Source organism: Prosopis cineraria, unplaced genomic scaffold (assembly GCF_029017545.1).
Source record: "Prosopis cineraria cultivar Desert tree isolate PC_DT_omini unplaced genomic scaffold, ASM2901754v1 PC5, whole genome shotgun sequence".
Classification (NCBI taxonomy): domain Eukaryota; kingdom Viridiplantae; phylum Streptophyta; class Magnoliopsida; order Fabales; family Fabaceae; genus Prosopis; species Prosopis cineraria.
This window is the reverse complement of record NW_026555336.1, coordinates 27888292-28032470: the sequence shown is the minus strand read 5'-3', so window position 1 is coordinate 28032470 and position 144179 is coordinate 27888292. Positions and strand designations below refer to the sequence as shown.

General features: G+C 31.1%; 5 protein-coding genes and 1 pseudogene across 7 annotated transcripts; 2 read left to right on the top strand and 4 right to left on the bottom strand.

The window, feature by feature from the left end:
- Window positions 1–46649: 46649 nt before the first annotated feature.
- Window positions 46650–50834, bottom strand: LOC129310399 (uncharacterized). 2 transcript variants are annotated; one of them, XM_054952230.1, is made up of 11 exons: window positions 50660–50834; window positions 50310–50421; window positions 50139–50209; window positions 49979–50040; window positions 49584–49657; window positions 49431–49493; window positions 49010–49097; window positions 47532–47594; window positions 47383–47462; window positions 47199–47270; window positions 46650–47106 (listed from the first exon to the last, which is right to left on the bottom strand). In XM_054952230.1, the coding sequence occupies exons 2-11, from the start codon at window positions 50339–50341 to the stop codon at window positions 47025–47027; spliced, it is 687 nt and encodes a 228-aa protein (XP_054808205.1). In that variant the 5' UTR covers window positions 50342–50421; window positions 50660–50834; the 3' UTR covers window positions 46650–47024. The 2 variants fall into 2 exon arrangements, with proteins under 2 accessions (XP_054808205.1, XP_054808206.1); XM_054952231.1 differs by having other exon boundaries at window positions 50310–50417.
- Window positions 50835–68210: 17376 nt separating this feature from the next.
- LOC129311029 (sulfhydryl oxidase 2-like) lies at window positions 68211–83459 on the top strand. 2 transcript variants are annotated; one of them, XM_054952970.1, is made up of 12 exons: window positions 68215–68821; window positions 74246–74270; window positions 74363–74455; window positions 77680–77861; window positions 79273–79342; window positions 79449–79517; window positions 79610–79683; window positions 79770–79914; window positions 81001–81041; window positions 81662–81808; window positions 81898–82332; window positions 83063–83459. In XM_054952970.1, exons 1-12 carry the CDS (start codon window positions 68586–68588, stop codon window positions 83082–83084), a joined length of 1539 nt encoding a protein of 512 aa, XP_054808945.1. In that variant the 5' UTR covers window positions 68215–68585; the 3' UTR covers window positions 83085–83459. The 2 variants fall into 2 exon arrangements, with proteins under 2 accessions (XP_054808944.1, XP_054808945.1); XM_054952969.1 differs by lacking the exon at window positions 83063–83459 and having other exon boundaries at window positions 68211–68821; window positions 81898–82968.
- Window positions 83460–84390: 931 nt separating this feature from the next.
- Window positions 84391–88678, bottom strand: LOC129310935 (uncharacterized; annotated as a pseudogene).
- An 11284-nt stretch (window positions 88679–99962) lies between these two features.
- On the top strand, window positions 99963–101231 carry LOC129310505 (putative fasciclin-like arabinogalactan protein 20). Its single transcript, XM_054952363.1, has one exon. The coding sequence runs from the start codon at window positions 99977–99979 to the stop codon at window positions 100988–100990; it is 1014 nt and encodes a 337-aa protein (XP_054808338.1). The 5' UTR covers window positions 99963–99976; the 3' UTR covers window positions 100991–101231.
- A 1494-nt stretch (window positions 101232–102725) lies between these two features.
- LOC129310803 (uncharacterized) lies at window positions 102726–106218 on the bottom strand (the record flags this gene model as incomplete). Its single annotated transcript, XM_054952714.1, has 7 exons — window positions 102726–103339; window positions 104029–104350; window positions 104553–104624; window positions 104720–104756; window positions 104957–105015; window positions 105110–105394; window positions 106013–106218. Coding segments are annotated over 7 exons (1404 nt in total), but the record flags the coding sequence as incomplete, so codon positions are not given.
- An 888-nt stretch (window positions 106219–107106) lies between these two features.
- On the bottom strand, window positions 107107–108110 carry LOC129310802 (uncharacterized). Its single transcript, XM_054952713.1, has 2 exons — window positions 107731–108110; window positions 107107–107294 (listed from the first exon to the last, which is right to left on the bottom strand). Exons 1-2 carry the CDS (start codon window positions 107891–107893, stop codon window positions 107107–107109), a joined length of 351 nt encoding a protein of 116 aa, XP_054808688.1. The 5' UTR covers window positions 107894–108110.
- Between the last annotated feature and the right edge of the window lie 36069 nt (window positions 108111–144179).

Here is a 144179-nt window from a genome sequence, read left to right as displayed (position 1 = left end):
TTTCTTTTTAACTATAGTGGTTTTTTAAATATTATTTTGATCTTTTTCTATTGTAGTTGGCCTTTATTATATGTTTAATTCTATTCATCAGTAATGGTATACTTTTGATTGTAAGTTTTATTTTTTTTTTCCTACCATAGTTAACTTAAAGTGTTTTAATATTTTGCTTAAAAAAAGTGTTTTAATAGGTTCTTCCCTTTTTTTGGTTTACCGTAGTAAAATGAGTTGGTTTATAGAAACATGTTAAGGTTTGAGAAATTTAGGTGTTACAACAATCCTCCCATCGCAACAATAATATGATAATGTCAATACAAGCCAATTATTAAAATAGCTCAAACACACGATTACACAAAATACATCACAAGTTCATCATAAATCATATTTCAAATTATTTTACTAATAACAAATCATTTAAGTTTTCAAAGAAAAAGATTCACAACATATAAAACCTCACGAGTACATAACATATAAGCATATAAGAGAATCAAATTGAACCACATGGTTGGGTCAAGTCCTTATATATCTTACAATAGTCAATATAATATCTCCAAACAACTATAGTTATTTTCTCATTACATATACTCTTTTCAGACATATTCTAACTCAAGTTTTGGTAACATAAGAAACCATATACACATTCTCTGAATCATCAAAAACCCCAATTTTCTAGCCTAGGGTTTTTTTTTGCAAAATCTCGCCTTAACTCATGAAAAATACAACCCACACACATACTAATTAATACATTAGAACATCAATATAACCTTAAACAACTCATTTAAATTCATTTTAATTAGTGGAAATCCCTTACATACTGAAATCCACCGTAAGCCCAACTAAATCTAGAAGAAAAATTGAGATTGGGATTGTGGAAATGTGCAAGGAGGCTTACCTTAGCATTTAAAAAACTCTAAAAGCACTGCCAAAGCATATAAACTTCAAACCCTAACAGAGTTCCACAAGTTTTGCCAACTTCCCCTTCCTTTTCCTCTTGTTTTCTTTTCTTTTCTTTTCTTTCTTTCTTTTTTTTGTGTTTCTATTTTCATGTAGAAAACGCACATTTGATGAAGTAGATAATGTCATTTTGGATGATACAGATACGGGCAATTGTATTTCTCCTTCCCATTTTTGGCCCAATAGGCCCAATAAACTCCAATAGCTCTTTATTAAATGTTCCTAAAGCTCACAAAACACTTGACATGAAAGAATTTTGTATTATGGTTACCCCATTTCAATCATTTGCATTTAAATTTTTGGTACCAAATCAATTCCTCATAAAGGAGAACCTTATTATAATCTTCCAAAGGGATTTTTCCAATTTCTTGAGGAAATAACTATCTTTGGAATTTCTATTATGATCAATCCCTTCAAGTCTTTTTATGATTCTCCTTTTTATTGCAGAGATACTACCAAAATTATTTTTATTCCATTTAGAAGCAAGTTTAGCAAAGATAGAAGTCCCTTCAGCCTAGTCATTACCACACCAAGAATTTTTGATAATAGTATTGAAGGAGTCTTCTAATGACCAAACAACATGGTATTTAAATGGCGAATCCCATTCATGGGTAACACTTTTGTCATCAAGTTGTATATAGATTAGTTGATGATTCGAATTGAATTTAAAAAGATGATAACTATTGGCTGTAATGTAAGAGAGTCTCCATTCTGTATTACAAAAAGCCCAATCAAGTCTTTCTTTAACATTGTCTTTCTCCCAAGTAAACCTCTCTCTAGAAAATTTTAGCTCAAGGAGATTTGAAAGATTGATACATCATTTAAAGAGCTTCATCGACCTCCAATTATACCCATTGGCACCGCATTTATCCTCACAAGATAAATAAGCATTGAAATCACGAACAAGGAGCCAAGGTTCGTTAATGTGTTTGGACATGTTAATAATTGATTGCCAAAGATCAACTCAATTACAAGGATTGGGGTCCCCATAAATGCAAGATAAAAGATAGGAAGAGTTATCAAGTAAAAGGTTGACTTTGCAATGTAGGAGCTGAACAATAGAGTATAAATACTTAAGATTAACAATATTATTATTCCAAAGCAACCAAATACCTCTAGCATATCCAGTGGCTTCCACTCAAATCCAATAAGAGAAACCCAATTTTCTAACAATTTTATCAGCTTTTGCACTACTAGCTCTTGTTTCAACCAGAATTAAAATATGAATGTTATATCTACTAGTAATATCTTTAGCCTTGGAAGGAAAACTTTTAGTACAAGAACCTCTGCAATTCTAACAAATAATATTCATGGAATAAATAATAAAAAAATGAAAGAAAGAACCTGTGATGTAGTTTAACCATTAGCATCAGAGTGCATTTCCTCTATTTGATCATCATTGAAATCATCATCTTCTAGGTCCTCATTAATAGGATTATTATCAAAGTCTTCATCAAAGAGATCATCATCTATGTCTTCATCTTCGATGTAATCATCTTCAATAGGGATTGTGTTTTCTAGGTCCCTAGAATTATTGATATGATTTTCCAATATGATGACATCACTTAATTGTGTCTCAAGAATGACAGATGGAGAATTGTTAGGATCTAGAGGATTCCTTTGTATCTGGTTGAGTGTCAATTTTTCTTTATCATTATTACTATTATTATAGACTTTTGGATTTAGTAAGTAAGCTATTCCTGCATTTTGAAATTCGTTATTGTGCTAAGCTGCCTTATCCATGCTAATTACATTGATGGGCTGGGAAGAGGAGCCTAAATTCCTTTTAGTTCCTTTCACCACCGAATGAGATCTCTTAGTGGACTTGCTCACTGCATTATTGGGCTCATGCATTTCCTTTGTTGTAACACACCAAATTTTTTTTTTAAATAATTTAACTCAACCATAGTTGGGTTACAGCCACCCAACACATTTTTATATCAATAATTTCGATATAAAATATTTTATAATTGGCTTCAACTCACACACTATAACATTTCAGATAAATTTTTACCTCCCACATGCCATTAGGCTAAATCACATTTGTCCATCCTTATACTCCCAACAAGTAAACTAAATCACATTTGTCCATCCTTATACTCCCAACAAGTAAAATAAGCAATTTAATCAATTTTCAACACAAGCCAGTTATTTGACCTTATAATCATGCCATTTTAACCAATCCAAAGTAAACCAAATATTAAAATTACAGTCATCCAAATTGTACCAAAAATAGAAATAGTTTGAAAGGCATGATTACATTTATATATTCATATAATTGACAATAAACATAAAAAAAGTCCTAATATTGGCAATATAACACATTATAAATCATAAATTAAATACCCAAAAGAGACAGTGGATCTATACCACTAAGCCTCTGGGACTCCTCTACGTGTCACTCGTGGCTCTTCTCCTGAAAATTGTTAACCACATAATGAGACTCAAAAGTCCCAGTAACCAAAGCCAATTTATGATAGTGTATACAAACAGTTAAGTGTGTGCTTACTAAGTGAGAATTAAAAATAATATAATTCCAACAAATATAAGAAATATTATAATAAACACAAACAACCATCCTTATATCCCTCCATTAACCTCGAGCCGTAGCCCTCACTCGGTGCTAAATTACCCGGCCAAAGGTAGATTAGCCCGAGCCCTTACAAGCCACCTATTGAGCTACAATAGGGGCGTACCACGTGGCACATAAATACAACAATAATAGCAAGTCTCCCAACACCTCCCACAATAATTAAACAAATTCATAATAATATTGCACAATTATACAATATTACAAAATTCATAATTTTCTCAATAATCACCCAATTAACAAGAAGTAACACTAATCATAAATTAAAAGCATGGTTACCTTGTGGCTTTTTCAATAAATTATTCTTAAAATTTCTCTCTCTCCACAATCTTCACCAGTAATACAATCTACAAATAACATATTATTTATAAATATTAGTTTCAATTTTTGAAACTAATAAATAATTCTAATAATAGAATTAAAAATATAACATAATTTCTAATCTCAATCTTAATACAAATCTATAGTTAATACTATTAAGTAAAATTTTTAACTCCTCTTTTAATTATCAATAAACATTAATAATCTAAAAATCAAATTTTAAACTAATTTCTATTATCAAAATTTTCTTTTTATTTTATAAATTCGTACCTAAAATACCCAAAAATTAAAAATTGAGTCTCTAGCTTAGAATCATAATCCTATAACCATAATAATTCATTTCTCATCCCAAATAATCATCTAAACCTCAATAAATCAACATATATTTTCAGATCTAGTTTAGAATTTGATCCATAAGCCACAGATTCAAAGATCATCAATAAATTTATACTCTAGAACATTTATTATACTACTGACAACCTCAAAAATCATATTTATTCAACATAAATTCATCCCTCTTCCAGATCTTAAATTTTCTACCACTACAAACTCAGAAACTAAATAAGAAGGATGACTAAGAAAAATTTTTAGAACACTTACTTAGTCTTGAAAAGCTTAAAATCACAACCTAAATATCCTATTAAAAACTCTTACCTTAAAAATTTAGATATTTCGCACCGGCAACTCGCTTCTCTCCGCCTCAGCTCGCGCGCAGAATGAATGAGGAAATGAAGGAAGGTGAGTTTTTATAAAAATTCAGTGGGTCCCACACATTTTTTTTTATTATTATTTCTTCTTCTCTCTCTTCCCCCCTTTTTTTTTATTATTATTTTATACTTACTATTCATGCGGCGCCGAAAGCAAATTCGTTTTCTCTTCTTCTTCCTTTTTTTTTTGTTTTGGCATACCTTTTTCCCTTTTTTTATTATAATAATAATTTAATAATTATTTTTTTTAATTAATTTTTTTAATAAATTTATTTAATTTTTTTTTTAAATTTTTTTTAATTTAGAATTATATCCTAAATTAGATTTAATAATCATTTTCTACTAATTTTCTTACCTCTAAATATTATTATTTTTTTTTTAAAAAAAAATTTCTATTAACCTAAATTAACTATTAAAATTTAAATTGGGATGTTACAATTCTCCCCTCCTTTTAGAAATTTTGTCCTCAAAATTTAAAATTAATAACTATTAACTACTCACTTAATCAAAAAGACGAGGATAATCACGTCGCATACTGTCCTCGGTCTCCCACGTAGCATCACCTGGAGTTGTGCTCTTCCAGATTACTTTAACCAATCTAATGGTCTTGTTTCTTAATTGCTTGTCCTTATAATCCACAATCCTTTCTGGTTCAGCTTTGAATGTTAAATTCTCCCTGAGTTCAATTTCCTCGGGTTCAATTATATGGGAAGGATCTGGTTGATACTTTTTCAGTTGTGACACATGGAATACGTTGTGTATTCCAGCAATTTGGGGTGGTAATGCTACTTGGTACGCTACTGGTCCAACTCGTTTTAAGATCTCAAAAGGCCCCATAAACCTTGGTGTTAACTTCTTAGCCTTAATAGCTCTTCCAACACCAGTTACCGGAGAGATTTTTAAAAATATATGGTCACCTACTTCAAACTCAAGCGGTCTTCTCCTCTTATCCGCATAACTTTTTTGTCTACTTTGAGCTGTGAGTAATTTTTGCTTGATTAAAGCAATCTTTTGGGTAGTCTCATCAACAATGTCTGGCCCCAAAACAGTTCTCTCACTTAATTCTGTCCAACACAGTGGCGATCTACATTTTCTTCCATACAATGCCTATAAGGTGCCATCTGAATGCTAGAATGAAAACTATTATTGTAGGCAAATTCAGCTAATGGCAAGTGACTATCCCAATTACCTCTAAGCTCAATGGCACAAGCTCTTAACATGTCTTCAAGAGTTTGTATGGTTCGTTCCGTTTGCCCATCGGTCTGGGGGTGGTAAGCTGTGCTAAAACTCAGACGAGTACCCATGGCTTCCTGTAATGACTTCCAAAAGTTTGATGTGAATCTCGGATCACGATCAGATACAATATTTGTCGGCACTCCATGCAATCTCACCACTTCTCTTATGTAGATTTCAGTTAATTTTTCGAGAGAATACTTGATATTAGTAGCCAGAAAATGAGCTGATTTGGTGAGTCGATCTACGATTACCCATATAGTGTCATGACCAGAAGATGTTCTAGGCAATCCTGTAATGAAGTCCATAGAAATGCTGTCCCATTTCCACTCTGGAATATCAAGAGACTGTAGCATCCCGGCTGGTTTCTGATGCTCAATTTTGACTTTCTGACAAGTCAAACAACGAGTTACATGTTCAGTTACATCTCTCTTCATCCTTGGCCACCACCAACCACGTCTTAAGTCATGATACATCTTAGTTGCTCCTGGGTGAATGGTATATTTACTCTGATGAGCCTCCTCAAGTAGGATATTTTTCAATCGAGTATCATTAGGCACACACACTCTACCTTTATATCTTACGACATCATCATCGGTCACATCAAAATGTTCAGCCTTTCCAGCCCCAATCTCTACCCTAATCTTATTCAAATAATCATCCTTCTGTTGCGCAATTCTAATTTCTTCCCAAAAATTATTCTCAAATTCAGTAATATGTAGAGCAGCCAAACGATTTTCGACTACTTCTACATTTACTGCATGAAAACTACTCCATAATTCATGTTCTCTGACCATCATGTGAGCAGTATGTACAAGCTTCCTGCTCAGAGCGTCGGCGACTACGTTAGCTTTCCCTGGATGATACTTCAACTCAAAGTCATAATCCTTCAAAAACTCAATCCATCTGCGCTGTCTCATGTTGAGCTCCTTTTGATCAAACAAATATTTTAAACTTTTATGATCACTGAAGACCTCAAAAGAAGAACCATAAAGATAGTGCCTCCAAATCTTCAAAGCAAATACCACAGCAGCAAGCTCCAAGTCATGAGTAGGGTAATTTTCCTCATGAGGTCTCAACTGTCGAGAGGCATAAGCCACTACTCGATCCTCCTGCATCAATACACAACCTAAACCTTTCTTAGAAGCATCAGTATATAAGGTATAAGGAGCAGTTGGAACAGGTAAGGTGAGCACCGGTGTGGTGGTCAACCTCTTTTTCAGCTCCTGGAAGGCAACTTCACACTCGTTCGTCCAAATAAATGGAGCATCTTTCCTGGTCAACTTAGTCAAGGGCATTGCAATTTGTGAAAAACCCTTAATGAAACGACGATAGTAGCCTGCAAGACCCAAGAAACTCCTAATCTCTGTCACACTTCGAGGTTGCTCCCATTTCATCACTGCATCTATCTTACTAGGGTCCACTGCTACCCCTTCTTCTGAAACAACATGGCCTAAGAATTTAACTTCTTTAAGCCAAAAATCACATTTGCTCAACTTGGCATAAAGCTTGTGCTCTCTTAATATCTCCAAAACAATTTTAAGATGTCTAGCATGGTCCACCTCATCTCGAGAATAAATATGTCATCAATAAAGACTACAACAAATTCATCGAGATAAGGCCTGAAGATTCGATTCATATAATCCATGAAGACAGCTGGGGCATTTGTTAACCCAAACGGCATCACTAGGAACTCATAGTGCCCATATCTAGTCCTAAAAGCAGTTTTAGGGATATCCTCTGCTCTAACCCTCAATTGATGATACCCTGATCTTAGATCAATCTTAGAAAATACTGCTGAATTGACTAATTGGTCTAACAAATCATCAATTCGAGGTAAGGGGTACTTGTTCTTGATGGTTACCTTATTCAATTGTCTATAATCAATACACAATCTAAGGCTTCCATCTTTCTTTTTCACAAACAGTACCGGTGACCCCCATGGTGATACACTCGGTCTGATAAACCCCTTCTCTAACAACTCTTCAATTTGTCTCTTCAATTCAGCTAACTCCGATGGAGACATCCTATAGGGTGCCTTAGAAATAGGCCCCGTACCAGGTGCGAGTTCAATCGAGAACTCAACCTCTCGTTCTGGAGGCAAACCGATTACTTCAGTAGGAAAGACGTCAGGGAATTCTCTTACTACTGGAATCTGATCTACACCTTCTTCAATCTCTGCCTTGATTGAGAAGAAAATCATAAAAGCTTGACAGCCCTTTCTTATACACTGTTCTACTTGAGCTGCAGACAACAACATAGGACTTTGGGACTCTATAGGGGTTACAGTAAGAGCTGAGAGTGACACACTCTTTTTCTGACAATCAAGTACAGCTCCATTTGCAGACAACCAATCCATCCCCACAATAACATCAATCCCAGACAAAGACAAACAAATGAGGTTTATGGTGGTCTTTCGACCCTCATACTCAACCTCTACATTTAGACATGCCTTAGCAGTCCTTACAGTCAAACCAGCAGGAGTAGAAATCTTCACATCAAAAGGTAAGGTACACACAGGCAATTTACATCTTTTCATACATTCATCAGACACAAAAGAGTGTGTAGCACCCGAATCAAACAAAGCACAAACATCATTATCAAGGATTCGGATTATACCTCGGATAGCATTAGGGTTGTTAGCAGCCTCTGGCCCAGAGAGGGCATACACTCGTGCTGGTACTGTAGGTCTCTGATCATTACCCCTATTTTGGTTTTGATAGCAGAATCTAGCAATATGACCAGGCTTTTGACAGATGTAACAACCCCAACAATCACCAGAATGAAACTTCCCACACTTACTGCATGCTTGATTACTAGCAGCACTAGGAGTAGGATTAAAGGTAGCTGGGCTCCTATAGGACCCTTGACTTCCACTCTGATTCCCTCTGTAGCTCTGGCCCTTATGATAGTAGCCCTTCTTCTTCTGATTTCTAAAACCTCCAAAGATTTGACTGCTCCTCTTCTCTACTCCACCAATGGGTCGGGTGTGGATAGGGGGCTTCCCATGAGGTTCTTTCCTCCTCTCTCTATCAGCTTCTAATCTAGCCTTTCTCTTCCTCCGAGAAACTATTCGAAGCTTATTGCACATCTCACTGAATGTCTTGATCTCAAAAGGGGCTAACTGTTCCCTTAGATCAGGCCTCGCCTTCTCTAGTAATCGTTCAGCCATCCACTCCGTGTCTTCATGTTTCTGGAGGTAAGTAGAGTATTTAGATAATTCTGAGAATTGTTCAATAAATTCATCCTCATCTAAATCACCCTGGCGGAATGCATGAAACTCAGCCTCCTTTTCTGCTCTCAGTGCAGTAGGAAAATAATTCTCGAACAATATGGCTTTAAAATCTTCCCAAGTAAGAGAGGAATCATCCTTCGGTCCTGATGTTTCCCACCATTTCTTAGCACTCTTCTGTAGTAGGAATATTGCCAGCTGCACCTTTTGATTAGAAGTGCACACAACCATACGAAAAATACTCTCCAATTGATCTATCCATTCTTTAACTACCGCTGGCTTAAGATTTCCATCGAAAGTAGGAGGATTAAACTTACGAAAAGTACTCCAGATCTTTGTGATCGTGGATGTCTGTTGCTCAGAGTGGAGACTCACATTCTTCGGACTAGTCTCATGGTGAGAATAGGGAGGTAAGCCTTCATCAGCAGATTGGCTCGCATTGAATACCTTGGTATGGCTTCCTTCTTGTTGGCCATTTCCCTCTCGGTTATCATTCTCCTTATATTGTCTTAAAGCGGCCAACTCTTCTTCTTGTCTCTTCATACGGTCACTAAGATTATATAGTAGATCCATCATTTGCCTCATAGTTGGCTCATCCTGCCTTAGTTGTGACTGTATGGGCTCGCCCTGCCCAATTTGTTGCTGTGTGGGCTCCGGTTGTGGCAGTGAAGGTATGTCATTTCCTATTGGCTCTATAGAATCACCGTAATTTTGCCACCTCTCTTAGTTTTGGACACCATCTCTCCCCTCCTAAAGGATGGAAGTCACATAATTAAATTAACACTAATCTCAAGACAAGAAAAATAATGGAGAAGTATTATGATTTACTAATGTATATTGCCAATAAACTAGATTAATGTATAACAATTTCATAATTTATAAGAATTTGAAACATGTAGCTCTGATACCAAAATTTGTAACACACCAAATTTTTTTTTAATTTAGAATTATATCCTAAATTAGATTTAATAATCATTTTCTACTAATTTTCTTACCTCTAAATATTATTTTTTTAAAAAAAAATTCTATTAACCTAAATTAACTATTAAAATTTAAATTGGGATGTTACATTTGTTGTTCTGTATTAAGAGAACTTGGGCCTTCCCAATTAAAACTTAGCCTAGCCTACTTTTTGTTACTTCCTTTATCTTGGTTTACTTGATCATCTAAACCATTAATCAATTCCATGGTGCTATCGCCAGGTCTTTCTATCAAGTCATCATTAGTATCACTCTATCTCATTCTCTTAGACCAAAAAAGGTCCTTCCTTTTCCATACTTTCCTGACAGGGTTGTTAGGATAGCTCATAAGAGGTTTAGGTTATTTGCTGTCACTAGTGCTTTTGTATTCACCACCATTTACCTGCTCAAGGTTAGAAAGTCAATCAAATCAAGATTTGGTGAATAGATGTGTACCTCAACTTGCATGAAGACAGCTTTGATGTTGATCATAATTTTTGTTTGTTGAAGGCTTGAAGGTTTTTCCCGTCAAAAATTTTGTGAGTCGTGAGCGAATTAGTCTTCGAGGTTTGTTCCATTCACTGTAATCATTTTTTGGTAAGTTTTTTGGTGAACTATTAAGGTCTGGATTCTGTTGATTGTTTAAGCTGGTATGAATTTCTTTTTGCCTTTATTGTGTCTCCTTTTAGTTTTGGTTCTTCTGAGCATTTTTCAGGTTATGGGGACAATAATTTTAATCATGTTCGAAAAAACCACACCCAAAACAAATGAGATTAAGGCTCTCATATTCCACATTATAGAGTTCACCCCTTATGAGCAATCTCGGAACCATCTTCTTTTGCAAATCAATTTCTACACTAATCCTGACAAATTTTTCCCTCTCAATGTTGCCAGCGTTATCTTTAGAATTCGATTATGAGAGAGAGTTGATATCAACTTTTAGAGTTTTCCCAATGCAGTTTCCAATTCTCCAAAGTATATTTTTGTCATCGCATTGAATTAGAACATTAGAAAGCTTAACCCAGAAAGCAATGTTTCTTGGAATTTCATTGAAGATACTCTTCAAGCTATTGGTATAAACACAAACTTTAGGAAGATTATCATGGCGGTCGTGTCTTTGACTTGGATGAAAGTCCTTTGGAATGGTCAACCTTCACATGAATTCAAACCTATAAGAGGCATCAGACAGGGGAACCTACTTTCTCCTTATCTTTTTATGCTTTGCATTGAGCATCTAAGTCACTACATTTATAGTAGTATCGATAAACAAGATTGGAAGCCCATTAATTTAACAAATAATGGACCTCCTATTTCACACTTTATTCTTTGCTGATGATTTATTGCTTTTTACAGATGCTTCTCTTGCTCAAGCTAGGATCATTTGAAATTGTCTAATTAATTGTTGCAATACTTTGGGACGAAAAATTAATAATGATAAATCTAAACTCTTTTGTTCCAAAAATATCAACATCAATAGAGCCTTGTAACTCAACAATGATTTGGGAATTTCTCTTACTGAAAATCTTGAAAAATATCTTGGGATCCCTATTATTCATGAGAGAGCTTCTAAGCTAACCTTTGCTCGTCCTATTGAAAAAAAAATGAATTATAGACTATCTTTCTGGAAGAGCCGTTATCTCAATATTGTTAGAAAATATGTCCTCATTAAGTCTGTTCTTTCCTCTCTTCCAAGTTATATTATGTAGACTATGCTCCTCCCTGATAATGTCCTTTCAAAACTTGATAAAAGCTCTTGCAACTTTCTTTGGAACTCCTCTGATGGAACTAAGAAACCATATCTCCTTTTTTGGGACAAGATCACCAAAAATAAGAAAGAAGGAGGCCTTGGAATCAAGAAACTCAAATCTCATAATCTTGCCGTCATCATGAGACTTGTTAGGGTATTATTACTAAAAGCAACAGTCTTTGGGTTCAAATTCTCCATGATAAATATAAATGCAACAAACCCATTATTCCTATGGTTAACAAACCTACTTCCTCCTCTTTCACGTGGATTAGTATTTGTAAAGTTTAGGATGCTTTTATAACTCATATTGGTTAGAAAGTTGACAAGGGAGATCAAATATCTTTCTGATATGATAAGTAGTTACCTCTCCTTGAGCCACTTGTTACTTATGCTTATCCTAAAGATAATGCCATTCTTCATGCTAGAGTCTCTGACTTCTACCCAGCTTCAGGTGGTTGACATATTGATAAATTAAATCATTACCTTCACCCTGATGTGGTTAAGTCCATTTTACTTGTCTAACCTTCGAATCCTCAGGGAGATAATGATATTCTTGTTTGGAGACCTTTTGTAGATGGGAACTTCTCTATCAAATTCGCCTATAAAGCTATCAAGAACTAGGATGGGAATACCAATTCTAAAGTTTGGAATACTATATGGAAGTGGCCTACTTATGAAAAGATTAAATTTTTTCTCTAGAAAGCTACGTGGAATTGGCTACACCATAACTGTGATCTTTCCACAAGAGGATACCCTTTCAGTTGTAACTTTCTTGACAAGTCTATCCACCTTTTATGCGACTGCATAAAATCTAAGGAAGTATGGATAAATCTTGTAAAACATTCAAAGCTTAACACTTTCTTTTCTATTCCCTTATAGGACTAGATTCTCTGGAATGTAAATAATAATTTTAGGAATCTCAATACCAGAAGAACCCCTTGAAAGAAACTTTTTGCATACATTTGTTGGAACATTTGGAAACAGCGCTGCAAGTTGACTTATTTCGAAGACCACATACCTGAAACAATATCATTTTCACCTACATCCAAGGCATTATCAATGACATGTACCTTCAATCTCAACTTGGAAGTATGCAGATAAATTAAGATAGATCTCTTACTAGATGGACACTGCCAAAACCTAGCTGGGTCAGATTAGATGCGGATGGTTCCATCATCAACAATGAAGCTACTTCTTGTAGTGGACTCATCCGTGATGACTAAGGTACGTAACTAGATAAAAAGGTTTACTAAAAGTCTTGGTTATCATCCTAGCACTGCCGCAAAACTTCTTGGTATTTATGAAGGTCTTAATCTTTACTAGAGGAGCAATTTCAAGCAAGTTAATATTCACACTGATTCATTAGAAGCTCTGGCGCTTATTCAATTTGAACACAATATGAATCATCCTCTTAATGGCACAATAGAAAAGATCAAATGCCTCACCATGAAGGATTGGGTTATCACCTTCAACCATGCATTTAGAGAATCCAATAAATGTGCGGATTGGCTTGTTTGACATGCTACAAACAATAATATTGATACTTTAATTTTTGATGTTTCACCCTCAAGATGTCGTCCTTTTATAGGACTTGACTTGACCTAATCCCCTTTTTTTGCATTTCTTGCCATGACCTTGTATTAAAAAAAATACTTGACAATAACATAAAACACTTGAGAAGTACAACTTTTCAAAGTTTTAATCAACAAGTTGGTTCCCAAATTTTCTAAGGAACTAGTACATTTTTATTAATCAAGTATAAGCAAATTACTTACTATTGGTTGGCCCCAAAAAAAAAAAAAATACTTCCTCTTGAAAATTTTAGTTTCTCCAACCTTTTTCTTTAATTATTTACAGATATCTTCTTATTGAAGACAATCATGTTTAAGATATGATTGTGCACTAAATGTGAATATATCTTCCATCAGGAAATTTCTCTAACCTTTTTTATTCTAGGCAATATCTAAATCAAATAGGCCCAAAGAGAACAAATAATGTAGATTTTTTTTTTTTGGTCAAGTGTTTTGTGAGAGTCTAGCAAAGAAGCCAGTTAATTGTGTGTCTTACTCTGAATTCTTAGGCCGGAATTACACAGTATCACCCCTTCTTCTAACTCCTCTCAAACAAAATTTTGGTTGATATGTTCTTCATTATTTTTATTTTTAAAAACTTTTACAATATTCAATTGTGAATTTGGAAAGGACTATGCAAATATAAAAGGCTTTGTCCTTCGCAATATTTCTGTCTTAGGATGCACAAATATCTCTCTCTCAAAATAGGGATCCGATTCTTAGATTACTTAGGACAACCTCCTACTAAACTTAACTATAATTCATTATAGCTAGAGAACTTATCATTAACATAATTATATGAGAAAACATAAACGTGCGTCAAATAATTATTAACAATTAACTTTTTTAGAGATTCTGGCTAATTAAATAAAATTTATTTTTATGAGATAAAGTTCGCCAATTATTAATGCAAATATAAAATAGTTGGAAAAAAAATAATTTAGTTGTAGTACTCCCTCAATCTCAAATTATAAGAAATTTTTTCAAAAAAATTATACATATCAATAAAACTCATTAACTATACTTGACAACTTTATTTTTTAAAAATAAAAACATAAAATTTCAAAAATATGCTTTATTTAATACTCCATTTATAAAATAATACTAAAGAGAGACAATACAATGGAAATGAAAATATTAGAAAAACATCATTAATCAAATTTTATTTTTATCAAAGTATCTTATATATTGAGATTTTAAATCTTCCTCAAAAGTGTTTTTTAATTTAGGATGAAGAGAGTATTTCTTAATCCTATCCATATTTAAATATGAAAAAAATTTGAAGCAAAATATAAACAAATTTTAATTAATTCACATAGTCTAAGAAAATTAGTTTATCTTAATAATTATTCCCTAGGGACCATAATATAATATATTGGTAATTGGTAATTATTTCAAATTTACAAATTTTAAAAATAGTTATGTGAAATATTAATCTCTTAAAAATTTTATATTTTTTAATTGTCTTAATAATTACAATGAAAATTCCAATGTATAATTGTTTTAAAAAAAGAGTAATAAATTAAGTACATGCATGGTTAGAAAAATAATAGCAAAAATTATTCAATCTCCTATGTTTTGAATTAAATAAGACTTTTAGAATATGCATTTATATTATGTTGCAGAGGGAATATGTCAGATGGAATATTTTGGACTAAAATGTCCTCTTGTTATTAAGGCTTCACTTTGTTCATGACTTAATCTCCCTTGGACGTTTTAATAGAGGTTTTAGTTTTAAATTTTTAAAATTCGTGACTGTGGTTGAATCATGAAACTCAAAGCGTTTCCCATAGATAACTTTGAGCAGGAAGTGTCACTGTCATCACTATATCTATATACATTGGACCTCGTAAAAAGCTCAGCAGCACAAACAAATCTGAAGTCCCTCCATTACTCTATATGCTTGGGGAAGCAAGCAAGACAGCCGTTTCCCATACCATCAATAAATTCGACCATTCATTTACATTTTTCTCTAAATCTTCTATAAAAAGCAGCCTCCTCGTTCAACTCTATTCACATATCTGAACTATTGGATCATCTGAAAATTGGGTGGCAAAAGTGGTGGCAGTGGCGGAGGGGCCGGCGAAAAGAGCTCCGATGGTGGTGGTGGAGGGGACATGAAAGCACCAGGTGGGGGAGGAGTGTCCATCTCGAAAGACGTATTCGAGAGCAACCCACAAGCCTATTTCAGTGATCTTCATTACTAAAAAATTGAATTTAGCGAGGGACGAATCCCTCGTTAAATACCATTTTTTATAGTCAAATTGCATTTTAGCTACAAATTTTATCTCTCTCTAAATTCGTAACTAAAAAAGATCTCGCTAAATTTAGTGAGAAATTGTATTTCTCTCGCTAATTAGTGAATGATTTAGTGAGGAATTCAATCTCTTGCTAAAATTAGCGATGCTAATCCCTCACTAAATATGCTTATATTTAAAAATAATTATGTCACATCAACCGCCATGTGTGATCTCAACTTGTGACATGTCATCAACAACCTTATGCTTTGTCAACCACCATGTCACCTACCATCTCGTACCTTATCACCCACTACATGTGCGACAACTCATGACACGTCATTGTTCATCACCCACTACATGTGCGACAACTCATGACACGTCATTGTTCACCTTGCGCTATGTCACTTGCTCCTTACCATACCATATATTCATCATGTTTATGCCAAAGTCAAGGTTTGAACCCTTAACCTCATACCTTCCAAGCTTTATACTCTCCTTTTTTGCCAGTTGAATTGAAAGACACCTACAAGCATTATATGATAAATTAAAAATATATATATATAGATATTATTATATATATATATATATATATATTATTTAACTACATAAATATATCAAATAATATATTATAAAAATACACACATATACATATTAAATTTTATTTTCAATTATTAATATGTTAAAGATATTTATATTTTATTTAAATTGTTCTTTATATTATATTTTTAATAAAATATTATTTTATTAATAAAAATAAACTTAAAATAAATATTAAATAATTTTATTATGAATATTTTAGTTAATTTTTAAATTTAATTATTATTTTTAAATAAAAATAATTAAATGTATAATTAAAAGTCATTGTCAAAAGATAATTTTTTTTATAGTAATTAGTCAGGGATAGAATCCCTCGCTAAATTTCTCACTAATTATCTTATTTTAGAGAGGGATTGACAGTCTCTCACTATTTTTCTCACCAATTCTCTTATTTTAGAGAGGGATTTACAGTCTCTCACTAATTTTTTCACTAATTTTAAGTTAAGCTACGAAATCAACATCCCTCGCTAATTTTCTCACTTAGTATTTTAGAAAAAAATAGATGATCCCTCGCTAAATTTTCTCCCTAATTTGCATTTTTCTAGTAGTGCTTCTTGCTCCAGACAAGAGAAACAAGTAGTGCTGCTTGTGTGTGTGTACATATATATGTGCGTTTGTGTGTTTTGAAATTAAATCGGAGTCTTAACTCCTAAATAATCGTCATAATATAATATAACCATGTGGCTTTTGAAATAAAATAATGGCATTTCTCTCGTAATGCATATATAATGACATGTTTATTTTTTTGTTTCCCTCTTCCATTATCGTTTCTGCTTTATCCTTCTTCGTCCAATATATGTGTTACACTTCATCCAAAATAACGCATAAAAGAAGTTTAAATTAAAATTAATTTCACGAAGAAAAGGAAGGTCTAAATTAAATATTTTTCTGTTGTTTGATACGAGTCAACCAGAAGATATGCAGTGAAGAAGAAATGTTAAGCTAATTAAAGTAAATTTCCCAAGTAGGATTATTTTGTAATTAACAGGGTGGAATATAAAATAAGGTTTAATTAACCCAAGTAAAAATTAATTTTATATTTAAGACTGTGTGTGTGTGTGTGTGTGTGTAACGCAACCCCAACATCGTGACCTATTACTATTATCATCAAAATTGTTTTAGACTTTGTAATTCAGGGTTTGTTTTTTATTTTTTTATTTTGGTAATAAAGAGGGCAAGAGTTTAGCGTGTGATCTATCGGTTATAACACTTATAAACCCAAAGCCCATCTTTTTTTTTTTTTTACCAAACGACAACAATTAACTACTTTATTTGTATAAACTAGTTGGCCCAAAAAAAAAAGTGCGTGAAGTAAATGTTAGACACGTGTCGCCCGCGGCTGGGGGTTATACAGATATTGTTCCTTCGCAGACATCTGATAAAATCGGAACAATATAGGGAAGATTAACATGACACACACAAATTGAGAAATAATTTAATAGACATATATTCAGCCCAAACATTATTGTATTTTGACCCTTTTGGTTTGATAAGAGAATTTTGATTCCTTCATAGATAGTGGCTACTAATCTTTACATGATATCAGAGTAAGGTTAAGATATCCTTTAGCCCTCCAAAAAAGAAAAAGAAAGAGAAAGAGAAAATATATATACTTGTTTTGAATTCATATAAATAATATATATATATATATATATATATGATTATGCAAGTAAATAGATACATATAGTATAATTAAAAAATATACATACATAAATATATGCATGAGAAGAAAATGCATGATAAGTAATAGTAACAATAATATTAAAAAAAGTAATCTAATACCTAATAAATGGTAAATATATGACTCCTCTAGGAATTTTGGAGTTTCATGTGTTCCTTTATATTTTATAAGATATTGACCAAATGTTAAGTATTCAGTTCCTATTTCATGATGTTCTTTAAATTTTTGATTTTGGATTCTTTTCAATTTTTCCATTTTCTTTACTAATACCCAAAAAAAAAAAAAGTTGAACTGCAGCCCAAATAGGAGGGAAGAGAAAAGAGGAAAGAGTTGGATTTGACATAAAAAAGATAATAATAATAACAAAATGGATAAAGATGAAACTAACGGCGAATGGGGAAAAGAGTAATTACGGGCTGTCAACAAAAAAATGATGACCAGATGAAAACCCGACCGCTCATCTTTTCTCATTTACTTACTCAAACTCCTTACTATAAATAATAGAGTCGATAATTCGAATCAAACTCGATAAACTTTCTCAAATTGGCCTGAAAAATTTTAGAGCCGGGCTTAAAAAAAGATTTTTTTTTTAATGTTCGGGATTATTCGGGCCGGCCCGAATAGGCCCGAAAAAATTTGGACCAAACCCGATCGGGTTTGGACTTGGCCCGAATACCCGAATAAAATAATTATATTTTTAAAAAATATATAAAATATAATAAATATTAATTAATTCTTTAAGTTTTAGATTATTTTATATTAAAATACCATATATTTGAGTCCTAGACATCGTTTAAGTATTAAAAAAATATATTTTATATTTTTTATAAAATAAAATAATTAATTTTAAAGTAAAAAATAATTAAAAATAATTTTAAAAATTAAATTTAGGTATTCAGGCCGCCCGAAGCCCGAAAGAATTCGGGCCGAGCTTGGCTATTCGAGTTCTTCAAAGACTCAGGCCTGTTCGGATTCGGGCCTGTTCGGGTCAAGCCCGAATAGGTTCGGCCCATCCGAATTTCCAGCTCTAATAAATAGCACATTTGATAGCTTAATTGGAGGGAAAAATGAGAGAGAGAGTGAGACTTGGGGAGAGGAGGAGAAAAATCAGTGAGTATTGTAAGCTCTTCTTTTAAAGTTTCCCTTATCTTTTAACAATATTTGAATATTATATTTATTTTTTAGATATTATATGTGAACATCGCATTTTGTCCGGCATTTTTTTAATTTAATAATAAATAATCAAAAAATACAAAAAATGAAATTTAATCCCTTTTTAAGATTATATTTTCAAAAAAATGATAATTTAACAAAATAAAAAAAAAGAAAGGTTAAATCTTGAAAAAGAAAATCTCTCCCAAATTATTCCAATCATTCAAGAATATTGAGAGTTCACTTTTCTCTCCTCAAATCTTTTTCATTTAAATACATATTATATATATATATATGTATTAATCAGAATTATTAATCAAAAAATTAAAAAAAAAAAGAAAGCCGGACGAAACGCTGATACAAGCACACACACGAGATACAACAGAAACATACAGCAGCACACACGCAGAAACACTGAAACAGAGACAACGTACTCAAATGCCATGCATACAGAGATAAAGAAAACCAAAAGGCACACGCGAGCAGAAGCCACTTGGTCAGACGCAACAAAAAGAAAGTAGGAACAGCACGCATGAAGCACAGACCATAGAGAAAAGCACAGAAATGCAGAAGATAATTCAGGCGCATGCACACGGCAGAGCAGAGCGAGAAAGCACGTAAACTCTCACCTCACACGCAAGCTTTTTCCTGTTTCTGCTTTAAAAGGGAAGAAGGAGGAAAGGGGAGAAAAAAAAACACTGGAGACGAGAAAAGTCGGAGGGGAGACAGAAAAATAAAAAAAAAACAGAGGCAAGAGAGAAGGAGAAAAGAGCACGAGAAGCCTGGATAGAGACTGAGAGAAGGCACCGAGAGACGAGTCTTTCTGAAAAAAGGAGAAAGAAGGAGGGAGAAACAGAGACGGAGAGACAGAGAGAAGAGAACGTCTGGAAAGGAAGGAACACTGGAGACACAAAAATGAAGAAAAAAAAGAGCATAAACAGCGTTCTGAATGGAGCACGAAAATGGAAAGGGAACAGACGAGAAACAGAGCACGAGACTGAGAGAGGAAGGCTTGAACAGAAACTGGGCAAAAAAAAAACAGAGCAGCAAGAGACGGAAAAAGAAGGAAAACAGACACAGCATGAAGCAGAGAGAGACGGAGAGTGAAAGAGAAGGATCAGCTGGGAACAAGATCCAGCAGGAGAAAGAGACTGAGAATGAGAGGAACTGACAGCATGCACACAAGCAAGCTGAACGAGAGAGAGAGCACGGAGAAAGGAAGAGAAACGAGAGAGAGAGAGAGAGAGAGAGATCAAAAGCTGGAGGAGAATACAAAGGAAAAATAGAGACTGGAAACTAGAACCGAGAGAGTGAGAAAAAAATGCACAAACAGTAGCTTGCATGCACACGTGGGTTTTTAGACTGAACAAGATCATCATTTTCTTCTTCCCTCAATCACACGAGTTCTGAATGTTTTACAAGCAAAAAAAAAAACAACCAGAAACATGTTCAAAGCTTGAGGTTGAGGCGATGGAAGTGTTGCCTTGAGAGGAAGAAGAATGCAAACACAAGCTATTCAGGTAATATTTAAATTATATCATCTCCCTTAATCTGGATTCATTGATGAACATATATATATTGATAGATATTATGAGTGTGGATTGATCCAGATATATGTTTAGGCATTAAAAAATTTTAAGAATTAAATATTTTTATGTTGAATTTAAAACATACTTGAGAGGTGTCTGACGAAAAAAAAAGAGAAAGAGAGAGAGAGAGAGAGAGAGAGCCTGTGAAAATATTATTGATAATTTGTAAGGTTGATTGTGGTTTGGAGCCTTGTCTTTCGTGGTTATGATCTTGCTAAAAGTTTATGCCAAATATAGATTTTGTTTTAGAATATATCCCCAAGTTAAAGGAATAGTGAACTGTCAAAATAGTTTATTTCTCTATTTTTTCCATTGCCTTTATTGCATGAATCATTTAGCCAACCATAATATTATGCACCGACTACAAATGCAAATATTTCGGTTATCTATTTGTCGTGTGAGATTTTAAGAATCTTCGTAGGCATTTAGGATGATTTCATACCGTGTAAATCAATAAGATTTCACAGGTATGAAGATCAATTTTGTAGGTATTTATATGGGTTCCAAAAGCCCATTATTAAAATTAATTCTCTCTTTATAATAAATATTTAAGTCTCATGTGAGATTTCAAGAATCTTTATAGAGACTTAAATTAATCACAATATCGTGTAGGATAATAAATCTTCACAGATATCGTGATTCACAATTTATATGGTAAATAAATAAACAAATTTTGTAAATAAAATAATAAACATTTTTATATATAATATTAATTAACCAAATTAAATTATTTAAATTGCAATCACATTTGCCAATTATATCTTTTAGTCATGTGAGATTTTTGAATCTCTGTAGGCTTATAAGATCATCGTATTATCGTATGAGTCAATAAGACTCTGCAGATATAACGATTTAGTTTTTAAAATATATATATATACATATATATTATATATAATTAATTAAATCAATTAATTAAATTTAATTCTTTTATCGTTTGAGATTTTAGAATCTCTGCAAATATTTAGGATAAATCATATTACCGTATAAGCTAATAAGGCTATACAGGTATGATGATTAAAATTCTTTAAAAACATATATACATACTTAAGCAAACTATTATTAACACTTAAAAATAAATAAATTAAATTGCTAAATTCTTTTATCGTGTGAGGTTTCGGAATCTCCGCAGATACTTAGAATAATTGCATTACTGTATGAACTAATAAGGCTCTGCAGGTATAGCAATTAAAATTCTCAATCATAAAACATAAAAAAATGATTTTAAACCCTTTTCTTTCTTTATTCCAAAAATTCAAAAATGGAGAAAATAATTAAAATTAAATTACCTTTTGCAATTTAAAACACACATATCAAAATTTCAGAAATTGTTTTATTTGCAAAATGGTGAATTATTTCTAATTAATTTCTCTTCAAAAATATTTTCACTAACAAACTTTTAAGCCCGAACTACGTGGACTTTGATCCCCATCACAGGGTACATAGGCCTCAGAGTCAGATTCTGAGTCAAGTCCGTCCTCCCTCGTAAATAAATAAATATTTCTCATCATTTTTATCAAACACATGAATATAAAAGGGATAATTAAAATAATTATAAAACCATATTAAAAGAGCACAACAAACTTTAGGTAACCGTTCTGACGAACGGGTGTTGTGGGGTGCCTAACACCTTCCCCACACTCAACCGACTCCCGAACCTATTTTCTAATTACGCAGATCATCCTTATCCTCCATTTAATCGGTTTCCCGAGATTTACCTCAAAATCTTGGTGGCGACTCCTCGTTCGATCCGGTTCCCGACACGAAGGCCGGGACCTCCGCGTCGCATTTTTTCAGGTGCGACAGTTGGCGACTCCACTGGGGACAGGTTAGAGAGTCAAACCTATATAAGTTTGTTGTGCTCAAAATATAATATGGTTTTTCTTTTTATTATCATTATCCCTTTTAATTTGTGTGGGCCTTTTTCCCCTCTTTTCTCTCTTCTCTCTCTTTTTATTTTTTTATAACATGTCTTAGGATAGATAACATGTGAAACAAATCCTAGGATAGAAGATCTTTATTTGTACATATATCTGTCTCTATGTTTGACCTGATTAATAGTTGAAGATTGGGCAGCATATGGGAATAAGATAACATGCTTGCATGCTCTTGTCACACACTGTGCACTTACACAATTTGACACACACATATTTTGGGCCTTATACCCGGGTTTGTGAGCACTATAGGTTAGTAGAGGTTAATAGTGGTTTCCCTGTGGAGTTTTTTTAAACTCTCGGAGGTTACCATGAATACCTCACCCAAGCTGTTACTTACTCAGTAAATTCGGTCCCTGTAAAGCTTATGTTCTCGGAGGGTCAAAATTACTAAGTAAGGTCTTCACCATGTGGTGAGGGCATCTTGGGAACCTGCTATCTATCAGGACTATAAATCTACCCTGGAGCTACACGTTTTAGATGAAAGCTAGTAGCCAACCATTTTAGCTCATACCTGATGATTATAAAGATAAACTGACTTAAGCTTCCTAAATAGGACACAAAATGAGAGCATGTTTTATTGCATCATTATCATCATAATGACATATCATTTGTGCATACTACCTTAAGGAAAACAGCTATTGGGTACCTCATGCTAGAGCAGGTATTGAATGTCATTACACTAATCAATGGTAATGTGTCACAAGATTGGCACTAGCATCAAATAACTAAGCTTTGCCCATGGATCTTTAACCCTGGTGACTATAAATTCATAACATTGAAGAGTTGATGCATTTTGTCAGCTAATTCCTGTTAAACAACTTTTCCTGTTGTAGGGTAAAATAACACATTTTATTTTAAAAGTGAAACATTAGCCGTGTATTAGTTTTGACTGTTTATAGGCTAATTGTTAATCATTTCTCCCTATAGTGCAATAAGCACTTGGAGGAGATTGGAAACTTCTCATTTTCAAATGATAAATTAAGCTTTATTTAACAAGAATTAGTTGACTCTTGTGAATAAATGTCTAAAAAACCAACTATCCTTTTTTTCTCTCCTTAAAAAAAAATTATAAGGCTACTACTCTTATGACTTTAATCATGTAGAAATTTTGGTTCCTTGTAGGTTAATAGTCATTTCCATTTCCCTATGATGCAATAAGCACCTAGAGGAGATTGAAAATTTCTCATTTACCCAAATAACAAATAAAGCTTTGTTTAACAAAAATTAGTTGATTCTTGTGCATACATATCTGAACACTAACTACCCTTGATTTTTTTCTCTCTCCCTTAAAAAACAAAACAATAACAAGTTATAAGGCTATTACTCTCATGACTTTAATCATGTAGGGATTTTAGTCCCTTGTAGGTTAATAGTTATTTTCCATTTCCCTATGATGCAATAAGCATATGGAGGAAGGAAAATTTTGTTGGCATAAATGAGGTAGCCTTGTAATCACTTTATAAAAAAAAATAACAAATTATGAGGCTATCACTTTCATGACTTTAATCATGTAGGGATTTTGGTCCCTTATAGGTTAATAGTCATTTCCATTTCCTTATGATGCAATAAGCATATAGAGGAAAGGAAGTTTTATTTGGCATAAATGAGGTAGCCTTGTAATCACTTAAGAGAATACACAAAGTTACAATATTTTTAATACCAAAACCCTTTTATAGGGATTGCCGAATAATCTTGTGCTTTCCTTAGCATAAAGGCTTAAGGCACAAGTAAGCACACTTGCTTATTTAACCCTTGTTACTAATAAGACAATAGTGGAAATTATATTTGAAATTCTTCCAATTCAATCACAAATCCTACATCTCTGAGTGAGATTCGAAATTCTTTCAATTTGTCCCTTACACCAACACAAAGTTGTAAATAAATAAATTAATATATCTTTTCATTTTTGACCCCCCACTTGATTTCACAATAATCATCCATTAGAGCAAGGCCATACATAACAAACAAATGCATTTGCATCCATGCATTTTCCTATCACATGCCATGATAAAAAGACTTTCAAAATTTTGAAATATTAGATTTTTGGGTCCTTTACATGGGAAGGTCATGGTCCCCCACCTTACTTACCACAATACCAGTCATTTTCTCACTCCTTGCCTATTGCCATTATCTCATCCATTCAAAGCACATCAACATTTCACCATATACTTTCATACCCTTCCCTTGACCATCAAAAATGATATGGTAGGTGTAGATGCTAGCATTTACTTAGGGCACATAGTTTTCCTGATCAAATTGTGAGGTTAAAAAAATAAAGAGGGGAGATAAAGAAATCAAGCCCAAATATCACATTCATCAATATGGTCATTCACCATTGAAGAGAGAATTCAAAGAGATTGTTTCTAACATGTCTTATCTGCATTATGTAATGTCTGTATGGTCAAACTCTATCACTAGAAATAATCTTGTTTAACTTTGTCAATGTTGTAATCATACATTTTCATTTAACACCCCTGTTTTCTTGTTTTATCCCTTGACCATCAAATTTCTCTTATCCCATCCATTACTCCCTTAACGTTTGGTATTCCCAATGAAAAATCACAATAGATATGGAAAAGATCAATTTGAGAAAAATGCCCTTAATTCATGAAAATATGAAGAAGAGTGAATGAACTGAAGAAAAAAAAAGAGAAAAAGAAATAAAGATATAAAAAAAAAGACTGATTATAGAGAAGATAGCATGCTCCATTAACAAGTTAAGTCAAAGATATGAGGCATTTTTTTCTTCTTTCCTAAATCTTGAAGGAGTTTTCCCTAGTCACCCATATTGAGCCAGGAGTAGTGTTTCTTTCATTCACCTGTTTACAAATATCACCGGGGTAGGGTACTCGAACATATGTTTATACTGAATTTTCAAATTTCAAGAGAGGATCAAGACTTTCTTTCACCCCATTGAAGCCTTTTTTTAACCCTCTAGATTTATCCATTCAGATATTTTCTTTCCATTTTCAAGCTCATGAAAGCAAAGCTCAAGAGCTAAGAATAAATACAAAGAAAAAAAAAGAAAAAATACTCCTACTGATGGAAAATCAAAAAAGAAGATTATCCCTCCACTAGCATTCACTCATTGAATGGGACATGAAGAGGAAAATTGAAAAAGAAAAAAAAGAAGAAATAGAAGAAATAGAAGAGAATTTTTCTTCCTCTCCCACTGATAACTCCATTGAAATGTCAAGTCTTGCAAGATCACATGTCTAAAAAAAAATTCATTGTGATTTTGCACTTATGTTTAGACCATCATTCCTTTCCATTTTCAACCCACACTTTTATCTTATTCTGTTACATCACAATCCTTGAATATCCTCTCTTGTTAGGTGAATTTTAGCATAATTTTATGTTAGAGTAGAAGAAGAAAAAGGTTGAACGAAGAATTTACATAAGGGGCACAGAGCTTTTGAGCCAAATATCCTTTTATTTTATAAGCCGATTTACCCAAGCCACATTACAAACCCCATAAGTCCTCATTGAGATTTGACTTGTTGAATATAATCGGGGCAATTTTCTTATTAGAGATCATTCCAAGATGCAGATTGTTGAAATTGGGGTAAGCTTATATCTCAATATAAGATCTTTTACTCAAAAATTGTGTCATTTTCAAAGGGACATACAAAACGAAGAGGGGACCCTCTTTTCAATTTCCATGTTTATTCCCTTTTATCTCTATACTATCCAAAGACACATCATATAAAATTTGGATTCTCAATTTTACCATTCCATCACTTTCCACTTCACAGTTTGGCTTATTCACGTGATGCCTATCCTTCATACATTTCTTGCACCCAAATGGAGATGCCTCTAAATATTCCCAACATTCCATTGATTGGCCATTCCGTTTCATTTTCAAACACGGCCTTTTGTTTATGATGATTGTTTACATTGACATCGTTAAATAAAGATTAGTGCTAATTTCACTTATTGACTGTACAAGTAGTGATGATAAAGATAGACAATATGGAGCATCCATGTCTAACAAGCCTTTCATAGGGGCAAACAAATTGCCTTGAAAATTCTCAATATGGGAGGAATAAACAGTTTTAAATATCTGAAAGTGTGACCCCTTAGTGTCCAATTCTTGTGGCGAAAGTTGTTAAGTCATTGACTTGCAATTTCATTTGGGAGACCAACAACTTTCCTATTGCAAATGACCAAGAGAACCCTAGCATTTTGCTAATTTCAAGTGTTGTTTCCCTCTTGCATCAAAATCCTGCAACCAAAAAGAAATACATTTTACAATTTCAAATGCATTGAGCATTCCATATCTTCACATGAATTGAAAGATTTCATCTTTCACATCAAAGTGAGCTTCAACTTAGATTAGGGTAAATGAGGAATTGAATTTTTTTTAAAAGATGGTCAATCATGCATTATTTCACATAAAAATTGCCACAATTTAGATTGGGGCAAATCAAAAGCAAATCATTCACTCTTCCATATCACTCATGGCATACATTGTATCAAAATTGCCATAATTTAAATTGGGGGCAGAAAAAGAATTGAACTTTTAAGCAAAAAAAAAAAGAAGAAAAAATCATGCATTATCCATTCATTACATGCTTAACATGAAAATTTGTCTCCATTTAGATTGGGGCAAATAAAAAAAAATCATGCATTACGCATTATCCATCCATTACATGCTTAACATAGAAATTTGCCTTCACTTAGATTGGGGCAAATAAAAAAAATCATGCATTACATATCACCTCGTTGCATGCATTGCCACAGAAAATATGCCTTATTTAGATTGGGGCAAACCAAAAACTTGCAAAAACCAAGGAAATAAGAGAAGAATTAACAAATCTCACCTATGAGTTTCTAGTATTTTCCCCGTGAGATGAAACCTATTCTCACACACTTAAAGCCCAGTACCGGCTGGCATGATTCTTTAAAGCCCTGTAACGGCAGGCACCCCAAAGCCCTGTCACGGCAGGCAACACAAAAGCCCAGTACCGGCTGGCACAATTCTTCAAAGCCCTGTCACGGCAGGTAACACAAAAGCCCAGTACCGGCTGGCACAATTCTTTAAAGCCCTGTAACAGCAGGCACCCCAAAGCCCAGTACCGGCTGGCACGATTCTTTAAAGCCCTGTAACGGCAGGCACCCCAAAGCCCTGTCACGGCAGGCAACCCCAAAACCCAGTACCGGCTGGCACGATTCTTTAAAGCCCTGTAACGGCAGGCACCCCAAAGTCCTGTTACGGCAGGCACCCCAAAGCCCAGTACCGGCTGGCATGATTCTTTAAAGCCCAGTACCGGCTGGCATGATTCTTTAAAGCCCTGTAACGGCAGGCACCCCAAAGTCCTGTTACGACAGGCACCCCAAAGCCCAGTACCGGCTGGCACGATTCTTTAAAAGCCCTGTAATGGCAGGCCCCTCAAAGTCCTGTAACGACAGGCACCTTAAAGCCCAGTACCGGCTGGCACAATTCTTTAAAAAGCCCTGTCACGGCAGGCACCTCAAAGCCCAGTATCGGCTGGCACATTCTTTAAAAGCCCTGTCACGACAGGTACCCTAAAGCCCAGTACCGGTTGGCACAATTTTTTAAAGCCCTATCACGGCAGGCATCCTCTAAGCCTTGTAAAGGCAAGCATCCACCAGGTCCTTTGGAACATAGGTAATTCATCTCCATTAAGGTTTTGCTTTGTTTAGTTCCTAAATCACATTTCATTTTAAACTCTTTGTTTTATTTTGTTTTATTTTGTTTTTGTTTTTGTTTTGTTTAGTTGTAGGTACCTAAGAGTCCTGCCCCTTCAAACAAAATACATGTTTCTCTCTTCATTCATTTCTAAGTTAAGAATATCTTCTAATGAAATTCTCACTTAGAAATCAAATGAAGAGGGGGCATCTAGTCAACATATATTTTGTTTGGATCCTTGTCATTTAGTCATTTTCATTCACGTCACATTGCTAAAAAAAATAAAAAAATCATTTTACTATGTTTGTTATCCAATAGTCTTGCATCATTTGGTCATTTTGATTTGTGTCACATTGCTAAAAAAAATAAAAAAAAATCATTTTACTGTGTTTGTTCTCCAATAGTCTTGCATCATTTGGTCATTTTGATTTGCATCACATTGCTAAAACAAAAAAATTCAAAAATTCAAAAAAATTATTTTACCGTGTTTGTTATCCAATAGTCTTGCATCATTTGGCCATTTTGATTTGCATCATATTGCTAAAAAAAATCATTTTACTGTGTATGTTATCCTATAGTCTTGCATTCTTTTATGTTATTTGGTTATTTTCATTTGCATCACATTGCTAAAAAAAAAAATCATGTCATTATGTTGGTTAAGTAATAGTCTTGCATTTCATCATATCTTGTCGTGTCAAGGGCAATTAGGTCTTTACATAGGTATTTCATGGCCGACCAAAATACATGTTCTATCTTTACTTGTCACTTATGTAAGAATTCAAAAACACACTTTTTCATATACTTACATAAGAAACAAGTAAAGAGGGGCAACTGTGAACACCGTATTTTGTCCGGCATTTTTTTAATTTAATAATAAATAATCAAAAAATACAAAAAATGAAATTTAATCCCTTTTTAAGATTATATTTTCAAAAAAATGATAATTTAACAAAATAAAAAAAAGAAAGGTTAAATCTTGAAAAAGAAAATCTCTCCCAAATTATTCCAATCATTCAAGAATATTGAGAGTATACTTTTGAGAGTTAACTTTTCTCTCCTCAAATCTTTTTCATTTAAATACATATTATATATATATATATATATATATATGTATTAATCAGAATTATTAATCAAAAAATTAAAAAAAAAGAAAGCCGGACGAAACGCTGATACAAGCACACACACGAGATACAACAGAAACATACAGCAGCACACACGCAGAAACACTGAAACAGAGACAACGCACTCAAATGCCATGCATACAGAGATAAAGAAAACCAGAAGGCACACGCGAGCAGAAGCCACTTGGTCAGACGCAACAGAAAGAAAGTAGGAACAGCACGCATGAAGCACAGACCACAGAGAAAAGCACAGAAATGCAAAAGATAATTCAGGCGCATGCACACGGCAGAGCAGAGCGAAAAAGCACGTAAACTCTCACCTCACACGCAAGCTTTTTCCTGTTTCTGCTTTAAAAGGGAAGAAGGAGGAAAGGGGAGAAAAAAAAACACTGGAGACGAGAAAAGTCGGAGGGGAGACAGAAAAATAAAAAAACAGAGGCAAGAGAGAAGGAGAAAAGAGCACGAGAAGCCTGGATAGAGACTGAGAGAAGGCACCGAGAGACGAGTCTTTCTGAAAAAAAGGAGAAAGAAGGAGGGAGAAACAGAGACGGAGAGACAGAGAGAAGAGAACGTCTGGAAAGGAAGGAACACTGGAGACACAAAAATGAAGAAAAAAAAAGAGCGTAAACAGCGTTCTGAATGGAGCACGAAAATGGAAAGGGAACAGACGAGAAACAGAGCATGAGACTGAGAGAGGAAGGCTTGAACAGAAACTGGGCAAAAAAAAACAGAGCAGCAAGAGACGGAAAAAGAAGGAAAACAGACACAGCATGAAGCAGAGAGAGACGAAGAGTGAAAGAGAAGGATCAGCTGGGAACAAGATCCAGCAGGAGAAAGAGACTGAGAATGAGAGGAACTGACAGCATGCACACAAGCAAGCTGAACGAGAGAGAGAGCACGGAGAAAGGAAGAGAAACGAGAGAGAGAGAGAGAGATCAAAAGCTGGAGGAGAATACAAAGGAAAAATAGAGACTGGAAACTGGAACCGAGAGAGTGAGAAAAAAATACACAAACAGTAGCTTGCATGCACACGTGGGTTTTTAGACTGAACAAGATCATCATTTTCTTCTTCCCTCAATCACACGAGTTCTGAATGTTTTACAAGCAAAAAAAAAAAAACAACCAGAAACATGTTCAAAGCTTGAGGTTGAGGCGATGGAAGTGTTGCCTTGAGAGGAAGAAGAATGCAAACACAAGCTATTCAGGTAATATTTAAATTATATCATCTCCCTTAATCTGGATTCATTAATGAACATATATATATTGATAGATATTATGAGTGTGGATTGATCCAGATATATGTTTAGGCATTAAAAAATTTTAAGAATTAAATATTTTTATGTTGAATTTAAAACATACTTGAGAGGTGTCTGACGAAAAAAAAGAGAAAGAGAGAGAGAGAGAGAGAGAGAGAGCCTGTGAAAATATTATTGATAATTTGTAAGGTTGATTGTGGTTTGGAGCCCTGTCTTTCGTGGTTATGATCTTGCTAAAAGTTTATGCCAAATATAGATTTTTTTTTAGAATATATCCCCAAGTTAAAGGAATAGTGAACTTTCAAAATAGTTTATTTCTCTATTTTTTCCATTGCCTTTATTGCATGAATCGTTTAGCCAACCATAATATTATGCACCGACTACAAATGCAAATATTTCGGTTATCTATTTGTCGTGTGAGATTTTAAGAATCTTCGTAGGCATTTAGGATGATTTCATACCGTGTAAATCAATAAGATTTCACAGGTATGAAGATCAATTTTGTAGGTATTTATATGGGTTCCAAAAGCCCATTATTAAAATTAATTCTCTCTTTATAATAAATATTTAAGTCTCATGTGAGATTTCAAGAATCTTTATAGAGACTTAAATTAATCACAATATCGTGTAGGATAATAAATCTTCGCAGATATCGTGATTCACAATTTATATGGTAAATAAATAAACAAATTTTGTAAATAAAATAATAAACATTTTTATATATAATATTAATTAACCAAATTAAATTATTTAAATTGCAATCACATTTGCCAATTATATCTTTTAGTCATGTGAGATTTTTGAATCTCCGTAGGCTTATAAGATCATCGTATTATCGTATGAGTCAATAAGACTCTGCAGATATAACGATTTAGTTTTTAAAATATATATATATACATATATATTATATATAATTAATTAAATCAATTAATTAAATTTAATTCTTTTATCGTGTGAGATTTTAGAATCTCTGCAAATATTTAGGATAAATCATATTACCGTATAAGCTAATAAGGCTATACAGGTATGATGATTACAATTCTTTAAAAACATATATACATACTTAAGCAAACTATTATTAACACTTAAAAATAAATAAATTAAATTGCTAAATTCTTTTATCGTGTGAGGTTTCGGAATCTCCGCAGATACTTAGAATAATTGCATTACTGTATGAACTAATAAGGCTCTGCAGGTATAGCAATTAAAATTCTCAATCATAAAACATAAAAAAATGATTTTAAACCCTTTTCTTTCTTTATTCCAAAAATTCAAAAATGGAGAAAATAATTAAAATTAAATTACCTTTTGCAATTTAAAACACACATATCAAAATTTCAGAAATTGTTTTATTTGCAAAATGGTGAATTATTTCTAATTAATTTCTCTTCAAAAATATTTTCACTAACAAACTTTTAAGCCCGAACTACGTGGACTTTGATCCCCATCACAGGGTACGTAGGCCTCAGAGTCAGATTCTGAGTCAAGTCCGTCCTCCCTCGTAAATAAATAAATATTTCTCATCATTTTTATCAAACACATGAATATAAAAGGGATAATTAAAATAATTATAAAACCATATTAAAAGAGCACAACAAACTTCAGGTAACCGTTCTGACGAACGGGTGTTGTGGGGTGCCTAACACCTTCCCCACACTCAACCAACTCCCGAACCTATTCTTTAATTACGCAGATCATCCTTATCCTCCATTTAATCGGTTTCCCGAGATTTACCTCAAAATCTTGGTGGCGACTCCTCGTTCGATCCGGTTCCCGACGCGAAGGCCGGGACCTCAGCTCGCGCGCCGTCCGCGTCGCATTTTTTCGGGTGCGACATTATAACTTATCTATCTTTATTAAAATCTTCTTAGATATTTATTATTAATTATTTTGATACTTGTATGAATATTATATTCACACAACCGCACACACTCTTAGATCAAAATAAAATATATTTTATCTGTTTAAAAATGTAAGTTATTTTTAACAAAATCTCATCCTAGTAAAACATTTACTTATTTTAAAACTAATTTTATTTTTTTATATTTATCTTTATAAACATCCTAAAATAAATATACAGTATTTTATTTAATAGAAATACTTTTGAAAAAGGAAAATGATTATACCTCAAAAGATTAAAAATATTTTATATTTTTTAACATCTAACTTCTCAAAAATTATCTTATATTTTTAAACATAAGGAGTAGTTTTTATCCCTTCTTCATGTGCAGCTATACAAATTAGTCAAATAGGCATGAAAGGAAGGGTGAATTACATTTTAATAGTAATTAATGCTTCTTATATAATTTATAAGAAAGTTATATTTGAGAAAATATACATGTTTAGTTTAATGATTAATATTTATTTATTTCTATAATTATTTGTTATATATATATATACATATATTGTTATTTAATGTTTTAGTTTTAGTAATAATCATTTATTTACATTATCAGTTATTCATTTCGTTTGATGATTCATATTTATTTTTTTCTATAATTGTTAGTTATATATATGTATATAAATAGTTATTTAATGTTTCAGAATTAGCAATAGTTAGTTATATCATGAATTGTCTCTTTAAATTTATTTATATTAGTAACTCATTTAGACTTCCTTTTTATAATTATATACATTGTTATTTAATGTTTAATTTTAGTATTTGTTTAATTATTGGTTCAATATTTATTTCTAATGTTAATATTAATATTATTCTATTATGATTATTATTGATTAATGAACATATAAATGCTGTGATATAATCACGCATGTTTTTCCAAAGGGAATTTCTTTTGTAGAAGAAGATTTGAAATAAACCTAATAGAATTCATGCTCGAAATTTGGACCAATAGGATTGTCACTAAAATTGACTAGATTGGAATCATCATGCCAAATAATGGATTAGCGCTAGTGATAGTTGACAAACGCACACATTTTGAGACCATTTGGAATCCATCTGGACCATCTACCTTGTACTGACCTCCATCATTAATCATTAATTAACTCCATTAACCAAAACCCTAAAATAAAAAGATTAACCATGACTTTAAAGTTTAATAATAAATATAGAGGTCAAATTTAAAATTGGGGTCTCACATATATTTTGAAGAGATAAATAATATTTTTCAAAAATAAGAATCATTAAGAATATACGAAAATATGGAATATATAACTTAGCATTAAGAAAGAGATACCAAAAGAGAAAATAATCATTTGGAAAGCTGCACTAGTTCACTGCAGCTAATAGCTCTACTTATCACGACCAACACGCACCAAGCACTCGTCGTGGCCACAACCGAATCCTAGAACAATGTGTGCCAATATGAGCATCCCAGCCCTTTGCACCTATACAAGTGTCTCCCCTTAAATATTAATTCATAACATAGGCTCAATTGTAATAATAGACATGCATAAGAGTACTCTCTTTAACATACTGAGTTCAATCAAGTATTAAACAATCTTAGTAATCAAGACACATAAATTCAAGTATATAGTTAACATTTTATCAGTATTCAACATGTATCATAAGATTATTAATCACTAATCACCAAGCACATAATGAAATGATAATAATTATGTATGATCGTATGCATTCCATTCTTATTTTTCTCCTTATATCTTTTGATTGAATCCATGAGCTATTAAATTATATAAAACTAACTCATACGACTGAATTAGACCTGCTTTCCAATTGTCAGGGGTGTCCTAACCAAGGCCCCATACTCACTCTCGAACCATAGATTCTCCCATTCTAAACTCATGGGGGTGTCATTTTACCTAGTCTAAGGCAATACCTAGTCTAGGGTAAGTATCAAGAACCAAAACACTAAAGCTTTGCAGTATTGGTGAGTATCACGTAGACTTTTGTGACTCTCTATTCTCTTGGGTGAACTGCCATCCATCCATGATCATGCACATTGACCCCACTCACCCTTTCCTCCCTTACATCACTCATATTCCTCTCTACCATTAGTTCTATCACTAACATTGACCTTATTCACACTATCATCATTGCCCCGGATTGCTATCAAATAATAACAAAATTGTTTGTTTGATATGTGCAACTAACTATGGTCTATGGCGCCTGCACTGTGGCTCGTGGTACAAAAAGGGACAGTAATGTTGCATGTGCATATGTTGCGATGTGTAGCCCTGTTTTTCATTTTTTGATATTTTTTAACTAATTTTAAGTCTTTTTCACTCCTATAAGATATCTCATACTTTTGAATCATTATTTTACTCTAATTAGAGGTTGGTTAAATGACAATTACGTAATTTGAATTAAAAAAAAACTTAGGATCTCATTTTTATAAATTACAAACTTGGTAATCTAGTTGATTTAACCCAATGATTGTCTGGGACTTTTGGTGATTAATTGTGATTAAGGAAGGAGATTTTACAAGGAGGGCATTTGGGGTTATGCAGAACTTGAGGGAAATCATTCATATGAATAAAGGTTTTTATACTAATAAAGTTGCATATTTGTTTAGTCTAGTTTCTATATACTTATCAAACATAACATCATGAGACATTTTTGTAGATTAATATTTATTTTCCCTAATATTATTTAAGCTTCACAATCATTCCAAACTAACAACATATTTTGAATAGAGTATATGGGTATAGTCACATACAGCAGAAGATCAACAAGATAAAAGGTTAGTGCAATTTCATTTTATATAGTATCATAGTACTCAGTCATCACAGTGACCGCATCAAATGGCTATTTTCCATTTTCCATTATAATATCTCATTTAAATTTTGGAGAATGGCTTCCATTTTACATTAACTTGGGTTTGGTTGTCGTACGTTATTTTGGTGCTTGGCTGGCTGCATCAAATAGCTATTTTCCTTTTACTAGCAGTTGAGAGAGAGAGAGAGAGAGAGAGAGAGAGTGTGTGTGTGAGAGAGAGAGAGAGAGAGAGAGAGAGAGAGAGAGAGAGAGAGAGAAGGAGGGAGGAGGGAGAGGGAGAGAGAGAGAGGATGCAGCCCTTCTTTGGAACATTTGGTGCAGTAAATATAGAGAGAGTTTTAGGTCCATTTAGCACTCATAATTGGGCTTTTAACTTTAGATTGATGGGGGCCTACTTCATTTGCGGCATGCTTGCTGAGATGGCAGGCTTGAGCAGGTTCTGAGGCATCTGGAGTCTGCAGATGGCAACACTACGATTGTTAATTGTTATCATTTATAGGTTATGACTTATGATAGACCAAATTGTTTTAATTTGCGCCCATTAAGGTCGTCCTTTTGTTATTTGGTCTTCTAGCAGATGCGTGAAAGCTATCCTATTATTGTGGAGCCGCATAGAACAATTTGTTGATATTACTTAAACTATTGAATCCTTTCAGAATGCGCCTTGCTTGGTTTGACCCGTATTAGAGGAAATAGTTCTTACTGTGGTTGCATTTTACCTTGGAGGATTTATGGTATTTCATTCTTTATTTGTTACGTTTCTAATCTTACAGCTTCTATTTATTTAGAATATGTGACTCACATTTCCCTACTCGATTTAAATTTCAAAATCAATTAATTAAGATTTAAAAATTAAATTAATTGATGGCTTATCAGTCTTGACGTCTTGTTCAAATTCTAAGCTAATTAAAGGGTTAAAGTATAATTTTACCTCTAAACTATTTTGAAAGTAACAATGTTACCTCTAAACTACTTATCATAACAATGTTGCACCTAAACTAATTAAATTGGAGCAATATTGCTCCCGCCATTTAAATGTCCATTAACTGTATTAGTATAGCTCACTTTTTATGTGTTAAGATACAATTTTACTTTTAAATTATTTTCAAAGGAGTAATGTTCCCCCTAAACTAATTAATTCAGAGCAATGTTGCCCCTGCTGTTTAAAAATTATAAACGTTTGTAAACTAGAGAGAGTTAATGAAAAGTACTTTTTGTACTCATGTCATTTCATTTGCATCTTTTCTAACATTCAATATTTATGTGAAAATATTTATCTTTGTCATGATATTCCTCACAAACATTCCAACAAGTTACGAACTATACATTGAAAAGAAGCTCAATGTAACACTTGCCCTGAGTGTTATTCAAAAATCACACAATTCAAATAAACTAAGTGTGGTTGAGGAGTTATCCTAAAACCAACTTAGGAATCAAATCATTTAAATCACTAAATAGATACACCATTGCAAAATAAACATTTAAAACCTTTTTAAAAAGAATTATAGGTTTTACCTATAGCACATGGAAGAAACCTAGGCGAAAGCGGGGTAAAAAGATGCTATCATGACAGCATTGACAGCATTAAATAGCCCTTCCAGGCCAACTTTTGGGAGACGTCATTCTGTCATCCAGTCCCCGATCGAAGTAATTTTAAAGCTCACACATCATTCTTAATGTTTACTAGTAGTACACCAAATTTTAAAAAGATCCAACGGTTAGATTAAAAATTGGACATGTTACAAGTTCGGTCATTTTTGTTGTCATTACAGCTTTTTAGCTGTCATTACAGCACCTCCGGACTAACTTCCGAAGTGCACCATTTCATCATCTAACCTCCAATCGAAGCGATTCCAAAGCCCACCTGTCACTTTTAAAGAGTACTATTAGCATATAAATTTTGAAAAGATCCAACTGATGGATTGAATTTCGCGTATGTTTCAATATCAACACTGTTGCTGTCATGACAGCTCCTCCGGACCAAATTCTAGAGTGTGCCATTTCTCCATCGGGTGTCTGATCGATGTGATTCTAAAACCAACACGAAGCTTATAAAAGGTTTTACTTGTAACCCAAATTTAAGAAAAATCCAACGGTCAGATTGAAATATGAATACTCGGATACAAAGTGTAGTTTTTTGATAAAAACCATTTTTAAAATTGTCCAAATCTCATCCTAATGGTCACAAACCTATGGGAGCACTTTGGATATGTCAAATAGAACTAAAAACACCTGATAGAATATTTAAATGATAGAAAAACCTTTATACCAAAATTTAATCACTCAGGTGATATTTCCCGAAATGGACCCTAAACCCCCAAAATGCACAAATCATATATAAGAGTGGCCAAAAACTATTTCAAATTTCATATACATATATGAATACACACGCTAAATATTTTTACTTGACTCAGAGATCTCTGTGGGGCCATGCACCCACTCTCTCTATCCAAGGTGTATGTTTGCCCATAGCACACCATTTGCAATGCAACCACTTTGGATTTGCTTGTGAAATCACATATATACCAAAATAAATATTTTTTTTTATAGTGGAAACTTGATCTACTAAATAAATTTATCAAAAATCACACACTATAATCAAGTTTTCTAGCCACAAGTCTACAAGCAAACAAAAATTCATACACAAGCCATACAATCCATACATACTCACACACATATATACATAATCACATCCTACTGGCACTCTAATCATAAATACATTATAATAGATTTGCTTAAAAGAAAGGGATTGCAGTTCTTTACAATCCACAAACAATCCTTAGTTATGCTCCTTTTCCTGTCCTCCACTGGTTCCTTCGCTTAGACCTAGAAATATTGAAAAGAAAGGGGTGAGACAACCACAGTCTCAGTAACAGAGAAATCTACATTGATTATTATAAAGTAATCCATAATCAAATAAATGAATAATAAATTCAATGTATTATATAATTTAGCCATTTAAAATGCATGAATGCATGACATAGGCTGATATGGCCTTTCATGACCAACAGAATGCCCCTGGCACTCTTTAACTTGCAGGTAAACCTTATACCTACTTGTACTTCCACAGGCACAAAACATAATCTAAGGCATGATCTAATCCACTAAACCACCTATGCCCCTTCGACGTGAATCCTGAGCAGTCAAAGCTAACTCCCTCCCAGATCCAACCCGACTTACTCTCCATGTAAGGGCTACCTTGGCTTAAGCACTCAACCTCACACTTTATATGTCGGATTCCCTCTCCTATTGAGAGGTGTCAAACACTCAATACACTAACCACTTTAGTGTACTGAGCCCACAATACGTAAGGCAATACTAAGTACTGGAAGTGTGCCATAGAATATTACAAGTCCACAACTTCTCATTAGTGAACTCCCACCGAGATCATGCCTTTTACTCTTATCTACCTTTCCTGAGTATTGGCCACTTTAACACTCTAAAGTAATATAACATTCATAAATCTCCCTTAAACGGTTTCTTAGCCTATCTGAGGTACCTTACTTAATTATACTTTTTTAAGTACAACTTCTATTCTTTATGATTACAATACATGCAAACAAATCTCATTTTCATAAAAACATTGTTGTTAAACAATTAGAAAACACATTTGCACTATAATCAAAGTAGTACCCCATAACCCCTTATAAAGCACATTGAATTTTTTAAAACATGTATGCATGATAGCTAGTAATATTTATTCAAAAATAGCTAAAATAAAATAATAAGAAATATAAATTTTTCTGTTACCTCAACCTTTTGGTACCAAAAGGGTTCCTCTTGTACAAAATAGGACTTGGTTTGTTCCTTGACTTCTGAACAAATTCCACCAACAATCCCTACAACATATAAGTGATCCACATCACTTATCATGACAAATAGCATTAATGAAGATTATAACTCATATCACACAACTTGGGTCAATGAGTTATAATCTATCCTAATGGTCCATATATTAAACCAATCATTCATATAGTATCACTTAACCACCAAAACCATTTATTAGCCATCACTAGGCTAATTTTCAATTCATATAATTTTTAATCAATTAAAAACCTTCACTTAGTGCCACCAACTTTCACTATTAGCCCTTATAATGAAAACCAAACCTTAATTTAAGTTTTATTAGGCTCAAATAGAAAAATTAAAACTAAATCAATAGACTTAAACCATTGAGAAGTAAAACCCAACCTCTTGGGGTTTGACTTTTGCCCTAAAACTTTATTTTTCATCCAATTACCCGCTCAAACATTAGAGTATCATGTAAAAACTCAAAACAACCTCCCTAGGACCCAAAGAAACTAAAGCTTACAAGAATAAAGCCTTTTAGATCAAATTCCAAAAAATTTTTTCTTACAAAATTGAAGAAAATCAAGAGCGAAGGAAGGAAGATGATTGAAGTAGAAAGTTTACCTATCGTGTAACCAAGCTCACAACGGTTGTAAAGCCTCATAAATCCAAGCATATCTCTCTCTCTTTCTCCTCTCTCTCTCTCTCTCTCTCTCTCTCTCTCTCTCTCTCTCTCTCTCGTGCGCTTGTTTCTTTCCTTTGCTCTTTGTTCTATTTCGTTTCTGTGTCCACTTTTCTTTAAAAATGCTGATCTAACACTTGAAAAAAATTAAAAGAAAGAGCCCAACATTTCTTATTATAAATAAAAGCTTAGGTCATTTTGGTAATTTTTCTCATAATTAAAAATCAAATAAAATCAAACTTTTATGAGAAAAAATTCAAACTCTGGACCTCTATCAAATTATTTTTAATTTTAATTTAATTATAGATATTTTATTTTATTTTAAAAAAATTTGAATCTTAAAATTTTTAAGATGTTACACTCAATTTTTGTACTAATTTTCTTCAATGACAAATATAACAACAGTTGAAGTATAAATTCATACTAACAACATTACAAGAGGAGCTCTTGATCCAACAAAAAGTATATAAATAACATTTTGTTCAAAGTAAAAGGTTGTTCCTTATCATCTTTGAGTAGATCAACTTACAAAATTGACCATCAAAAAATAAATATACTCTCTCATATGCATTATAAACCAAAAAAAAAAAAAACCTATATATAGACTATCATAAACCAGTTACCAAAAAATCAATTCAACAACTAGAATGCCACAATCTAATTGAAATCTTGACTCATTTCAATGTTAACTAGAAAAAGATAATAAAAAGTGGGTCTACTAGTTACAGTTAATGGACATTTATAATTTTTTAAACTATAAAGGCAACATTGCTCCTTTGAAATTAGTTTAAGATGAAATTGTACCTTAACCCATAAAAAGTGAGTTCCACTGATATAATTAGCAGATGTTTAAAAGGTAAGGACAAAATTGCTTTGATTTAATTAGTTAAAGAGCAATATTGCTACGATAAGCAGTTTAGGAGCAACATTATTCCTCTGAGAATAATTTAGGAGCAAAATTGTACCTTAACTCCTGATTAAATTTAAGTAATTAAGGGTCTTTTTGAGTACATTACTTTTGGCTTTTGAAAAGCACATTTTCACTTTTGAAATGTTGAATGTTGTTTGATTAAATGTACATTTAACAAATCATTGAGAGTGGATTTGAGAACTTGCCAAGTGGAAGCTTTTGAAACGTAGGTTTTGAAATGTTAATAGCATAATACATGTGGCATAAGATGGGTGGTTCACATGGCTTTTAAATGCATATGTGAAAAAGAAAAATAATTCTAGATGAGGAGGAGACGCTATGAATTACCAATTTTCTTAAGGAATTTGATAAGAAATGTTTATAAAAATTACTTTTGCATATAAAAATTAATTGAAAAAATTTTTTGTGATGAATTTCAAATATAGTTATAAAATAGTAATAATCTTTTTCAATATATCTAACTTTATAATAATAATAATAATAATAATAATAATAATAATAATAATCTAACTTTATAATAATAATAATAATATTATTATTATTATTATTTAAGATATTAAATTTTATATTATTTAAAAATGTTGTCACATTATTTAAACTCTCTAATATATTACATTATATGATAAAAATTATAAATCATCATAAATTAATATCTTTTTTTATGATTGTATATTTAAAAGCATATTTTACTATTACAATCCAAATAACTCTTAATTTATCTAATTGACTTTTAAAAAATATAGATATAAATATAAATTTCATAACAACAACTAATTTTCAACAAACTGATTTTTGACAAATTAAAAACCAAACATACACTAAAATTATTGAATTGTCATGCGTTGTTAATAGTTCCATTCCAAGGTGCCAGCCACTTCAACTTTTACCTTGTACCTTCATCACAGGTTTGATTAAACATTCTAACATCTTTATCGGCATCCGGGTTCTCACCTCTTGACACCCAACTGCACCATAAAACATAGTTGCTAGAACGACTTTCTCACGCTCATCCAAGTTACCACCACCACCACCTAACATTTCAGAAAACCATACCTCAATTCTTTCCACATTCCAATAAGAGTTAAAATGTCTTCGAATTTTCTTCTTCACTTATTACTTGCGTAATAGCTACAGTTTCTTTCCACTAAGATTAATCTTTGAAGACCTGCTCCATATTTCAGTGTCTCCCAAACGCTTCTCATTAGTAGTAGCAAGCATGGTAGGTCATGTTGAGAAATGGGTTAGATCTAAGTTTACGAGTCACTCCCTTATTTATAGCACTGACAAAAAAAAAAAAAAGTTGATCCTATTTATTGGGCACTTGAAAATTTTCAATACTACTCTTTATATTTTTTTCTTTATTAAATGCTTTAAATAAAAATATCAATAACGAGATTCAAGAATATTTATTAACGGTAAAAGTAAAAACTTGTTAAAATTTAAGATAAAATTAATAAAGTTTAAAATTTTTATTGAATTCGATAAAATATGTTGGACATTGACTTATAAATACGATCAGGAGGAGTATTAATATTTATCTTTAGGCCATAGACAGGGTCAAGGAGACACTGGCATACAAAAATAAGCTGAAGACATTGGAACTTGAATGCAGCGGTGCAAACAAGACTCGGAAGAGATAAATTTTGGGCCATGGATCGATGTAGCTCCATAATGTCAAAAGCATTAGTGTCCGCTTTATTCTCTTACCTTGTACTTTATTAAGCAAGGGTGAGCTCAAACTTTGTATCTGGAAATTGAAATTTGAAAAAATAAATAAATAAATAAATATGCTCATGAGTTATTTCTTAATGTTCATGAGTTTATCTAACAAAGGATCATTAATGTTTTTGTTAAAATATTCGAAATGTTTATGTTTAAAATACTTAATTCAATTTTCTCATGTATAGTCCATGCAGTGCATGGGAGCCAGTCTATTATATCCACAGGATAAGATAATTTATAATTTGATAAAAACATATTCAAAAAAATCTTTGGCAGTTTAATAAGACAACTTTATTATGGATGATCTAGTAAATGATTTAAGTCGTATATTTTTGTCTACTCTTAAAAGTGAATATATATCTACACAAAACTTTATTTTATCTAACAAGACAGCATTATATATTACTTAAATTGAAATTTTGTAAATGTTGTAATCTATGTTATTCCTTACAATTTTCTTAAATCAAATTCGTGCAACGCACGAGATCCAAGCTGGTTTTCCTTTAGAGTTATACATGGCACTTGATCTCTTGGCCTTAATTAATTCGTCCATACTGATTGAAGTGTGGCGGCTCATTAATTGGATTTGAGACAATAACATTCAAGGACACATGCACGTGACCATTTGTTATTTTTATTACAAAAGAGAGTTTATATTCTTACGATCAATTGAAGGGTTAGAGATATACCCTCCATCACTCTTCATAAGAGAGCTTCTAGAACCACTCTCTGGTCCACAATGCAAGAGATTTTATCAAATTTTCTAACATTTGAACCAATTATAAAAATAACTAGTAATCATGCTTTCGAAATGAGTCTTCTAGTAAATAGGGATAAAATGGATTATTGAACCACTTTGATATACTTCTTTGGTTCAAAATATAAGTATTTTCTTCTAACTAATTTTGGTTCAAAACATAAACAATATAGTATTTGTTAAAAAAAATCTCATTTGTTACCTTTCATTTATTAACTTGGATTATTGTGTTTGTGAATTTATAACCTTCTTCTCATTCATCATAAATTAGAATTAAGAGAAAAACAGAAAAAAAATATTTTCATGAAAATAAAAATTTTATTGATATGCATATTATTATTAAAAAAAAATACTTATATTTTAAATTAGAGGGAGTAACTTTTAACCAAGTAACTAATTTTTATTGACATACCTAAACTAGTTGAAAATACTTTATAAAAAGGAACGGAGAGAGTATATATGATAAATTATTTTTTTGAGGTAATTTCATGTATTTGCTTTGTCATCACCCCTTTTTATTCTTCTGCTTAGTTAATGCCAGCGTATACTTTGCAAAGCACAATTTAGAAACATATGTTATTGATACAAAACCACTTATTAATCTTACTATATTGAAGTTTTTAGTTTGATAAAAGTTCATTTAATTAGAAATTAATTTCACAAAAAATTATTTATCAAAGTCTATTACGTTTTGATACATTTTTTAAAATCAATTTAGTATATTAAAAGTTATTTGAAACTACTAAAAAAGATATAAGTTTTATGATTTATAATTTTTGTAATATAAAACTTTATTTTTTGAAAAAGTATATAAATAATATAAAATTTGATATGATGAATAATAATTATATGTATATTTGTATAAAAAAGAAAATTTGAATATATATTTGAATAAAAAGTATATACCATACATAGTTTATATGGCTAAAATACATAAAACCCCCCTAAATTTAGAGACAGTTACATATAACCTTTCTTACTTTTAAAAATTTAAAATTAATCCCCTTAACTTTTAATTTTTTTTCAAAACCCCCTATTTTTAATTATCTTATTTTTTTATGAGGGTTAAAATTTTATTTATTCTTTGTTTAATATTTAAATATTTTAGCCATGTGCATTACATTAATCTAACATCAAAAATAAATAAAAATTTATCTTTTAAAACAATAACATCATGCACCATTGATAACAAAAAAGCATGGATAAAACTAATATAACCATGAATATTTATTTGACATTTATTCTTTGTTTAGAATAATTAATAAATTACAGGCCGTGTTCAAAATAATTGATAATGTGTTGAACAAGGCCAGGATATGTTCTTTTCATGATTCTATGAGGAATTAGAGGGAAGTATGGGAATTTAGGAATTTTAATTGCTTCATCAAATGCTTATTGACTTTCAGCAAATGCAAGAACTTTCTGCAAATGCTTTTAAGATAATAACTTTCATGACCTTCAGATTATATATACAAATGGTTGTTAACTATCTAGCTAAATTAGCTTATAATATTCCTTGTGATTTTAATTTGTTTCACAAACTTCGTCATTAGGTTTGTTTATATTTCCTTGAGAGGTCTTTTTGTGTTTTCTCTTTGTTTGTTGCTACTTCTTAGTTTGTACCTGCTTACATTCTTGTGAATGAAGTTTCCTAGTTATATTCAAAAGAAATATTATAAATGGAAATGGGATACAGCTTTAGTGATGTAGAGAAAGCCATTATGACCAATTTTTTGAACCCACTTTGTATATTTAAGCGTAACGTACAAATTTTAACCAGCCACGCTATTCATAAATCATATATAGCGTACACGAGACCCATACAAGTTTGCTTAAAAGCCATAGGAAGGAGGTTATAAACATTCTTAATTTCTCTCCTTTATGCACCTTAACATTTGCTAACAATACGCCGAACAAGCTTAAATTCAAATCAACTCAAGGTAAGTTCCGTCCTCTTTCCAATAAAACTATATTTTATGGGTATGCAATGCATGAGACATTAACTCTCAATTATAATATAAAGAAATAGAGAGGATATAAGATTTTAATGAGTTTAATTACTAAAAAAGTTGAAATTTTTAAATATAAATAAAATGCGAAAGAAAGTATAAATAAAATTATTTAAAAATTTTAAACCTTTGCTATATTTTATAATGGGTTAAGGCACAATTTTTTTTTTATATATAGATAAAGCAAAACCATAGGCAAGTTAGTATATCTTATTCCTCCTTCTTTCTCTATCTCTTGTCAGTATGTTCTGTAGCTCATTTGGTGTAGTTGATATGGTAGAACCCATGCACAACAGATAATCCTTTCTTAGCCAAGAGATCCGCTACTCAATTGCCTCCCTATGCACATGTCTCGTAACAACTTCCCAATCACGAGCTATTAGAGTTTTAGCCTCAATGATTGTACCAACATCCGAATGATTATCATTAATTTTCATGTCCAGTAAAAATATTACTTTAGAAGAATCAAATTCCAAAATAACATGCCAATAGCTGGTGTCCAAAGCAATCTTTAACCTATGTACACAAGCCCATGGCTCTACAGTCAGGTTATCTCCTCCATCCAATCTGTGAATGAAGCGAATAATGAAGTTCCCATCAAATCCTTTGATAAGTCCATCGCACGCACCCACCTATGAAGTATAAGCATTGACACCATCTATATTTACCTTGACCTATCATTCCTCGGTGCTACCCATCTCATATCTTCCTTTGTTCTAGGTAGCATACTATTTATATTGCGCAATAAGGAAGTCTAGGCTTTCCTCATGGACCTCATCATTGCATAGGAACTTCCAATAATTGTCTTATTGCTAACTTTTTTCTGTTCAAATACAAAGAGGTTCCATCTCTTCCATATCCACCAATTAACCACACCAAAGAAGGCACTCCACTGGCTCCTCATCCCATGTTGGTTAGAGAGATTCCACCACAGCCATCCTGTGAGCTCCATATCTTTAAATTGTCTCCAAACCAATGGATGGATCACACTCATCCACAACAATTCAATTTGTTGACAATCACAAAGCACGTGGAGTGAAGTTTCAGGTTCCATGTGACAACATGAGCATATATCACTCGTACTCATCCCACGCTAACATCCACGCTAACATTGGTAAGAAATCTTTGAATTTTACCAATTTTATCCTTGAATTTTTTTTTGAGTAACAATTTTACCCCTATACTTATAAGCAAGATAATTTTATCTCCAAACTATTTTTTCGAATAGCCAAAAAACCCTTCTATAAAAATGTCTAGCACTTCTCAAAAAGATAATTCAAAGTAAAATGATTCCACTTAAAAATACAAGAGTAAAATTGCTCCTCAAGAAAAAATTTAATAGTAAAAATACACCTTAAATCTTTTTATAATTTGTTAGAAATCAGCCCAAGACAGGTTCCATCCTCTCTTTCCATTAAAATTTGCAGGGAATGAACATGATCTTGCAAATCACCTAGCAAAATCATTTACCATCCAAGAAATTTTAATTAAATTATGAATGTAAAAGACAGTCTCTGTTGCTTACAAACAAGTAAACGTTAAAGGAGCTTGTGTCAATAACCTTGATCACAATCCCTCGAAATACAACATCAATTTGTATCACCATGCAAGTCCTTGCCAATTATGTTCCAGAAGCTAAAATTACACTCTATATATGCAAATATATATCAAGACTCATCATCTTAATTGACCTACAATTTTACACTGGATGATTACAAACTACGATACCAGTTACTAGCCGCATAGAGGAAGATGCAGAAGCTAAACCTACTTGCATACAGGAGGATACAGATGCTATAAGACTCCCTCGGCCTCAGACAAAAAATCTTTATATTACATTACAGAATAGTTGACGATCTTGACATATACATACATATATATATATATATATATACCATTGTATGTCCTTACATATCCATGTCAGCAAATATTTCTCCATCTTCCTCGTACTGTGTCTCATCCATAAGGAACCCATCAGCTACCAAATTACTGCCAAAGACGACAACAAAAAAAGCTAAGGATGAATATTGTTATGACCCAAAAAACCCGATGTCATGAAAATGAACTCCGAATAAACCCACCTATAACAGCCAAAACGGAAAGTCACTATCCTCTTAAGCTTCCTATTGTAGAAAAAGAAATTAAAGGACCATCTGAAGAACCATCAAAACACCTTATAAGGATAGTTTGCTAGTGAAAACAAGTGACCATAACGTATAAAACTTTTTAAATCCATGTGACGATGACGGTGGAAAAAAATATTACATTGCCCCTCTTTCTAGTAACGGATCCGCTTCAGAATCTGGGTCGTAACTATATATTTCGCAATCTGATAACTTCACCACCTACATCAAAAGGTATAATCAGCAAAATGGCACTTGTTGTCCCTAGAGTTGACTCTAAGGAAGACTCACCTCATCCAGGGCCCTGTACAGAGTGTCTAGCAGAGAAACACCCCCATTGGTTTCAAGCCATTCCTACAGTAGACAAGCCAAGCAAAATTAGAGATAAGTGCAGCACGTTGGGGCAAAAACCAACCATAAATACCCAATAACAACTAAAAAGCCCAGCATTTTCTGCATAACCAAAGGAATCCAACGGAAAATGAGATTACCAGTATGCCTCTCATCGCCATGCATAACAACATAAGCAATTGTGGTTCTATAAGTCAACAACGATGTAAGACAAAACATATCTTACCAGCATACTACAGTAAGTAATTATAAGAGGCTTGAGAAGCAATAATGATCTAAATTAGATATATAGAATATATTCATTTTATACACCAAGTAGACCATCAAATGGCAAATGGCACTGAGCCTTTTGGATAGAGAGGATTGGGAAGGAAGGTTTCACAGATATTTTGGCGATCAGGGCATTTTTCAAAATGAAGGGGAAGAGAATGGGAGAATTTCAATGAACTTCCCACAGTCTTCCCTCATTTATATTTCCAAGTTCTCCCACTTTGGAAAAAAGCATGCCCCGTTCAGTATGCAGCATTTTTCAGTATAATTTAGATGCAGAAATGAAATCCCGATAATATCCATTTTTGGTTGGATCTTATCACATTCAACTTTCATTCCATTTTGGTACTGGAGATTCTCTCATTCAAAGGAATCAACATTGCATCCAGAAGATGATAGGACAGCTGGTACTCAAGAAAAGTGTTGATTAAATAAAGAAACCTCCTTAAAATATGGCTTGGAGATCACATGTTTAGCAAAATAAAAAATAAAATTTTTGTTCCAAGAGTATTTAAGTATTTGTATAAATATCTTAATATTTTATAAGAGTATTTAAAAAATTTGTATCAATAAAAACGTAAATACAAATATTGAAAACATTTTTTAATAGAATTTTAAAAAATTAACTGATTAAAATAAAAAATGAATATTTTAAGATTTGTAGATATTGAGAGTATCATGATAATTTTTTTAGTTTGTAATTCCATCAAATGCCAAACATGACTATGGATTTCAAAAATTATGTTCCATCAAAATCATTTATCCTCCTACTTGCATTTTCATTCCCAAAAAGAATCATATCTTAAATCAATCGGTACCTTCAAGGAAAAATAATTACTTATAATTATAATATCATTCAATATTTTATTACAACATCATAAAAATAATTATTTCTTCTCACTTATTTAACATCTCACTTTCCATTACTTTTTCCACATTAAGTTTATAGCATCTAAACAAGGGGAAGAAGAATTACAATTTAACCCTCATTTCAATCAGCCTGCCTTTCTTTTTCTTTAATTCCTTCAGTTCCCCTCCCTATTCTCAACCATAACTTTGGGCATAATATGATCCCTTTCCCTTGGTCAAAATGCAAACATTATAGAACTGAAATTCACATAAGAAAGAGTCCCTTTTAGTAGGAGCACCTTTGAGGCTTCAAGCATGTAGGTATCGAAAATCTGTTTAAAACTGTCCCACGATTCCTCTGCGAAGTATTGGTGAGCTTTAACTGCACTATAAACCATTAAAGGAGTAGGAATATGCTATTATGGGAAGTAAATGGAATATACCACCGGAACATTAAATAAAACTTGAGGCAACAGCAACCAGCTAGATAAATGACCGGAGCAATACTTGGGAAATGGAGAGACTTGAACTCTCAGCTACAAGAGCAACAGTTTTATGAACTGTCTGTCAAACCTTTTGACAACACTCCCAATGCAATCAAAAGGGGATTATATAGTGGGTTGCCATGTCGCCATATAAGCTGACAATACCATTACCCATAATCCTCCTTTTCACTCAACATATAAAGCATCTCTGATACAGCATAAGATACTAAGATACCTGAATTCATAATCTGGATACATGTGATAAAGGGTAAGGACCAAGTAGACCAATGTCCTCCGGCTGGAACAAACAAATGTGAGATAAACATGTTATACAAACTTCTGAAATTATTTTTCCCTTTCCAAAATCTATCTAGGAACAATTGGCCACCTGGATCTGCTAGATATGCAATCAGGCGATGAAGAAGAGTCAGTGTCAGATGACTTCCCAAGATAGTCAGCAATCTGAAATTTAAATATTTAAATAAGTAAATTACAGCATAAAAAATTATTCAATGAACACCAAGTATTATAATAGGACAGACTATAATAAGAAATCCAAGAACATCAATTCTGCAAGTCAAAAATTCGCTATCTAAGACAGAATAAAAAAGAACATAGCAACAGTGAAAGTTAGCTTGAAAAAAATGTCCAAGGCACTAAAAATACTCCCAACAATTATATATTTGCGATACACCAAGTCACTATCAACTGCAACAACATTTTACAAGGCGAAATTTACTGAGATTAAAACTGCAACATGGAATAGCCTCCCAGCCAATTTACCTCGGTGTCCAGACTTAGAGACAATCTGTGAGAGAGTTTTTTGTCAGCTCCAGCGTGCTTGCCTAAGAAGCCAACGCCAAGTAAAATTTTTAATACCAATCCAACCAAAGTGAATACACAAAATAAAATCTTCTGACTGAAGTCGTCAATTTCTCCTCACACGTGTAAGCTTCAAGACATCCTTTGATAGTACGTTCTCCCATATCCAAATGACTTAAGAAATCGTTCAGCCTATAAATGTTAGAAAGATACTATTGAACACCAAATTTAATAAATAAATATCTATTCAAAATCCATCACAAATAAATTGATTTCATAATTTCTTAATTACCGATCTAGAGAAGCAAACTCTAGGAACTTCATGGCGAAATGTTTGAATGCAACACAATGGTTCAAATATGACTGGTGCAAACAGCAGAAAGAACCCCAGTCTTCCCGTCTTCCTAGGAGAAAACCAATCAACCAATAATAAATAAAAATTAGAGCATTTCCAAACATAAAATCCCACTGAACATCGTAAATACAGAAAAGCGAAACATAATACAGACATATGAAGTTATAAAGCACCGGAAGAAGCACGAATACAAACTCACCTTCTTCATAAGAACATTTGGAAGCCAAACACGTAATAATAAAAGAAATACAATCAACAAATTGGGAGAAGAAGGATAATTGAAGTACCTTGTGAAATAAAAAAAAAACAAAGATAGAACACGTAATCTTGCTTGATGCGAGAAGCTCCGAAGCGACAACTCACCGATTTGCGCAATTAGGGTTCGAAAATTTTGGGGATCGGAAGGAGCACAAGATTATGAAATACGCAGGTTGCAATTTGGTTCGAATTGAAAATTGTGGATGAGAGAGATTCATTTGCCTTTTATCATCGAAGTCAAAAATGGAAATGTCAATCAATGGCTGAACGAAAGCCTAGAAAGCCCGGCCCATTAGCTCATTAAACTCCCTTCTTGGGCCATATTCAGAATAAGAACAAATCAAATCTCAAAATTTAAAATCTTGCTGTGAGCTGGACTTAAAGGATATATTATAAAATACTCTTTCTATAGTCACTTTAAATACTCTTTCTGTTTTATATTATAAAACATTATTAAAAAAAATACTTCAAATATAAAATATTTTAATAAAAATAAAATTTTATTAATAATACATTTTTAATATTATCATTTTTATTATATTTTTTTTCAATATTCTTTTATAAATATAGTATTAAAATTAAAGGTGATTTTGGAAGTTTATATTTTCATCTTGAAAAAATAAAGTTATAATGTATATCTATATAATTTTTTTCAAAAATATTTTATAATCTAGGATGAAAGAAGTACTTGATAAGAGATCTCTATTTCCTTTTGAGGTTATACTTGAATTCGGACTAAGCTAAGCAAGGTTAAATCATCTGGTCTCGCATAAAAGAATCTGAACTAATCTAAACATTGAATAAATCCTCAAATTAAAAATTTCAATAGATGAAAATAAGTTTTTGGCTTACATACAATACCAAACGAAATTAAACCCACAACCTTTATGCCACTAAGATGTATCAAGTGCTGTTAGGGCCATATGACAATACAATTGACTAGAGATGCATTTTAATAATCATGAATACAGCAATATAAAATATATCTTTTGTAAAGAGTGACACCACCCGCAAGTCTTAAACATTTCAATTTCTTCGAGACTCTGCAAAATATGTTTTTTATTCTTGCAATGTTTTTCTGCTTACATTTCATTGAGTCATATGCAATTTTTATTTTTATTATTTTAATATTTTTAATTAAATTTAAATATTAAAATAATAAATATTTTTAAATTATTATTTCTCTCATGTACGAATTACGATATGAAAAAACTATCTAGTTTGTATACAAATTGTGAAATGAACCTAAAAAAAAAATAGCTTACATTGTAGTTATATAAGATAAGTATATCTAATAGAAATGCCCAAAAAAAAATGCACATTTATTTTCAGTTTGGCAAGTGTTTGTATGTCAAAAGTTCATTTATTAAAAGTCAATTATTATGATGAGATTTATATTTGACTATATTCTTTAAAAAAATAGTTTGATAAACTAAAAGCTATTTGGATGATATATATAATAAAAAAATACATTTAATTTTAATATATAATTACTTAAAATGACTTAAGTTTTATGATATATAATTGTTGCCATATAAAATTTGATTGGTTGAAAAAATGTATAAATAATATAAGTTTTGAAATATCAAAACATTATTACAACTCTACAAGTTATTTTTTGTGAAAGATCCTTTCTATAAAAATATATCATAAATATTGAATATCACCTATTTTTAAAAAAAATATGTTATACGTGCATGGGTATTTTACTAATTATAACTAAGAATTAAAGGTTATTTTACTCGTATACAAAAATTCACAAATAACTCTAAACTCAATTAAGAATCAATTTTATCTCTTAGCCTCATAATTTTACTCCCTCCATGCCCCTAATGTGAAACATTTGTTAGTGGGGCTCACTTTATTTTTTTTATTAATTTTTCACACTTCACCCCCCTCATACACCACTGTCCGCTCTCTCTTCCACACTCTCTCCCTCTCTCCTCCTCCTCCTTCTCGCTATCCTTCCTGTATATTTGATAGCCCTTGGTGTCCCTTCCTCTTCATGTATCTTCTCCATGCTCTCCTTCCCGTCCATCTCCTTCTCTCTTCTATTCGAGTCTTACTCCTGGCAACATGGATACAACATTGTGGACAGTACCGCACTTTCCCTCCAACCTACATGGGTGGTTGCTTATGTGTGCACGGAATGGGTTTGGATTCTCATCACAATGATAGTGCTCATCGCTATAATGAGATCTAGACCATCCAGATTTTGATCTGGATGGTCCAAATTTAAAGCATTATTATATATTATATTTATTAAAATAAAAATATATAAAAATTATAAAATAATTTTAATAAATTTTTATTTTTAATGTGATCTAAATTTAATTTAGAGTGTCTAATTTAATATTAAAATTTTTATAATTGATATATATTGACTATCCAAATAAACTTTGCACGAGCCAGATTAACACTAGATTAAATTTGAACAATGCAAAGTACATCTAGATAGTTAATATATAATAATAAAAATTTTAATATTAAATTAGACCCTCTAAATTAAATTTAGATCACATTAAAAATAAAAATATTATTAAAATTATTTTATAATTTTTTTTAAATTTTATTTTAATAAATATAAAAATAAAATATATAATAATCCTTTAAATCTGGATCATCCAAATCAAAATCTGGATGGTCTAAATTTCATCACAGTGATGAGCACCATGATGCTCATCTCGGGTCCGTGTGCCTACTTGGTTCTCGATCACTATTAGTTGCCTAATCAAGTTCCCCACAATTGCCAGATACATCTTCCTCTTTAATGTGACTGGAGATGATGAACTTGGAGATGGTGTTAGCGGCTTGATCACATCCATATAATACAACACATATATGACATGAATTTTTTTTGGCTATGAGGATCATCATTATCAATACCTTAATATTAATGGTGATGACATGCACAGCAACAACCACACTTCTATTGATTGTTCCTCTATCTCCAATGACCCTTCTCAAGACTCTAAAAGGGCCCTTAAGCTCCTTAGAGAGTGTGCCAAAGCCATCTTCGACAATGACTCCCTCGAAATCCACTATCTCTATCCAACTTTATGATTTGGACTATTGCCTCCAGTTTTAGTGAACCAAGGTCCTGTGTGGTATCTAGTGTGAATAAAGGAGAGAGAGTGTGTATGTATGTAGGAGAGAGGGAAGAAGGGAAAGTGAGAGGACAGATTGAGGTAGCAAGTGAAAGAAGCATATGTGGAGGTGGAGAAGGACATGACGTATGTGGTATTCATAGGGGATGGTGGCAATAAGACTTGCCGCATCACTAGAAACAAGAACTTCACCCTCTCCTCTCCTCCACTTTCTCTCTCCCCCTCCTCCCTCTCCCCCTCGTCGAAGCTTGCATGAAGAATCCATGGACACACACTTGAGCTCTCCATCAATAACCTTTAGAGGACACACACCCTATTCTTGCAAACTCGTACACTTGGGCTTCCCTATTTTTTCTATTAGAAATAAAGATACCAACTTATCTAAGTTTGTCAGTTTCTACTAGGTCCTACAAAATGCTTCCACATTGATAATCAATCTTGGTGAAAACTTGGAAGGGTTGGTGAAGAAGAAGTCTATACTTGCCATCTCAAGTCTTGGATTCTAGAATAAAGGTCACTATTGAGGTTGCTAGAAAACTTGCTTAATGGTTTGAAACTGTAGGGAGGAGGGAGATAGGGACTTGAAAAAGAGAGATAAAGAGGAGCTTCCCAGAGACTCTGAAGGGCAGATGGAGGGATTATGAGTAAAGAATGAGATTGATGATTGTTCCAAATAGTTTGCATGAACTTCTCTTTCTCTAAGCATTGTGTTTTAGTTGAATTTGCATTCTAGTTTTATAAAAAAAATTAAATATTGAATGGTGTAGGATTGGAGAGAGATTAAGAGAAGAGAGGGAGAAAAAATATTTAAAAAATTGAATGGTATGACCCACTTAAATATTTTATAACAAAAAAATATTAAAAAATTAAATGTGGACCACAATAATAGTCAAAATGGATGGACTTAACGGCAGGATTATAGAAATTAAATTCTTAGTGGTTGACAGGAAAAAATGACCTCAAGTAAAATTTATGGTCATTTATGTGCTTTCACATATATCTTAAGAGTAAAAATGACCTTTAACCATATAACTAAATAACATTAAGCTCTTTTGGGTATGCCAATAACCACTTGGTTCAATGACATTCCACATTTCCTTGAAAAATGGAGGTTGTTGGTTCTATTTTCAAATAGCTTGGGAAAATATTATTAGGTGTGTGTGTGATGTGGGTGTGCCCCCTCCCCTATGGGGAAGGGGTAGTTATGATAGTAAAAAAAAAATGCAAAAAAGGACTTTTGTCTTTTTGATCTTGAAGAGTTAACTCCAAACAAAATTTGTGAGTGTTTAGTTTTCTGTTGGCCAAAAGTCCATTTGTCAAAAATTCATTTGATAAAAATTAGAGTGATGAAAGCCAACTTTGTAATGAAATATGTATTTAAATATATTTTTTAAAAGTTAATTTGATAAACTAAAAGTTGTTTAAATTATATAGCGTGTGTTTGGATAGAAGAGAAAATTAATTTTTCAGCCCACAATCAATTTTTTGAATAAAATTACCCAAACACCAAAAATGCAAAAATTAATTGATAAGGCAAAACGCGCGTTAATCCATAATCTGTGAAAAACCAGCTTCAACTTAAAATCTTGTTATCGTTATTACATTATTCACGTGCTCTCTTTCTGTGAAAACCCATGTTGCCCTTCACGTGCTCTCTCTTTCTTCTTTCTGATCTCTCATTTGTCTCATTCGGTTTGCAGATCTCTCTCATTTTTGATCTCCTCTCTCGTTCGATCTTCACAGTCGGTCCTCACAATGGTGTCGTCTCTCTGCTGTCGTCCACCCACCCCTAACGTAGTCACTGTCCACCATCTCACAATCATGCCGTCTCTGCCGTCATCCACCCACCTCTAACAATTGTGCCGTCTCACAGTTGATTCTCATAAAGGCAACGATCTTCAGCTATCCGCGAACTTTATGCAGATCTGTGGTTCTCGTACTGTGCAACCCTTGTGGCATCGCCTCCTCTGTTTGCCTCCTCCGAGTTGTGTCCAGTGGTAATGATCTCCTGCCATAGTTAAAGAAGGCATTAAGCTTCATCTGCACTCTCTTGCCTTGATCTACTTGATCCATCGCCAATCTGCTCGTGGTCCTCTTCACTCAATCCAGCTCAAAGGTGAATGATCTTTTCCAACCTTTTTTTGGACGATTTTGGTCAGGCGCAATGTTTGATCTTGGTCAAACTCTGTTTTCCTCTTCACTCTGATCTATGCATGGGTAGATTTCTTCTCACAATTGATGGATTAGTCGTGTGGTTTGAACCATTTACTTCGGCCATTACAACTCTTGTACATTTGCAAATACTAATGTGGGTGAAAATTGATTTTTCATGCTATTTCTGTGCTGGTTTTTTGCCTAGTCGAACTTTGTGTTGAATATGGGAGAACTATTGGAAGTTGATTTTTTAGCTATTAAAACTTGATTTTAGTCAAAATCTTGTACATTTGTAAATTGTAGGAAAGCTATTGAAAGTTGGTTTTATGCCTAGTCAAACTCTGTGCTGATTTTGGTCTGTGTGATCACTGATTACTGGAGCTTTATTCTCAAACAGTATGTTTTGCATATATAGGGGTCATTTAGTTGAATTTTGTGCTGTTTGAGTCTCTGTTGAATTTAGCTTGTCTGAAAATTACCAAGTTTTTATCATGTTATATTTTAATTTCAATTCCTATAATTAACATGTTAGTTTTTTTATATAGTATAATGAGTAACAATAAGTCAAAAGCTTCATGGGATCGAAGAAATACTAGAATATTTATTAACATTTGTTGGGACCAAGCTTAAAAATTGCAAAGAAATGGTAGTAGTTTTACCAAAGTAAGATGGCTCAGCATAATTTCTACCTTCAATGAGAGGACTGAATAGAAATATGACAGACAACAATTTAAGAATAAGTGGGATAATATGAGAAAAGAGTGGGTACTGTGGGATAAGTTGGTTTCAAGTGAGACAAGATTGGGTTGGGATTACACAAAATAATACTGTGGATGCTTCAAATGATTGGTGGGAGAAGAAGATATTGGTATGACGTTATTATGTGAGACTTTATATTTATTTTATTTATTTATGTATTCTGTAATATTATTAGTAATTTATGTGCAGGAAAATTCATTATATGAGAAATTCAGACATAAAGGATTACCATTTGCAAATGAATTAACCGAGTTGTTCCAAGGTACTATCGCCAATGGACCTAGAGCATGGGCACCTTCAAATAGAGTTTTGCCTAATATTTACAATAGGAATGAAGATGAGGACGAAGACGTGTATCAACCAAATATGGCAAATAAGGGTATTGATTTGCAGGAAGGTTCAGGAGATAGTGATGAGATCTTAGGAACTATTAGAGTAAGCGGTGAATTTAATAGAGTAGTTCTAAATGCTTCTCAAGAAACCTTAATTGGAGGTAGTGGTAAGAGGAAGAGGGGTGAAGCAGTAATAGTAGAAAGAAGAACAAGTTACCTAGTACAAGTCAAATAACAGATGCAATGAGTGTGATAGCACAGACAATAAAGGAAGAATCTTAACAGGCCAAGGAAACATCAATTCTTGAAGTCATGTCTATAGTCAAACAATGGGAAGAAGTTGCAACTGACAAATATTAGGTTTCATGATGCATGTTACTCTTTATGTCCCGAGAGGCTAGGGTGATGTTTTTGACAATGAAGGATGATAAGGAAAGTGTTTTAGAGTGGTTGAGATATGAATGTTACTAGGTGAATGAAAGTATAGAAGATGGTTGCAATTTTTTTAAATATAATTGGACATGGGTTGGGAAATAGGATGGCACAAGAAAGATTTCAACATTCAGGAGAGACTATTCACAGACATTTTCATGAAGTTTTAATGGCTTGCTTGAAACTTGTAATAGAATATATCAAATCAAAAGACAGGTACTTTCATCACATATCAAACAAAATAGAAAATGATAAGTAATATTGGCCATTCTTTAAAATTGCCACTGGAGCAATTGAAGGCACACATATTCCATGTGTAATCCTTACTAGTAAAAAATTAAAATATATTGGAAAAAAAGGAATCCTTACGCAAAATGTAATGGCAGTGTGTGATTAAGACATATGCTTTACTTTTGTCTTGGCTGGATGGGAGGGTACCACACATAATGCTCGCATTTTTCACCATGCTCTGGTAACTTGATCCATGAATTTTCCACATTTGCCTTCAGGTATATTTGTTTGTTTAATTTATTTGTGTTAGACTTTCCAGCTAACAGGCATTAATAGTAATCTTTTTTTACAAGGTAAATATTATTTGGTGGATGCTGGCTATCCAACACCAAATGGATATCTTAGTCTATATAGATGAGAACGCTACCATCTTCCTGATTTTAGAAGATCAATTGGATTTGTAAATAATAACAAGGTCTTTAATTATTTTCATTCAAGTTTACGGTGCACAATAGAAAGAACATTTGGAGTTTGGAAGAACAGGTTCGCAATTTTACACAACATGCCTAGCTATGACTACGATATACAAGTTTAAATTGTTGTTACATTAATGGCGATACATAATTTCATTAGAAGATACTCTAACTCTGATTCTGATTTTATGCATCATGAGAGGGAAGATCAGGAAGATCATGAGGATCAAGAAGACCATGATGTTGATGAATATTCATCCGTAACATCTTCTTCATCAACTAATCTTCTTCATCAACTATGACTAGTATTTATGATATTATTAGGGACCAACTTGTATATTATCATCTTCATTAGTTGTTGTAAAATTAATGTTTCATATTTAAGAATTTAATTTTCTTGTCTTTTATTGAATTTATTTTAAGTAAGATATATTTAGTTATTTATTTACATAAATTTAAATGTTAATATTAATATAATTTAAATTTTTAATTAATTATATATGTAATTTAAATAATATATCTTACTTCTTAAATAAAATGTAACAACTTTAATACTATTAGATACAAATTTATCAATAATTTAATTTTAAAAAGCAGTGTCCTTTATGGTAATTTATACAGTTAAAATTGATTCTGAAAAAATTATTCAAACATTTTCAATTATGTTAAAATCAATTTTAGAACAACAACATCTAAACAGATTGCGTTCTAACATAATTAATTATAATTAAAATCTATCACTTAATCAATTATTTTCATAATCTATTATGTCCAATTGAAATATAAACGGGCACATAGTAAAATGTGATTTTGAATGTATAACTATTAAAAAAAACATCAATTTTTGATAATTTGCAATTTTTGTTATACCAATGTAATATATTAGAAATCTAAAAAAGTGATAAAAATTTTAAATAACATAAAATCTGATATGTTAATTAATAACAAGAATAAAAAATAAAAAGTTTGATATATTGGAAAAATTATATAATAAATAATAGTTTTTACCTAATATATAATAAATAGTTTAACATATATTAATATTAAAAATTAATATAATTAATTGTTCGATATGTAATGTATAATATGGTTTTTAATTGAATTCTCAAACTCTATTAATTAGGGGTGTTCATGGGACGGGACAGGACCGGGACACCCCTGTTCCGTGTCCTGTCCCGAAAAAAAAAATCGGGACTGAATTTTGGTCCCGTGTCCCGTCCCGTCCCGATAGTCGTCCCATTCCGTTAAGAGTCGGGACGGGACCGGGACCGAGATAAAATTGGGACGTCCCGCCGTCCCGATAAATAGAATAATATCGAAAAAAGATTTGGATAATAACGTTCATGAAAATTTTAAATCATATAATTTATTAAGTTTAAAATCAAAACAACACAAGTACATAAATAACAATAATTTAAAATCAATTATTGAATTATATTAATCATAACTACATATTATAATAACAAATACAAGTTATCTTTATGCTATAAGATTAACAACAACAGGCAAATCAAACACAACATCAAATCATTATTCTTCTACTTTAGTGAAGATGTACTAAGCTAATTACTCTTCTAAAAATAAGCAAGAAATATGTTATAAATAAAGGTTATTAAATAGATAGATATAAGAATAAATTATATTAATATAATTAATATATTATAAAGAAAGATATCGCCATATTTACTCTATGCCATTAAAATTATCAATATAAAAAAACTTTAGTTTTAAATAAGAATTACAAGTATTAAAATTATAATTGATATAATTAATATAAGTATAAATTATATTAATATAATTAATATATTTAAAATAAAAAATAATATATATAATATTCGGGACGGGACGGGACGTCCCGATGGTGATCCCGTGTCCCGTCCCGTCCCGAACTCCTTTCCTGTCCCGTCCCGTAAAGTCCCGTCCCGATTATTTTCGGGCCGGGACAAGACCCATCCCGATATAATCGGGACGATACCGGGCTACTCGGGACGGATCTAGGCTGAACACCCCTACTATTAATCTTTCTTTCATAAGCCACAAACCATTTCGTCTAGAAAATTAATTGTTTTCAACTACTTGTGATCGTCAGGAAAAAACTACTTGATCGAATGGAAAATTACACAAATACATTATTTGAAGTCTGAGATTTTTTTCAAGGAAAGGTGTGAGTTCTTCTTTTCTGGGTAAAAAAATGGGTCCAAGTTTGAAACTTCAAAGTATATATACTATAACAAATATATTATTTATGTAATCTTGTAAGAAAGAAATAAAAATTAATAAAAGTTTCATATACATTCACTTTTTTAATGACAAATCCTTTGGAACGTAGTACTAGCATTATCAGGCTTCGAGATTTACATTTGAAAAGTTTCATCCTGGCTCATTTGGAAATCCACTTTCAAAAAATGGCTTCTGTGTATATATTTGAAAGTCATTTTGCCCAATCATCTAATTCCCAAACAACTTACCGCATCTAAAAGTGGGAAAAATGCTTCCCAAACAAATTTACCAAATTTTGGGATGTATATCTTACATTTGTTATATAACATGTCACTCACCAAATTTATAGACAAACAAGGATGGATTTACTTTTAGGCAGTTACCCATAAATTTTTTTTTTTGGTTTTGAAATATTATTTATATGATTACACATACATGTATGCATGCTTTTTTTTCTTTTTTTGTGTTGACAAAGCAATTGATAGTATTATTATTAATATACTCGCTCCATCTCAAATTATAATATACTTTTAAAGGAGTTTCTTCATTTCAAAATATAAGACACTTTGAGTAGATTAAGATTTTATTAAATATACAAATGTTATTACTATCTTTTCTCTCTTTATAATTAATTTTCGTCTTTTCTCTTTTTAATATTTTAAATTATGGATATTTTTAAAAATTTATACTTTTATTTTAAAAAGATAAGGTTATTAAATGTATTTGATATTTATTAATACGTAAAATTTTATTTAAAAATATTTTATAATTTAAGATAGATGGGTATTAATTAAGTAATATATATAGTGGGGAAAGTAGCTGACAACTTTATGATATCAGCGGAGCTTTTATGCAACTAATTAATGTTCTAGCCCAACGGAGAAGGTTCATGCAACTACTTAGTGTGCGTTTGGTTTTCAGTTTGTCAAAAGTTTATTTAGTGAAAGTTCATTTGGTGAAAGTCAGTTTAATGAAAGTCAGTTGTTGTAATGAAATTTGTGTTTGGATATATTTTTTCAAAAGTCAGTTTGATACATTGAAAGTTGTTTGGTTTGTAATAGTAAGATGTGCTTTTGAATGTACAATTATCAAAAAGGACATTGATTTATAATGATTTATAATTTTTATTATACAAATGTAATATATTCAAAATATTTAAAAAATGTAATAAAGATTATAAATAACATAAATTTTGATCTATAATGCTAAAAATTTGATCTCTAATTATTTATATTTTTTAGTTTGTAATTTTAAAAGATGTAATAAAGATTTGTAATTTTTATTATACATTAATGCTAAAAATTAACATGATTAATTACTCAATTTATAATACTAAAAAAATTGATACCTAATTATTATTATTAAAATAATAATTATATTTTTAATGAATTAACTATTTTTTAAATAAAAAAATAAGAGATTAAACTTAGGGTAGTATGGTCAAATAACATCCTACTTTTCAAATCCACTTTTCAAAAGCTTCAAATAGTTACGTTTCAGAAATCCACTCTCAATTACTGTTTGAATGTACTTTCAGGATGTGCTTTTCTGCCAAATATTCTACCCAAACAACTTTCAACTTTCTGAAAGTGAAATTTTACTTTCTGAACGTGAAATGAAGGAAAACCAAACGGACCCTTAGTACTCAAATTACAAGAGGGGCTTCCAGAAATGCACCTTCATTCTAGGTGGAATGTGTGACTTCCAGATAAGTCCCTAGTAAAATTCCTGAATCAATCTAATTGCTAATAACATTCTTTAATTGTATATACTCTTGAATGAGTTGTTGCAAATATTGACTTTGATACAATTCTTATCCTAAAAAAGTTTTAATCCTTTAAAATAGGTATACTATATGTTTTTTTAATTACTCATAAGTAATCTTTTTATAGTAGGCGATCATTTTTGAAGTATGATAAGATACTAAATAAAAGAACATCTTCCTAACGTGGATTCAAATATTTGTTTGTTATATTATCAGGCTAACCCCTTCTACTAGATATAACCTTATTAGTAGGTACACAATACTTTTGAGGGAGAATGACAACTAAGTCTCAAAGGGGTTAATTTATTCAACTTAAGTTTTAGGAAAAATGACAATTAAGGACCCTTTAAGGATATTAATCTCAATTAAGGATCATAAAATTTTGAAATCCTAATTAAAGATCATGGAATAAAAAAAACATAGTTTGTCTTAAATGCCCCTAAGAAAAAAAAAACCCAATTATGTTGAAATTCTAATTATGTTGTTTTCACAATATACATTAACAATTTTCCCATGTCAATTAATGAATTTCTAAGCGGCATTAGTAAATCTCACCTCATATTAGTGGATCCTAATTTAGACGTCATTTTTTGTTAAACAATCAATTTTCAAATGAAGTTTCATTTTTTTTTTTCACAATATACGTTAGAAAGTTTTTCAAGTCTAATTGATGAATTCTCAAATGACGCTTTTTGTTAAACAATCGATTCCCAAGTAGGTTTCATGTTTTCACAATATAGTTAGAATTTTTTTCAAGTCGAGTTAGTAAATTCTCAAGTAGGATTTTATATTTTCACAATATACATTAGTAATTTTTTAAATTGAGTTGATTAATCCCCAAGTAGTATTAGTGAATCCCACCTCACATTAGTGAATCTCAAGGGCATTTGAGACAAATTACATTTTTTTATCTAAATTAAAGACCATAGTTCTTAATTGGAATTTTAAAATTTTATAATCCTTAATTGAGATTAATATTATTAAAAGGTCCTTAATTGTCATTTTTCCTAAGTTTTAAGAAATTTCAAAATGCCAAGTAAGTTTCTTGATCTTTAAGTGACAATATTCTAATAGATAAAAAGATATACAACTTTGTATCTTAATTTTGCAACTCCATTATGATAAATTTGTGACTCATTTTTCCAACTTTAACAAGGAACACAATTTGCAAGTTTAGCTCTCAGTTTTGTAGCTTCAAATTGATGAATTTGCAACTTATTTTCTAAATTTTAAGGAAAAATACATATGTTAATGTTTAAAGTTTGAAACTAACAAAGTCATTATTTTAACTACTCCAAAGATGTGCAAGTTTAGTTTTCAATTTTGTAATTTTGAATTAATAAATTTGTAACTTATTTTTTAAATTTTAAGAGGGAATGTAAATATTAATGTTTAAAGTTGAAAAGTAAAAAAGTCATTATTCTAACAAGTTCAAGGATTTGCAAGTATGACTCTCAATTTTGCAACTTCAAATGGATAAATTTACAACTTATTTTTAAAAATTTTAGTCATTTTTAACTTAAGGGAATTTAAGTCAATTCTTTTATAAATCAGATTTGTCAAAAAAAAAAAACATGAGACTTTATTGATATTTTAAAATTGACTGAGATTTAAATTGAATTAATTAGTCTTCTTAAAACTCAGTTGTCATTTTCCTTCTTTTCAATGATATGTGTGTGTTGCCTTCCTGACTTGAACACTTTAATTTATCACTATAATAAATAACTTATTTTGAAATAGACTTGTTTACACCTTACGTGATTCGTGATTCATAACTTGTCCACCTTTTGTTGGGTTAAAATTATAAACTTCCCCAAAAAAAAACAACTTGTCTTGTTAATTGTAATTAGAGTTGTCAATTAAGATTGACCCTTAACAAGTTAAGGCCTAAACAAATTAGCTCTGTTAAGATCGATTATATCTCAGGATTCCATTTTGGTTAGCCTTACTTTGGCTTTCAAGGCCTCGGTCTTATTTTTTTTTTCATTTTTTCAATTTAAACTTCTAAAAAAAACATATTTAAAATCCCAAAAAAAATTTTACATATAACATTAAGTTTAGAAAATCAATACACACACAAACAAATTTAAGTCTAATAAAAAACAACATCACCATAAAATCAATACTGATAACAATCATACTTTACTAACATCATCAGCTAAATCTTGATCATTTCATTATCATCAATATCAGTATAATTTTATTTTTTTCCTTTTGAAGCCTCATCAGTGGCAAAGATATTAAGTTTTTTATATATTCCTTCTTCATTTTTATGAAATAAGGCTAGGGTTTTTGAATTAGTGTAATATTTAAATTTTTTAATATTAAAATATAAATAAAAATTATAAAAGGGCTAACCCTTTTAAGCCTGAATCGTCATTTTATAATTTAAAACAATAGCCCAGCCTTAATATTTTTTAGGTTTAAAAGGACTAGCTCAATGAGCTCGACTCTAATTGATGGTTTTAATTGTAATTTTCAATAATCTTATCAGAATGAATTACTATTCACATTTCAAATCTTACAACTACTACTTGAATTTGAATGCGCAGCATATATTTGTATGAAAATTGATATTAAGTTATAAGTATAGTCTAGGAATAATACACTTTCTTATCAATTTTAATGTTTATGTATTTTTTTTATAATGTCGGTACTTAACAAAAGATAAATTATCAATATGAAAATTCTTAAACTCAATCTCCTATCCTATGAAATTTCATTTGGTTTGCTTCAAAGTTTAATTCTTTTTTTCGGGGAGTAGTCTAAAGACCACCATTAAATCATACAAGAGAAGAAATTAGGCAATAACATGTAATTTATTAGAGATATTAGCTTAAAGTATGTCCCTCAAAAAGAGTATGAAGAGTAGGATTTGAATTCAAAGAGTTTCATAGGTATACTTACTCAATGAGTATTTCAATTACAATTATTAGATTGCATTAATATTTGAAAATTATCAGAATATACTTCCCTTTAAAAAATTCAAAACAATCAATATAATTAGTTAACACTCTTTACTCATGATGTATCCTCCAAAAAATTTGAGATTTCATATATTTTGAATATTATATGATAAAATCTTTAATAGATGTTTAATTAAATCAAAATGTTATTATCGGATTACATGAAATACTCATTGAATAAATGTACTTAAGTTACTTACCAAATTCAAATCCTAAAAGACATTAGCAACAATGTCCAAATAATGCGTCAAGATAGCAAGCCAATTAGCACAATTGTTAGATTGTGCTAAAAGGTATACTTACTCGATGAGTATTTCAATTACAATTATTAGATTGCATTAATATTTGAAAATTATCAGAATATACTTCCCTTTAAAAATTCAAAACAATCAATATAATTAGTTAACACTCTTTACTCATGATGTATCCTCCAAAAAATTTGAGATTTCATATATTTTGAATATTATATGATAAAATCTTTAATAGATGTTTAACTAAATCAAAATGTTATTATCGTATTACATGAAACACTCATTGAATAAATGTACTTAAGTTACTTACCAAATTCAAATCCTAAAAGGTATTAGCAACAATGTCTAAATAGTGCGTCAAGATAGCAAGCCAATTAGCACAATTGTTATCATCCACGAGCATAAGGATGAAGGTAATAATCCAATTACATATTGTAAGGTCTTGAAATTTTCTAATCAAATTGATAAGCATGTGATTTCATGAATATTTGTAGTTAATGAGTTTCAAAGCTTCAAGAAATCATTGAAAACATTGATTCTTCTGTGACCAAAGTTTTAGCTAAGCTTTAATTCTTCAAGAATTAAAAAAATCTCCTATCATGAGCACAAGTCTAAAAAAATATTTATATCAAAAGACTAGTTTATTAGATAGGAGAACCACTCACACTCATAAACCTTATTCTATTTGTAAAGTTTTTTTACATGGGACTCATGACATCTCTATAGATGTGCATGGCATGTAACCAAGTTTTTTAATGTACCCTGTGATCTAATTGCCTTTATAATCCCAAATGAGACATCCACAAGTAGCTTAACCTTTTTGTTTTAATCATTTGTTACATAATTTTAACATAGTTTATTATTGCATCTAACTTTCTAAATAGACCAACAGGTGTGGACAATTTATAAAAAAAAAAGAAACATCCTTTGGCCTATATCAAAGTTGTCAATTTTGGAAATGCTGACTTGTAAACAAGTTCAATAGGCTTTTCATTTTTTTTTTGATTTTTTCTTAGATAGGCCACTTCTAGATTCCCCCCAGCCCATATTGATGATGAAGCATTGTTATCCATTCTCTCAATAGAATTATAAGCTACTTTGGTAGAAAAATTTCCATCACTTAGATCTTTAATAAATAGTATCTTCATAATTATAAGGATCAGAAGGTTTAACTGGAATGATTTGTCTCATTAATTGAATGGGTAAATAATTTTGCATTTTATTTTATTTATATTCCAATTTCTTGATTTTTTTTGGGCCAAATATTCCAATTTCTTGATGAGGTTTTGGAGTTTATGCCTTTCTTATGGAAAGTGTCATTCATGTTAGAACCATACATGATACATGATAAGAGAGTTGAAACCATTTATCAGATTTCAAATCAAACTGAAAATAAATATTGTCAATTATGTCTGACCATAAGCATTGTGAACTCCAATGTTAATAATAAGGTATTTCCTCCGTTTCTATATATAAAAAAAAATTGTATTACATAGTTTAAAAAAATTGATTAACTATAATAATTATGTTTGAATATAAAAAAAATTGGACTATAATACTATACGTTCATCAATATAAGCATGCATTAATTATTTCTCATTAATATAAATTATAAGGGGTAATTTAGAAAATATGTAATAAATATTTATTGAAATATATACTTTTGCTTATATAAAAAAAGTAAAAAGTTATAGTTTTTCTTACAAATAGAAATAAAGTAGTATTTTATATTAATTATGTAATAATATTATCAGTTGTTTGCCAGAAAAAAAAAGACCAAAAACTTTTCTCAACTCGTTTAGGCTGAAAGATAATTACTCAAAAAAAGTTAAAAGATAAAATTAAAAATTAAAATTGTGTTTGATATGTTAAATAAAATTTAAGAAATGAAATACACTATTTTCACCGTTGCTTTAAATAAAACAAAAATTGTTGAAGTTACACATATCAATAAAATAGTTTTACATAATTTATATTTTAAACTTATCATTTTTTAAAAAATTCCCTTCAAAATGTGTCAAGTCTTTTTATTTATTTATTTGAAGCATTTTAGGAAAAAATATTGGTTGCTTTTAGAAATTTGAAAATTATAATGGAGGGAGCGTTTAAGATTCACAAGTCGTATCATTTTCTATAAAAATACCGTATATAGTTTGATACCAAATGCTAGTGCTACCAGTAAATTGAGATGGTAAATAAATTTAATTTCTCATACTCCCTTATAAAAATTTTTTAAAGAAGTTAGATGTTAAAAAATAATTTTTTTTTAAATTTTAAGATATAATTAATGTGTTTTATTCAAAAAGTGTCCATAATAAAAAGAATTACTTTTATTTATTTTAAATGAACACTTTATTAAATAAGAATAAATATAAAAGATGATGTTAGTTTGAAAATAATTATATACTTTTTAGAATGAGATTTAATTAAAAATAGTTTATACTCCCTCCATTTAAAAATGTAAGATATTTTTAATCGAATCTCACCCCTTAATAAAGTGATTACCTTCGTTTAAATTAATCTTATTTTTTTATATTTACTCTTATTAAGCACCCTATAAATATAAAGTCACTATCAATAAGGGCATTTTTGAAAAAAAGTCAATGATTACATCTTAAAAGATTAAAAATATCTTATATTTTTAAATATTTAATTTTTTAAAAAATATTTTATATTTTTAAATGGAGGGAGAATTTTTTAACACATGGAATACATTTTAACCCTTGAAACTCCAAAAGACTAGGAAGTTAATTTTGGCCTGCAAGAGACTAAAAAGTTAATTCATTTATTTTTCCAAAAAAAAATGACCTATAATTTTTGGTGTTCTTTCTCATATTTGGGGGGATTTCTTCTCTGTTTCTTGCCCCTTGCCATAAAAATTAAAACAAGAAAGACAGAAGGATCATGGAAGAAACGCAAATTAAAACGTCGGAAACGGAAGATTTTTTAATTTTCAAGTGGTTTGGTGTATCTCCTAGTCGGGCCAACTCCAAAGAAGGTAACGTAAGTCGGAATCGATTACCAGTTACCACCATCTTCAAAACCCTCCAATCTATAAAGTTCCAAGAACTTCAAAGCCTGTTTGGTGTGGAAGCCAATAGAAAGGAACTGTTCGCAGATCCATCTCTTTCTACCCTCACTTCAAAATCATCATCTTTCTTCGATATTTGCCTATAAACCGCCGAACCATTGGGCAGATAATCTGAAGTTATAGCTTTTTTTTTTCTCTCCCTTTCCTTCTGGCTCCGTTATCTTCCCATTTTCCATGTCTGGGGTGTATTTCTATTTGGGTCTTGTTGTTCTGAGCCTACTTTCTATCAGCTGCGTGGTGACTTCAGATTCTTCACTGGGGTCACGTCGTTCGATCCTTAGAGCAGTCAAAAACAATGTTAATAATGGAGATCTTCGAGATTATGCCGCTGACTTGAATGCGACGAATTTTGATGCTGTTCTGAAGGATACTCCTGCTACTTTTGCTATTGTTGAATTCTTTGCCCATTGGTTAGTGATCATTCCTATGCAGTATTCATATATATATATATATATATATATCCTTGTTTTGATGAGTTGATTGAAATCTCTATTTGGTCTTGAACCTGTTTTTTAAGTTTTAATTTCATATTGCTTAAAAGACCGGGCCCGAATAAAAAATTGCATGACCCTTTGACCAGAAAGTAGATCTGCTAATCAAGTAGTGAGAGAAACGAATTCACATGACAGTTATCTGGAATCTGGAAGCATTTAGAGTTTAAGGTAAGGCAGAGAAAGAATTACAATGTTTTTGGAAAATTTGACTGGGTTGTTTGGTAAAGCAGTGAGAGATTACCTCTAGTTTAACTAGTATGTTGATGTTAAAAGTTGATTGAAGATGCATGAAAACTAAAACTGAACAGTAAAGGTGAAAATGGGGGAAAATCTAGCAGAAGACTAGCCTTGACTTCAAACTGACTATCTTTATTCCATCCACTTCATATTGTCCACCCATACATATTTGTTAAGTAAGCAGGGCTTGAGTTGTAGTATAATTTGCAGTCGTTGCTTATGATAGCATAATTGCCAAGTACAACATCTTTGACTAAGCATGGTTATTCAAAACATCCATCAAACACTCAGTTAAATGTGTTTATACTTTTATTTACTGGAGTACTTTGTGTTCTTTCGACATGCTATTGAGCTGCCATTGGAATACATCATCTACACTCTAGATATGTTTGCAAGTGAAATTATTGTCAACTAACCCGCCCCCCAAAAAAAAAAAAACAATTCTTATCGATCTTTCATTTGCTTTGGCCCTCGTTTCCTCTCCCTCCTTCACTTTTTCCTCCCCTTGTTAAGTATTATTTGTACTTTGATATACCAATTAACTTGTCAATTAATATTCTAATTTCCATTTTTGATTGAGATATTTATATGGTTTATAAGCTGTTGTTATTCCTAGCCTCTTGGTATCCTAATTTTGTCTATTTATGTTAGGACCTTGTTTCCATGCTCTTTACAAATATGATATCCTGTCTTATTTTCCTGCAGTTGCAAGAACTGTGTGGTTAATGTACTCATATTACAATTTAGCCATCTAGCTGGATGTTTATTGCTATGTTATTCCAGGGCAAGATCTCAGTTCATAAAATGCTAAGTCTCTTGGCATTAAGTAGAAGAGATAATTCCTGTGGATCATATATATATTTTTAATAGAAATTAATATATGGGCAATTCTATTAAAAAATCATGGGCAAGAAGATTAACTATTCAATTTAACAAAAAACTATGGGCATGAAATTAATTTCTTTGTGATTAATTCAAATCTGTATCATACATAAATAATGCAACAACAACAACAAACAACAACAACAACAAGCCTTTATCCCACTAGGTGGGGTCGGCTACATGGATTGCAAGACGCCATTGTGCTCTATCATTTATTAAGCTTTTAGAAATATTATTAATTAAGAGATCACGTTCAACAACTTCCAAGAGTGTTCTCTTAGGCCTTCCTCTACCTCTCTTAATCGGACTCAAAGTTATATGTTCCACTCTTCTCACTGGTGCCTCCCTTGGTCTTCTTTGTACATGCCCAAACCATCTCAACCGATTTTCTACCATTTTTTCCTCAATAGGTGCCACCCTCACTTTTTCACGTATGTGCTCATTTCGAATTTTATCTTTACGTGTATGTCCGCACATCCATCGTAACATTCTCATCTCTGCTACTCCAACTTTATGCTCTTGCTGTCCCGTTAGAGCCCAGCATTCACTACTATATAACATTGCCGGTCTGATAGCAGTACGATAAAACTTTCCTTTAAGTTTATTAGGCACCTTACGGTCACAAATAACTCCTTTAGCTTTTCTCCAATTAAACCACCCAGCTTGAATTCTATGTGAAATATCTCCACTGATTTCGCCATCATTTTGGATAATGGCTCCCAAATATCTAAACTTTTCCACTTGAGGTATAATTTGATCTCCCAATTTCACTTCCAAATTATTTTCGAATAGTCCTTTATCAAATTTACAATATAAATATTCCGTCTTACTTCTACTCAGACGAAAACCTTTCGACTCCAATGTCCTCCTCCATAACTCAAGTTTGCAATTAACCTCTTCTCTTGTCTCTGCTATAAGAACTATATCATCCGCGAAGAGCATACATTTCGGGATTTCCTCTTGAATATGTTCCGTCAAAACATTTAAAATCAAGTTGAACAAATAAGGACTCAGAGATGATCCCTGATGTAGCCCAATCTTTATAGGAAAATCCTTTGTTTGACCACTAGGCGTTCTTATACTAGTTTTTACCCCTCATACATATCTTGTATGGCTTTAATATAAGCAATCCGTACTCCCTTTTTTTCCAACGCTTTCCAAAGCACTTCTCTTGGTATACGGTCATAAGCTTTTTCCAAATCAATAAAAACCATGTGTAGATCTTTATTTTTACAACGATACTTTTCCATTAATCCCCTTAGTAGATAAATCGCCTCTGTAGTTGATCTACCTGGCATAAAACCAAATTGATTCTCAGAAATACTTGTCTCCAATCTCAACCTGTGCTCAATTACTTTCTCCCACAATTTCATTGTGTGGCTCATGAGTTTAATCCCTCTATAGTTAGTACAATTCTGAATATCTCCTTTATTTTTATAAATAGGAATTAATGTACTTCTCCTCCACTCATCAGGCATTTTCTTGGACCGTAAAATCACATTAAATAACTTAGTTAACCATCTCACCCCTTCTTCACCTAAACATTTCCACGCTTCGATAGATATACAATCAGGTCCGTTAGCTCTACCATTTGCCATTTTCTTAAGAGCTTCCTTTACCTCCTTATCACGTATTTTTCGATAGAATGACAAATTTTGTTCTCCTTCACCAGTTACTAAATCCTCCAAGTTACTAGATGAATCCTCTCCATCATTGAAAAGTTTAGAAAAATAAGTCTCCCATCTATTTTTAATTTCATCATCTGTAACTAAAATTCTTCCCTCTTCATCCTTAATACACCTTACCTGTTCTAGATCTCTTGATTTTCTTTCCCTACTCTTGGCAATCTTATAAATATTTTGCTCTCCTTCCTTCGTCTCAAGGTTCTTATAAAATTCTTCAAAAGCTTTAGAACGAGCTTCACCCACAGCTCTCTTAGTTTCCTTCTTAGCCATACGGTACCTCTCCCAATTTTCCTCATTGTTACACAAATGTATGGCTTTAAAACAGTTCTTCTTATACTTGATTTTGTCCTGTACACTATTATTCCACCACCAAGACTCCTTATCTCTCGGACCAGGACCTTTCGATTCTCCCAAAACTACTTTTGCAACCTCCCGTATCTTTTTAGCCATATCCTCCCATATGATGTTAGCACTTCCCTGAGAATCCCAAATTCCTTTATCCAAAAGATTTCGCTTGAAAATATCTTGCTTCTCACCTTTTAATTGCCACCACCTAATCCTTGGTGTTACTACTTGTCGACGTTTTTGGATTTTACTCATAATACACACATCAAGGACTAGGACCCTATGTTGTGTCGTTACAGCATCTCCAGGGATCACCTTACAATTTTTACAAAGTTTTCTATCTGTGTTCCTAACCAAAAGAAAATCAATCTGCGACCTTGAGGCTCCACTTTTGTAGGTGATGAGATGCTCATCTCTCTTCTTGAAACAAGTGTTGGCAATCTTAAAATCATACGCCAATGAGAAATCAAGAAGAGTTTGCCCTTCATTGTTTAGCTCTCCAAAACCAAAACCACCATGCACCCTCGCATACTGACCAGCTTCCCTCCCGACATGCCCATTAAAGTCTCCTCCAATAAAAATCTTTTCACTCTGTGGTATGTGTCGAATCAACCCCTCCAGATCCTCCCAAAATAATTCCTTAAGACTGGCTTCTATCCCGACTTGCGGCGCATAAGCGCTAACAATATTAACAGTCTCACGTCCAATTATCATTTTTAAAGAAATAATTCTGTCTCCAATTCTGCTAACTTCTACAACGTTCTTCTTCCACTCCTTATCTATAATGATGCCTACTCCATTGCGTGCACTTACTTTTCCTGTATACCAAAGTTTGAAACCTTGAATATCCTTAGCTTTTTCTCCACGCCATTTTGTTTCTTGCAAGCAAAGGATATTGATTTTCCTTTGAATCATAACCCCTACAACCTCTACAGATTTACAATTTAATGTCCCAACATTCCAAGTACCAAATCTAATTTTGCTCTTATGGACTAACTTCTTTAGCCGCGTGCGTCCAGAATGACACGGTAGCCCTTGCTCATTTAACACTACATCCGGGCGCCGATGCAGCGGCTCTAACTCACTTATCACTGTACTCGAGCCATGCAGCGCGTTACTTACGGGCAACGACCTAGCATTAACATTATAACGTCTATTGTCCATGTTCATGATAGATTCAACAAATTTTTACATTGGCTGTTGATGGCCTAACACAACCCTCCTCCTTTACCCGGGCTTGGGACCGGCTATAAACATAGGCGGAGTTATCATACATAAATAATGCATTAGCGTGAAATTTATTAGCTTTCTACAGGCAGCATAACTCATTATTTTAGCTTACAATTTTATCAACAAACATCTTATTAGTCAACAACGTGCTTGGTTGTTTTCATCCTTGTCTTAGTTATCAAGCTGTTCATTGACTCATAGAGATACTCAATTCAGTCAAACCTACCAAGTTGTTTTCCACTGTTCCACTTTATTCTTTTGGTTTTTCTTGATAAAATATTGCTTCTTTGTGTTTATTTTTGTTAAACATAGTATTGGCCTTTGCTCCAAGCATCTCTCTATGCAGTTAAGAATTAAGATAGTAGCTTAGGAACAAAAATCTGAAAACAAAAAATTAGCTCTTTTATCATCCAGTTCAACTTAGTTTTTAGGGAAAATTATTCATTTGGTCCTTGTAGTTTTGACTCAATTATAACTTAGTTTTTAAATTTTGACTCTTGTAACTCAGTTCTTATATCTTTAATCATTTAAATATTGGTTCTTATATCTTAAAAAATAAAAATATAAAGATTAAAATTATGTTAAAAGTTATGACTAATATTTTAAATTACTAAACCTTTCAATCTATATAAATATTATACATATTAACAGTTTAAAATATTTTTAATCTTTATAATTTTATTTTTTAAAATATAATGACCAATATTTAAATAGTTAAAATTATAAAGACTGATCTATAAGAGGCAAAGTTTAGAAATTGAATTATAACAAATTATAGTTTAGGGATTGAGTTATAATAAAGTGAAAACTACAATGACCAAATAATTAATTTTTCCTAATTTTTAAATTCCTTCATAGGAGATTTCGCTACAAGTTCTTTCTGCATGTTGTTAGATTAACAACCATGAAATATGGGTATCGATAGATTCTAATTTTCCATGTGTCCTTATTTTTCTGTCAGGTGTCCTGCTTGCAGGAATTATAAGGTACTACTTACCAAAATATAGTTTAAAATTTGAGGGTTATTTAATTAATAGTTTGGAACTATTGTTATTCTCATTTTCAATTTCTATTACAGCCGCACTATGAAAAGGTTGCACGGCTTTTTAATGGACCTAATGCTGCACATCCAGGGATCATATTAATGACAAGGGTAGATTGTGCAGTGAAGGTAAGTGCATCTTCTATTACTTTGTTTCAATTGTGTTTTAATGTTTATTCGAATTGTACAAGTTACTTTCTTGCCATCATTTGGGAGTTTTACTGATTAGTTATTTGGGATTATCCCATTCAGTTCTTTGGGCCCTGTGATATATTACTTCTAGTGGGATTAGCTATCCTGTTTTATTTTTGTCAGTCTTGTGCTTGGGTTGCTTGTCTTAAAATGATTTGGATTGTTTAAGTCCTCCATAGTCATATTTTTTATGTTGGGATTTATGTTTTGAAGTTGGTTTGATTTAGAATAACTTGGGGGGTTAGAAGATTTTTCTGTGATTTGTTGTTCCCATTCTACATGACTTTTTTTTATGAGGAAATTCAGTGTCAGAAGCAAAATAAAGCCAATTATCATGGTAGAATTGAATGTTACTTGGGGCCAAGCTATGTTGTAGGATGCAGTTCATTTCTGACCATACATGTTCTCTACTCTACTCTATGTATAGGAAGCTTAACGTATTCTCCCCACTACTATTTAACAGTTCACAAGTTGTGTGAAAGATTCCTTTTTCTGTGTTTCATTAGGAGAGACATTGATATATTTTGAAAATCTTATCACAAGACACATTTATATTACCACATGGACAAATTAACCTTAAGATTTCAGCTGAAAAAATAATTTCAACCTATGAGATCTCAGCATTCTGAGTACTCTTTGGACCCACCCCATGAAGCAACCTTGCCACTCTTTGGTGTACATTAGTATCTCTTAATTTTATAGTTTCTTGTAGAAAGTCAGTTTTATTTTTTTTGTCCCTTTTAAGATGCATTCTTTGTCCTCTCACTTGTTAGAGATTGTAATAAAACTATTTTGGCCCTCCTTTCATAGCTTAATATATTTGACAAAGTATTGGAACCTCTATAACCAAGTGGTCAAGAGTTTGATTCTTACTGCTCCCTATCTTAATTAAAATTTTCATTGCAAAGAATAATGAACCTGATCTTTTTCCGGATTTAAACTTAGATGCCTTCATGTGAAGAGGTTTATAGATGTTGGGCCTAAAAAGCACTTTTTTTAAAAAAATAATCACTCATAGCAAAGTTTTTGGTGGTTGTTTAAAATTGTAAAAATAATCAGAATCTGAAAATAATCAGATATCAGATTATTTGAACAAGCTAACAAGAGTAGCTTTTTGAAAAAAAGCAGTATCCTAGAAGAGAGAGAAAACTGTGACGGACATGGCTATTTTCACAGAAGGACTAAATCATCAGTCTCTCACTCCACAATGTCTTCTTTTTCTCAGTGTTCATATTTCAGTCTCCTCCAATCTCCCACTATGCTTTATTTTGCGTGATCTTGGCGATAAATGTTAAACATCTCAATTTGTTTATTTCCTCCACCTCCCTATAGCGAGGACTTTAACAATGGTTTCGATATGACCCACCACCTCCTAATCCAATTCTACCTTACTTTTCGTTCTACCATAGGAAGTATCCTCACAGAATGGATGAGTCGTTGGAAGGAAGCACCTACTCTGCAGAGATGGACGGGGAGGCTGATTGCCACAGCCTGCCTTTTGTCTTTGACTTTTCTCCTTGTGTAATATAAGGCAAAATGCAATGATAAAAAAAATGGAATATTTTTGAAAATGTGTTGAGGATGAATCCTATAGAAAAAAGTGATTCTTATGATTTTAACCAAACATCAAATAATTTCTGATTTTTTCAATATCTCTGTTAAATAAATCATTTTTTTATAAAATCTCTAAACTGTATAAACATTAATTATTTTTTAATCTTAAACAAATGAGCCCGTTAACTACTAGTGGCCTCACCTTAAAAAAAAAAAAAAAAATACACATGGTCCTTCACGTAGCTGTTTTTGTAATGAATTGATCCATGACATTGTTATTGAAAATAACAAGGTAGTTTAAAATCAAAATATCTTCTTCTCCTTCTCCTTTGACATTGTTCTCCCCTCCATCTTACCTTAATTATAGAAACCTCCCTTCTATTTTGAAAATTTAAATAGACCTCCCCCAAAATTAAAAGTTTTGTTACATAGACCTCCTCTCTATTTTTAATATTCCATTTACATCTATCCAATTGTTAGTTAACCATTCAACCACATGATTAAACTTTTTTATTATATTCTAAAACTGAATTTTGATCATGTTATAAAGTTGATTAATTTTATAACTTTAATATCTTTAGATACATTTATTTAGCAATCCTTTAAAATATTTTTGAATCATTTGTATTTTTCAATTTTTTGCCAGATTATGAAAATCTAGCCATACAACTAGTCTAGTCCGATCGGGCTAAAAGTGTGATTACTTTGTTCATTTTAAAACCAGATAGCAATGATGGAGGCGCTCCAATTTCTCATATGAACACTCAAGACAATTGTTAAACATGCTTTTGGGTTAAATGACTATTGTCCACTAATTTACTTAGCCTACACTTGTCTTCAACTATACGAATAAATCATGAAGTACTATGCAGTGATTTTTCTCCAATCAGAGGATATATTGATATCGAAAAGATGGAAGGTAAGTTATATATATATGAGGATCAAATAGAATTAAAAGGAGTGGATGAATTAGTCAGTAGCCATATGTATGGAAAAGGTGGAAAGTAGTTGCACGAAACTTGTCTCTGTTTGTAGATGCATTGTCCTCCCTTCAGATCACCTCTTTGCTTGGTTTCGTTGTTGCTTTTGCTGTAGTTGTCATGCCTTTTCTTCCTCTGCTGCCAGTTTTCACTGGGAACTTTGAAATTGATAATAGATTTAGATTAATTAGGGATTTAGTATAGTGAGGGTAAATTATTGAATAAAACTTGTTTCAATATAATTTTTAATTAAAAAATATTTAGAATCTTGTATAAATATTCTTGACGATGTTAATAAATTGGACTAAAGTCTATATTCTCAAAATAGAGGAGAGATCTCTGTGATGAGACCAAAATAGAAGGGTATTGTGAGTATCTTACTCTAATTTTTATGGAAATGCATTTTTTATGAAGTGTTTCAGTGTCTCATTCATTGTGTTTCCTTATTTAAATTTCTTACTTGTGCTTGATTAATTATTATTTGCAACAACTGCTGTAATACATGCTTGAGTATTAACATGTTGCTTCTGCTTCAGTTGTAGTCATTAACTTTGAAATAGGTTAGTTTCATAAATAAACAAGCCTTGGTGATCAGTCCTTCCTATTTTCACTTGTTTGGCAGCACAGATAAATACAAATCTCTGTGATAAGTTTTCTGTTAGTCATTATCCTATGCTCTTTTGGGGCCCTCCTTCTAAATTTGTTGGTGGTAGTTGGGAACCTAATCAAAAGAAAAGTGATATACATGCAATCGATAATGGACGCACAGCTGATCGATTGCTAAATTGGATCAACAAGCAAATGGGCAGGTATGAGGAATGCATTCATTTACTGTTAATGCAATTACAATATCGTATGTGAACTATGAATATTGTCCAATATAAAACTTGTCAGATCATTTTTAAACTGGACATGTTTTCCCATGCATTGCTTGGAGTAGAAATGAGTTATACAACCAGTGGATAGTGACTTGTAACTTGTTATAGAATTTATTTTTTATGTCAATATATTGATCAATGTCCAAAAGATTGAAGGGGATGAATGTCCTTTGATTTTACTAGGGGGAGATGTGTCAGAATCACAAGTTCCACCATTATGTATGTGTATCTTTGTGTACATGAATCTTCTTATTAATTTCAAGTACTACACTGGAGAAAAGGAAGGGTAAAAGTACTGAAATGTAACTCCACTTTTTTTTTGTTGAAAACTAGGTTAATTTTTCTCATTCACTATATTTTCTTGAAGTCAGAGCAGGTGAAAGGATGTATACTACTACTGCCAGATTAATTTAGCCTTTTATAAGAATAATGAAGGGTAACTGAGTCAAACATGTCGGAGTTGGTTCTGTAGCGGCGCAACAGGTTCAGCAAATGACCTAGAAGGCTAGATAGAAATTCTGGACAATGGCAGAAAACTAGGACAAGCCTTGGAAGAATATTCTTAAGAATGTTTCTTTCTGTCTCTTGTTTTTGTTTATTGTCGGAGTCTTCCCCCTTGCCCCTCTATTCTTTTCTGTACTTCTCTCCTTTAGCTTATTGAAGTCATCCTGGTTGGCGGGTGGAGTTTATCATCCTTTAGTGCAGCTTTTGATGTTGGGAGTGCTAAAGTTTTCTTTTTGATAATAGGAAATAACCATTATATGGAGTGACTTCTAATGAACGAAGCAAAAACGTGATTGTTAAAAACATTGGGCCTTCTCACTTTCAACTCACTTTTCCCCAGTTGTGAAAACACACACACAAATAAAACAAAACAAAGAGAAAGAGAGAAAAATAAACTGATTTTGTTTCTATCTATCGAAGTTGGCAAATAGACCACTGAGATGTTTTATATCCAATCAAATAATTCTGATATTGACTTCAAATCGTTGGAGTGCCATGCATACAATTGTTGCAAGAGCCAAATGTAGAGAATTGCAATTTGCCAATGACATGTTATTGCAATTGCCATTGTTTGACAAAGCCAGTGTGAAATTTGCATGATTAATAAATTCATTAAGTATGTAATTTCATGCACGTTCATAGGATTATTTTACTATTGTTAGAAATTTATGTACTGGAGATAAAGCTGTATAAAGAAAAAATCAGAATAAATAAGTGCAATACCATGTCACTTTTTCTTGTGGAACTTAAAAGTTGTAATACTATATCTTGCTGATGATATAAAGTTATCTTGAACTCATTTTCTTGTCTGTAACTTATAAGATTTAAAATATTACAGTTCATTTGAACTTGATGATCAGAAGTTTGAAAATGAGCATCTTTCCTCCAATGTGTCAGACCCTGGACAGGTGCTTTTTCAATTTCGCCCTAAATTCATTATGTTTTGAAGTTTAGTCAAAGTTGCTTCTCATAACCTTATCTCCTCCTGACAAATGACATGCATGACTTTGAAAGATTGCCAGAGCTATTTATGATGTTGAAGAGGCAACTTCTAAGGCCTTTGACATCATCTTAGAGCGTAAGGTAACCAGTCATGATTTCTCTCTTTCCAATCTCACTTGTGTTTGTGCTCGGTCTTGGGGCATGATCAGACATGTATACTTTCTAATATGCAGATGATAAAGCAAGAAACTCGTGCTTCACTTGTAAAGTTTCTTCAGTTTTTGGTGGCTCACCATCCTTCAAAAAAGTTAGATGAACCTTCTACTGCACCTTTCTTCTGTCTGTCCATTGTTTTGTTTTACAATTCTTTCCACTGTGGATAATTTGTTTCAGATGCCGGAGGGGTACTGCAGAATTACTTGTGAATTTTGATGAATTGTACCCTACAGATTTGCGGCCAGCTGATAAGCAGCAAGATGATATGGTTACATTGATGAGCTCTCAAGTTTGTGGAAAAGGGGTGCCTCGTGGGTATTGGGTAGGTTCTTCATACTTGGATTCAATATTTTTAACATTTCTATTATGCTCTAATTGGAGTTTGTATTATTTTTGGCATGGGCAACACTCCAAATTTGTGTGTGTGTGTGTGTGTGTTTATATTGCGAGTGGCCTATTGTTGTCTTCAATGAGTACTTTGAAGACTGGATTCACATGAATCTGAAACTGATGAAACTCTGATTCTTTATATCTTTCTGTAACTTACTTTTTCCTGGGCTATATTTAGTCGAAATGTTTCCAAGAAGGATTTCAATACTTCAATGGAGTGTTTCAGTGGCTGTTGACTGTGGTTTCATCTTGTGAAAAAATTATATTAATATTACCCCTAAATATTGCTGGACAAAATTCTGATACTAATATATGTCTTACATGATTTGTTGTCAATATCTAAGAAGATTTAGCATGATAAGAATTGCTCGTTATTCAAATACCACTTTCTGCTTTAGCATTGTTTCAGCCTGCTATTCTTTAATTTAACATACGAAGTGAGATAGAGATAGCAACTCATTTTTATTCACAGATCTGTTGCTGTTTGAGGGGGTACATGGTCTTTCCATGGGACCATGACTCAAGTAGGTTGAAGATTTCTATATTTTCCATATTTTACTTTGAGTGGTCAACCGTTAGAATTAGACATGGAGTAGATAAATTTTAAGAAAGAAGCTGCAATTACAGGAGTCAATGTACCAAAGTGAATACTGATGTCCCTGTGTATGAATTTGAGAGTAAAGATGCAATGGAGGAAATGATAGTAAAGCTGGAATGGGACATGTGTATGGCAAAGCGAGAGGATTCTGTCTTTCATTTGAAATATCAATACTTAGAATTGGAGTCTGCCTCATATGGAAAATAATAGAGTTGTCATGGAGGTGGTCCATAGTGTTGGGATAGAAAATTGTTTATTAAACTATTAAAAGCATTGGCGTGATAATACTGTACGAGATGCATTCTTTTATCCGTCAATCTTATTAGTATCGTCTTTTTACATGAAATTTGAATATTTTTTTTTCCCTAAAATGAGAATATTTCTGATTTTCATATTTAATCTTTTTTTCCTTCTTGGTAGATGTTCTGCCGTGGCAGTAAGAACGAAACCAGGGGTTTTAGGTAATGCTTTGCCTTTAATACTCATAACTATGATTTCTGATTCCATAACTAGTCAGTCAACACATTCAGTTTCCTCATAACATCCACACAATTCTGTTACTTTTGTTACCTGTGGGTTTCCTAGCATGTGAATTTCCTTGTCCAGACGTTCTTATACTGATGTATCAATGCGTGCAATGTATCAGTACGTGCTATTATATGCATGAGAATTGGCTTGCTGCTTTTCATATTATAACTAGTAAGTTATGTATTTTGGAGTCAGCTAATATATTATATAAGATGACTGTGGAAGAGATGATTGTGAACAAGGATATTGTATTTGCATAAAACAAGAGTGGGGGGTGAAATTATTAGGGGAGTTAAAGTTTGGTTCGGGACAACATTTTGATTTTGATTCGGTGAGGAATAAACAAAAGAGAAGGTGAAGTGATTAGTTGTGAAGGGGACACGTGGGGGATGGGAAGCAATGTTCCCTTCAACGACAAGAAAGGGAGGTCACAGTTTATAACAAGATGGGACCTCGTCAATGACCTTTGGTTCTGCATACTTTAGACTACAAAGTATTTTAGTATCATATATATGGTATAGCCTGTTTTCTCATTCTTTCTCCCCTTTTTCAGCTGTGGTTTATGGGTTCTGCTGCATTCACTTTCAGTGAGAATTGATGATGGAGAGAGTGAGTTTGCATTTAACACTACATGTGAATTTATCCACAACTTCTTCATCTGTGAGGAATGTCGACAGCACTTTTATAAGATGTGTTTGAGGTGAAGGAGTAAAGAATTATCCGTGTATGTATCATTGAAGTTCCCTCTCTCTTGTCCCCTTCTAATATTTAAATGACCTTAATTTTCAGTGTCTCAAGTCCTTTCAATAAAGCCAAAGATTTCGCACTCTGGTTGTGGAATGCTCATAACAAGGCCAACGAGAGGCTGAGGAAAGAAGAAGCAGCTCTAGGTACCGGCGACCCCAAATTCCCTAAGCAGATATGGCCTCCAAAGCAGCTTTGTTCTTCCTGTTATTCTGTCCATGACCAGAAGGACAACCAAATCGCGTGGAACAAGGATGAGGTTTACAAGTTTTTAACTAGTTATTACGGCAACATGCTCACTTCTCTATACAAGGACAAGAACTTTGGTGGAAATGAAGGGATTGAGGTGGCTGTTGAAGAATTAATAGCATCAACTAATGCAGTGGTTGTGCCTATAGGAGCTGCAATGGCAATTGCTGTTGCTAGCTGTGGTTTTGGAGCACTTGCTTGCTACTGGCGTTCACTGCAGAAAAGCCGCAAGTATTTCCTCCGCCTATTCTCTTTAAAGAACATTTGATAATTAGAAGAGTAATCAAAATCTTAACTAACAACTGGGTGGCCTGAGAAATTACAGAGGATGAGGGGGTAATAGATAGTTATAGGACCTGGACCAGCCAGATCTATTCACTGAGTGAACCAGCCATATAAGCAATTCATTTCCAACAAATAGACAGCTTTTGCAGTTTAATCTTGTGGTTGAACATACGTACATGCATGCATATTTATTTATTTCAATGGCTCTATATCTACTTTCTAATCTGTCATATTGACATGTAGTGTAGTGCTTTTGTCTCCCTTTCAAATATATTTATTTTAAAATAATACTAATTTAAAACTATTTGGTTAATTACCAAATGATTGAACTAATGACCTAAAAAGTTAGTTGACAGAGGAGTATAATTTGGAATGAAAGAGAATTAGAGAGAAAGAGGAGAGAAGAACAGAGGAGGAGAGAGTTCAGAGGATTGAGAGAGAGGAGAGAGACAAAGGATTTACTGAATAGTGTGAAACATACTAGAAGAGCATGGCATGATTTACATAGGTATTTTTCTTATGTATAGACTCTAATCCCCGCCTACCCCCCTAACGGGTGTATTAACTAATATCAATGGCTATTTATCAAACCAACTAATTATTCCGTAATTACAATTACACAACATTAGTGAATAGAGTTGAGTTATTTATTTCTCTTGTTTTCCAATGCTTTCAGGCCAAGGAGAACTTGGAAGTAGAACTGACAGGCTAGTATTGAATACCAGCTTCCTGTAGAAATGCAGCTTATGGTCAAAGCCCTTCATGATACTTTGATAGCTTCTTTGAATTATATAGAATACATTTCTTGCTCTATGTGAGCAATTTGAATTACTGTACAAAATTAATAATATTCACTAAGTATGCAGTTCCTACAATTACACACGAGTGTAACATTTTTGCTGTATAAATTTATAGTTGCTTTTTTGCAATGAACAGCTACTGTAGAGCACAAGACTATTACTTTATATAGGTCATTACATACCAGACATGTATAACATGATTTTCACTTATAGTTCAACTGTTGACAGTTTGATTGATTTCTTTAGGTAATCATTTCGAACCAACTATTCATATATACGCAGTTACTTTTGAAACTGTGGTCAAGAAAAAAAGTTCATATCTTTGTTTTAAGAATCAAATGGTTAGACTGGTTTCACCGTTGTAGGGGTTAATGGCTTGATTTAGACCAAAAAAAAGAAAAATTGTTTTCATTGTCGAGCCAAGTTGGAGCAGAGTTGAGTTTCCATGGAGACAGAAATTGGAACCGTTTTGCTGTACTCTGCCTTTTGGCGTTAATGTGATTCACCTTTGGCAAAAAAAAAAAAAAAGGAAATTTGGAACAGTTTTTAAGGAAATTAGAGGATCTAAATATAACATAAAAAGGGCTAAACATCTAAAAAAACCAGAAAATTCAAAAATTGGACTCTACTAAGTTGGTTTCACTTTTGTACCTTTTACATGTATATAAATGCTAATGCTTTTGAGCCTACTTGTGTATCATTTAATCAAAAATATTATTAATTTGTAGTCATGTGATATTAATAAACTAGAGATATTGTGAGTTTATTTCTTATATGCTTTCTTTAGTCCTATTTATAAAGCAAAGGGACAATGATTTTTTTTTTTTGTATTTACAAGTTATGCTCTTAATTTATTTATTTCTATTATTTTCTTCTTTATTCTATATTAAATGTTAGTGAGAAAAAATGTTATTAAAGAATGCATACTTAACATGAGTAAAGTTAAACATTTTTTAATTTTTTTAGATAGGATTAATGAGTTTTAAAATTTTCTTTAATTTTGAATTTTGAACAAAAACATGTTAAAAATAACTTATAAATTAATAAATAAAACAAGAGAAATATATTTTATATACACAGTTAATATTATTTTTATTTAATTATCATATCACTATATCAAGGCCCACTGAGTTTTCCAGTTTAAATTCTGGCTTTCAAACATCAACATAGTTCTGGCAAAAAAAAAAAAAAAAACATCAACATAGACAATGCTAACATGTGACTTATTCATAATTGGGAGGAAACAAACATTTACAGGAGTGAATCTATCAATAACTGGATGATACAGACACATCATCTTCTATGTCAGGCTCATTAAATGTGTCAATAACTGAGGCGAAAAGCATGAAAAGAAAACATTTTTAAGGAGGCCAGCAAATAAAACTGAAATTAAAGTCGCAAAGGAGCAAATTTTGCATTATAATATATACAGGAATATTCCTCCGTATTTGATATTTACCCCAGTACTTCCCCCCAACTAAACTATAAAATTCTCTATACACTGTTCAGATTCTTCATAACTTCAGCTATAAGCAGCAATGATGATTCTTGCCGACACATCAGAGTTGCCAAGGAGTTGCTTCCAGGTTATAGCAGTGGCCAGCAATGAATGCAACAGTTTTTGTATTTTCCGGTCAATAAAATTCTAACTCCTCAACCACTCCAAGTTCTAAAGGAAGCTTTCTTTATCTAGTTTTCATCACAAAGCAGAAGAGAGATTGCTTGATCCTGTTTTGTTATGTGCAGCATTTTCACTGAACACGAATAACATGAAGCTGAGATGGCAAAGCTACTTGCTCGCTTTCATCGTCTGATAGGTTGACCAAGGCATTAGGAGGCTCCTAAATATCCCCAGCAGCAAACAAGAACACAAGAGACCTCACAATATGTAATTAGATGCTTCGTATAAATGTTCAAACATGGTAAAGAGGAAGAAAAAGGTCAAACATACCCGTTGTTGTCGCCGATGGCGTTGTATAGATGTCACTGCTTTCACCATGAAATATATAGGAATAACAATACCCGCAGTTCGAATTAGTAACAACTGCCAATTTCCAATTGAATTGATCCACGCTTAGTAAGGGTACCTAATAGTCTTATACCATCAAATGAGCATATTGTAGAGAGTGAATCAAGCATACCAAAAACAGTGAAAAGGAATAGTCCTTGTTTCCACCGATCATGAAAGGAAGAGTATGTCTTAGAATAATCAAAATCATGCACTGCACATTAAAAAAAAAATAAAAAATAGCAAAGATCAGAAAGAGACATCGCTTGTCGGTGGTGAAACTAGTAAGAAGGTGTAGATGGGGCAGAGAAAGAATATACAATGAGAGCAACTGAACGGCAGCATAGTAAACTTCCCGCAGTAGGAGCTGAATACTGGTCGTAGTTAGAATTGTTAAGATTCTGGTTAGTGGAAACCATGCGAACCAAATGACCATTGTTCAAATCTCTTCTAGAAATCTCCCAATTTCCCCTAACATAGACAGCACATGAACACATTAAAGACATAGAGGAGGAAAAGATAATTGTTTTACTGATACATTGACAAGACTTAAACACTGTATATGTTAAAGAAGTTACCTGAAACTCATTGGAATTCGTCCAAATTGAAATAATGGAGGTGGAGCGGTATAACCAGGTTTATAGTGCTGAAACTCAATTGAAGAATAGCTTTGATTTCATTTTCCAGGGAATAAGTATTAAGAATACCAACAACAAAGTGAAAACGATGTGATACTCCCAAATAAACCGAATACTGTTTCATTTGATTAATTTTTCGAGGAAGTAGAGGGTAGGTGAGAGCATAACAACTGGAAAAATTTCTAGTTACCTGGTGGCATATCTCACAGATGGTGTCACCCTTCTCATTACACCACCTTTGTATACATCTGCGGTGTGCGTACTGCAAAAATAATCAATAACTTGAGTGTAGAAAGTGTAAACTATCAATTTCAGATGAGGAAAAATGAACTTGCACAAAATATTCTGCAATGTTAATAATCCTGAGACCCAAATAATTTTCAATTTTTACATATATAGCCCCACTTAACACTCATTCATTATGAATGGTCAAACAACAACTGACTTCAGTCAAATAGGGAACTAAAGTATTTACAACTTCTCAAGATCCAACAACCAAAGAATAGGAACATGAATAAAAGAGACTAGGGAACAGTTTCTTTAGAAGTATACACGCCAAGGGAAAAAAAAAGAAAAGAAAAAAGGAATGGACAACAGGAACCATTTAGAACCACTAGAATTACTTAACACACTAAGGCAAACAAAAATATGCCGAGTATAGGTATTTCAAAGTCCATCTTACTGCTCAGATCATGTTATATGGCATGCAAATTGAGTTGACTGCAATAATGCTTGTAAATTGTAATAGACTAACTTAAGCTCCAATGGCCTTTACGAAACTTTGACATGTTACATGAGAGTCTACCTAGTAATAGCATGTCAGAGCAACGGTCAGAGTAGATTGCATGACGTCCAAAAAGAACATAAAAGCTGTAATTCTTCCAGAAATATAATCATGAAAGCAAAAGCTTACAAGAAGAGGGGAAAAAAAATAGGATTCAATCAACTAAAGACAAGTAGACTAAGCTAATCATTAAACACAAATAGGTCACACTTTTCAGTAGGACCCATCTCTTATGGTTTGTGTCACTTCATCTTTTGTAGAATGAGTGGAACAGTGCCATTTCAAGAGCAGGTTCACCTAAAAATTTATAAAGCTTCTAATCAGTCTCCCTGATATGCACATTTCTCCGTAGCGTGTGAAACAAAATGGAGACAGAATCATAATGGCAAATTAACTTCTCAGACAATATGCCCTGGACTCCACCAAAATCCTTCAAACTATCTTTAGTGGCAGCAGTCCCATTGTTGTATACATGGCATTCATCTTTCCAACAATAAGAGTGAATTAGCAATCAACAGAAACTTTTACAGACTTAGAACATTCAATCGAATATAGAAAAGTCACTACAAATGTTACAAGAGAAATAAGGAATCTCACAAGTCACTTGATTTTCCATTAATTCAAGATAGAATTCAGGCCTGAGGTGAAAAGAACAATTACAGAGTCTACTAGGAAGCTTCAGCATGTTCTAGAAATTATAAAAGCATGCGAATGTTCAAGAAATTGTACTCACCTTCAGACTACCACAACAAGAGCATGGTGTCTCCATATTGGAATTTTCATCCTCATCATGACAAATCCGGCATTCAACAATTTCCTCGGAGATTTCACATCTTCCATCCCTGTATTCATCAAAGAGACATCAACTTCTGCTGCTTCATTCACAGCTGAGGATGCAGCCTCCTGCATTGCACGATTTCTGCTTTCAAGTGCAGCTTCTAATGTGGATTCAGTGAGCAAACGATCAACCAGTAATACAAAGTGATCTCCCATTGTCAGAATTTATCACACCTCAGAGCAAACTTGGCAATATCTCAAAGATATTTCTGTATTTTGTGGGTGGTCTGATAAATCTCTTCAACAAGATCTTCTGCTCCAGAAATCCTGTCAATGAAATCCAAGTTTAAAAATCTAACACGATATTTTAGCAATATCGAGAAGCATATTTACGAAAAGGACAATTGTCCTTTTGGAGGATTGAAAATTGGACGAACTTTATATTCACGCTGAAATTCCCGATTAAAAAAAAAATGGACCCCACAAAACGCTGCTACAGAAAAGGGCAGGTGAGGGAGAGGGAATTTTATTAACAGAAACTCAGACGCTCTCGGAGAATCAACACCAGTAGATGCATAAAAAACAAAACAAAAAGCAAATAAATCACGAAATTATCTGAAGAATGATTATGAATACAAAGGCCAAAAGAGTGTCACTAAAGTAAGAAATCTTGATCAAAACACGAAAAACACTTAAAAAGCAGAAACCCAAAGGGCGAATTGGCATGCCCCCGATAATTCAAAGCTTTTGCAGAAACATTCCAAAGACACAAAAGAGACAGAGAAGAGAAAGTACCCGGAGAAAAAAAAAAGGCTCAAGGAGAAAAAGGTGGGAGATGAAACAGACCCAGTTAGAAAGAAAAAGAAAAGAACAAAAAGAGAAGAGGGAAAAGGAGGTGAGATTCTTACACGAACGGAATCCTACATCCTCAAGCTACGAAAACTTGCACCTTTCTCTCTCCCCAAAATCACAATCCGAAGAATGGGAATCTGTGTTTTCGGGACGAAGCAAGAGATAGAGTGAGTCTAGTGCTTGTCCCAAAGCGACTACAATAAGAGATGCGATTTTCGCTCTTGTTTGTGGCGAGCGTCAATTCATTCATGCGAGTGGTTATATATATATATATATATATATATTTGCTTCACAGCCAAAAGCGGTCCCTCTAGAGAAGAAGAAAGAAGGACGAGGAGGATTCTAACGGCATGAATGGATGAATGAAATCGCGTATGAGAGTGGGGCCGCCACGATTCGCCTTTTCACTTCACACTTCACAGCGTTCGTTCGTTTGTATTGCCATTTCCATTTCTTGTGCCCCAATTCGACCCGCCATTATTCTGTTGAATCAATTTATCAACTATGATCACTATAGACAAGGAAAGAATTATTACCTTCTTTTTGATACTTTGTTATTTATTTAATCATTAAATTAAATGTCAATAAGTATTAAATGAGTCAAAATTTTTAATCTATTTTGATTGTGATTATTGATTATGATTAATAGTTTATACTAGTTGATAGTAATAATTTTCTATTTTCTAGTTTTTTTTTTTGACCAGCTTTCTATTTTCTATTTTTTATACATATGGTTCGTTAATCGTATGATTTGTCGATTGATTCTCGAAATTTTGGTTTCTCCAATTGATTTATTGAATTATTTTTGTAAAAAAGTTTTAAAGAGTTTTTTTTTTTTTGAATAAGTGCAGGAAACTTCATTCAAAGGAAAGAAACTGATATACTAAAAATTTAATAGTTTCCGAATACAAGAAATGGTAGTTCTGGCAAAAAAGAAAATATAATGAGCAGTTTTTTTATCAAAAATTTTGAAATTACATATTCATTATGTGATTGATGGTATAATTAACCTTAAGTAGGAAAGACTTATATTTTAGCCTTATATATTTAGTATACCTATATCTACTACAAGTGAATTTTAATGTATTAATAAAATTAATAACAAGAATTTATTATAAAATAAATAATCTATACAAGATCTGCATATTTTGATTTAATTAAAAATAAGCACAATAAGTATATAATGTTAATCCTAAAAGTTTTCTCATTTTCAATAATTCTCCAATAATTGATGGTGGATTAATGCAATAAAATCTTATGATGCATTATTTTTAATTAAATTGAAAAGTTTACTTAAATATTAATTAACTTTTAAAAAATTTTCTAATTTCATTTTAAACACTAAAATGTTAACTTGAATTTAATGATGAGAAAAATTTATATGCTTAGCCTTATATATTTAATGTACTCGTTTTTAATTAAATCAATGATATTTTTTTGTAACAAAATCTTGTTATTAATATTATTACTATATTAAAATACCCTTGTTTTGATTTTTTTATATAAAAATATAGTAAATATATAATGTTGATGACGTAAGACTTTCCTTTAATTATATAAGTCTTGAATAACGTATTAATTAATCACGTATTAAACAGAAAGGTGAGATTTAGTTAGACTTTTTTTCCCCATACCTCAAGATTTAAGTGAACTTAGCTTCAAAAAGAAGAACAAACAAAATTAAGAAGTAACGTTTTCTCTTCTTTTTTTTTTTTTCTTTTTCGGCCAACAAGAAGTAAAGCTTTTTTAAAACAAGTCTCACATGATCAAAAAAAGTAGTTTATGTAGAAGCAATATCCTTATTTCTGTTAAATGTTTCTGGCATCTTTTCGAACACGTCCAAAATAGGAGGTAAAATTTAAATTTAAATTTAATTTTTCAGATTCATCAAGTGATTGTATATGGAAAAAAATTTATATACTTAGTTTTATATACTCCCTCTGTTTAAGAATATAAGACATTTTTAACTGAATTTTACCCCTCAATAAAATAATTACATATTTTCAAACTAATCCTATTTTTTTATATTTATTTCTATTAAATATCCTACAATAAATATAAAGTCATTATCAATAAAGATATTTTTTTAAAAAAGATAATAATTATATCTCGAAAGATTAAAAATATTTTATATTTTTTAATATCCAATTCTTTAAAAAATACTTTATAATTTTAAACGGAGGGGGTATATAAAATATTTACTTTCAATTAAATTAAGACATAAGCTAGGTTCAATCAACATCTATAAAACAGAAAAACCAAGTAATCTAGGAAATCATGAATTAAAATACATTTAATTACATTAGTATAGTTATTAATATATTCAGTATAGAAAGATTGAAATAAGAAATTTACCAAAAAAAAAACCCCCACAAAAGAAGTAGCATTGTTCACAACATATATACAGTGGAAGCAAATTACTATATTTAATATTGTCTGTTTAGATTGAACTGATACTCCAGATTATATAAGCATGGAAAGAATTAATATTACAAAATTATGCTTAAAACAGTTTATTGCTAAGAAATTAATGAATAAACAATTATAGCTTTAAAATTACGTGTGATTTATGAAGGGAAAGTGGAGGAAGGAATTTAGTAGAAGGCGTGAAGTGGAAGATTATATATAAAGAATTTATAAAGCAGCGTTACGTATTGTGGATCGTCGAGGATGCTTTGAGAACAAATTAACAGATTACATATGTGTGTATATATATATATATATATATATTCATCAAGAATCAAATTTAATTCATGGGTGAGAAGTGAAAGTTTCGTAAATAGCCTTTCATTCTTGCACGTGAGGCATATACACGCTACTTTATTGCTATTGGACCCAATTAATATACAACGTGTACGCTTCTGTTTATTCTTGATGGCGATATTATTATATATATGAATTAATAATTATAGTAGGGAAAATATTATTTAAGGACCTTATAGCGTTTTACTATTAAAGAATGATTCTGCTGGTTGAAAAAAGAAGAAGAATGATTCTAAAAATTTGAAATATCACTACATCTCCTTGAATAGACCTAATTACCCTTATAACGTTTCACAAGTCTTGCTTGCTTTGATATACATAACAAACTATTTGATTAAAGATTATAAGAGAATATCATGTGCCAATTTTTAAATTTATTGTATTTTTGAACTCTGAAATTAGGTGTGGAGTTAAGTTCAGGATGATTATTTATTTTTTAATGTATATAAAATATATTATTTAACTTTAAAATTAAGTACAAGATGAATTATTAATTTTTAGCTGTGTAGAAAATGTATCTTTTACTTATTTAAAATTTAAATCTGATCATATTTGAATTTAAATCAATATCTATATATTTAAATCCACCCTAAAGATATGCTGAAAATCTAAGTTCCATCAAATTATTTTATATTTTTCATACAATTCTAAAATTATATTTTTTTTTAAAAGTTATTTGCCATGTTATGGAGGATATTTTCTGAAAATATCTATCTATTTGAATCCATATTAATAGTTATCTATTTAAAAATTTAGAAAAAAGAATCTGTGTTTAAAACCTAATGATTTCCTAAAATTAAGCTTCACATATGCATATTATCTTCGAAATCTTCTTCAAATTCTATTTGACATTTATTTTCTTTTAACTGGATCTATCTGTTTTGATTGCAAAAATGTATAAAAAAGAATTTAAAAAAATATTGGAGATGAGCATGTTATATATTCAGTTAAATTATTCCAGTCAAATAAAATCTTTTAATTTAAAATTATTTTTAGAAAAAATAATATCTATTTTATAATAAAGTATATATGTGTCAGTTAGGAAAAAAAAAAGATTTTGGGTCTATTTATTTGAAAATCAAATCAAATTTTTATATATTTAATATTAAACATTTTGATTGAAAATTAAGGTGTACCAAAAAATAAAATGAGCAAATTTTAAAAATGATCTATTAGCTCCAGAAATGTTTTCCTTTTGTTATTTTTTTATATAGGTCCATTTTTAGTTCTTTGAATTTTTTTCCTCTATGTTTTTGCCGTAGTAAAAAATCATTTTAATATTAAATGTTTTGATAGAAAATTAAGGTGTGAAAAAAATTAAGATGACCAAATTTTAAGAATGACCTATTAGCTCTTGATATGTTTTTCTTCTTTTATTTTTTTGATAATATATTTCTTTGAAGTATATAATCTAAACAAAAATATATTTTTGATCATATTATTCTATCATTATATAATCAGATAATAGGTAATAAGAAATCTACTTATTTAAAAACCAAACTATTATAAAATATATTCAAATTTAAATTATATTGAGATTATATTTGAAGGCTTGAATTTTAATTTCAATTTATATATATTAATATTAATGGTCATCCTTACTTCAATTGTTAATAATTTATTTTGTTTGGATTTTAATTTAATTTAATTTGAATTTTATTTGATTGAAAGTTCAAATTCAAAATTCCCTCCAACATCAACCTTAATACTGATTATAAGTAAAGCTGACTGGATACATGTTCATTCATTAATTTTGGTTTTGTTGTTGCATTTCATTTATTTTTGAGACTATTGTAAATTTAAATGCATTATCATTATTTTTTTGTCTCTTCAATAATTTATATGAAAATTAATTATTTGGTATTTTGTTAGTTTGGTTTGTTTGTTTCATTGATGTTATTTGTGTTATCAATTCTAAATAGTATATTATGATTTGGGTGATTCATCTTTGAAGTGTGAACCTCTTCAAACAATTCAATTTTTTTATCTATCTAATTTTGTTCTATAGTGATGATCAACTAACTAGTAAACAACTTTGATTTTGTTTTCCTTTTCTCTTTTTAATGTTAAATTTCACTTTCAATGAGATGAATTTATATTTGTTTATTTTATGTTATGGTGTTTAACTTTAATAAATTATTCACTTTTCATTTTTTAAATAGAAAAATATTTTCATTAAATTATATGGTTTTAAAATATAATAACATGCAAATATATTTTTAATAAATAATTTGATTATACATTATTTTGAATAAATTAATTTTAATATAATTTTTTTTCCTTCAATTCATTTTTGCAAAGCAAATTATATGAAATATAATATCTTTTGACATGAGGGTATTGTAGTCATTACAATATTTATTCATTTTATTTTCTTTCTATTTTCTTTCTATTTTCTTCTTTTCATCTAAATATAATGAGAAATAATATTTTCTTCCCAAATTTTTTATTTTTATTTTCTTTAATCTCACTTTCTTTCCTCTCAACTTTTCTTTCCATCCAAACGAAGAGTAAATTTTCTTCTCCCTTCATGTTGATTGATGAAATGAATGATAAATTAAAGTAAGTTGATAAGTGTATAATATAAATTAAGAAATTGATGAAAAAATTAAAAAATAAAAGAAAAGACTATAACAATTTTTGATATATTTTATTGAGATATTTTTTAAAAATATTTTTTGATCCATGTGTTACCCTTTTTTTTTTTCTATGTGTCTTAGGGGGTTAGGTTTGGTTGTTAATTTGTGGGCAAGTTTTGGACTGATTTTTAACCGTGTGCTTTACTCTGTATACATATTTAATATTAATGACAATAATTACACAACTCCACTGTATATAGGATAATATAGAGAGTGTGTCTATTACAAATTATTCTTTTAGAAAAGATCTTCCTACAAGATTGAGACTTAGTTATAAAAATTATAAAATACTCCCTTTATCTCTATATATAAGGTATTTTCTAAAAGCTTATTTTGTCCCTAAATATAAGGGTGGTAATTATATTTTTAAGTAATTAGACAATTTTACCCTTGTCTTGAAAAATAAAATAGATCATTAATTGTATGTTTTTCTACCACCATCGTAATATTAATTGTGATATTATTAAGGATAAAACTAAAAAATCATTGTATTTTTATGTGAGTTCAACCACATAACACCCTTATTGGTATACGGAATTTAATTAAAAATACCTTATATATAAGGACGGAGGGAGTAAGATGCACGAGGTACTTTACTAGTTTTCATTGAAAAATGTGCTTTCATTTAGTGTTGACCTATATCTTAAACAGGACTGTCTCCACTAAGAAGACACATATGTTCAACCAAGAAAAAAAAATGCGACATTCAAATTATAAATAATGGTATGAAGGAAAAAATATCAATAAAAATGCATTGAATTTTTAAAAGGATAAAACTTATATACTTAACATTGTATACTTAATATACTTATATTCAATTAAATCATGATAAGTGAATCTTAATGTGTTAATAGAATTAATAAGAAGAATTTATTATAGAATAAATAATCTATAAAAGATCAACATGCCTTAATTTAATTGAAAATAAATACATTAAATATAGAAGACTAAGTATATTGAGTTTTCCCCTTTTTAAAAAAGACATGTAATTAATTAATTTTTCCCCATATAAGTATCCATTAAACAAAAATTATTCACTATAATTTTTCTTCTTATCCATATTCCATGTTAATATATTTAATATAAAAAAGTAGAAAAATTTTTAAGGATGTATCAAATATAAACAAAGTATGAAATTTTTTAGTTTTTAAAAAAAGTTAATAAATTTTAAAATTTTTATTAATTTTATAAAGAAATATTAAAAATAACTCATAAATAAGATTGAAGGAGTAAGTTATGTACTATATTGAGATTTTAGTTAAATATTTTCCAAATATATTCGTTTGTTTTAAAGTGAAGGGTTAAATCTATGCCACATTCAAGGGTAACCATTCATTGAATGATTTGGCCCAAACAAAAAAAAGCGTTTCATTTACTGAAATTAAAAGTTTATATTTTCCTTTTGCAATGTGATATATTATGCTTTATCAAACTTTGACTTTTGAGACGTTTATTCAGATAGATATTAACATTTCATTAATAAGGTTGACTATGCCGTACGAAGAGACTCAACACCTTTAAGTAGTAAGGTTCGTGATTCTAAATTTGTGGAAGAAAAAATTATTGATAAGGGAACTAATATTTTTTTTTATATGGACCCAAAACAATACTTAAATGTAAATTAGTCCGTATATTAGCTGCTAAAAATTTTCATTTTCTCTAAACGGTCAATCATATACAATAAAAAAAAGAAATTACAAAGATAAAGTCACCAATGGAAAATGATTAAACAAGTTTGTAATTGGCCACCAAACATTATTATTATTATTATTATTATTATTATTATTATATAAAGCCCTAGTAAATTAGAAATTGGAAAAGACTATATGAACATTGTGGGTTTGAAGCACCAAATTGATAAAATAAGGTTAGGTTGAACAAATAATTAAGTCAATAATATATTAAACTATTTGGACATGTTCTCATCATCATGCACAACGTCAATCCAGAGACTTTTATAAAATTAATAATTAATATACATACATAATAGTGGTCTGCTCCATTTAATTCTAAGTGATGGAGAAGGTAGCATGCAAATCCTTCGTGGGACGTCTGCTTAGATTTTTTATGTTAATATGTCAGTGCGTTGTTGAACTACCAACAAAACTTTAGGCGTTGAATGCATGTAAGCATCACATCATTAATAAATTCATGATGGGATTTGTTTTGAATTTAATTAATTATATAAGAACTATTTGTGACTGATTAATTAAGTCAATATATATAAAAGATGGTGTGGGGGGGGGGGGGGAGAGAGAGACGCACGTATTGTTAATTTCCAAAGTCATCAGAATGTTACATGCTAGTAAACTAAGTGTTTGCATTCTTTTTTCCCCTTTCACACTAGTATTTTAGATCTTTAATCTAAACTAATTTGAATTTGGTTACCAGTTTGTGAGTATTTTTTTTTAAAAGAAATACTTTTCATCAAAAAGTTAATCATTGTTACATGTTCGAGGCTCAAATTCAAAACCTTTAATCAAGCTAAACCGATCCTCAAGTTCTATCTAATGGATAGTCTGCTTATCACTACAATTAAGTAAGTTTGATTAGGTTTTTTTTTTTCTATGACTAACCAAATATCTTAAATTTGGCAAAGTAAACTATCCCTAACCTTAACATACTAAATATAAAAAATTTAATATTCAATAACCATTCAATCAGAGACAAAAAAATTAAAAAAAGGGGGGATTGAAAGAGACAGAGGAGGAGGAAAAAATTGACTAGGTCTGAGACCTCACTAAAAGAAGTATAAGCTTAGGAAAGAAAACAAATAAAAAAAAATTTAGTAGAGGGAAAATATTAAAGATAAAAAAAGTTATATATCTAAAAATTAAAAGATAGATTGAGATATTTCTGATCAAATGTATTAAGCTATTTTGGTGAAGTTGATTATCTTTAAATATACTTAATATAAAGAATTTAATATGGCACAATAGCTTAAAGTGGAATATGTGAGTTCCAATTAATCCAATGAGAATTGTCTTTCCCTAAAATTGATCATATTAATATATAATGATGTTACTGGTCTCTAAACAAATATAGAATACTAATTAGATTGGCAGAATTAGAGATAAAAATAGGGTCACCTATTTGATGTCTGACATCTTTTGAGTACCAATCTCATTATCAGTTATATCTATAATATCAACTAATGTACATCTACAAAGGTGGTGAGGAATTGTAGTGCCATGCCATTGGTTTTTAATGTTTAAGGGTCAAATTGACTTTGGCTTTGTGAACTTTTTTTTTTATTATCCATAGTTATCCTCCAATTAAAAATAATCTTGTTGGAGGAATTGTCGAGCATTAAATATAAATATATTTTTATTGAAGGTTTAAATCTTAATTCATTATGTTGTGAAAACTATCCCCTTATATTAAATCCAATTGGCCAACCCCTATTGGTGGCTTAGTGATTAAACATTTCAAATTAAAAAATGTAGCCTACATCTTACATGAAAGATAACATGATGTTTAATTAAGTTGGATCAAATTTTACTATTGATGTAAAAATTTTGTTAGTGGATAATTTATAATATTTTTGTAAATGTTTTATTGAGCTTAGAGGCATGCGTTTGCTCTGATGAATCTCTATTACCCAACTTACCTAAACTTTAATTATAAAAAATCAATAAAAATTATTTATAAATTAATTTTGCTAAAAAAGATAAAATTAATAAAAACTACACATGCTCCTAAAAATATAATTAAATAAAGTTTGAAATCGTTTTGCGTACGTGAACATGAGTAGCTTAGTTTAAGTGGACTAGGATTAATTAAGGGTGAATGACATATAAGTCCCAAGGAGATTAATTCATTTAAATTAAGTCTCAAATTAATAAGTTTTAGAAATTTATAAGCTCGGCCATTAATTTTACAACTTTATTATGATGAATTTATAATTTATATTTTAAATTTTAACAAAAAATATTTATTTATTTATTCATTAATTATGTTAAAATTTTAAAAAATAAGTTACAAATTTATCATGACAAAATTATAAAATTAAATGCTGAATTTACAAATTCTTAAAATTTAATACTTTTAGATTTAATTTAAATTAATTAATTTTCTTGAAACTTATCCCCTCCAGTCTACTTTATTAGTCATAATTTAGAAAAGTGAAGTGATTCACTTTATAAATTATTCGATTGATAGTGATATTTTTATTTTAAACAAAAATATCTAAACTACACTTAAAAAATAAGAGAGAAAAAAAACTAAAAAATAATATTATATAATATTATGTTTGTAATTTTATTAAATTTTATTTTTTATATTTTTATTATATTGATGTTAATGGAATTAATAAAAATAATTTATAAATAAAATAAAAGAGTATATATTATATTTAATAAATTAACTGACGTGACGTGATGCGATGTGATTCTGGCTTTGAATTGGGCTACAAAGGAATTCAATTCAACTATAGAGTTAAGAAGTCAAAGAAAGATTATATAATAATAAAAAGACCCCAATAGTGTATATATTTTGTTGATAAATATAAAGCTAATCCAACAATGTCTATAGGCTAAAATTTACTAACTTAATATTAAAAAGAGGATGTAGATTAGTTGTAGATGAAACTCAGATTTCAAAGGATGATGTAAACAGAACAATAATAAAGCAATAATAAAAGAGCCTTAAAGGCTAAAGCATCCCTAATCCCCTTAGCTAATACTTTTGAATTATATTACTAACTTGTTTCATATTAATGATTAATAATAAAATTAAAATCAAAATCTCGTATTAAAGTTTGACAATAACGTTTTTGCCTTTGCTATCACATTAAAATACGAAATTCGAAATATAGAACTTAATTTTATTGAAGGAGAAGAGAAGCAAATTCAAATAAATATTATAGAAGTCAAATGATGCTTTTAAAATGGGAAATGCTGCGTATGATTTCATCAAATTTATAAAGGGATAATTACTTTCAGGTTGCAAACAAGAAATATAAATATATAAAAAGTCTCATAAAATTATAAATTATTTTGAAATCACATCTTCCTCATTAAAATTATTAATTTGCTATATATATTGAAATTATCAATTATTCTTAAATATTAGTTAGTGGAATAATTCAAAGTAATGCTATGATTTTATGAGACTTGTTTATACTTAGGTTAATTAAATGATATATGAGAGTGATTTTCCTATTCATAAAAGCAACATAAAATACCAACAGAAATTAGTTCTAACAAAAAATGTTAGCCCTTTGTAACGTAACAAACTAAAATTTAAGAAATATTTTTATATTTAGTGCCTGTCTGTAAATTAAATAGGATAATATATATATATATATATATATGCAATAAAAACAATGTAAAATTATCAATTGGACTGGGCCGTTTATCTCTTAAAAAAAAAAAAAATCGTCAAGCATGCTATGCCCATCAACTCATGAGACTGGACTTTTATGGGTGCAACTTTTTCATTCCTTCTTTGTCGACCTTTTTTTAAAATATCATTTTATGATCGAATATAAAAATACTGATAAACAATAAAAATTGAAATGCAACATATTCATCCAGACCGACATATTCAATATTCCAATAAATTTATAAATTAAAAATAAATAATTTCCTTCAACTTTCTCTATTTACAAACATCCTTCAAATTATAAAAATATAAATAAATACTAACTTCAATAAAATAATAATGTGACTCTAATTTTCAATGCTTCTTGAAGGATACACAAAATCTGATTTTGTTCCAAATTTTACAAATTTCTACCTTTTTATATCAACCATGTATAAGGCATTTATGGGCCTATTTATTTTTATTTTAAAAACTGTTTTTTATCTTTAAAAAAAATAAAAAATTTATTTGAATAAGTATTTTTCATTTAATTGTTTCTAAATTTTTTTTTAATTTTAAAAATAAAAAATAGAAACAACTGTAAGTTATTTTTGTTTTATTTTTCTTATTTTTAAAATATATATCATTTTAATTATTAAAAATTATAGTTATCTTAATCAATTTTTATTATTGATCATTATCATTAATTGTCTATAATTAAAACTATTAATCCATTTTTAATTTTAAACTGTTTTTAATTAATATAATTTTTAAAAACAAAAAAAATGAGAACAGAAATTAATCAGTGTCTTTTCATTCTTGATATTTTGATTTTTTTTTAATCTGGCCAGCCTCCATTAGTAACGCCTAACGATTCATCTAACGACATCTTTGTACCAACCAATCATACCGAACCACGTGTCCTCCTATGATTTCCCGCCAAATCCCTCCATTCGCGACTCACTCTCGCCTTCACTCACAGTCTCGCAAGCAACAGACACAGAATCGAGCTTCACTGATGATCCATGGCTTCCTCTCTTCAACTTCTTCTTCTCTTCTCTCTCTGCTTCTTCTCTCTCTCCTCCAGCGTTCCCTACGAAGCCATCCTTGACGCCGCTGACATTCTCTTCGATTCAGGCTTCATTTCCATGGCCCTGACCATTGAAGTCGTCGCCAAAACCCTTTTCCTTCAATCTCCTTCCCTCACCATCTTTGCTCCATCTGACTCTGCCTTCGGTAAAACGGGCCAGCCATCGCTCGATCTGCTCCGATTCCACGTTGCCCCAATGCCATTGCCGGCGCAGAGCCTCCGACTGCTCCCTTCCGGTGCCAAAATTCCAACGATGTTCGATAAGAACTCTCTGGTCGTCACCACACCGCCTTCTGATCGAAGAATATCCCTCAACAACGTGAGGGTTAATATCTCCCCAATCTACGATGATGGGTTCATGATAATCTACGGAATCGAGAGGTTCTTCGATCCCAATTTTAGGTACGTGGCGCCACATCGAAGACCGCATCGAAATCCTGCGTGTGGTGCAACAAACGAGACTGTGAGTTCCAGAAATTCTTTGAAAGAATCCATTAAAACCTTGAACTCAGGAGGGTACTCGGTGATGGCTTCGTTTCTTGGAATGCAAATGTCTATTGACGAGACTCCGATGACAGTATTCGCTCCTGCTGATAATGTGGTGGTGAATCACCTTGGGAATTTCAGCGACTATCCATCATTCTTTCTTCGCCATGTTGTGCCCTGCAAGCTTCTCTGGAACGATCTGGTTGATTTTAGCGATGGGTCAGAAATACCGACGTATTTGGATGGGTTTTCTATCAACGTATCGAGGCTGAGTGGAGCATTGATGCTGAACGGAGCCCAAGTTTTCATTCCAAACATGTTCTACAATGACGAGCTCGTCGTTCATGGCGTCAATCATGCTCTGGCGACGCACGAGAAGACACAAGAAGTTGCCGAATCTTCCTCTAATTTGGAAGCTAAGCCTGATGATGAGGAAACTATGTTTGATCCTGGTGAATTTTGAGGCCTGAAATTTTTTCTACTGTCTGTTATCTAGTACATTTTCTTCGTGTGAATTTTCCATTACCGGCGGATATCTCTGTTGCATTGAACTCTTGGTTTCACAATCAATAAACTTCTGATGAGCGCTTGAAATGTGGGAGGAGCCTGTTCTTCTAGACTATATGTGATACGAAAAGAGATTAAACCTCCTCAAACTTGGTTTTGTGGTTTATGGATACAGTAGGACCCAATTAGTTCTCTCTGAAAGAGCAAATATTTGAGAGATAGAATCGTATTACTCAATTCATACTCTGCACAATATATATTTTGTTGTGTTCAGATGTTCGTTTCGTCTTGTGTCTTATGTTCAATCTTAGCTTGTTCTTCTAGATTGTTTAAAATTGGCACCCTGAGATGCAAGATTGAGTTGACACAACAAAAATGATGGAGGCTTTCCATAAGTCATGTTATATTTCTCTTCAGTTTTTATTGTTGAGGATGGCTTGCTGAAATGCTCGTTTTATCTGACAGAACAAAAATGGTGGACGTTTTACATTTCCCAAACTTTTGCTATTGCTTATGGGGTCATATATCATTATCACCTGAAATGGTTTACGCTGTGTCATATGAATATATCAGAATTGGTTATTTTATGTGCTGTGAGACCAAGGGTTTTGGTTTTGATATTGACCCAGAAGAACTGATAAACCTCAATTCAGTAATTTTTTGATCAAGCAAGTTGTATTTTGATCGTGTTTGTGTTGGTTTTACTGGTGGGCAGGCAGAAGCACCATTTCTAATCCAAGGGGTCTCTCTCTCTCTCTCTCTCAAAAAAAAAAAAAAAAGAATTTAAATAAGCACGTGAGGGGATTAATACATTTGGTTCAAAATTGATGTGTGCATTGTTTGTTACAGAATCAATTATTTCACTATTTAACTAAAATAATAAAGTCTTTGACTAAATTTAAAGACTTTCCATCATAATGGAGATTATGATGATAATTTTTTTCATGATTTAATCATATTATTCTGGGTGGTAATATCAATGTTGATATAACATTAATGTGGTACCCTATTAGATGAGTATAGAAAAAACAGAGGATGTCTATCAGATAGAGATTAATATATCTCATTAGTTAACTTAATATATAGATATGATTTTTGAACAAACTCAGTTGAGAAATCTCAATATTACAACCTTTGAATTGTCAGCAAGATATTCTAATAAAAAATATGGCATAGAAATGCCCCTTAACCTGAAATATAATAGTTTATTGAATAAAATAACAAATTAGTTTCTAGACTCTAAATTTATTTTTTATGTAACATTTTCTGTAAATTTTTAAAAATGATATAATTTAATCTTTATTATTAACAAAAGTTAACTTTATCAATAATTGACTGAAAAAAAAAGATAAAAAAGAATCTCAAATGTTACAAAATAGAATCAAAAAATTACAGTAAAAAACCAAAAAATATTATGTAACAAAACCAGGAAAATTTATTTGATCACTTTTCTGTAATTTTTAAGATCATTTTTTATTAATTTTTTATCAACTAATAATTAAAATTAATTTCTATTAATGATAAAAATCAAATTATACTGTTTTTAATTGTTAAAAAAATATGATACAAAAAATGAATATAAGATTCCAAATGTTCTTGAACTTGTGATTTAGGGATTAATTTGATCTTATACCCTAATCCAAACATCTAATGCTCTAGGGTGCCATTGCTAACAAAATGCATATTGGATATGATTCAAAATATTATATATCAACAAATCAAATTTGCTTTTGCTTTATGTATAATACACTAGAGTTTGCCTGTAATCTTCCAACTTCAAAGCTGGAGCTTCGCCCCACCTTTGTTTCATTTTAGCCGTAATAGTGGAGAAAGAAAAACACTATTCATATACTTTTCGTGAATAATTTCTCTATAGTACAATCTACACTTCACTTGATACAGCTGCGGAAGAAGTTGATTTTGAGTTGTTGCGGTTCTTACTGAATCTATTCTTCAGTTTTTCCGGAAAGGAAAACTTCAAAAACACTTCCTCCTTTTGGAGGCGGTTTGCATAGAGTATCCAGAGAACCAGGCACATCAACACACCGACTGAAATGAGACCTAGCCCTGCATTGATGATCTCCAGATAATGCTTCAATGGCGGGCAGAAACTTGAAGTGATCTCTTGGAATGTGTCCCTCACAAAATCACAATTCTGAAGGCTGAGTAGAGGCGGAGCATAGTGCTCTAACGCATAGCTTTCGTTAACTGCAGCCACCAGCTGAGAGTAAATCTCTGGGGTCACCCTGCCGGTTGTTGTGCAGTATCCTTGTTTAGATACCTCGCATTCAAATTTATTCCAGACCTGAAAATATTTGTACAGGAATTTGAGTTCTCCTTTGTTGTCACTAACATAGATATATAGCAGAACAATATCAGAATATCCACAAGAATTTGTAGTTGAAGAGGAAAATTCGAATTTTCTCCCTCTTCCCTCTTCCCCATGGCATTATTATTATTATTTTTTAAATTCCATCACTCAATACCTTGGAATATATGGGGCATTACCACTCCCCATCCAAACTAATCCAAACCTCCACTATCTAGGACCATTATTACCAATAGTAACCTCACGAGTCATAGGCACCTCAGGGATGCCTTTGGCAGATCTACTTAACGTGACTACATATCATATGGACCTGGACTTGAGACCCCATAAGCTAATTCAACTTTTTCGATCGGTTGAACCAAGCATCCCTTGGTTCCTAAGTAACGTTTATCAGATTCGTTTAATGGAGAAAAGAAAAAGAAACAATTGTGAGTTTTTTTTTTGAAAAAAAAAAAACAATTGTGTTGGCCTTTTAGCATGCGAGTCAACCATACATGTCACCTACACTTGAAATGCCTATCAATCACCAAAATGAAACAAGAAACAAGAAGTATAACCTCCAGCAGTACAGGGCTTTAGTATAACATTCCAACACCTCATTAAGATCTATATACGGAAAGTGGAGGCATGTTTGAGAATCATGTCTTGAGTGGTGAAAAACGTACCAGTGAAGCATTTGTTGAGGAAACTTCTTGACCTGTACACTGACGCTCTTGAAACTGAGAATCAAAAGGATAGCACAGGGGTGGCATTGCAGGTCCTGACTGATTGTAATAATTTGGATTGCCTGGTCTCGGATTCGCATTTGCTCTGTTATAGATGAACTGATTAACAACATTTACAATATCGGTGACCACCTGTTTACTCTGAAAAAGTGTCTTGTTGGTGGTTCTCTGATCAACACATGGAAGGATGTTGCTAAGAGCAGATTCTGCATGTGGATTCTCCACCCATTCTCCCATAGCCAAACAGGTATCAGAAATTGCACTAAAATAGAAAAAAAGAAAATAATTATAATAGTCAGGTCTTGCCAATGTCATTTTTTAATACAAGATTGGAATTTCCAGAATGTACAAAAAATGGAACTTCAGTTCAACATTAGCTGTTCATGTCAGCTTTTCATGTGGATTATTTGAAATTCCCTCCCCAGAAAATGTAAAACTAAAATCTCTGAGATACGATAGCTTACTTATCAAGGATTATGAAAACTCCACAGAGAATGAAAGTAATCGCAACCAGTAACCATCCACTGATAACAAATCTGCAATAACATTTGAAATCAAATATAAGAACATGAAATGGATGCTTAAGAGCCACTTTAAAAATTCAAATAGATCATTTGCAAAGATAACTTACATGAGGATCGCATGTTGATGTCCAAGGATAGATAAAACTGGGGGCCAAAAAAAAAAAAAAATGATCAGTTATAAATATTAAAAAAAAAAAAACATTTTAAACATAGGTGCAGTTATTAAAATATGACAAATGTATGGTATAATTGAGAAACCATACGGTTGTCAAATTTTAACTTGAGAAATTTCAGCAAAATACCAGCAACTAAATTTTTCCGGTAAAATTAACATGAATACATACATAATCCAATCAGTGCCAAAAGAAGCATAACCGCAGCCACGACAATCAAAGCCGAGTGCCTATGAAAAGGACACCAAGTTTAGCATTGCAGATTCTGAGATAAAATCCTATAGAATGAATGGAGATGGAGTGACAAAATTAATCATTACATACACAGCACTGAATACTCTTCTTATTCTAACAGAATTTTCATTTGTCTTCTCAGATAGTGTATCTGCTGCAGTATTTAAGTCTGTATTTAAACTGTCAATATCCTCCATGACATTGGATGGAAGAATGATCTGGGTAACATTGATAGTCTTGGCAAGAGAAAGATATTGAGTCACATTTCTCAAAGTTTGCACGGTGTAGTCTGACTGATTCACAACATAGTGGAGGGTATGCAATGCCTCACCATGAAACTTATTCTGCCCTACAGAAAGTAAGATACATCCAGTCCTGTGTGATCGAAAGGTCAGAACATGTTAGCACTTAGAAAGAGAAACCAGGAAAGGTTTAACACATTAATTTTAAAATAAAAAATCTCAAGCAGCGACATCAAGTTCTGAAGTCCAGACTAACTCATTACTCACTTATACTCTCTACAAATTCAAATGAAAGGGTATTGGAAATGGAGGAAATAATTCAGCAATATACATTTTCCCATTTGATCACATCAGCCATCAAGATCACTGGAAGCAACTATGAAAACCAGCTCAAACCAGGTTCCACTAATCTTCACATGTTTCCTTTTCCATTGCACGTATTTCCAAATACCCACCATAGAATTAATTACTGATTTTAAATATTAGTAGAAAAATTGCAATCAATTATAGAAATTACAGATCACAGGTACCAGGTAACAAACCATGAGAGAAGATGCATATACACTGGTTTAAAAAGGGAAAAACAACTAAACAATCAACTTTTTTAAAACCTGTGAAGAAAGCATGCAAAAACCAAGAGATAACAAGAAAAAAGTAATTCACTGAACAAGTTAAAGAAGTAAAATTTGTCACAAAAAAATAATAAAAGAAAAGAAAAGGAAGCAAAATTAAAATGAGTTTAGAACATTACGCTGCAGCACATGTAAATACTATGAGCAATATAAGACATATTCTTCGTGAATGATTTGATCCTTCGGCGTTGATGTTGATCCCCCATCCGCAGCACAGATGAGTTACAAGCGCCAAACCAAAAGAAATAAACCATAGGACAGCAAGAATGAAACCAGCAGCACCAGTGAATCCAACCGACTGTATGTATAATGGATGAAACCCAATCAATTAAGGTAAATAATGGAATTGGGAAGTTGATAATTACAAGCAAAAAGATGTTGATGAAATGAAAGTAGGACAACAAATTATTGGTTAGATGCTACATAGGATAGGCACTTTCAAGTAAACAAGAAATAACATGTGAAATTAAAATTAGAATTCACAATAGAAAAGATGGATAAAAGACTTGTTCAGTTATCATCTCATGTTCCTTATTATGATAGATAACGTGATTTGGGACATCAACACCATTGTCGTGTAGAGAAGAACAAAAACCATCCAAAGCCACTATGCAAGGCACAGCAGATGAAAAGATAGAACATGTTCTACAAGACTACAAAAACATTATCGGATGACAGGAGCTTTAAGAGGCCAGAATTTAACTTGTAATCATCGAATTGGCATCAACAACACAACAAATCCTCCATTTCGCATGCAGAGAAAACAATTCTTAATCGCACTTTCTTTTGCAATAACTATTGAGGTCAATCATTACGACATACTAGGTTGTACTTGACGAGGCTAATCTTTATGCATGGGCAATTATATGTGGCTTTGTCAAGGATGAAATCAATTGGAGGTTTAAGAATATTGTTGGGAGACAACAATAACGAGGCAAAGAAGAAAACAACAAATGTAGTGTACCGAGAAGTGTTCAGGAATTTGTCTTCATGATAGTTTCATGGTTATTCACTGAATGTAAAGTACTGTTGCATGTACTAACATTGTAAAATGTCTTCTACAATAGCATATGTCAATGAAATGATTGTGTGGTTGTTATGCAATTGATGATAATTTAGTTTCGCTGCAACAATTTGCAGTGAAGTGTCATCTTCCGCGCGGGGGAGTGAACGCTAGTTTAAGAAGGAAATAGATATTGATTAATCATGGTACTTACGGCCAATAATGCTGATTTGTGATGTCCCAACCACCTCGGTACTGTCGAAAACGCCTTAGAATATCGGGTCTTTTGGTCCGGTTTGCCGCCAATACAAGAGTTCCGTGACGCGAATCAGTTTCAGGGCCTGGGGCAAGAGCCGCTTGCTCGATTTCGTTCTTCCATGGACCCAAATTTTCTTCTCCTGAAAACCCAACAAGCATGATTAATTACAAAAGCTTGTAAGAGAAATCACTGAATCAACAACCGTGCAAATTACGTCACAAAAAAATATTAGTCCGAGAAGAAAGAAAGAAGCATCCGTGTTCATTGGCCAAGAAAATGTACCTTCCATTTCTGGGACTCCAAATAAAATCCAGCGACAAAAACAATGTTCAATATGGGCTTAGATTGTCTTACAGGATCCAATTTCTTGAAAATTCAGCAAACATGAAGCTCAAAATTCATAAGAATTCGATCTTTCCATTTATAAAAAAAAAACAGAGGAAGGGGGAAAAAACTCATGAGCTCTCCGGCAGCAAAACTAGATCTAAATCCAACCCATCACAGAAGCAAAATCAGAGTGAACAAGAAGAATGTCATGGGAAAAAAAAAAAGTTGAAGACAATTCCAAGACGAACCTAGGATGAACTTTATGGAATGCCCCGACGACCCAATTGGAGACGAAGCTGATATCGAGCTAACCAATACGGCGAAGAAGAAGAAGAGCAAGAAAAACGAAGACCCATTAGTGGAAGCTGCTTTCATTACGAATTCCCGGCAAGAAGAACACTCTCCAGTCATCTCTAACACTTAGGCCAAACCACCATTCTAGATTCTGAGTACAACCCCAAATCTCAGCACAAGAAACAAACACCAGCACAGACCATGTGGAGCTGCTACTGTTAGAATCTGTTAAGCATTGTGCTTACTAGGGTTCTACCGACATATAGATAGAGAGAGAGAGGAACTACCACAGAAATAGATCAGTCACATGGTGATGGGACAGCAATGATGCAGGTTGATGAAGGGAGGGAATAGAGAAAAGGCGGGTGTAATTTCAGTGAGAGTCAGAGTCGACCAAAATCTTCCAAGCCGTGTCACCAGGGAAAGTAAGGCCAGCATACGTGGCAACATTTCATGTCGCTAATGCTTTCTTGTTGAAAAATAATTCTTCATATCATTGTTTTAATTAATTATATACAAAATGTTTAATTTTTAAATATAATTCTCATATTATAACTGAATTTATGTTTATAACCGGATTCTTCAAAAAAAAAAAATGCTAAAACTCAAGATGTACCTATCACAATTTATTTTCTTTTGGATTTAAATGTCATTCTTCTTAAATTTTCTTTATTTATTTTTTAATTTTCAATTATAATATAATTTCTTATAAATTTTATATTTTATGTTAATATTTATATTTTAGCAATTTTCATTCTGGAGTAATGTTTAAAAAAATGTTTATCAAACAGGAGCAGACAAGAAAAAGAAGCTAAATGGACGGCGTCCGGCGTGAAAACTGCCTGATGTTTAATGTTGGATAGTTTCTTAAATTATTTTTAAAATTGTCAGGATTGGGGTGATTTGGTAATTTTGAGACATCTAAATTTTTGTGGTGATAAATAATAAGATTCATGATGTGAATCGTTTTAAAACATGGTATGGGATAATTATGTTGAAGTCTTACATTAAAAATTAATTATTATGATATATATTAATAATTGAATTAATAAAATTATTAATGGTCTTAATTCAATTATTAATAAATTTTATAGTAATTATTTTTTTGAAATCTGTGTGTAATTTTCTCTTATGTTTTTTGTTTCACTTCATGTAATTTAAAAAATTTAAAACAGTTTTGTTAACATTTTTTGTTATGTCCTTATTTATATAAATAACATGGAAATGTTTTCATGCATTAAAATAAGAAAAATTTAGTAATATGGTCAATACTTTAATATATTAATTGATGGTATTTTTCTTGCCTGCTTGGTTGTGTTCGAAGACTGAAAAATCATGGTTTTGAAGCCTAAATCACGTTTTACTGACCATCTGATCGACCTCAATTTTGACCAATTCCAGTTTTGCCTAAAATCATACTTATAAATTAATTTTACTTAAACCAAAATTTGGGAAAAACTTAAAACCCTTTCCATTTAATAGTATCCAAGCAAAACAAAACAACATATTTTAAATCTGGAAAAATAATTAAAAAAAAAGAGGAGAAAAGAAAAAAAGAAAGTGCCATTGGATCGGAGAGGCCGATGCTGGTTTTCATGGGAACAAGCAAAACTGATATATATATATATATATATATACATTTTTTAATTAATTTTACTTTTAAATATAAACAATTTAATATATAATTTAACTGATAGAATTATTTTATTTTAAATTAAAGTCCCCAAACTATTATTAAAAAGTAAGAGATAAAAAGATAAAAAAATATATTATATTACTTTTTTATTTTTTACTTTTTATTTGAGGATTATATTTAAAATTTCATTTATGTTTATTTCTTATACTTTTATTATATTGATATTGATGAGATTGATAAAATAACTAATAAATAAGATCAGAGGGAGTATATATTTCATGGGAATAAATTTTTTTATTAATGTACAAATTTTTTTTAAAAAATAGCTTATATTTCAGACCATATATCTTTTTATTTTAGTTATTTAATTAAAGTTAAAATAAAATTAATAAATATGATGGAGTGTCATTGGGTCCAGCGTATTGATGATGCTGTTTCATTTATTTCAACGACCGGCAAGAAAAGAATCCGATCAGGCGAAGGGGATGGGTCCCACAGTGCTGGCGCGTGCAAAGCAATGAGAGTACAAGTGGGCACGTGACTAGTGTCAGATAAGGCTATGTGGGGCCCCGTCTTCTGAGGGGATTGAGAGGATCCGAATGAGTGCAACAAAAGAAAGCGCACCGTTTGCCGCACAGGATCCTCATGCTTCTCGGCTCTCGCGGCCTTCTCACTTTTCTTTCTAATTACGCGGAATAATTGTTGTTTGCCAATTTCCACCTTCCTATCGTGTCCTATGTAACTACAAGCAAATTTTAGACCCCTTTGATCAGGTACATTAAAAATGTTCGGTAAGTACACCCTCATGTCCTGTTACATTTACTTGGTGACGTGACGTGTACAAATTAATACGATATAAAGTATTTTTTAAAAGATTAACATTAAAAAATATAAGTATTTTTTAAAATATAATTATTATTTTTTTAAAAAAATAGCTCTATTAAATAAATTACTTTATATTTATTTTAAAATAAAATACTTTATTAAATAAAAATAAATTTAAAAATATAGGTCTAGTTTAAAAACAAAAAATTATTTTATTAAAGATTAAATTTAATTAAAAATACTTTAAATTTTGAACAGAAAAAGTATAAAATACTTAATTAATTATGTTTTTAATATTATTATTATTATTATTATTATTTAGATTTATTAATTATAAAGGAGAATGCAATTTGAAAAGTTTTCATTTAAGTACATTATTATTATTATTTAAATTTATTAATTATAAAGGAGAATGCAATCTAAATTTGAAAAGTTTTCATTTAAGTAAGGGTTTAAGTAAAAATTTATTTTATTTTCAGATAAATTTAATAGTTTAAAGCTTATTTAAAATTATTTTTATTTTATTGTTATAAAAACTAGTATTTTCTAGAGCATGTTCTAAGAAAAAAATAATTAAAATAAATATTTTTTACATTCTTTCTTGTTTTTTTAAAATAATAATCTTATAACACATAAAAAATATTTTAATTTTTTATTCTTCAGAATAATATTTAATTTTTTTAAATATTTTTTAAAAATACATTATCAAGCAATATTTTTTTCTGAAGAGAATAAAATAATAATTCCATAATACAAAGATGTTTTCGGTTTTCTATTCTTTAGAATAATATTTATTTATTTTTAAAATATTTTTTAAAAATATGTTATCAAACAATTTTTTTATTCTAAAAAACATAAAACTATTTTTAAAACAAGTTGTCAGAGAAGCCTTTAATCATCTCTTCTTAATTTTAACGAGTTAGTTGTTATAATAGAGATAGGTGAGACTAATATAATGTTATTTAAAAAAATGGAAAATATATCATCTCATTTTTTTAAAAAAATATGTTATCTATTTCCTTCATAGAAAATATTTTTCTATCTGCCAGCCATGCACCAACACTGTATCTTATTTTAGGAGAATTTTATTAGTGAAGAATAATCAATGACAATTAAATGCTCAATAATTATTTTTAAAAAATAAATTTCAAGTATCAATTCAAATTATTGCAATTTTATAATTTTTAATTATAAATAAAACATTTAAATTTTAGATGTAAATTTTTAAACATTTAAATTTTAGATGTAAATTTTTAATTTGCAGTTGAAATTTCTACCAGTAACTTTCTTAATCAACATTTATAATTCATTTTTTTATATAATTTGAACGAGCACTTGATAATTTTTTATTTTTAAATTTTATTATATTTTTTCTTTTATTTAAGGAAATTGAATGGAAAAGAAGGTAGGGAAAGAAAATTGTTTATGAGTTTAATAGGAAGATTGGTCAAACGGAGCTGTAAAATCTTAGAGGAGAAAAACTGTAAAATAAAAAAGAAGGGAAAATCAATTAAAAAAGTTCAAACTCAATTTTCCATTTTATTTTCAATTGAACTCATTAAAATTTTCCCTGTCCTCCTTTCATTTCACTCAAATCAAACAGATCATAAATCTTTTTTTTTTTAAGAAAGTGTCCTTCTATAATACATAAATATCTTTTATATTATTATGAATATAAATAAGAATTCCTTTTATTCCCACACAAGTTACTTTAGAATTCGTTACCCATGCATTTTAAAATAAGAAAGAACAATTTCTACTTCAAGATGAGTTATCACTGCATAAATTAAAATTTAAATGTGTTTTATTTTAGAATTTATTAGCACATTCATATAAATAACCAGTGTTTTATTTCATGATTTTTATCATTTTAAATATTAAAAATATAAATGACATTTTTTCCCCAAAATGTATGCCTATACACTTCGTGCATTACTGCATTCGATGTACGCCTATCCAGAGTATGAGTTATCTAAACATTAAAAACTAACATAGAAAATAAATAGATAAAAAATATGTTAAAATGATATAACAATATATGTATCTATAAAAACCATACATCAAAATCAAATTCAAGCATTAGATTTGGCTGATTTGCACTTTTTTTTTTCCTCCCTGCAATAATGGTTAGTATGTGAGAAAAATATGCCAAGTATTTTTTTTCAAAAATTTAAATTACAAGATAATGTTTTGATAAATGGATGTGAATTTTAGATTTAAAATTTTATATTTAAATGCTCATATATTTAAAATATTTTGTTTGAACAGTGTAAACAATTTTAAAGGAATAAAAAGTGAGTTGAGTCTAAAACAAAAATAAAAATTAAGAGTAATGAGTTTACATTTATTTTTTAATTAATGAGCAATGAGAACAAGAGACAAAAAGCATATGAGAGTGTTAAAGATATTAAAAACTTGAATAAAACTAGAGAGTTGGAGTGGCTAAAATTTTAAATAATTTAAATATGAAAATAATTTTAAATTATAAATAAATTATAATAACAAATATATCTAGGTTTAAATCAAATCTAAATTTAGATTCATAAATTTTTATATGTATAAATGAAAGATTTGCACTCTAAATTGATATCCAAATAATCATTAATTTAAGAAAGAATTATGTTGAAATTCTACATAAAAAAATTAATACCTTATGTCAATTGTTAACGAGCCTTGCAGGTAGTAATTAATTTTTTTATGGGACTTATATGTAATTTTTTCTTTATCTAATGCAACATTAATAAAAAAAATTAATGTCACATGGTAAGTGAGCGTGAACACGTGGAACCTTCATTTGCTCCACTGTGTCTTTATTGTTATTATTTAGATGTTGGTATTGGTGTTAGTTATAACTAACACAAAACGTCTAATAACATTATCTTACTTTAATTTATGCTTATGTATTGGCTTATGTAATAATTATGTTGTCAAATAAAAAGGAATTATTGAAGGTAGAAAAAAAAAAGAATTAGGTAAAGGTTTCTTAATATTGCAACTGAAGTTAAAATAATGATAGCAAAAATCTTTGTAAAATTATAAGATTTTTTTTTTTTTTAGCAAAACAACGTTGGGGTACTAAGACTTAAAATTATAATGTTGACAGCTTATCAATTTTAGAGATAAATGAAAAATTAATACAATTTAGTTCACCTCTAAACTATAGGTATAAGAGTATTTGTAATCTTAACCTCATTTTTAATATAATATTATTTCTCTTTAACTTTTAAAAATGATGCAATATCACTTCTTACTATTAACAAAAATTAATTTTAACCATTAGTTCACTAAAATAAAAAATAACTAAGAAAAATTAAAAAAACTTATTCAATATTAAAAATATAATTGATGTATAAAAAATTACAAGTCATATATAAATTTTTAAAAAACTAAATTGAGTTGTTAATATTTAAAAATAATTTATAAATTTTGGATGAATATTTATAAATAATAATATTTCAATTATTACATATTTTAAAAATTAATATTTTAATAATATTTATTAAATTTTATTTAACAAAATTTTAGGGTGCTCAGTGTTCTTAAAAAAAAATTTAAAGTATTCAATGATCTCAAAAAAGGAATTTATGAGCAAATAAGTGTCAAAGAACATGGTTATAGTCCTATTTGTTATGTACGTGGGCTCCACATGTAACAATCCAAAGTTTATAAACAAATTTTTCACAAATTATTAGTCTAATAAATTATTTTTACATCATTGAATTAAAACTCTATCATGGTAGAATAGAACTTATCATATAAATAAATCATTTTACAATTAGCCTATTATGGTAAAAAAAAATTTAATATAATGCATAAGCTCTATCATGATAATTGAAAATACATTTATAATAAAATTTTACCTAATGAAAAATAATGTAAAACAATTCATATCAAGAAAATAATTTTAAAATTAGCATTTGGCGCAGAAGCTTGTCTGAGGTGGCAAAATCCCAAATAATTTCTAAATACAAATTTTTTGATATTGTAATGTGACTCAAGTGTACATCCGAAACAATATACCTCGAGTCCTATTTAAATACTAATGCTTCATAAACAATCCTAGTTCAACAATACTCAAAACGGATCCACATAACATTCACCATAATTCAACAATTGTCCTTAACAAAGTATAATTATAGGATGTACACTTGTTCACATTATAAATACCTCTTTATTAAATACTTAATGCTAAATTTTGTTATGTTACTAATATTTTAAAAAGCAATTAGGACCATGAGAGATAGACAGGATCCCCATTCATGATATTCAAATCAAGTCAAGGATCAAGAGGGACAAACATGATCCTCTTGGTTGTCTAAATGTAGCTAATAAAGGATTAGAGTCTATATTTTCTATAAAATAAGATATGTCCTAAGTTGGCATAGGATATATTGCACAATTCAAAATAAGAGACAACATAAAAGGTGTTGTCTCATACACCGAAGTTATACTTTTGGTGCTTCCCCAGCCAAACTCACTCTTGTAAAAATATTAATCATGTGGAATGAGAATTAAAAGTCTCAGTAACCAAAAATTAATATGTAATGATGTATATAAATGTAACTAATTATGTGATTGTTAAGTGGACGCACAAAAACATTTAATCAAATAATATTTCTAAACAAACCAAATAAATATTTAATTGCATGATTACACCTTGTATCCTCCTTTCGTTTGGCTAAAGGTGAGTTGGACCAAGCTACATGTCACTCATTGGGTCCAATGAGGACTTACCATGTGGTAATAATCAACTAGATAAAAATTCCTAACAATACCATATATTAAAATACTCTAACAAGTCATGCATAATTTAAACAACTGAACAAGAATATAACTGAAAATAATATCTTGTCATAATACACATATACAAATTTTAACCCACTTGGCAATAATTTCAAACAATTATACCCAAGTATTTATTTTCAAATAAATTATAATTTTTTAAACAACAAATAACACATAACAAATCCCACACACACCTATCACAACATATTAATAATGGTTACTTTGTGTCTTGGACAATAAATTCTCCTTCACAACTCCTCTTTCACCACTCTCTTTGTCAATAATCTACACAATTATTTCATAATATTATATATTAATTTCACATTGAAATTAATAAATAACTCTAATTTAAAGAGTTAGAAAGTTTAAGCCTAAGACCCATATTAACACTAATTTAAAGTTTGTGCCTCATTTAACTTTCCAAAATTCCTTCCTAGAATTTTCATATCTTAATAAACTATATTGAAGCCTCAAATCATTCCTAATATCACAATTTCATCAATCCATATTCCAAAAATTCATCCAAAAATAAATTAAAAATTTAAAAATTATCCTCAAGCCTCAAATTACCATTCTATGGCCTTAGAAATGCCTATTTATACTCAAATAAATATTTAATAATAAGAAATTCATCCCAACATCTTAGATCCAACATAAATTCAAGCATATGGATCTAGAATCTAACCCAAAAATTCTTAAATTTGAGTTTCAACATCAAAGAAATATTCTATAGTATTTATTATATCCCTAACAACTTTACATGTATTTTAAATTTATCATAACGTCAGATTAATTATTCTATAGAAAAATCCTAATCAGGATATTTGCTTTACTCTATAAAATAATCATATCATTAGAAAGCTATTATTATTTAGGAAATATTTGTAGAATGAATTTTGTAAATAAATAATTTTTTAAATGCTAATATAAACTGAAAAGTTAGAGCATACTTGAAGGGGAAAAAAAATGAACACTCCTTGCATGTGGGAAGATGAAGCAACATGAAATGTAGAGGAAAATAATATAAAAATGGGAAAGTTGGTCCCATAATTATATTAAAAAATAACTACGGATTTGAATGAATTATTCAAATCCTTAGGTCATGAGTTGTAATTTTTACAATTTGCAAGTCAACCTTTTTTTGCTCTTGACACAAGATTTGACTAAGTTTTATAGTGTAGGAGTGTTACATCTTAGTATCAAAGCCTCACGTTTTGAGGCTCTGTTTTGGTGATATCAATTTAAACTTTCATTTGAAACTAAGATTTTTTGTTTAGATTTAATATGTGTTTATTGTGTTAGTGTGATGCATTGCATATAGTCAGTTGGTAATATACATTGTTATGGTACTTCTCATTATAAGACAATTATATTATTAAGCTAACTTTATTTTTATATATTATGCATCCTTTAAGAAGGAAGAGAAGATATCGGTCATTCATAATAACTTAGGGTCCCAACATGAGCAACCACCACCTCTATTGCCGAATGAGGAGCTTGACTTAGCAGAACTGAGAGTGCATGTAAAGACCTTGACGTACAAGGTTCAAAGATATGAACAAGGGTTGACAAAGCTTAAGAGGTAAAAGGTTGCTGAGAATGGTGATAGAGCCCATATTGAGAGTCATATGGGGGAAGGTAGTTCCTCCCATCCTACTATTCTGAGAGATTATGAGCTAAGGAGGGAGGAGACTAGGTAGGAGAAATAGAGAGCCCTACCATCCATTACTGATGTGTGGGAAACTTTTAGGAAGTTTAACCTTCCCACATTTGGTGGTGACCTTAAACCATCTATGGTGGAGGAATGGGTGAAGAGAATTGAGACAATCTTCAAAGCAGTCAAGTGCACTAGTAACCAAAAGGTGCATGTAGCATTGGTGCTCCTAGTAAAAGGAGCAAGAGATTGGTGAGAGACTGCAAGGCCTAGGGATGATTCTATACTCACATGGGAAAAGTTAAGGAGAAATTGTTTAGGCATTACTTTCCATCAGAGTTGAGGCTTGAGAAGGAAGCTGAGTTTCATGCTTGTAAGAAAGGGAACCTAGATGAGGACATGTTCATCGACAAGTTTTAGGAGTTATCTAGATATTCCACCCACTTATGGCATAAAGGTGATTTTGAGTTAAAGGCTAAGCGCCTATTGGAGAAGGTAAGGTTAGAATTGAGGGAGCAGTTGGATCATCTAGGTATTCGAGACTAGACGAAGTGTAGATAAAATTATAGATAGTAGCCCGCAGTAAAAGGGAGGTACAGAGAGAGAAGAAGGGGGATTCATATAGTAGACCCCTGACTTTCCCCCAACCTATTGGAGGCATTACGAAGAAGAACCATTAGGGCTCAAGCGACTCGTGGAGCCAGGGAAAGAAGAAGGCTTTATTTTAGAAGGGCTAAGGACAAAGGAGCCACTAGAGTGACTATCAAGGGTCACAGAGGGGCCAAACAGCGTTTGTCCCTACCCCGAGTATAGCAAGCTCAGAGTAGTGTGCTTATTGTAGGCATCGTCACTCCTGGCCATATTGGGTCTGTTACATTTATGGGAAATCCAGTCACATTGTGAAGTTTTACGTGAATAATCACGATCCAAATATGAAGAACCCCTCCCAGCATCTTATTGTATCCGACTGTGTGTTTGCCCTCACTCAGGGCATGGTGAACTCCCCATATATCATTAGAGGTAACATCAAAATCGTTCATCATGATATAGTTTCATTATTTGGTTCAGGTGCTACATACTTTTTTATTTCTGAAACTTGTGTAAAGAACTTTGTTTTGCCTATGTGTGTACCACCTTTTGATATGAATGTGTCTACTCTTGCGGGAGAATAAATAAGGATTGTCAAGGCATGCCTTAACTTAGTAGTCGGGTTTGAAAATTGAAAGACAACTATAGACTTGACTATCCAACTGTTGAAAGGTATGGATGTAATTATGGGAATGAATTGGATGTCTGTGAATGGTGCTATCTTGGATTGCAAAAAGAGGAGTGTAATATCCTCTTTCTCTAAACCACGATTAACTCCAAATCTTAATTAATTAAGAAATTTGATTAAAGTAAAATCAATTTTACCAAGTTTGTAAGTAAGTTATAAAGGTAGTGTCCTATGTTTTTAAAATAAAAATCCATTTCAAAAGATTTTAAAATCAACAAATCAAAGTTTATAACTATGTGAAAGCAAGAGACCATTTCAAGAATCAGTGCATTTGCTAAAGAGTCAAAAAAACAAAAAGATTCTACAAAATTTGAGATGTGCGCTGCGACTTGTTGAACATGCGCTATGGCTTGTTCGCCTTTGTGCCATGTGCCGTAACTCGTTGCATAATGCATCGTGGTGCATTACACAGTTCATGACAACAAATTTCTGCTGTCAGTTTGACAGTTTGATAGTTTATGGGGAAATTTTTGATGCACCCTTTTCTTTCATCCAACGTCTAATTGATGCAAATTAGGTGTATATGTAAAGTTTTTTTCGATCTCTAACTAATGGCTTTCGTTTCATAACCAAATTATTACACATTCAAAATTTGGACACTTTTTTTAAAACTTGCACTTTTACAACATTTTCCACAAAACTAAATGTCCAAATCATTCACCAAAAGCCAAGAGCCATTAGCACTACTTTGACCACATACAATAAATTAAAACTAACTTGTGCAACACACCGCATCATATAAAATACCTATATTTCATAATTTCAATACTCAACCCCTTAATCTAAAAACATAAAAGGGGGAGTTCAATTACCTATTTCATCAAATATTTTATAAACACCACATAATATACCTAACTTTTACTTGCATTAGTATTTTGGTCCTGTTACAGATATCACATTTCACAAACACACTCCCTAGGGCCCAAAATATACTCATAGCTCATGAAACAAATAATGCAAGTAAGACGCAAAAATGGATAATTCTTAATTGACAATTTCAATCATCGTATACACATAAATACTCAAAATAAAGAGGTCTACTAATAGGATCACAGTCCTATGCCTTTGGTTGTTTTTCTCTATCCAATCCTCTTGAGTTATTCCCTATAATATTGAAGATGTGGGGTAAGTACAATCACTCAATAACTAAGATACAAATAACTCATACTAATGCATGTTAATTAATTTTAAATGCAAGTAGCAAGTTATTAAACAATTTTAGAGCATGGATATGTTCAAAAGCATAACCCAACTATATAGTTTTCATCAATATATACACATGCCATAATGATCAACATTAATTCATAACACATGTTTCAAGAGTTTACAACCTTGTTCACATTAACGAGGATACAAATTCATAAGTTATTAATCAAATGAATGCTACTTCATAAAGAACAAGACTTTTTCACATTATACTGCACTAAGGTCACCATATGTCAATCATGTGCCCCTTTTTCTCTATATGCATGATCACACCTCCCTTATATCCTTCTTATTCCTTTGACATAAAACTATAGGCTATAGTACACTGGGATGGTCTATAATCCGAGACTTTCCTAGCCTAAACACTTGTGAGGGGATTACCTAGTCAAGGTTTACCTAACTCACTTGTGAAACATGGTTTCCCCTATTTTCTCATGCTATAAGGTGTCATTCTCCCTAGACTAGCCTTCTCATTAAATAAGTAAGCCAATATGAATATAAACAATCTAGGTAAGCCATCAACTCAGATGAGAGCCTTACCGCATGGATTTAATTTTCTACTCCTCTCCTTAGGCTAACTCTCGCCTCTTAAGATCATGCTATGCATACATTTTGCAATATTTTGAGGCATGTAATTACTTAATGTCAAGTATGCACAAACACATCATCATACACATCTCATACATAAAAATCACATTAACACATATAATTCAATCATTCAACTCCTCATATTCATCGAACTTATCAACTTTGCTTTTCATAGAACTCCTCATATTCATCGAACTCCTCAACTTTACTTTTCATAGAACTCCTTAACTTTACTTTTCTTTGAACTCAATGATTATCAATTCATTGAACTTAGAAATTTCTATTTCATTAAATTATTCGCCATAACGTCATTGAACTCACTATCGCTTCATATCGTTAAACTCCAAAGAATTGCATTCATTGAACTCCACTAGCCATATTTCATAAGGTTTGCATATCACATAACATTAAGACTTTTCAAGCATTATCTACCACACTTGCATTTCATTTTTTTCATACATTTCAATGATTAATTACAATTCAATAAATTAATTAATACATAAAAGCACAAAATAGAATTTTCCTGATTATCTCAAACTTTTGAGAGATCAAAAGTTTTACCTCTCAATTACCCACTCCCAAAGCTTTCAAGAAGTTTGAATGATGCTAAAGATAGTCACTTTACATTCAATCACAATGAAATTCATCAATATCCACTTTTGGCCTACTTTTCACTAGTAACTCAACACTTCTTCACACTTAAGATTCATTTTATACTTATATAAAAATACCTATAAGGTTTCTTAGCTTCCTTTAACCCTTACTAACATTATTAAGCTCTTAAATGACTATTAATGGAACCATATTGTTCCCAACCAACATATTTATAGGGAGTTTTGCATATTAAATGCTCCCTAACCACCAATCATCATAAATCTATAACTACCAAGTTTTATTAGCTCAATCAACTCCCATTAATTCTATTTAAGTTAATGGGTTCAAACTTATAGCCTCTATAGACCAAAAATCATCATTATCAACCAAACCCTAACTTTCAATACTAAGAAAATGGAAGAAGGAAGGAAGATTTAAGCATAGAAAGCTTATCTTTAATATTTATGAGCTTTAAAACACTCCTAATGGTCAATTTCCTCAAGCCCTAGCACTGGTCCTCAATTGCTCTCATGAACCTCTTCCTTTACTCTCATTTTCTTGAGCTACAGAACAAACTTATTTTTACAGAAAAGTATCTATATGCTATAGTGGACACACAACACGCCGCGGCGCATGGCATAGAGAGTGTCTCCCACAGGCGTGTTAGCATACATGTGCCACAGCGGCCTAATCCACAAGCTACGGCACGTAGCACAAAACCTTACCTTTCAAATTTATTTTCTCTTTTCATTCCTAGGTGACCTGACTTCCTTCGAATATATGTTTAGGGCCGAAAATGCAACCAAACATACCCGTTAGACCTCTCCGGCCACACACCTCTCTAACAACTTAATTAATCTAATTTAGGCTTAATTAATCTAATTTAAAAATCAAGGATGCTACAAGAAGTGTGTCTTTATCTGCTTTGTGCATGACTTCGGTTAAGACTCAAGATCATGTCTTCTTATCGACAGCACAAGTTAATAGATATATAAAGAAGGGTTGGCAAACCTACATGGTTTTTTTTATTCAAACTGAGATTGATAAAGGTGTGAAGAATATCCCTATCGTGAAAGAATTTACAGATTTATTTTTGGATGAGGTCTCCAGTTTACCCCTGGAGCACGAGGTGGAGTTCTCAATCAAGTTGATACTTGGTATAGGGCCAACCTCTAAGGCTCCTTACCGGATGTCCCGCTCAAAATTAACAGAGCTAAAAAAGAAAATTGAAGAGTTACTTGAGAAGGGTTTCATCAAACTAAGTGTTTCACTTGGGGATCTATGGTTTTTTTTGTGAAGAAGAAGGACGGAAGCCTTTAAATGTGCATTGACTATAGACAATTGAACAAAGTAACCATCAAGAACAAATATCTACTTTCATGAATTAATGATTTATTGGATCAGCTTGTGGGACTAGGAGTCTTCTCAAAGATTGACTTGGGGTCATGGTACCACCAATTAAGAGTAAGAGCGGAGGACATACCTAAGATAGCTTTTTGGACTAGATATGGGCACTATGAATTCATAATGATGCCATTTAGACTTATGAATGCCTTGCAGTGTTCATAGATTATATGAATAGGATCTTTTAGCCCTATTTAGATAAGTTTGTAGTAATATTTATTGATAACATTCTTATTTATTCAAAAGATGAGGAGACTCATGCTGAGCATTTGAGGACTATCTTACACATTTTAAAGGAACAGAAGCTTTATGCCATGTTGAGCAAGTAAGAGTTTTGGCTTCAGGAGTGAAAAGTCCTCAGCCGTATCAAGCTTCTCAAAGAAATTATAATATAGTTGAGTACATCCTACGTCATTAAAATCCCAAGAGAGCAAGATTTAATAACCAAGTTTAATTCATATACCATTTTACAACTTAAAGTCACTATTGGTTTGGCAAAAAAAGATGAAAAGTATTTTTTTTATTTTTTTGAATTTTATGTGAAAAGTATGGAATGAAATAAGGTTGATTTAACCAAGTAAATAAGCGAGTTCTCTAAGGTTTAAATCCATTTTTATCATCATAGAATCCGAAGTTTAATCCATTCGGTTCTTGCAACTCATTTGACATTAAGTAAAATGCCTAATTACTATTAGGGTAAGGTGATTATGACTTAACCAAGACACAATCCCTATGAAAATTATGCCAAAAAATGACTTGATTCTAGAGTTAGACCTTGCCTTGCCTTGACCATGTTCTAACACTTAGAACCAATCAAGAATTAAGTAATTAACTTCAATTTAAGACCTAAATAAAAGCTAAATGATTCATACATCATCACAAGGATTAGATAGATTAGCATTTACACAGCAATAACTATTGAAGTATAAATTCAAATATATAATGTGCATCATCCAATTAAAGAGCCAATTTATAACATCTAAGTCTCTTAAGAAATGAAATCAATTATGAATCATCAAGTCAATAGCAATAATAAAATCAGAGAATTCAGGAGTGAAATTGCAACAGAATTGAATAGGAAAGAAATTAAGAAACTCAAATGAAAGTTTCATCTCCCTTAATGAACTCTAAAAAACATCAGCTACTCATTTTGGTCTTCTCAATGACTGATTGAAGGTAGACACATGTGAGAGCTACCATGGTTGATTGCTTGAGGGAAATTGTGAGCTAGGCGAGCATGCGATTGAACTGGAAATTGAGAGAAGAATCTACGATGGAGTACGAAGAACTGAACCTGTGGAAGCTGTGTGTTCGAGTGTGATAAATCTCCCCTGGCCAAACTCGAACTGTGAGAGGATGAGCAATTGTGTCCCCGTGGTGTGTGGTAGCTGAGCTGTGTGATGACTCTGTGAGCGTCGAACGAGCCAGAGATGAACTAAGAAAGATAAGCGATCCCGTGCCATGAAGTCATGCAGTAAAGAGGAGAAGTAGAGATGAGTAATGGGCACAACGGACTCAGACTGAGAGGTTGTAATGGAGATGAGGTGTGTCATGCAGTGCGACTTCGGGGAGATGATTAATGGTTGAACTTCGACTATGATTGTGTGTGCATGATTCCAAATCCCAGCTCCAGCGTTAACCTCCATTTCTTTCTCTTCTTTCTTTCTCTCCTCCGTTCCCACTCTGCGTTTTCCCCCTTTTGAAAAGTCAAAACTGATTTCAAAATGAGAAATGAGAAAATTACCATATTTAGCCCACAAATTTCCTAAGACACAAAACAAACAAAACTAAATCAATCTTATTTGATTGAACTAACTAAAATCCTAAAAATGAAAATAAAAATTGCCCAAGTAATAAAATGTGCTAAGGAATTAAAATTTCATATTAGAACATTTAATTCCAATAAAATGCACAAAACGACTAAAATGCCTTTAATGTCAAAACTTAATGCAAATGAGCTGATGATCAAATCCAATGTTAAAATCATATATATAAGGGTTTAAATCAATAAAATATAGTCACAAATGTAAAAGAAAAGTATGTAAAATATGTTATTTATCAAATTCTCCCACACTTAACTTTTGCACTCCGGGCAAAATTTAAACAAAACAAAAAAAAAATTGTCAAGGATTCTCAAATTCCAATTCAAAGATCTTTACATAATAACTTAAGAATTGTTGCTGTTCTAGCTAAAACACTCTATTCATTTCAAACAAACCATTAGAAAAGTGCAATATCATAAATAGAGCCTCACAAGGATAAATGTTTAGCACTCAAGCCACTCAAAGTGTTTACGGTAATGATTTTGCTCAAATCCCTTCACAAAGCACCCTACCATAGACTTGTGAAACTTTTACATCTCTACTATAAATAAGCAAATGCAATCAAAAATCAAATGGACTTTTATTTAGATGTAATGTAGTTAAAGAAAGGATTCTTGGATTTGTATGTGAAATGGTGGGTTTTGGCTCAAGAACTTGTCTTAACCACTATGTAGCACGTAACAATGAACAAAACACTCAAGAGTTTAACTAAATAGACAACCAATAAAATAAAAAAAAATGAGTGAAGAAAGCTGAAAATATGGAATGAGATAGGATATGGAAATAATGCTGAAAAAGGGAAGAACAATGAACAACTCTCATAACTGGAAACCCCAAAATTATTTCCAAACTCTTTATTTTCATTTTTTTCTTTGCTTTTCAAATATATTTTTTCAGCAACTTTGTTTCTATTTGCTTCATTTTTCACAATTGGTCAGCATTTTTTTTTTTTTGCTTTCCAACTTGTCTTTTCTTTTCTTTTCCTTTTTTCAACTTAGGTTTCAAAAACAACCTTGTTCTTTGACAAATATTTAGGTAACTTTATTGGAATGGAATGAATGAAAAGGATAAAAAGATAGGAATAGTGTAATGGAAAGAATGATTATTATCCTCAAAGTTAAACCAAAGAGAGAAATGTTCATTGCACACATGAATCAAATTTACATGTAATCCATGGTTAAAGAAGGTAAAGTGTTTGTTTTTATGAATAAAATAAATCAAAATGGCTCAAGAGGCTAACAAAGGATACAGAACAAACCAAGGTTAGCTAAAGGCCTTTGGCATTTTAATGAATTCCTACTATCACTTTCTTTCAAGAAAATACAATGATGTAGCCTCAAATTAGATAAGAAATAAGTTCTAAAGGATGCTAAAACCAAGGGACAACTCACTCTATAGTGTTTGGCTTCTTCCAACAAAGACTGTGCCTCTTTACTCAATTGCATATAATATAGTAGAAAGCTTGTTTCACAAAGTATAATAGCTAAAGCAATAACATTTCAAGAGTTATATTCCAAAATTCAAGAAAAATTACCCTACACATAACCTGGAGTTGGCTGTAGTTATGTTTGCTCTGAAGATATGGAGACACTATTTGATTGGGAGGTGCAGCAAAAGAATAAAAATTTTAAAATTTCTATCCTAATGTAGACCGAACAAACTTGTTTAAGTCAAAATGAATAGAAGAATTAATTTTTAATTCTAAATTTCTCCCTAGTTATCTTTAAGGATTTAGATCTCAGGAGCTAACAATGAAGATTTGCTCCCTCTACCGGTATCTACACGAACAACTTTTAACTCTAACAGCGTGCTAACACTCAAAACATCTGTTCGTTTTCTTAAAACATCGAACTACTCTTTTCTTTAAGGTGTTTTTGTGGCTCTCAATATGTTTTTGCCATCAAGACTTTTCTCACTCACAATTTCCTGTTGAAGGATATCCCTTTTTCTATATATATATATTAGGGATTTTTACCTCTCTATTGAATTTTCAAAAATAATTACAATTATTTCCAAAATCATATCTTGAGCCAGCAAAAATAAAAATTAATTTATCTCATAAATTAAATTTATAATATCATATCTTATAAATTTAAATTATAAAACTAATATAATATTCTCTCATACCATGTTAGTTATTAAATTTAATCTATTATATACAATTAAATTTAAAACTAATACAATACAATACAATACAATATATATTACATATACATATTATATTATATATATCTACATGAATATATATATATATGTATATATTTTGAAAAATATATATATATATATATATGTATATATATTATATTATATATATTTAATTTCATATATTATACACATACACATATATATCAGATACACATACACACACAAAATATATATATATATATATTTCAAAAATATATATAATTATATTTTGAATTTTATATTTCATTTATATATGTTTATTAAATAAATATCCAAATATGTGTGTGTATAATTTATTCATCTTATATTACATTCATTGAATCTAGACATATTCTAGATTCAATAAATTTAGACATTATAACTCGAGTTGAATTGTTCTTGTGTGCGATCCTATAGTCCTATATAAAGCTGGTAGTAGTCTAATTACGTTATTAGCCTATAAGTCACAAGTGGCCTATAATAAGACATTGTGACTACTTAATTTATATAAGAATCGATGACTTGATGTAACCTATCATATAATCATATCACATCTATTTTATCACGTGATATTTTGATCAAGTGTGAGACATTGAATTGTCATTCTCCTTTACCTGACTATTACTTTCTCGATCTCTGAGTGGACTAATTATAACAATGAAAAAACCCTTTTTATTATATTATAGTCATATATTTTCTTAATCTTACTCATCGAGGGGCCCAATAATATTTCTCAATTAATGTGAGGAATAGATTCCATCTTTACTACTCATATTCCTTTGCATGAATATCACTAAACTTAATCATAGCCTTTATGATCAGTCAGTTAAGGGTGACTTTTGACTAGGTCAAAATTCAATGGTCATCATGTAGGAATTCATGATGATCTTAGGTCAAAGTGCTTAGTGATATGGTCACATATGAGATAAGCTTATGACTTGTACCATACAGCTTTCTCATAGCGAATCGGTCTAATACATTGAACCCTTTTAAGTATCTATGACTTTGATTTATATCTCTATAATTAATCAAAGTCATACTAGTCTTATTTCATCTATGATCCCTTATAGATGATTAACCAAAGACATTTAGGACAATTACTTTAGTTTATCTAAAGATATAGTCATTGTAGTAAACATGCAATTAATATAATAATAAAAAATAAATTCATTAAATAATAATTTTCATAATATAATGATTGGCCCTAGGGCTTAATTTCTAACATACACTACTTGTATGGATCTAAGTTTTAAATCTTCAATGACCATAAGAGCCTGAAGTATTTATTTGATCGAAAAGGACTTAATATAAGGGAGTGATGGTAGATGGAATTTTTAAAGGATTATGACTTTGAGTTGCATTACTATTCAAGTAAGGCTAACATGGTAGCTGATACTTTAAGCATGAAGACTATTCATGCGGCATATTTAATGGTTCATGAACATTATTTGTAGAACAGTTTTCATGATGTTTAGGTGGATGTGATTGAGCATCAGATGGCTACACTTTAGGTAGAAGACTTTGAGAGCGAATTCTAGGTAGTTATCAAAGTTGTGCAATAGAGTGATGACTACTTGAGGAATATAAGGAAAGAGGTAGAGGTAGGCAAGGCCCAAATTTCACCATCTCTGATGCCACTATAATGAGATATAAAGGAAGAGCTTGTGTACCTAATGATTCGAGATTAAGGAATACACTTTTAGAGGAGGCTTATAGGAGCAAATATACAATTCATCCAAGTATGACTAAGATGTAGCATGACTTAAAGTGAGCTTAGTGGTGGCCAAGAATGAAGAGCGATGTAACGGAATTTATTTCTAGATGTTTGATGTGTCAAAAGATCAAGATAGAACATCAAAGGCTAGCTAGAATGTTGCAACTGTTAGATATTTCAGAATGAAAATGGGATGATATTTCCATAGATTTTATCACTGGACTATCAACAACACCTTCAGGTAAGGATGCTATTTGGGTAATTGTAGACTAACTCACCAAATCGGCTCACTTTTTGGTGATAAGATTTACCTCTACCTTAGAGAAATTTGCTAAGATATACATTAGGAGATAGTTAGGCTTCACGGTATACCTTTCAAAATTGTATCAGACTGTGACTCGAGGTTCACATCGAACTTTGGGGTGTGCTGTAGAAGGCTATAGGTACCAGACTGAGTTTTAGCATCTGGTACCAACCCTAAATAGATAGGTGAACAGATAGGACAATCTAGACTCTGGAGGACATGCTAAGAGCTTGTGCCATTGAACTACCAAGCAATCAGGATAATAATCTACTATTAGTTGAATTTGCTTATAATAATAACTATCATTTTAGTATTGGGATGTCGCCTTATAAGGCCTTGTATAGAAGGAAGTGCAAATTGCCTTTGTGTTGGATAGAATTAAGTATGAGGAGCATTATTGGTTTAGAAATTGTAGAGCAAACCACTTAGAAAAATAGCTATGATTAAGCATAAATGGCTAACAACCCAAAGCTAACAGAAGAGTTATGCTGATAAGAGGAGATGCTCGTCAGAGTTTAAAGTAGGAGATCTTGTATTTTTGAGGGTTTCTCTAGTGACTAGCATTAGTAGAGCCATTAAAGTGAAGTAGTTGACACCTAAATTTATGGGCCCCAATGAGATCTTAGAGCGAATTGGATCAGTTGCATATAGAGTCGTATTGCCTCTGCAGATTGTAAGTATCCACAGTGGGTTCCACGTGTCACAGTTGAAGAAGTACAACCCGGATCCCTTCCATGTTATTGAACCGGAAGAAGTTAAATTGAGGGAGGATTTGACCTTTAGATTTAAACCGGAATGAATTGAGGATTTTAAGGACAAACAACTGCACAATAAGACTATCTAACTCGAGAAAGTGATTTGGAAGAGTGTAGCCTCAGGTGATGCCACCTGAGAGACCAAGGAGAATATGAGGTGAGATTATCCGTATTTATTTTCTTAGATATGTAGTTTCTATTAATCTTAAAATTTTGAGGACAATATTTTTAAAAAGAGGAAAAAATTTTAACATCCCAATCTTCAGATAATAAATAAAGTATAAAATGTGAGTCTTATTGAGGATAAAAAAATATGAGTTTATATTATTTTGAGGTTTAAATTAAGGAATGAATTTGTATTTAAGGTTATTTGGGATTAATAATATGATTAGGCATTTAATTATGGATTGAATTTAGGCTTAGAGTCATATTAGATAAATTTTTTAGTTTGGTTAAGATATAATTTAAAGATTTAATATATATATATATATATATATGTATGTATGTGTGTATGTATGTATATGTATATTAAAAAAAAAGGAGGAAAAACAAAGTGTAAGACTTATTTTGTGTACCTATATTTTTTGGTCCTACATCATTTGGTTCTGCATGGAAGAAAAAGCTCCTACACTATAAAACTTGGTCAAATCGTGTGTTAAAAGCAAAAAGAGGTTGATATGTAAATTGTAAAAATTACAGTTCATGCTGCAAAAATTTAAATAATTCATTTAAATCATTAATTTTTTTAATATAATTGTAGGATTTACATTTTGTTTTTATATTAAAAAAATAATTAAAAATTTAAATGAATTATTTAAATCCTTAAGCCATAATTCATTTAAATTCTTAATTATTTTTAATATAAAAATAAAATGTGGATCTCACAATTATATTAAAAAAATTAATGATTTAAATGAATTATTTAAATTTTTGAAGCATGAGCCGTAATTTTTATAATTTGCATCTCAACTTTTTTTTGGCTCCTCACATGACTCGATTTGACTAAGTTTTACAGTGTAGGAGTTCAAGTAAAAAAATAAAAAAATAAAAAATTAATGCAAGAGCTTACTCTTCTATGCAGAACCAAACAATGTGAGACCAAAAGATATAGGTATACAAAATAACTCTTACACTTTCTTCTTCTTCCCTTTTGTTAGTGCGCGCGCACACACACATACATATTTTAAATACTTAAATTATATCTTAACCAAATTAATAAATATCTCTTATTAACTCCAAACCTAAATTTAATTTATAATTAAATACCTTACCATATTATTAATCTCAAATAACCTCAAATACAAATTCATTCTTTAATTTAAATCTCAAAATAATATAAATTCATATTTTTTATTCTCAATAAGACTCAAAATTTATATTGTATTTATTATCTAAAGATGAGAATGTTACACTACACACATGCCCCATTAGTGAAAAAGAACAAAGTTAATGAGTGACTAATGAAAGAAGTTTTTTGCTCCTCAAAAAAAAGATTGAAAAAAAAAATTATCACACTTATTAGTACAAGATGCCCAACATTCTTCAAAAAAAAATTCAGAAATAAAAATAACCTCAATCCAAAAAATTAGTATACTTCATCTAGTCTTTATTATTATAATAACACTCTTTGCCGCCATTCTTATACCTTTAATAAAAATATTATTTTTTTCTTAAATACCTTTTTTTTAATTTTCCTAACTAATTAAACAATTTTCTCTAGTTAATGAATTTTATTTAGGTAATTTTATAATTTTAAAGCTTTAACTAAATTATTTAATTTTTGTTAAGTTGTTAATATGTCCTTAAGAGTTTAGAGTATGATTTACGTGATTCATCTATCAAATTTTGTACTTAGTAAAAAAAAACAAATGAGCCACAAAATCTTTAAATTATTTAAAAAAGTAAGACTTATATACTTAACCTTATATATGTAATATCCTTTTATTCAATCAAATTAAAACACCTGAATTTTAATATATTAATAATATTAATAACAAGAGTTTGTTATAAAATAAATAATTTGTAAAACATTAACATATCTTAATTTAATTGAAAATAAACACCTTAAAAATATAAGATTAAGTATATAAGTTTTTTCCTAGTTTAAAAACTTTAACTAATTTTAATCACCTCACATTGGAATATTATTATCATCATTCTCATTTTTCATTAATTATTATATTGCCCTAAATTTCATAGCTTTTTTTCTTTCCCTATTTTTTCCCCTAATCACAGATTTCACTTTCGCCATTTGACCATGAACAAATGGAGGAAGCATCCTAACCGGAATGTCGATGAAACGGTGTACAGGTTGGCTGTGAAACGTACGTGCTATGGTTTAATTTTTCCTAATTGACGTAAGAGACGGGTTATATGAATTTCTAGCTCCTTTTATTAGGCTTGAAATTGGCTATCAACATTGGCTGAGTCAATAATATTTCAATTTATAAGAATAAAAATGAGAATAAAAGGAAGATAAATATAAAATATAATGTTTGGTATCCATGTGAAAAACACTCGTATTATATTCCTTCCATTAAAAAATGTAAGGTATTTTTAATCGAATTTCACTCCTTAATAAAGTAATTGTCTATTTTTAAATTAAGCCTATCTTTTCATATTCACCTCTATTAAACATCGTACAGTAAATATAAAGTCATTATTAATAGGAGTATTTTTGAAAAAAAGGCATGATTATATCTTAAAAGATTAAAAATGTCTTATATTTTTTTAACATTAAACTCCTTAAAAAATACCTTATATTTTTAAATAAAGAGAGTATTACATTATCGGGGTTACTTTTAGTTATACTTTCTAACGATAAAAACTGGTTTAAATTACTTTTTAAATAATTTTTTGTTTATCAAATTACTTTTTTTAAAATATATACAATCATAAATTTTGCTATAATAATTAATTTTTATCAAATTAACTTGTTAAATGATAAAAATATCTCAAAAGTTTTTTAACATTGACTATCCTTATATTTTAATTGAGGAAATGTTGCCTCAGAACTTTCAAAATCAGTGCAACATCATCCTGTCATTAAATTTGAAGTTTGTTGACCCTTAAAAACTTGCTTTACCTAAAGTAGGGCACATGGCATGCTGAGGTGGATAAATAAAAGAAACAAAAAAAAAAAAACCATGTTTTGTCCATTCCCACTCTTGTCTTGTCCTGGATGCAAGAATTCATTCGAATATCCGATGCTCTTGTTAATTAACATAAGGACATCTATTTTTGAGCATTGCGTAGGAAATTTCCCATTCATCAGACTAAGAAGCTGAAGATGTTTGTTTTTACTATTTTGATTCAAAAGGATACTAAGAAGTTGATACGCACAAATCAAATTTGGGTTTGAATAAACAAACAAAAGAAAGAAAGAAATCATCAAGTCAAATTTGGGGTTATGAATAACTTGGAAACCTAATTCTTCATAAAGAAATTTCAACACCCAACCTTATTGCAGAGTGACTTGTTCAACCTTTCATTAACTTGACCCACCCACCATCCTCTTTGCTTTTCTTCTAAGCCGAGTCTCTTTTTCTCTAATCTACTCCAAGAAGGATTGGAGAACTGAGTTCGAGACGTCAACCCAGAGGAAGCAACACTGTTTGGGTCGACGACGGAGGAGGCGTGGGTGATGAAGTCGGCGGCAGTGAAGTCAAAGTTGGGTAATCAAGTCAATGACGGTAAAGTCAAGGCTGGGTGATGAAGGTCAGGTTGAGAAGAGCAGGAACTTGTTTGCTAGTGGGAGAAGATGAAGAAGAGAGAGGGAGAAAGGGAGGACCTAGAACTTGCCACGTGGTTGAACAAAAACATTTAACAGTCAACTACATTTAAATTTAACGACGAGGTGAGATTACATTGATTTTAAAAATTTTAGGATAACAGTACTCTAATTAAAAAGTAAGGGCACCAAATGTTCATTTAAAAAAATTTTCGAAATATTTTTGCCTCTTAATTCAATTAACATTTGTAAATTGGCTTTTAACAAATTAAATTATCGAACATAATTCATAATAATTCTTCTAACACAATTTGTATTTTTAGGAATGACACTTATATTTTAAAATGTGGACTTAATAATAATTACATTCTACAAACTTTTACTAAAAATGGGTTACAATTTACAAATTTTCATTCAGACACTTATGAATATGCGAATCTTAATTTTAAATTAGGCATTTAAATTACCTCTTCAAATAATATGTAATTGAGAATATTATATTTGTAATTGTCCGAATCAATATTTACAATTCAACTATTATCATTAAATTAAACTTTTGATATCTAATTGTCATTTCCAATTTTTCTTCAGTACAATCGACTTTAAGATGTAAGTTGGCCTTTTACTTGACCAACTTGATTTTGTTTTTACTGTCATCTTATTATATTGAATTGATCTTGCATACTTTCTACATTGGGTTTTTTTTCGCTCAATTAACCTAGTTTTTCAAAGTTACAATGTTATTTGTAAAATATCTTAAAAGATAATAAAATTTTTGTTCTTTGCAGCTTAAAAAAGGAGGAAAAAGGGTCATCACAACCTAAGGCAAAGTGGTGTTGTTTGCAAATTTGTATACAAAGTCGATTTGTTCCAAAATAACAAATATTTGTGAACCAACAACTCAAGTTGTTTCCACTTGATCCACTTGACTTAAATATATATATATATATATATATATAAACTTGACTTTTTTTATTGAAAAAAAAAACGTGAGTTGGGCTGAAGAGTTTATTTGGGTCATAGCATGCTTTTTTTATACAAAAAAGAGATTTAGATGAATTAAATCTTAGAGATTCATTACTTATCAGAATCAATATATACTTTTAGACTTAAAGAACACTTATAGAGGTCATGGGTGGATACATATGTATGTTGAGAGGGGCCATGGCCCTCCAAGCTTGTGTAAAGAAGTTTTGAGGCTTAAAGTAAATTATTATTAATGAAGCCTAGTACGTGTAATTGCCCCTTTCAATTTGTTTTTTTTACAAAATCATATATTAAAATATTATAATATAGCAATTCTAATAAAATACTAAATTAATTCAATAGACAGATGAAAATTATTGTTGACAAAGTACTCCTACACCATTTTATATATTGGAATAGAATGTGAATATTATTGTTGATATGGGATGGAAATATATTTTTAAACATAAAATATAATTAAAACTAATGATATTAACTATTAATGTAAAAAATTAATAATAATTATATAAATTTTAAACAAGATTTTAATCAAACTTAAAGGTGTTGCCTTAATGTTCTAAAATTATACAGTCTTGACATTGATGTTTGCCAATGTTTTTGATTTTAGAATAAAAAAAATGTAGTGCAAATTAGTGTATTTTGAATTTTGCAAATCTTTATATATATATATATATATATAAGGGGCTGAGCTCAATCAATAATGCTAGAATAATTGGGGCTTTTCAATGGCAAGAACAATTAATATTTTATTTTTTTCAATTTACAATTAAATATATAATAATATAAATATAAATTACACTTATTAAGAGTATTAAGAAATGTTTTGAAAGGTCGAAAACAATTGCCTCACTTGCCTTATGGCTTATAGGGCCATGGGCCCCTCAACCTCAGACCATCCACATGGAAATATAAGTGTCTTGATTTGATAGCCTATACCATCCACATATATAATTGCAATTTTTTAATATTTATTAATTTGAAATAAAGTATATTGTTATACTATATTGGTTTATTGTTCGTCAAACAAAAACTATATTGGTTTATAAATTTTTTTATTATTAATGCAACATGAATATTAAAAACAGTGAAATTTAATATTTATATTGTATATGTTAGTTTTTTTAGTAGATTGTTTAAAAACATTTTTCTTGATTAAATTATCATTACAAAAATTGAGTAAGTATCTAAATAATATATTTTTATTATTTAATTTTTAAATAATATTGGTTAATGTTAGTTTTAGTATGTCAAGCATATAGTTTTTTAGAGTTTTTATCATATGGATAAAAAACATTTGACTTAACTTTAAATATTTTTTAATTTCTTGAAATATTAAATAATTTCAAATGATTCTTTGATATTTTTCATAAAATGTAAGTATTTAATAAAATTTTATTCTAAGTATTTAAAAATAAAAAAATTAACAAATTATCAATAGCATGTAAATACTTTTATTTAAATTTGGCCCCCTCCCATTTTAATCATAGTTTCACCTTTGATAGAGAAATTTATAAATCACCTATCAACAAAGTTTTTACATCATCTAATCCTACAACTTTATAGTTTATAGATTAATCTTTTATTAACTGGATCAACATTTGTTGATGGCATGTTTTGGAGCTCAAACAATAGTATAGAAATACTTATAACTTGACTTCGACACATTCATGCTTGTTCTTTTGGGCCCATACACAAAGTAAACTTGAGGATCAGTGCGTGTTTTTGTAAGAGTCATTGGGACCATCATTGGGCCTTCCAGCCCAATATCATTAAGATTTAGAGGCCCCCATTTTTCAAGGAAGTTATGGGTTTGATTTGTGTAGAAATTGAACCTTAAGCCCATGTACTCGTTATTATTTCCTTGTTATCCATAGATATTTTTCCACTTGGGAGAGTCATGTTTGAGGCACTATTGAGTACTAAATTTGGGAGAGTACTAAATTTGGGAGCCTCTCTTAGCAAGGATTTTTCTTTTTGGAATACAAAATCATAAAGATTTAAACTTTGGTTCGTCACATTATGATATATTAATCATTTTCACTAGATTCAACTTTAATAAATCTAAACCAAGATGGTATTAGGTTTATAAGTATAAGTTCAATCAGTGGGTATGGCCCAACCCAAATAAGCATTGGGGCTTTATTGCAATAAATTAAAACCCATGGTTGTAGAGTGTTATTCTAGCATTTGTCTGAAAATGTTTGGATGTTGGGCACTTAGAAAAACTTCCATTTCCTTCTCTTTTTTTCTTTGAAGATATCTTTGCTGTGAAAGTTTGGATTGAATTCTCAAAATAGCTCTATCTCTCATGTAATCTTGATGATTTAGTGACTCGTTTTACTACAACAAAGGTATGTCTTCCATAAACTTACATGATGGCAAGAGTCAGAGAATCCATTATGCTTAACAAGCAGTTGCCCAATTTATAATATTGATTTATTTATTACTCACAAGTATCCTCTTAGTTAAGGTAATTCGATTTGAGGTAAGGTCGGGTGTTAAATAGAAGTACTTTTTTCAATAAGGATTCTAACATCAATTCATTACGTTGTAAGGGATTAATCTGATTTGTTAGATTCAAATATGCATAAAATCACACCCACACCCACACCCACATGTATTAATTAAAATATCATAAATAAATACCAGATCCCTAATCTTCCTCTCATGGATGATCAGAAGATAATTCATTAATTTTGTAAGGATCATATATCAGCTTCTTTTTAGCATTTGAATCTTGCCAAAACAAATTAAGAAAAAATGGTATGTGGAAAGTAGATCTACTGCAGAAACAACTGTGTGACCAACAATCCCTCAATCATGGTTTCATTATCATATAACCTTTGTCCAGATGGTCTTTATTTCTAGGTATATATTTTGTCGATAATTTGGTAGTCAAAATGTTCTGCAATATTTTTTTTTGGGGATTACGTTCATAGTTTCAGGGTATATCATTTTATTTTATTTATTTATTTTGGATTTTCGCATAATTGATGTTGATATGGATTTCTGGATTTATCAGTACGAATTTTATTTTTCGCATTTGTGTGCATCAAAATGTTGGTTGGAGGATTGCTTTTAGTTGAGCATTGAGGATGTTGGTCGAAGAACTGTAATTCATGGCTTAATTTAATGGTTAATTTGTGGTTGAATCAGTCATATTAAATGATGAATAAGTTTTAATTATATATATGCTGACTGTTTGACACAAGAAATATTTAAAATGATCACAATAAAACAGATAAATTTGATTTCAATTAAAAACAACAATAAGATTTAAAATAAATAAATTAGTATAAATATAAATTTTAAAAAACATAATTTAAACAATTCAAAAAGAAATAATTATAAGATGTAAGATATCTATAATGTCTCACTCATTTTATAATAATTTATAATTTTATAACATATATATTTCTTTCATTTTTTCTAATAAATTTCCATCTCAATATTTATTTGGTATGATCATGAATTAATTATAATTTAGATAAATGGTCTATATTACAAAGATAAAATATGTCGACCAATCCAGTAGGTTATATCATTGGTTTTAGGAAAAATTTCAAATAAGGGCTAGAGATGTGACAAAATTATTAGTAGGTCTCAAAAAATTTGAAATTTCAGTTCAATTCAAGAGATAAAAATGAAAATAGTTTTAACTATGAAAAGACCAAAATACTCTTCATTTGTTATGTAATTGTTAATTTTCTTACTTCATTAGTTAATTTAGCAATATCATTTGTAAATTACATCCATTTGTTAAACAAGCAATAATATTGATTATTAATTTGCTAACTTTACTTATTAATTTACTAACATTAGTTGTAAATTACAAGATTGATCAGTAATTTACAACTGATGTTGGTAAATTATAAAATTTGTTAGTAATTTATAATTAATGTTAGTAAATTAATAAGTAAAGTTGAAAATTTAACAAATGATATTGCTGCTTATAATTGAACAACTGATGTTAATTTTATATAATTATTTACATATCAACTTATGTAATTTGCAACTCATATTAGTAAATTAATAAGTGAAGTAAAAAAAATTAACAATTAGTGATTCTACATAACAAGTGAAAGGTATTTTAGCCTTTTCATAGTTAAAATTATTTTATTTTTATCTCCTTAGACTGTATTGAAATTTCAGAATCTTTTAGGACCCACCAGTAATTATGTCATATCCTTGATCCTTATTTGAAATTCTCTCATAGTTTTTTTGGTTCCAAATTTTAATTAATTCATATTGGTTAGATTAAGTAAACTGTTTAAGAGAGTGGTCAACATGGGCCAAGGCCTTTAAGCTACTCATTTAGACCCTATAGCTTTTAGGGTTGGGCTTAGAAAAATGAAACATTTTTTTACATATAAAAAGCCTATAGATCATGCAGCATTCTATACACTTTTTTCAAATTAGCATATAGTTGAAATTGTTAAAAATTGTTTGTTTGAAATTATTGATATTGCAAAATAGCACAGTTGAAATTGTTTGGTTTATATTGATTTTTGAATTAGTATGTGAAATGTGCAATTTGTTAAATTGTATGTTAGCATAATTAAAATTTTAAATTAAAATATAACAAAAATTATGCAAGCTTTCAGGCTTAGCTTTGAGCCCTAGAAATGAGAGTTGGGCTTGAAAAACATGATTAATTTGAGATATGTAACTTATGGGCTTGAGCTCTTAAGGCTTGGTGTAACATTCTTGATTTTTAAACTAGATTAAATATGCCCAATTAGATTAATTAAGTGTATTAGTGAGGTGTGTAGCCAAAGGGGTCTAATAGGCATGTTTGGTTTCAATTTCATCCCTAAACGCGTGTCCGAAGGAGAATCGAGTTACTTGGGAATGAAAGAGGAAGAAATCTGAAAAGGGAGATTCTTTGCCACGCGTTGCGTCTTGTGGATAAGCAGTTGCGGTGCATGTGTGGCAACACGCCTGGAGAGAGGCTTTTTATGCCATATGTCGCAACGTATTGTGCATCCGTCGCGGCATATGATCATATTTTTGCTATCATAAGTTTGTGAAATGAAGCAGAAAACAAATAAAGAACAAAGGAAAATGAGAGGAAAGTGAGAGAGTAGTGCCAAGGCTTAGAGAATCTGAATATTAGGAGTATTTTGGAGTTCCTAAACATATAAGGTAAGCTTCCTACAGTTAAATCTTTCTCTCTTCTTTCATTTTCTTGATGGTGGAAGTTAGGGTTTGATTAATAATGGTGATTTTTGGTCCATAAAGGCTATGAATCCAAACCCATTGACTTAAATAGAATTAATGAGAGTAGATTGAGTGAAGTAAACTTGGTATTTATGATTATATGATGATTGGTGGTTGAGGAGCATTAAGTGTTCGAAAATCATCATAAATTTGTTAGTTGGTGACAATGTGGCTCCATTAATGACCATTAAAGAGCTCAATAATGATAATGAGGGTTAAAGGAAGCTAAGAAACCCTATGGGTATTTTTATGAGTCAAGAATGAATCTTGAGAATTAAGAAGTGTTGAAGTATTAATCAAAATTAGCCTTAATGTGGAGATTGATGATTTGCATTGTAAATGCTTATAGAGTGACTATTATTGACACCATTCAAGATTCTTGAAATCTTTGAGAGTAAGTAATTGAGAGGCAAAACCTTCGACTTCTCGAAGGCCTACGGTAATCGGGGGAATTCTATCTTATGTATTTGTGTGTTAATTAATTTATTGATTGATGTTGATGATTGAATTGTGTGAAATTGATTAAAATGCAAATGTGGCTTATGTTGTTGAAGAACCTACTATTGAAGTGGTGATTTAATGTAGTCTAATGATTTTGAAATCTTAAAGTTTAATGATTTCCAATGAGTGAGGTATAATGATTATAAAAACATGAAGTTCAATGATTTTAAAATTTGGAGTTCAATGATTGTCTGATTTGGAGTTCAATAAAAATGTGTTTAAGGAGTTTAATGATTTGAAAAATAGTGGATTCAATAAAATTGGTTATGTGAAGTTTTATGAATTATGTTAAATGTGAATTATTGCATAAATATGCATTGCAAGAGCTTGAGAGGCGGGAGTTCGCCTAAAAAGAGGAGTAAATAATAAAATCTATATGGTAGGGCTTCCATCCAAGTGATGACTTGCCAGATTGATTATATTTATATTGTTTCACTTGTTAAATGAGGGATTGTTCCACTAGTTCAGTGAGGGACTCAAACCTAGCTAGCTATCTATTAGTTTAATGAGGAAGCTAGTTTAGAGAATATGACACCCTATAGTATGAGACATGGGGGAAACTGTGTTCCACAAGTGAGTTGGGTGAGCCTTGGTTAGGTAATTCCCTCATAAGTGTTTAGGCTAGGAAAGTTATAGATTATAAACTATCCCATTATGTTATAACCCACAATTTCATATCAAAGGAATAAGGAGGATATGAGAGAGGTGTAATCATGCATATAGTAAGTAAGGGTACATGATTGTTTGTATTGTGTCTCTAATGATGAATATCATGAATTGAGTTTTAATCCATTTTGACTATATGTCATTGAGTGTATGACAAACTCTCTTTTCTATGAAAATTGTTAAAAAGAATTATTTTATGAATATGGTGCCATTATGCCTGGTAAAATGAATTTATGCTCTTAAATGCTTTATATGGCTTGAAAATTGACTGTTTTTGCCACTTGCATCTAAATTAATTGACATACATTAGTATGAGTTAGTTGGACCTTAGTTACTGAGTGGTTATACTTACCCCATTATCTTTAATATTACAGGGACTAGCTTAAGAGGATCAGATAAAGGAAAGCAACTAGAGGTATAGGACTACGATCCTATTTAGTATGCCTCTATATTTTTGAGTCATTATGTGTATGTAACAATTTAAGTTGCCAATTAGGAATAGTTCTTTTAATTCTTACTTGCATTATGTGTTTTGTGAATTGTAAGTGTATTTTGGGCCCTGGTGTGTGAAGTTGATGATATGTATTATTTGTGATAGGGCCAAAATACTAATGCAAGTAAGAGTTGAGCATTTTATGTGTTGATTTTGAGTTACTTAATGAAAAGGTGCTTAAACTCCCCCTTGTATGTTTTTGAAATTAAAGGATTGAGTAGTGAAATTGTGATTTATAAGTGTTTAACGTGATATAGTGCATTACATGAGTTAGTTTTGATGTTTTTCATGTGGTCTAATGGGTGTCAATGACTATTAGCTTTTAGTGTTTAAGTTGGATACTTACTTTTGAGAATAATGTTGAAAAAGTGTAAGTTTTAAAAAGAGTATCTAACTTTTGATTATGCAATAATTTGACTACGAAATTAAAGCCATGAGTTAGAGTTCAGAAAGTGCTCTTCGTAGACACGTAGTTTGCATCAATTAGACATTAGATGGAGGATTGGGGAGTGCTAGAAATTGTCCTAAAAGTTATCAAATTGATAGCAGAATTTATTGTCAAAAACCATGCAAATGTGCTGCAGCACAGGGTGCTACAAACCGTGATGCATGGCATAGAGGCAAACATGTTGCGGCGCATGTTCAATGAACCACGACGCATGCCCTAAAATTCTGCTGAATTATCTTGTTTTCAAATTCTTTAGCAAATGTACTCATGTTCGATATGATCCCATGCTTTTGCATATTTGTAAACTTTAATTTGTTTATTTTAAAGACTTTAAAAATGGTTTTAATTTTATAAACTTAAGATCCCAACTTTTCTACCATTTATAACTTGTTATTATGTTAATTATCTTAATCAAATCTCTTAATAATTGAGATTTAGGGTTAATCATGGATTAGAAGGAGCAGGATATTATACTTGGTCCTTAGGTCGGCTTGTATCAACAGTCTACCATTAAAGCCTTGTTTGGTTAAATTACAAATCCCTCTAGCAATGTAATGTAATGCAGTGATCAACATGAGTTTGTTTATAACTCACAAGATCATGCGTTCAAATTTGACTGTTGATGTGAGAATCTTGTTGGTGAGTAATTTGTAAGTACCTTTATAAATTTTCTTTGCACATAGAGATATGCTATGGAGCTTCAATGTCATTGAAAGAGGTGGGGGATGAAGGTGGTCATCGATGCTGTTAAGATAATATTGTCATATCTTAAAGGTAGGGTGGAGGTGAAAGTAGTTGTCAAAGCCATTGAGAAAATGTTATTCAATGTAGAAGGTGGGTTGGAGATGAATGGAGAATACCAGTTCTCAAAAAGTTAAATTAATGATAGATAGGTCCTCGACAAAATTTTTCCAAAAATGAGTTGTAAATATCAATTCAAATATATACAAATAAAAATACCTATTACAATGTAAAAGTTACATTTAGTATTTAAATATTTTTTTGCAATTGAAACTTCTGAATTTAATATTATTTGGATTGATATTTTCAACTTATTTTTCAAAATTTCTTTCAAGAACTTAATTTTTATTAATTTAATATTTTAGGATTTAACTGTCATTCTTCCAATTTTTATTATAGTTTTTTTTAACCATGATTATTGCTATCATTCTTAAATATCAACCAACCACATACTTTTAGAGCTAGTAAATAGAGTTTGGATTACTATTGATTATCATTATAAGGTTGATAATGAAATTGAACTAAACAAGCCCGTATATTTATTTTTTGATAAAATGAGAAACGCTTTTGGCTACTTTTACGTGCCCCCCCAGCGCTTTGAGCCTAATTTTGAGTATTTTGGGTCATGAATTTGAACTTAATGAAAAACATGTAATGACAATTAGCTTAATGAAAAACACTCTAAAACCTTTAAAGTGTTGTGAAACATTGCATCCAATGATCACTATAAATCTAAGCTAAGTGGAGTGAAATTAACAAAGTAGTTTAGCCTTGTTCATAGCCATTCAATTCAGACCAAATTAAGTGACAGAAAAACTTCTCAAACTAAATTCATATAAACACATATGGATCTAGCTTGAAATATAAAGAAATCTGAACAAGAACATCAAGAACATATGAATGCATTCAAGAACACTCAATTGAATTCATAAATTCTAGAACTGAAACACAATATAAAATTTCAATCCAACATCAATAACCTCAATCTAACATGTAATTGGAATCAAAATCATAATCCAACCTGAACAATAATTTCGAATCCTTGAAAGAAAATAGAAGAAATTGCAAAATTGAAATTACAAATTAAGAAGGCAAATTTGAAATACTCAAATCACATGTTCATCTTCCTTGAAGCTTAAAGGAGAATAAACCACTCATGTTCTTTCTCTTCACTTGAATCAAAACTTGAGAAGCCTCTATGAATGTATGAAGATGAAGATGAAATTTGGAATGGATGTGTGCTGGATGAAATTATGGAAAGGAGAGTATAGTGGACGAAAATCTAGAGGAGAATGGCTGAAGATCTGGATGTGAAATGAAGGGAGAAGGAGACAAAATGAATCTGGACTTGAGAGGATGAAGAAGATGGCGTGAAACTGATCAAGAAGATGAGAGAAAAATGAGAGAAAATTGAGCTGAAGAGAAAGAATGGGATCTGAATTATGAGGCTTTAATTTGAAAACTAGGCTTATGTAAGTGTGAATAATGTGAAGGTGATAAAACCAAAGGAATGGTGATAAAAATAAGAAAAGTCCAGATCTGAAATGGCTAATTTCCAACTAGAAAATGGAATTAAAATTAAGCAACTAATTTTGGAAAATGCAAGGCAAATTGGCGCACAAAATGCTGATCATGAGCATAGGAAATATGACTTTATGATGTCCAAAAAACGTGACTCTCCAGCTTGCTTCATTCCACATGAACTCTTTATATGAAACCTGAAGAAGGAGAGGAACAATAAGAACAAAACAAACATTCTGCATTTATTTGAACATCAAAGTTTACCTACCTTCTATATATCATTTATTGATAGAGAGCTTCATTGATCATATATCTACTCTAAAAGAGAGTTTAAAAGCAGTAGTAGTTCATTCTTGAATTTACTCTGTTTATCCCTGTTTTACATCTTTAAAATAGAGGAACTTAAGCTTGGGAAACTTAAGGGAATTTATCATTACCTTTATAAGAGCAAGAGTTTCAGACTTATTGAGAAGTCTGTTTATGTACTGAGGCAACCAAGAGCCTAGATTAATCTTGGTAATATAGTTGAAAATCTCAGGAGGTTTCTGGGGATTAGACGTAAACTCAAGTAGTAGTCGAACCAAGATAAATCAGTCGTGTCAAGCTCTACTCATCTAATGCTCGTGATTAGTGATTTTGTTCCTTCATCTCACTTATTATTACTGTATTTCATTTAAATTTTCAATTAACCCAATTCACCCCCCTTGAGGCATTTACAGAATTAGCAAAATGATGTATTCATTCTTATAAATTATAAGGAAATAATGCTGTACCAAATTTGATATAAACATTTACTATCTTCAGTAAACCCAATCCTTGCAAGGTTTATCGGTGCAATTGTAGGAGTTTGGGTATTCTCTAGATGAGTCTGATATGCATTTATGGCACACTCATCATAAAAAACACACTCCATAGTGTTGCCCCTGGAAGAAATACTATTAGTATATTTCAAGTATGATTAATATTAAGTCATAACATCAAATGACAAATGTACTTATACTGAACTGACTGTCTACTATGTTTATCCTCCACTTTTGTTTAGTTTCATTGTTGATCTGATACTCTTCTAATGTACCAACTACAGTAACAAAACCAATCACATCTGCAGATTACAAAAACAATATTAAATAATATTAGTTATGCCATACTAAAATATATAACAAAAGTGAAGTTAATCTTGTAAATACCAGTGAGGTGGTCTAATGAATCCTTCTCTGTCATTTGAGTTATTTCATATATCGGACAGAACTCGTAAGCATATTGTGGGAGTTCGGCCACTACCACCTTCAGATAAGTTTGTTGTGAAAATGTTATCTTGAAAGGGTGGGTGGTCAGTTTGTACTGATTTGAATTAGCTGAGACAACAAAA

Bases quoted from the DNA above. Each gene is read 5' to 3' on its own strand.
- LOC129310399 (XM_054952230.1), bottom strand. From the start codon at position 50,341: ATGAAGTTCCTAGAGTTTGCTTCTCTAGATCG. The intron at 50,210-50,309 runs GTAATTAAGAAA...TAACATTTATAG, and splicing joins GAGTTTGCTTCTCTAGATCG to GCTGAACGATTTCTTAAGTC. The intron at 47,107-47,198 runs GTGGGTTTATTC...CGTCTTTGGCAG, and splicing joins TTCCGTTTTGGCTGTTATAG to TAATTTGGTAGCTGATGGGT.
- LOC129311029 (XM_054952969.1), top strand. From the start codon at position 68,586: ATGTCTGGGGTGTATTTCTATTTGGGTCTTGTTGTTCTGAGCCTACTT. The intron at 74,456-77,679 runs GTAAGTGCATCT...TTGGCAGCACAG, and splicing joins GGGTAGATTGTGCAGTGAAG to ATAAATACAAATCTCTGTGA. The intron at 77,862-79,272 runs GTATGAGGAATG...AAAATATTACAG, and splicing joins ATCAACAAGCAAATGGGCAG to TTCATTTGAACTTGATGATC.
- LOC129310505 (XM_054952363.1), top strand. From the start codon at position 99,977: ATGGCTTCCTCTCTTCAACTTCTTCTTCTCTTCTCTCTCTGCTTCTTC.
- LOC129310802 (XM_054952713.1), bottom strand. From the start codon at position 107,893: ATGACTGGAGAGTGTTCTTCTTGCCGGGAATTCGTAATGAAAGCAGCT. The intron at 107,295-107,730 runs GTTCGTCTTGGA...TTGGGTTTTCAG, and splicing joins TTCCATAAAGTTCATCCTAG to GAGAAGAAAATTTGGGTCCA.